We start from the raw sequence: 144,179 nt of genomic DNA, 5'->3' as shown, positions 1-144,179 counted from the left end.
GGTAAATTGTACCTGAGTATAATTCCCCTCCTAGAAAGGGCAAATCTAATCATGACTCAACCATTTAGTAATAGTGTACAAAGGTCCCTGGCAGGGTTGCACGAGCAACTAACTGATTTATTGGCGAACTCCTTTTATAAAACAACCCCTATTAAACCCAAGCCTTTTGTTACTAAACACCCCTGGTTTAATGGGGGATGTAAAGAGATGAAGCAGGGCCTACTCGCGGCACTGAAACAAGGTTCCCCTGCCGCCGTGACTGAAGCTAGGCGTGCCTATAAATTAATGATTTTTAATGCAAAAAAAGAGTGGGAAGAAGAACGATGGTACGCCATCAGATTTGCACTTGAGGCCAAAGATATACGGTCCTTCTGGAATCTAGTTCACACAGAGAAACCAGAAGGTAGGACCTCAATTAATCCAAATATACCTGAAGAATCTTAGTCCCTATATTTTAAAGAGTTATATTCTACCCCCCCAACATTAAATAGTTTAGTCCCTACTGTTTTGACGGATATGGACCCTAATTGCCCCATACCGCTTTTTACCTTGGACGAGGTTCTTATTGCAGTACACTCTCTGCAATCAAACAAAGCCCCTGGGTTAGATAGGATCCCAGGTGACCTCTTCAAAGAAGAGCCAGTAGTATGGGCCCCCTATCTGTTTCTACTCTACAATGCAATTTTGCTGGGCCTACCTTTGCCAGCCACATGGTTGGGGCGGAGATCATTCCCATTTTTAAGAAGGGTTCTCCGTCAGAACCATCAAATTACAGGCCCATTAGCCTTATCGATGTTAGTCAGAAAATCTACGCGAGACTACTTTTACAACGTCTACAGGACTGGGTAAACGATAATAATATACTGACCCCCCTCCAGGCAGGCTTTAGGGCCAAAAAGTCTACCATCGATCAACTCTTCCGGACCCAAGTCCTTTATTGGAAGCACGTTATCCTGGACCGGTGAAGTTTATATCTAACGTTTGTGGACCTAAAGTCAGCTTTCGATATGGTGGATCGTAACCAACTCTGGGCAATTTTATCATCAATGGGGTGCCACCCTATTTATGCCACCAATTCAAACACCTACATGATGGCACCTATGCCAGAGTGCACTTTGGGAAGTATGGTCAGCTAACAGGGCCCTTCCCGGTTGAGAAAGGGGTTAGGCAGGGCTGTGTCCTTGCCCCCACCCTCTTCTCCCTTTTTCTTAATGGGCTAATTGAAGACCTACAATCAATTAAAGATATTGACTCCCCAAAATTAGCCTCGCTGAGGTTTCCTGCATTAATGTTTGCAGATGATACTCTGCTTCTCTCAAAATCCCCCATGGACATGCAGAGGGTTTTAAACCAGTTCATTAAATTCTGCAGACATAGAAATCTAGTAGTCAACATCGATAAGACTAAGTATATGGTATTTAATGCCAATACCACCAACTGTCCTCACCCCGTGATGGAAGGTAGACCGTTAGAAGGAGTCCCAACATTTGACTATCTAGGGTTGACTCTCACCGACAAAATGGGGTGGGGAGCACAAATGGCTAAGGCAAACCTAAAAATAGTACAGACAAGTGGGGGAATTTTAAAAGTCCAAAAAAACTGTGCGAACAAAATTATAAGTGCCCCACTGGAAATCTTCAAAGTTCAAGCAAGATCTTCTTCCCTTTATGGGGCGGAACTTTGGGGACATGTTCCTTCTACTGACCTAACCATCACAGAAAACAACTTCATTAGGCAAATTCTAACCCTGCCCAGAAGCACTCCTCTAGTCCCACTTAGGCTAAACCTGAATATTAGGCCTATAGCCGAAGCTATTTCCTCACGTCCCCTTCTTATTGGAGGAGTCTGTGCAGCACCCCGAGCTGGAAAGCTACAAAAGGGAACTAAAGGTGGTTCTAGCCTCCCCAGGAGCAGGTAAAATTTCATGGCTACGTTTTGTAAGACAGTCTCTTGCTCAAATTGGATACGAAAATCTGTGGCTAAATCCTGAGGTCACATCCTTAACTATTTCCAAGAAAACATTGTCCAGTGCTGTGAAGGACTTTAGTCTCGGGAGGACCATTAGCTCAGTACCATCAACGAGCCTGACTGGTGCCTTCCTGAGCCATAAGTCCATATACAGCTTTAAACAAGAAATAGACGCTATCCAACCTACTTTAGCGAAGAAGCTGTACTTACAGTTTAGATTTGGAACGCTGCCCCTTTATTCTACGATTGACAGATGGACGGGGGGCCCAACCCATTTATGCCCCGGCTGTAGAATCGAAAATGAAACCACCCTGCATGTTACTCTTTTCTGTCCAGCCTATTCACACATATGAAAAAAGTGGATAATACAACTATGGAATAACCTGTGCATAAGGGACTACCAAGTCTTCTTTAGGATTTTGAAGTCCGACACGAATCCTTTGATAGTGTCTGCTATCACCAAATTTCTGTTTTCTATGTGGTCTATACGAAGGAAATCACTTAAATAACATGGCACTTTATGTTTTTATTTGCTGAGATGTGACAATTATTTTGGATCAACAAATGTTATCTTAACTTTTTAAAAAAAGAATTCTAAATTATTTAAATTTTTATTGTCTTAACAATTTGTCTTCGCCCCTCCGATTGCATATGATGTATTTTAATTCTTATATTTACAATTGAACTGTGGAAAAGTGAAAATGTATATTTTATGTACTTTTATGGTTAAAACTAACCGAAATAAAGTTTATTGAATGAATGACAGCCAGAGGAGAGGGGAGAAATAGTGACGGACAGAGGGAAGATCAAGCGGGTGGGGGGAGTAGCAAAATTGTAGTTACTGATTTTACTCAATTTTGCAGTTCATCCTAAATGTCCGTAACATCCAGCTATCTACCAACCCTATTTGACTTTCAAGCCGACCCCAATATCATATAATATCTTAAGCTGGACTCTCATTTCCCATTAGGGCTGAAAGTGAGGACGTTTCAGTGAGTGCGATTAAAGAAGGCCTCAATCCCCCCTTTCTCAAACCGAAGCAAGCATGCAGCCAACGTACAAGATGCACATAGAAAGGGCAATGATACACGCTGCCGTCGTCCGCTCACCCCATGCAGGAAGTTACGCATTTGGTAAGCTTGTCTAAAGGTTGAACCCAGGGCTTTAAGTGGGGTGAAAAATCTGAGGGGTCTCTTAAAGGGGCGTGGCTGATGCAGTTAAGGGTGTGGCTTAAAACGCCTAAGCTAAAAATCTGTTCTTACCGTATGCCTGGCATTTTTCTGCTTCCATCATTGCTTCTAGATGAACAAGTTACTTACCTCCGGTAACGCTTTTTCTGGTGGATACAGTATCTGCCTGTGGATTCCTCACCTTACGAATATCCCCTGTGCCAGCATTCCGCGGAAGCAGAAATGTTTCCTAGCCCTCCACGCTGACGTGGTCGTCACAATGCATGGCTCCGCACGGGGCTCCACATGACGTCACCAGAGCTATAAGAGCACCACATCGTGATGATGTCAGTTTCACCCATTTTATCTGTGCCAGAGGCAAACAGGCGGGCAGACCATAGAGACAATGTATACATAGCACACAGTATTCACAGAAATACACACAGTGTAAAGTGAAATAGGAAAGCAAACATTTCCTATGAATCCACACAAAGGCAAATAGAGGCAGTATACAATGGGTTTGAAACCTTTACAATGCAACTTTTACCACGCAGTGCTGTTACAACGCATGTATTACAACGAAAACCATTACAACGCATTACACTGGGGGGCGCTCTAGGATAAGGAATAGTTTTAATTTACTATCCAACACCTTCCCTAGTGTCCACGGGGACTGGAGTTGGAATAGTAAATTAAACTATTCACTATCCAGCACCCCCAAGTGTAATGCGTTGTAAAGGTTTTCATTGTAATACTTGCGTTGTAACAGCATGCGTGGTAAAAGCATGCGTTGTAACGTCATACATCCATACAATGACAATATGAAACAGCCATAGAAACTAAAACCTCTTTTAAGGTACAAAAGGGTGGAAAATGGGGTGGCTGGTTGGTCTGTGAGGAATCCACAGGCAGATACTGTAGCCACCAGAAAAAGCGTTACTGAAGGTAAGTAACTTGTTCTTCTGATGGATACATCTGCTGTGGATTCCTCACCTTATGAATAGATTCCCACATCAGTCCCACTCCTGGAGGAGGGTGTCCACCCTTCTTACACCAAACAGTCCTGTAAGACAGAGCGCGCAAAATGGCCCTCCTTCCTCACTTTGAAATCCAAGCAATAATGCTTCGCGAAAGTGTGGAGGGAGGCCTTACAAATGTCTAACACAGGAACACCTCTGGCTAAAGCAGAGGTGGAAGATTTAGCCCTAGTAGACTGATCTCTAACCCTCAGGTGGTTCCTTACCAGCAAGGGCGTAGCAGATCTTGATGCACAAGATGATCCACCTGGATAGAGTGCGCTTGTGCAAAGTTTTGCCTTTTAAGCGTCCAACATGTTATGTTATGTTATCGATATTTGTTGTGCGCACAGCTGCTCCAGCGAAGGAGCGTCCTGGCGCAGTGACAAGGTAGGACATAACATAACAGGAACCAAACAGGAAAGGCCACTAAAAAGACTGACTAAAACAGGAAAGTTTTGATAGCTTTCCGGAAAAGCGTAATGTCCTCCAACAGGCGGATTTCGACCGGCAGGGAGTTCCAGATGGTTGCAGCTTTAACACTGAAGGAGCGTCCACCCGCACGGCAAAGCCTGAATCTAGGGACCACAGCGAGAGCCTGGCCTTGAGAACGAAGGGTACATGTAGGAACGTAAAAGGACAGGAAGCTAGACATGATTTGGGGGCCTATACCTTTCAGAATTTTAAAGGTCAAACACAGGACCTTGAACTGGATTCGCTTTCTCACTGGAAGCCAGTGCAAGGAGCGAAGGACATTTGATACAGGACAAAATCTGGGCAGGCCAACAATCGCTCTAGCCGCAGCATTGTGTACCCGTTGTAAGCGGGTAATTTCTGCCAGATTAGCTCCCACCAGGAGAGAGCTGGCATAGTCCAGGCGAGAGATGATAGTGGCCTGGATTACCAGCTGCCTGGTTGGAGCATCAAAAAATTTGAGGACAGGTCTTAAGCCCCTAAGGAGGCCAAAACAGCACACTGCTGTTTTCTTAGTGTGGCCAACAAAGGTAAGACCAGCGTTCAGCCAGACTCCCAGGTTTTTCAGTTCCGACACCGGAGTCGGAGTTGGTCCCAACTCTGCCGGCCACCATTGGTCACCCCATAATTCCACTCTCTTTCCGACAATCATAACGTCTGTCTTGGTGACATTAAGCTGGAGACAGTTCCCCGTCAACCAGCTGGCCACCGCCTTCAGTCCATCCTGGAACCTGGGGGCATCTTGTTCCGCATTCCCGCTGAGGGTAACCGCCAGCTGAGTGTCGTCGGCATATGAGACCAAGGTCAGGCCCCACTGCCTAGCGACCTCAGCCAGCGATCTCACGTATAGATTGAATAACGTGGGACTCAGCGAGGATCCCTGCGGTACCCCCATGGCCAGCGGCTGGAAGTTGGACTTGAAGGGAGGGATGGCCACACAGAAGGAACAATTGTCAAGAAAGGAGCGGAACCACGGCAAAGCCTGGCCCCCTACGCCAATCTCCTCGAGCCGGTGCAAAAGGATACTGTGGGATACCGTGTCAAAGGCGGCGCTGAGGTCTAATAATATCAGCGCCGCCGTCTGACCAGCATCCAACACCGCTCGTAGATGCTCTACCATCACGAGGAGGGTGGTCTCCGTGCTGTGTCCAGCATGGAAGCCATTCTGCGTAGGGTCAAGGGCATTGGTCCAGACGAGATGTTCTGACAAGGCCAGATTGACATGAGCCTCCGTTATCTTCGCCGGCCAGGGTAACAGTGAAATAGGGCGGTAACTTTTGGGCTTCGAGGGGTCCAAGGTGGGTTTTTTGATGATAGGGGAAACCACCGCCTGCTTCCATTTAGTTGGAACCACACCTGAATCCAATAAGAGGTTGACTAAGGAACATACAGCAGAGCGTCCCAAAAAAGCCTGATCTCTAAAAAGAGCAGGTCTTACTGGATCCAAAGGAGAGCCAGATTTGACCTGCGAGGCAAGTTCATCAAACCCCTCCGGAAGCAGTGGAGGAAAAGAATGCAGGGTAAGGTGGCTTGAAGCCCCATCTGAGACTCCCAGGTCAGTCCCCGTACTAGGGAAGGCCCGGTAGATAGCCTGGACCTTTCCCAAGAAGTAAAAGGCCAGGGACTCGCAGTGGGAGGTAGACCCCACAGCCACAGAGGAAGTCCGCTTCGCCAAAAGATCTTTCACGGCCTTGAAGATGGTCTTTGACGGGTTTGAGCTATTACGGAATTTAGCGGCATAAACTGCCGCACGGGCCCGACAGATGGCCCGGTGGTAGATCTTGACGGAAGCAACATATGCGGCTTTCAGATCAGCCTCATAAGACTTCCGCCATGCTCTCTCTGCCCGTCTGCAGATACCCTTCAAGGCGGGTAGAGCACTGTCATACCAGGGGCTCGACTCTCTGGTACTGATTTTACTCGAAACAATGGGAATCAGAGAGTCCAAGGCCCCGGTAATCGAAGTGCAGAAATGGTCGTAGCCCGCTTCCACATCCTTAAATGGGCCCAACGACTCTACCGCTAGGAGACGGTGAAGATCATCCAGCCTAAGTTTATTCCAATGCCTCCTGAATACCCTACTGACCGAAGGGATGGAAGGGGTCACGGGTAAGGGGCATTGGCCACAAAGAGCTGATCGTCCAAACGTAAGTCCTTTGTTCTGTCCAAATAAAAGCTCACCGCTCTTTTAGGGTCTAGGTGGTGAAGTCTCTCCTCCTCCTTGGGAGGGGGAGGATAAAACATGGAGAGTTATGGACTGCCCCAGATGAAAGGGAGTAACTACCTTAGGCAGAAAAGCCTCACCATAGATGCTGAGAACCATCCTTTCAGCATCTATGGTCAAAAACGGGGGGTTGAACTAAGAGCTTGAAGCTCACTCACCCTCCTTGCTGAGGTAATAGCTACCAGAAAGACAAAAGCCACAAAGGGCAGCTATGAAGAGGTTCAAACGAAGAACCCATCAAAAAAGTCAAAACAAGATTAAGATCCCTTTGGGGCATAACAAAGAGAGTAAGGCCTTTGATAGGACTAAAAAAGATTGGAGATTTAAATAGAGATGGCTGATCAGGTAGACACAGAAAAGCTGATAAGCCAACAAATAGCCCTTAACCCTGGCCACAGCACAACCCTGCTGAGCCAAGGTATGTTCAAACTGAAGAACATTTGACAAGTGGGCCTTTAAAGAGTCAATGGATCTCTCTCCACACCATTTAACAAATCTTGTTACTCTGTAGGAGTAAATGGACTTGGTGGAGTGTCGTCTGGCTGATAAAATAACATCCACCACATCAGGCGGGCGAGAGATGGAACTCAGGTTGCCCCGTTCAATCTCCAGGCATGAAGGTGCAGGCTCTGGAGGTGGGGGTGTAGAACTTGTCCCTGCGACTGTGAGAGGAGGTCTGCCCTGAGAGGGAGACGGAGCAGACGGTGTGATGAGAGGTGAAGAAGATCTGTGTACCACACCCTTCTTGGCCAATCCGGGGCAACTCAACGGAAACGCGTCCCGCCTGCGAGAGTGCATTGGAGGTACGCTGTGGCAATAGAGCTTTGATATATATATATATATATATATATATATATATATATATATATATATATATTCTCACTCGCCTTCACAAAGTAAAGATGATGACGTCATATCTGTGATGAAAATTAATTTATTCACTTGTCGGCTGTTGTCCGACGCGTTTCGCCTACCCAGCAGGCTTGCTCACCAACAGTTCAATAAAGTTTCTTCAACCATTTTAAACATCCTGTTTGACAGGAGTCATGTGAAAACTACTACTTAATGAAAAGTGAAGACTAAGCATGGGCGTAAAATCCGTTCCGCTCGCGGATTTCGCGGATTTTCGGTAAATTTGCAATCCGCGAACTCTCGCGAATTTGCCGAAAATCCGCAAATTCGCACGCGGCGCATTTTTTGCTTGGTGATACAATGTTGCTGTGCGCGGCGTTCACTTACTGTCATTCAGCGTTTGCCGAGTTGTTTTTCTCGATATTTTGCAAGTGCTGCGCCTTTTTGGATCTTGCTGCGGGATCCCGCGGAAGTTTGGCGACCGCGATTACGTCATCGCGGCTTGCCACCTTGCACAGCGGGAGTTTGTCAACGCGAGTACGCCGTGATCACGTATCGCGGGAGTTTGCGATTGGGAACACGTAGATGCGGCGGGCAGCAACAATCTTGCACTCGCAAAATTACAAAATTTGCAATTCTGCACAAGAAATCCACCAGCAAGCAGCATAAACCTTCTGAAAATGATGATTTTTATCAGACTAACTCCTCAGGTTGACATTTGCCTGCACTTTTTTTTGCAAGGAGTCCATTTTGGGGGGGGGGGGAGGGAGGGAGGAAGGAAGGAAGTGCCCCACAGTCTCCAACTTCCTGTTCCTGTCCAGCAGGCTCCTCCCAGTGCTTTCTTCATGTGCTGGTCACTTTAATTCGGATCTTGACCTGGAAGGATTACTTTTTGTGGATGCTGCTGGATATTTGGATTTGAGGCCTTTTTGACTTTCTTTGGATCACTTTTGGATTAGAAATTTCACAAGTAAGTTTGTTTGGGGCTTTACAGTTGCTGCAACTACAATTTTGGAATTTTCGATTTTTGGGCTGTTGTTGGGGCCTTTTGCCCAGGGGTAGTGAGTGGTTCATGGACTGAGTCTTTCTGTGGGGTCTCTTTAATGTAAACATCATGGGGGGCATGGATGGCATGGGATTGTGCTGATTTTTGTGTGTTTTTCGATTTTTTTGGCTGCTGTTGGGGCCTTTTGCCCAGGGCTAGTGAGTGGTGCATGGGCCTAGTCTTTCTGTGGGGTGTCTTGAATTTAAACATCATTGAGGGCATGGATGGCATGGGATTGTGCTGATTTTTGTGTGTTTTTCGATTTTTTTGGCTGCTGTTGGGGCCTTTTGCCTAGGGCTAGTGAGTGGTGCATGGACTGAGTCTTTCTGTGGGGTCTCTTTAATGTAAACATCATGGAGGGCATGGATGGCATTGGATTGTGCTGATTTTCGTGTGTTTTTCGATTTTTTGTGGTGTTGATGGGGACTGGCCATGTGGGTGGGGGCCATTTTCAGTGCTGGTACAGGCAGGCCCTGGCCATGTGCCTGGGGTCAAGGGGCCATTTTGAATGCAGGCAGTGTTCTCAGGCCTGCACCCATTTTGCCTAGCTTTCATCCATTTTGCCCAGGGGCAGTGAGTGGTGCATGGGCATAGTCTTTCTGTGGGGTGTCTTGAATTGAAACATCATTGAGGGCATGGATGGCATGGGATTGTGCTGAGTTTTCTGTGTTTTTCGATTTTTTTGGCTGCTTTTGGGGCCTTTTGCCCAGGGGTAGTGATTGGTGCATGGACTGATTCTTTCCGTGGGGTCTCTTTAATGTAAACATCATGGAGGGCATGGATGACATTGGATTGTGGTGATTTGTGTGTGTTTTTTTATTTTTTGGGGTGTTGATGGGGACTGGCCATGTGGGTGGGGGCCATTTTGAGTGCTGGTACAGGCTGGCCCTGGCCATGTGCCTGGGGTCAAGGGGCCATTTTGAATTCAGGCAGTGTTCTCAGGCCTGCACCCATTTTGCCTAGCTTTCATCCATTATGCCCAGGGGTCTAGTCTTTCTGTGGGGTGTCTTGAATTTAAACATCATTGAGGGCATGGATGGCATTGGATTGTGGTGATTTTTGTGTGTTTTTCGATTTTTTTGGCTGCTGTTGGGGCCTTTTGCCCTAGGCGAGTGAGTGGTGCATGGGCCTAGTCTTTCTGTGGGGTGTCTTGAATTTAAACATCATTGAGGGCATGGATGGCATGGGATTGTGCTGATTTTTGTGTGTTTTTCGATTTTTTTGGCTGCTTTTGGGGCCTTTTGCCCAGGGCTAGTGAGTGGTGCATGGACTGAGTCTTTCTGTGGGGTCTCTTTAATGTAAACATAATGGAGGGCATGGATGGCATTGGATTGTGCTGATTTTTGTGTGTTTTTCGATTTTTTTGGCGGGGGGACAGTGCAGTGGCCCCGGGGCCTGGAGCCCATCACTCGGAACCGAGCAGAGGCCACGGTGTCGCCCGATTCTGGGACAGATCGAGGGGCGCCATCTTGAACAGCCGGGCCTTGAGGAGCACGCAGGGAACTCTCACTGCCGGGGCAATCGGGAGAAGCCTGCCACCGGTGAGACAGCGCAGTGGCCCCCGGGACCTGGAGCCCTTCCCTCAAGACCCCGGCAGAGCAGAGACCGTGGTGTCAGCGATCACCTAACACCGGCGCGCCCGATGCGAGGGACGGATCGCCATCTTGGTCTGCCGAGCCCTGGGGAGCGTGCAAGGAGCGCTCACCGCCCGGACAACTGGGAGAAACAAGAAGAAGACATAAGGGGAGCTGTCACCACTGGTCCCCAGACCTACGAGTTTAACGTTGACCGCCGCATCGGGTGCTAATCCCACAAAGCAGAGCCACAAGCGGTGCGGCTGGATCGGGGCGAGGCCCCGGCTCCGGCCTCCAGCAGGGGGACTCCTGGTGCGGGGGCCGACTACCCGCCGAATAGACACAACACTCATTGCCGGCCTGCACAGAGGCCCCGGGCGCATAGAATAATCCCTCGGAGAGGCCGAGGAGGGCCGACACCGAGACGGAGGGCACAATGGTGAGCCAACGGAAGAAAGGGGACCGCACACTCCCATAGCTGCTTGCTAAGAATCAGACGAGAAATGAAAAAGGGCCGCCCTCGCCCGAGACCACCAAACCGCAACCCGGCCAATCCAGGGCCGAAGTGCCCATAACTAAGTCCTCCTGGAATCACTGTTCAACATGCACAGGGATGACTTCAAAACGTTGCAACAAGAAGTGGCGGGAGCGGTCCGGGAGATTAGAAGAGACGTGGACGGCCTTGAGGAACGGGTGGCAGCCATTGAAGAGACAGACCAAGCTAGGAGTGAGGAAATAGAACAACTACAACAAGAGGTCATACGACTGAAAGACCAACAGTTGGACCTGCAGACGCATGCAGAGGACCTGGAAAACTGGTCCCGTCGAAATAACATACGGGTCCGGGGGGTCCCTCTTAGGTAAGAGGGGACAGACATTACAAGCTACCTGCAAGCCTTATTTCGCGACGTCCTGGGGGAACCAACAGACTTTGTAGTTAGGATAGACAGGGCGCACAGGGTGGGACTCCCTAGACGTTCGCCTGCCCCCCCACCAGACATATTAGCTTTCCAGCCACACTTCCCGCTCAAAGAAAGGATCCTCAAGGAGGCTCAGTGAAAACAACCTCTTCAGTTCCACAAATGCCCAATTGCCCTGTATCAGGACCTTTCGGCCATCACACTACAGAAGCGGAAAACTTTCAAGGTAGCCACAGACTTTCTGCGAAAAGAGCAGATCCCTTACTCCTGGGGTCACCCGTTTAGACTAGTTTTTAAATGCAAAGGGGCCCTCCATCAACTGCGATCACTGCATGACACTTGTGCGCTATTGGGCATAGAGCAACCGGAGGATCAAACATACATGCAACTATCACAGGGGCAATCTAAAGGAGGATTGCAGAGCGTCAGCCGCAGGCGCTCGTTTTAGACACACTTGAAACCCGGGGCCCACGTCATTACTCAAGAGAGGACCATAGCCATCCAAGAGGTGGCCAAAGAAACGTCGACCTCTGAATGAGCCCTTACAAAGGGGGGAGTGCTTAACAGTCATTCTCATCTGGGCAGGGGGGGCGGGCGGGGGTTCCACAGAGGCCGCCACTTGGAAGTGCTCCACCAGACTACTACACCACAGCCCTGCGATGAATCGGCAGGACTGGGACACTGACATCTCACTTTTGGGGTGTTGGGGTAGGGGGGGGTTGTTGTGGGGGGACTCTGAGGGGGGCGGGATGTGAGGGTCTGTTGAGGTGGTTGTAGAGGGGGGGTGGGGGAGGAGGGTGGAGGGGGGGAGGAGGGAGGAAGGGATGGGAGTTGGGGCTTTGGGGGGAGGAGTTTGGGGAGGTTTGGAGGGGCGGAGGTTGGGGGGAGGTTGTTAGGGGGGGCACCCCTTGTCCACCTTTTTCTTTGCTTTTCTTTGGCCTTCTGTTTTATTCCAACACTGCATTAAAAGCTTTGGCAGTCACCCTGATGCCCGATGACGCACTCCAGACTTAAGGTCCTTTCCCTGAACGTGAGAGGGCTTAGTAACCCCATTAAGCGATGAGCGGTCCTGTCCCTCCTGGAGCACTCCTCGGCAGATATCTGCCTTCTCCAGGAGACGCACTTGCTGCCCAAAGACCAACACCGACTTAAATCCCGTGCCTTTCCCACACAACTTTTCTCGTCTTGCTCCAGGAAGGTTGCGGGGGTAGCGATACTGGTATCCAAATCATTCACAGGCAAGGTCCTTCAGCGGGAGGCAGAGTTAAAGGGGCGACTGCTGGTGTACCACTTCCCCACCTTAAGCGCCTTGAGACCCTCTGGGTATGTAGTGCGCTATATAAATTCTCTGACTTGACTTGACTTGACTAATAGCAGGCATAACGATTCTGGTGGGCTCGGTCTATGCGCCCGAACGAGGGACAAGAAACATTTCTCCAGACAGCATTAGCAGCAGCCACAGCCAACACTGAGCGACACTTGCTGATTGGGGGCGACTTAAACTTAGTTTTCCACAACACAGCAGACCGCTCCTGCCAAAGGACAGGTCAGGTGGGGGCCCTCTCCAAGTCAGAACATGCACACCTCCAAGATCTCGGTCTCACCGACCTATGGAGATACCTCCACCCACGCAGCACTGCCTACACTTACCACTCAGGGGCCCACAAGTCATACGCCAGGTTGGACTACTTCCTCTGCACGTTCCCATTAGTATCATGAGCACAAGAAGCAGATATCCTGCCGGCCTCGCTATCTGACCACTCCCCGGTGGTGGCCACCTTCCTCCTGCCAGCAACACCGACCCCACAATGACACTGGCGGCTCAGGGAATTCCTTCTCCATACCACCATACCCACAGTAGAGCGGATTAAAACTGCTATCACACAATTCCTGACACATAACAATAATACAGATACCACACGAGCTACTCAGTGGGCTGCCCTTAAGGTGGTCTTATGAGGCAAGTTTATATCTATAGCCACGACTAACAATAAGGAAAGGGAAGCAGAAAAGAGCCGAACTTATGCTACAAGTGTCGAAACTGGAGCAAATGCACCAGCGCACAGGAGCGGCACAGACCTGGCGTCAATTGTGCAGCGAGAGGAAAATGTTAGCCGCACTAGACCAAGATGCAGCGGAATACGTGGCCCTCCGTCTCCGGCGGGCGTACTACACGGGGGGATTGCTGCAGACGGCTACTGGTGAACAAGTTGCGTGAACAGCGCCAGAGGCAGGGGGTGCAGGCCATACAGGCAGATGGGGGCAGCCTTGTCTCAGATGATGCGGCAATAGCGGAGACTTTCGGAACAAATTATCGGTCCCTCTACGCTAGCGACACCCTCGACATGCAGGTGGGTCAGTCTTACCTACAGGGAGCGCACCTCTCGTCCTTGAACCCAGCCCAGACGGACTTCCTGGATAGGCCCATAGGCCTAGAAGAGGTGGTGTCTGCGATCTCCCGCCTGAAATCGGGGAAATTCCCCAGCCCCGACGGTTACCCTGTGACCTTTTATAAGACGTTCTGCCACCAAGTGGCCCCCCTCCTGCGAGATCTTTTTAACTCCTTTGATCAGCCTTGCGCGATCCTGCGGACCTTCTGGAGGCATCAATCTCGGTCATACCGAAGCCCGGCAGAGACGCGACCCGCTGTGGTTCGTACCGGCCGATATCGCTATTAAACATAGACTTCAAACTCTACATGGGTATTCTGGCCAGCCGGCTCCCACCTTACATGCAACAGCTGGTGGAGCCAGACCAAGCAGGCTTTATACCCCAGTGACAGACCAGCGACAACACTAGGCGGGTCCTCCACCTCATTGGAGCAGGGTCTCGTACGAAACCAGACTGCATGCTCCTTACAATTGACGCCGAAAAGAGCCCTCCAAAGTAAAAAAAGCCTCCCATCCCCTCCCAACATGGCCGACCAGTCACCCCTGACCTCTATAAGAGGCGGGTCGGCCCAACCAACAGTCTGAACCACCAAGCAAAAATGAAGCCGATAGCCAGACAGGGAGGGGGGGAGGGAACTCATGTGGCGAGGAAGACTATACTCGGAGTAATGAAGATTACCGGTAAGTAACCGGGGCATTACCTCCTCGTTAGTCTTCCTCGCCACATGACTTAACATAGTGAGCAAATACCCAAGCCAAAAGGCTTCATTGACCACAAGAAAAAACAACACCACACGGTGAAGTAGAAAACCGACACAAGGTTTATTCAGTACAAAAGAAAAGAAAACAGGAATAACAGGAAACCTGAATCAAGACAAAAAACAAAAGGCCATCAAGGAGCCACAGCTCCAGCACTCAGAACGGCCCCAGCGAAGCACTCAGGAACAGAACCACCCAAGACAATACGATAATGTTCCATGAACATGTGGGGGGACGACCACGTCGCCGCCCGACAAATCTCCTCAGTGGAGACACCCTTGAAGGAGGCCCAGGAGACAGACACACTCCTAGTGGAACGACCCTGGACCCCCACCGGCACAACCGAACCCAGTGAAGCATAGGAAAGGAGGATAGCCTGCTTAAGCCAGCGACTCAAGGTGGAAAGAGAGGGCTTGTGGCCAGAGTGAACGGGACCAAACGTAACAAACAGGCTATCACACTGGGAAAGGGAAGACGTGCGCTCAAGGTAAATCAAAACAGCACGCCGAACATCCAGCAAGGACAGGGAAAGCTCCGAGTCGGGAGGGAAAGAAGGTAATGACACCTCCCAAGACCGGTTCACCAAGGAAGGAACCTTGGGAAGAAAACGGGGGTCATGACGTAGAACCAGTCTGTCAGGCAAAACCCGCAAGAAGGGAGGAGAGCGAAGGAACGAACCCAGCTCGCCCATCCGACCTGCAGACACAATGGCCACCAGGAAAACCACTTTAAAAGTGAGAAACCTCAGAGCCACCGAGGCCAGGGGCCCAAAGGGGGGACCCTGAAGGGCCCGCAGAACTAGGGGGAGATCCCAAGGGGGAGACAGGCAGACCGTCCGAGGGCGACGGAGAAAACAACTCCGGAGCAAACGAGCCACCAGGGAATCCAGCCCGTCAAAATCCGGACTGCGGAAGGCCCGCAAGGCCGCCCACTGGGCCCTCAGGGACGAAGGCGCCAAACCCAAGGAAAACCCCTCAGCAAGAAAATCCAAGACCCGCAAGGGATCCACGGAGGCGGGCTCAACACCCTGCAGACCGCACCAACGTGAGAAGGAAGACCAGTGCCGGGCATAGGAGGACAAGGTGGAAGACCTGCGGGAGCCCTGCAGCAAATCCACCACCCCTGAAGAGCAACCACGGGAAAGCAACGTCACCCGCTCAAGAGCCAGGCCTGCAGATGGAGCCGGCGCAACACCGACCCCGGGAGCGGGGGGCCCCTCAAAGGAAAAGGAACATCATTTTGGCCTAGGGGACGTCCTTTGTACCAGTATTCTAAATTGCTACGGTCAACCCAACGCTATGGTACGAGTCAACCTCCCCGTGCTTCCGGATCGGCAGGGGGACCAGGCAGGGTTGCCCCCTTTCCCCCATCTTGTTTGCCCTCTACATGGAGCCACTGGCATAGAGAGTCCGGCAACATGCTCTCATCAAGGGCATTCGGTTTGATGGAGATACTCACAAAATTAGCCTCTATGCGGACAACATTTTGCTCTCCCTGACCAACCCTGTTCAATCGCTACGTGCACTTTTTATTGAACTCGACGGGTTTGCACTCGCTTCCGGGTTCAAAATCAACACAGATAAGTTGATTGCCCTTAACATTTCTCTGGCACCCGAGACCTTAACCGCAGTGCGAGAGGAACATGCTATGCAATGGTCAGATGCCACAGTCCCCTACTTAGATGTCCTCCTAGGCCCCACCATCCCAGCCATGGTAGAAGCAAATTATACCAAGCTCCGCGTGCAGATCCGCGAGGAACTCCGCAGATGGAAACGCCATTCCCTCTCCTGGCTGGGGAGGATAGCCGCCACGAAAATGACTCTCCTGCCGCAGATCCTTTATCTGTTTCAGACCCTCCCCCTTCGACCACCGCAAGGCTGGATCCAACAGATGCAGTTCGAACTGGCGCGCTACGTCTGGCAGGGTCGCCGACCGAGCTTCAAACAGACCATCGCGGTCCTCCCGCCGGGCCATGCCGGAGTAGGGCTACCGGATTTATAGCTCTACTTTTACGCCGCGCAACTCCGGAGCCTTGTGGAATGGCACCAGCTAGAATCGGGCAAGAACTGGCTCTTCCAGGACCAGGCAGTGGCAGGCATGCCCCTACAAGGAATTCCCTTTTCCCCCAGGTGCCACCGGCCGCTGAACCTGTATGCCTCCCATATCACAGGCACGGTCATGGAAGTGTGGGACCGCATCACCACCAAACACGAACTGACATTCTTCCCATCTCCCATGACGCCGTTATTCGCCAACCCCGATTTTACCCCGGGACTCGACCCGAAAGCGTTCACGAACTGGCGACGAACTCCCTGCAAGGCGCTGGGGCATCTTTTTAATTTGGAAGGGATCCTTTCTTTTCAACAGATGAAGGAAAACTATGGCATCCCAGAGGAGGACAGCCTAGCTTATCTGCAGGTGCGACACTGGGCTCTTAACCCCGAAGTTAAACCGGGAGCTCACTGACACCTTACCCCCTACAAAAAGTGGCTGGTCACTCGCACTTCTGAGAAGAAATTGATCTCTGACCTGTACCAATTTCTCCTCCTCACAAATGTCCACACATATAACACGGGCAGATGTCGCTGGGAATGGGAACTTGGAAGGAGCCTCACGCACAAAGAATGGAGTGGTATCTATCACAGAGCACGGCATTCCGCCTACCACGCTGGATTGACTGAAACCCTGACCAAAGTGGCCACATATTGGTACCACACACCTGAACGCCTTCACCAAGCAGACCCCAACATTAGCGACCGCTGTTGGAGAGGGTGCGGGGAACTAGGCACGCTGGAACATCTACTCTGGAGTTGTGATTGCATACAAGGGTACACAGCTCCCCCGTTTCCCTGCCTACATTCTGCTGGGGCTGCCCAACGCCCTGATGTATCTCCTGAAGTCTCGCAGGGGCCATCTGATTGCCATAGCATTGGGGGCAGCCACACAAAACATCTTAGCACACTGGAGAACACCACAGGCCCCCCCACACACGGGTTGGTTGCACAGGTTGTGGATGGTGCTTGGCATGGAGAAGCTGTCCCTAGTACAGGCCGGGCGGGGGGACGAATTTCCAGAGTTGTGGCGGCCCTTTCTGTCATTGCTCACAGGGGAGTTTCGCGAATTGAGCTGTCCCAGATACCTACGGCTTCTCCGATTGGCAGACACCCCGATCCCGGAACCGAACACATCCAAGTGCAAACGGAAGGGCAGGCGCTGATAACCCTCGCCTTATTTCTTTTTCCTTGCGGTATTGGAGTTATTCCTTTAATTGGTGGGCGGGGGGGCACGTTATATTGTTCAATAGTGATGTATATGGCCTATGTTGCTGACCAGCTCCAGCTGACACTGAACATGCTTCACTTTCTCACACTGGAGCTTGACATGTAATACTTGTCTGTTAAATGGTGGTCCTATTGTCCTGTTCTTGGTAAAAATTCAATAAAAGATTTAAACCATAAATCCTGCTGTCTTGGAGTCCGACTTACTGTGGTGCTTGGAACTAGTGCTCACATGGAACTTATTTGAAAGCGAATTCTGAATGTCACAAATCTTCCGGTGTGGATTCCATCAAAGTAAACCAATATTAATTAAGCATTTTGTAAGCGCAATAATAGCACAGCGAGTAATTTAGTACAAAACTGCGGTTCAGCCGAACCGAGTTTTATTCAACCAGAATCATTTTGGCATACAGTATTCTGAGTGTTTTTTTAAATAACACTCACGAAAGAAAATAGAATAGGAAGACCCCAGGTGTATAAACAAACCAGAACCATAGTTAAACAGAAAAAGGTGAAGTGAAACATCAGCATGAATGGTATATTGATTGATATATATATACTTGACAGCAGTTTCTATTCAAAACGATTTGTATCACAAATTCAGAAATGTTGTATGTCTCTTTAATCGTGTTGATGGCGTTTTGACCCTTAAGGGATAGAGGGTCTCATCAGGAGTAATATTGCCTGGGATTTGGGGAAAAAAAGGGCCAGATGTAGGTAGCCAAATACTGGCCGGTAACGGCCGAAAATACCGAATTTCGGCCGTTACCGACCGGTATTTGGATTTTGAGATGTAGGAGCCCAAATAACTACAGATTCGGTAATTTTACCAAATCGGTAAATTTACTGAGTCAGTAAATTTACCGATTCTGTAAAATTACCGAATCAGTAATTTTACCGATTCGGTAAAATTACCGAAACTGTAAATAAGAAATGGAAAAAATGAATTTTGAGATGTAGATGACCTCCAAAATACCGAATTTGCATGAAATTCGGTATTTAAGAGTCGGTATTTACCATGGATTGAAATCAGGTGGTAACCAGGTGGAGGCCATAAAAAAAGGGCCCAAAATGCAACAGTGTGACCAGAATGGCGGCATTCTACGTGATAGTGAGGCGGCTACTGCTACAGGCAGCAGGAGAGAGGGTCTGGAGAAGGGAGGAGCAGGTCTACAGGCAGAGGATCACGCTATTCCAACTAACTGAGGCAGAGATCCTGCAAAGGTACAGGCTACACCCCCACACCATCCTGGACTTGATCAGGGATCTGCACCCACTTTTGGAGCACCCAACAGCAAGGGCGCACTCCATCCCACCCCATGTGCAGGTGATGTGTAGCCTACACCTGCTTGCCTCTGGGAGTTACCAGAGTGTGATTGCTGCGATAGGTGGGGTGTCACAGAGCTGCCTGTCCCGTTTCTTTAGGAAGTTCCTAGAGGCCATGATGCTGAGAATGCATCATTACATCAGCTTCACTGAAACTCACACAGACCTGCTGAAGACCAAGGCTGACTTTTATCAAATTGCACATTTCCCACATGTCATTGGCTGTATTGATGGTACCCACATCCCAATATGCCCACCTGCTGCCACAGAGTACATTTACAGGAACAGGAAGTCAACCCACACAATCAATGTACAGGTAATCTGTGATGCAAAGTACATAATCACAGACATAGTTGCCAAGTTCCCAGGAAGTACCCACGACTCCTACATCTTTCAGAACAGTGGGATCTACACACGCCTGACAGCGGGGGAATTTGGAGAAGGATACCTGCTAGGTAAAACACTGTGTGACACTCCCTTGATACATATTTCAGGTGTATGTGTGCATGTGACTAATGTCATTTTCATTTTCAAATAGGGGATAGTGCATATGCCGCCCGCTCTTTTATCCTGACACCCTTCCTCAACCCTTCAACCCCCAGCCAGAGGAGATACAACAGGACACACAACACTACTAGGAATATTGTGGAGCGCACCTTTGGGCTGTTAAAAAGCAGGTTCCGCTGCCTACACAAATGCGGAGAGGCACGCCAGTATACACTAATCACCTGCTGTAGGATGATTGCAACTTGTGCAATGTTACACAACCTTGCCACTAAGAGGGGTACTGAGGTGGATTTGAGCGACTATGAGAACCATGATGATGATCATGCAGTGCCTGAACCCAACACAGCAGGAGTTGCGACACCAACAGATGGCAGACACAGACGGGCAGAGATCACACGCAACTATTTTTAAGTAAGCAAACGGACACAGACAGGAGGAGTTTGCACCCAACGTAGTTTAATATTTGGCACTACGCAGGTATTCACAAGCACAAATGTGCAACACAAATGTCCTCCATTTAAAAATGGTAGTCCTGGGTCACTTCCCCATTTACTGAACAAGTCATTTCTGCCCACGCCTACCAGTGCCAGATGTAAGTGGCTGGCTCTCTTCACTGTGCGTTTGAGCTGTTGGCTCACCATAGGCGCCTGCTGCTCCTACGTGTCTCCACAACAAGGGGGCTTGTCATGCTGCTCCTACTGGTGCTTTCCTCACTTTCTGGTACATCCAGAGCAGCTGTTTGTGCTGTTTGTGAAATTATCAGCACCTCTACAGCACGGGTCATCCTAGCAATGCCCCGAGACACCTCATTGCTGTTGTGTGTGAGTCCCTCTTGCATGTTAATGCATCGCCTGCATAGCAGGAAAGTGGCTGTGGCCAGGCGGTTTATTGCTTTACTTTCCTGCTGCGACCGCTGTCTCTCCTTGCGCCTTGCTAACATGTCCTGGTCCAGTTTGCTGCACAGAAGCTGCACCGATTGTGTCATGTCCAGCATCCCTGCAGCCATCTCCTTGTTCACATCTACCAGTTCTCTGATGCCCTTCCCTATATCTCCAATATTTGTGTTTAGGTTACTCATCTGGGGTTGCACAGACTGGATGGCCTTCCCCTGCATCCTTTGGATTTTCACCATGCTACCCTCAAGCCCACGGAAGACACTGGGACCCTCCACATGTGCTGATACAATGCTTTATCTGTGCCTGCGGCGTCAGAGACCTGTACGGCCAACCTCTGTACTGGACTGCTGTGTGGCAGAGGTACCTTCTCCAGCCAAGGTTTGTGTGTCATCCCCCTCCATGTCACCTGCTGAGGTCTCCATTTGCACTAGAGGGGCAACTACATGCCTCCTGCTCTTTTGTGATGCAGGTGTTGTTACAGGCAAAGATGCAGGCAGTTCAGGTGAGGACAGCAGCAGAGGGGATCCTGAACGTTCTGGGGACGCCTGCAGATGTGGAGACATTTCTGGATCTTGGGATGGTGGCTGTGTATTTGGTGCACCTGTGTCCTCTGAGTCAATATCTGCGCTTGGGCCTGGCTCCTGGCTGACATCCCTCTCTGGTGCCGGGCCTTCCGAGAAGTGTGGCTCAGGGGTTAGAGGCGGCAAACCTGGAGCTTGAGTTCGGCCCGGGACCAGGGTTCAATTCCCCGCCTCGGCGGGTCTTGGGCTCAAAAATTCCACGGACTCATTAATTCTCGCTCCGGTGCCTTCTCGACTCACGGGTTCACACTCTGCGACTCTGGGCAATAGCTTGCTTAATCTCCACAACGGCCCCTCGCGGTGGGATGCCTGGCTTTCACCTTGTGGATACCCTGCCAGGGTATCTCACAGGGGAATACCAGGACTGGTTCCCTAAGCAAGCGCTGAGATGCCCCAGGGTAAGTCGTGCGCTATATAAATCTCATTCATTTCATTTCATTTCATTTCATTTCATCTCCCTGGTACGCCTGCGAGATGTCTCGCCTGTGGACATATAAGCGTACATTAGCTTGGTCCTACTGCCTCACAGCCACTACAATTAAATATTTCTCACTTAAACACTGTACATGTTGCCTGCGCTTGATTATGTCTGAAATAATTTGCCTGACTTGTTGGTTAATGTTCAGTATGACATGGTCTTTCATTTACAAACTACATGTCCCATGATGCATTGCTCCTGTATAGAGCTACCTATACTGCACTGGGGTTACAATTGCCACATAGGGAAAAGGCAAGGCTGATGGGGTAGGGGGGATTGCTGTGCATGCGTCTTACCTTGTTTGGTGGAAGCTCTGGCTGAGCTGTCAGCATCTCCCAGTCCACAGACGCTCTCTGGTTCAATGGTGGACCCCACCAGCTACTCCAGGTCAGTCAGGAGGGTGCACGGTTCTTCCCTCCTCCAGTTTTATTTGCCTGTTTGTGGTGCTCAGCAATTTCTTTCTTGGTCAGGCTCCTGAGGTCATACCACCTCTTTTTCAGGTCGTCTATGTCCCTTGGAGTCACTCCAACAGAACAGCATTCACCTTTGTTTGAATGTCCAGCCAAATCGTCCTTTTGGCAGATTCAGCCACAGTCAGGGACAGCTTGCCAAACAATTTCTGGTGTTCCTTCACCACCTCCTCCACAAGGACCTGCAGCTCCATGGTGCTAAATTGTATTTTCCTCTTCCTCTCTGGCTGTTCCTTTTCATTGCTGCTTGCCATTTTCCCAGTTTAAAAGTGCTAAACTTTTTCTGTGGCTCAAGGACTCAGCTCTGCTCCAACTGCCTCTCCAGAAGCTTCTAATTACTTGCAGCTGCCTGTGTAGCCACTTCCTGGTAGGGAGGGGGAGGGTGGTAGCACCTGATTGGCTGCCTGATTCAGTTTCACTTTTTTTTGCTTTCCGATTCGGTATTTATCAAATCGGTATTTACTGAATCGGTATTTCCCATTCATTCCTATGGGCCTTTTGCCCCATAGGAATGAATGGGAAATACCGATTCAGTAAATAACGATTCGGTAAATACCGATTCGGTAAATTCCGAAAGACAGATTCCGAATTTTACTGAATCGGTAAAAAATATAGATTTTTTTACCTACATTGCATTTACCGATTCTAAAATACCGAATCGGTAAAATTCAGTATTTAAGAATCAGTAAAAATGAATTACCTACATCTCGCCCAAAAAGGCTTAAAATTAGGGATCTGTTGGAATCTGGTGTATTCAAAATTGAAGGATAATTTGAAATTACTTACTGGCTAGATCTGTAAAATTGTGGCAATTATTAATCAATATTTAATTTCACATAAAATCTTTATCCGATCTATTAAAAAAAATCATAAAAGCACGAATGCATCATATCAAACCTTTAAAAAAACTGTAACACAATTTACAATCATAAACTTTTAGATAACCATTACAGTAATTCAACTTGAATTACTGTAAAGGTTACCTATTCATCAATATAAACCTCTGAGGGTTAGGGAATCAATCCTGTTGAGTGGACTAGCATCGCACTCTCTTAAGGGCAGTAATACCTATGGAAGAGAGGACTCGTATAAAAAAGAGCACAACCTGGCTGGAGTGGGGAATTAATCTAAAACAGATGCTAGACACATTTATGCTCCATTTTTTTTATCCCCAGGGTTTATCATATTGAAGATAAACCCTTTACAAAGGATATGCCTTTCGCTTAACTCGATGTGTCTATTAGAGAGCTTTACTTAGTAGCTCCCAGGACCACAAGGTTATCAAACTCTGTTTTGGATTAATTCCTCACTCCAGCCAAATTGTGCTCTTTTTACAGGAGTCTTCAGACATGGGCGACCATCAGTTGCACTGGGCGATGTCCTGTAACTTCTTGGTAGCCTCAACAGGGGTTGCTTACCGACTGCCACCATAGAGGGAATGTAAATGTAAATGTAAATGTATTGGCATTTATATAGCGCACTACTTACCCGTAGGGTCCCAAGGCGCTTCGACCGCTGCGAAACCCTTCCTGGCTTCCCTGAGAGATGGTCCCTTAATGGGTATCTCCAGGGAGAGACCAGGCATCCCCGGCGGTCTGGTGGGGCCGTTAGTGAAGATGAGGCAAGCTAATGCCCAGAGTTGCCGAGTATGATCGCTGATCAGAGTGGGCACCGAGGCGAGAGAATTATCGAGTCCGCTGACCCTGGTCCAGAAACCTGCCGCGCCGGGAATCGAAACAGTCCTCCCACAACACCAGCCTGGCTGGGCCAAACACATTACACTCTGCTCATTGTGATCCACTCACCAGGATTAAGCATGGGCGGAAAATCCGTTCCGCTCGCGGATTTTGCGGATTTTCGGTAAATTCGCAATCCGCGAACTCTCGCGAATTTACCGAAAATCCGCAAATTCGCACGCTGCGGATTTTTTTGCTTGGTGATAAAATATTGCGGCGCGCGACGTTCACTTACCGTCATTCAGCGTTTGCCGAGTTGTTTTTCTCGATATTTTGCGAGTGCTGCGCAATTTTGGATCTTGTTGCGGGATCCCGCAGGAGTTTGGCGACGCATCGCGAGAGTTCGCAATTGGGAACATGTAGATGGGGCGGGTAGCAACAATCTGGCACTCGCGAAATTACAAAATGTGCAATTCTGCAAAAGAAATCCACCAGCAAGCAGCATAAACCTTCTGAAAATGATGATTTTTATCAGAATAACTTCTCAGGTTGACATTTGCCTGCACTTTTTGGGATTTGAGGCCTTTTTGACTTTCTTTGGATCACTTTTGGATTAGAAATCAACTTTCACAAGTAAGTTTTTTTGGGGCATTACAGTTGCTGTTCTGCAGAAAAAATAGTTTTGCAAAACTGAAAGCACTCAGCAGGTGCAAAAGTTCACTCATCATTAGTAACCATTCTCTGTAGTGCTTCCTGAGGGGCCCCTCCAGAGTTCAGTTGCCTACTTGCAACTATTCTATGACCCTGCTCTGACCATCACAGCAGGCTCATAGAATAGCTACAAGTAGGCCACAAAGGTCCTGGGAAAATAAATTGCACTGCAACAGAAAGCAAATTACAGATAAGGAAGCAGGTGCCAGACAGGAAGTTTAAATTCAGTGACACAATAATCAACCCCAAATTAATTCATGTCAGTTGAAGCAGGGCAGGTGTGCTTGCTTTTCCCCCCATAATCTACAGTGATGAATCAGAGGGTGGCAGTGATGTACCAGAGGGTGGCATGGGTGAATCAGAGGGTGGCAGTGGTGAAACAGAGGGTGCTGTGAACCTGTGATGATGAACCAGACGTAGAAACAACAAAGTTGCGACCGTTGCGAGCCGACAAGTAAGTTCGCAATTGCGAACTGGTACAAAACCCTCACGAACTGGCAGAAACCCTTGCGAACACAAAAAAAATTAAAAATCCGCTAATTCGTGAGAATTCGTGGATTTTGCGGATTGCGAGTTCGCAAATACGCAAATTCGTGAACGCCAGATTCGCAAAATTCGCACATGCTTAACCAGGATCCCAGCTGGGCATGGCACCCTCCAGGCTCTCTTCTCCACCTCACTGGGTACACTAATCATGGGAGGCAGGAAGAAGGCTTGTGCAGGGCACAAGGCAAGTGTTCTTGGCTTCCCGGGTGATGCCCCCTCACCAGATGTGATACTGGATGAGCTTGGTCCCCTGTCCTGGTTGCAGCAAAGTTTTTGTGCCAGTCTTTCTCCTGATGAACATTACCATTGAACAATGTGTGAGAGTCATGCTCCTATATTTATAGATTTCAGTCTAAATCTAGACTCAGCTGTGATTTAGTGCCTGATACTTTGAAATTTGGGTTGTGTGATTCAGATATTTTGAAGTCCTCTCTCCTGTGCCCTGTCCTTTATCAAATGGACAGTGTGCTTACAGCAGGAGTGGCTCCAATTCTGATTGACTCATAAAACAGGCCCAGGGAGTATTCAGGGATCACACTTGGCTGTCAACCTCCAATGAAATATGCCTCATAAAATTTCAAAGGCCTAAGCCTTTTTTTCTATCAAGATTCCCTGGTACACATGCCAACCTTATCAGACCCAATGAGGTGTGGCCTGGCACCGGTAAAGATGGCCACCAAACAGAAAGGCTCCCTTTCACCAGGACAGTAATGCCATGAAAATCTGAACTGTATCAATCCTGCTGGGTTCAATCCATAGCAGTGGATAAGCACAACGACAAAAGCACCAGCTCGGCTGAAGGAAGTTTGGTTAAAACCCCTGAGGCAGTGGTCCTGGAGGAGCAGACCTGCAGCAGCGTCTACAGTGAAACAGGTGGAGGCGGACCATCGGCATCCGTGCCACTACAGCAGGAGATCTGCACAGCCAAAGGGCATGAAGCCGCAGACCGACCCCAAACCATACAGTGGAAGCCCTTGGGCTGAGGTGGTAAGAGAGGAAGCCCGCGTGATCAGGAAACATCAACAGCCTGTGCAGGGGTGGAAACACAAACTGGGCCACCACAGCAGCAACTGAGACACTGGACCCTGGCGCAACAGCTGGTGCCACAACTCCCCCTGCCTCTCTCCACCCAGGACAGCAGCGCTGAGTGGGGAAACCAGATAGACAAAGTAAATATCGGTCTCCCACACCAAAACAGAGATGCCAGTGGGACCCAAAATGTGACTGTCAGGAGCACAAATAACAAAGGCGACCCAATCATGGGGCGGAGGACAACCCCCCTAGGGAAGAAACCAGCAGACCCCATCTTCTGGTGCCAGTAAACACTCCATAGTGGGGGATTAAGAAACCCTGGAGGCCGCTGAGTGGAGGGAAGCCAGGGTTGCTTAGGAGGAGGGACTTCTCCCTAGGCAGGTGACAGCGAGTACCAGTCTCCTGCTAGTTCCCAGCCATACACTCATACATACATGCAGTATTGTCAGCGAAATGATAGGGTGGAGACACCAAGGTATGTGACGGTGGGGGGTAAAGGAAGTCAACAAAATAAGATGGATAAATATGCAATATCGCAGCCATCATAATGGGGCAAGACACCGGAACCATGAGAAAAGGGAACCTGGAATAAGATAATGATGACTTGGAACCCTACCTAAAAGATATAATGACAGCAATCCATGATGTGAGACACCCTTTAAAATCCAAAATAGTCTTGGTAACTGTAGAAATAAACCTAATAAGAGCAGATGTCAAGAAACTGTGCAAAAGGGTCCCAACTATGGAAAGACTGTAAAGCTCCTATGTATCTGATAGAGACATGATCTAGCCGCAGATTCCTTAGCTTTTAACTTTCCGGCATCAGGCTGAAGTAGGAAGATTTTTGGAAGCAGTACCCCTGTGCGTGGATAGGTGCATTGGTTGACTCTGCGTGACGTCGTAGGCACAGGGGTCGGCATCGCCATGACGTCGGCATCATCTATATAGGTGCCACCCCAGCATTCTGACGTCAGCTCTTTTGTTTGTGCGCCAGCCAGTGCAGATCTGTCAAAGAGAGATTTTTTGACAGACTTTTTTTGACTTTTTGTCAAGTCTTTTGGAGCTAGATGTAGGTGTGCTAATACCGGTCGGTAGCGGCCGAAAATCGGAAAATTTGCCTTTAGCGACCGGTTATTAGCCCTTTGCGATGTGGAAGGCTGGATTTAAGGATTCGGTAATTTGCTAATTCCTTAAGGAATTAAGGAATCTGTAAAATACTGATTCCTTAATTTAAGGAATCTGTAAATTACCGAATCCTTAAATCCTATGTAGGGAGCACTCAAGTGAGTGCATTTTTGGTTTAAGGATTTGTTATTTGCCACCAACTACAAGTTGGTGGTAAATACCGAATACCTTTTAAAAAGCTATTTTGTGCTTTTTTTAAAGTGCCATGTGGCAGACATACATGCCCTTAAGGCATGTATGTGCGCCACATGTGCACACATGCACCATTCAGGGGTGCAAAAGGGTGTCAATGTGACACCCTGCCACCTTTGAATATGCTCCCCATATTACCGATTTGGTATTTACCGAATCAGTAATAGTCAATGGCTTCCCATTCATTCCTATGGGCCTCCAGGCCCACAGGAATAAATGGGAAGGTAATTCCTTATTACTGAATCGGTATTACCGATTCGGTAATAAAAAATCTTACAGACTCGGTCAAATTTACCGAATTATTTCCTACATCACAATTACCGATTCTTAAATACCGAATCGGTAAAATTCTGTATTTAAGAATCAGTAATGTGTGGGTACCTACATCTAGCCCTTAGTGTGTTAGGATGTCCAGTAAAAAGACGTCAGAGTACAAACCGTGTGGTGCCTATCACCGCGCCATGTCAGTCATGGACCAATACCTGGTATGCCTTTAGTGCCTGGAGCGCAACCACGACACAAAGTTGTGCTCCGAATGCCAGGCTATTGTGCCGAAAGATTTGAGGGAGTGGCTCCTAAAGGTGCTCGTGGCCCGGAATCCAAAGCCATGGAAATGTCCCCATGGATTTCGCTCCTACTCCCGATCTCGTCACATGGAAGGTCCGAGAACCACTCTGCGGTTTCGAAGTCTTCTTCCTCCCACTCGAAGTCGTCCAGTTCAGGTAAGAAGCACCACAAGAAGCACAAGTAGGTGAAGAATACTTTGGCTTCACCCCGTCAGTCTCATGATAAGAAAGAGGAGTCCAGATGTTTGAGGTCCTGCTCCACTTAGCGCATGCCTGTGTTTGCTCCCCATGTCCCTTGATCACGGCCAATTGAAAGAATTGTATGACATCATGTGAGCCTGTGGTTCCCAAACTGTGCGCTGTGGCACCTGCCAATGAAGATCCAGGTACTTCTTACTCAAAGGCAAAAGATGATGCCCATAATCCGGCATTTTGGCGCCTGGCAGTTCTAACCATTAAAAAGGCAATCAACTCTTTCAGCTGCTGATGAGCTGTGAAAGAGATGCTGGTCAGGGCAGAAAGGAAGGTGTTGCAGCACAGGAGGGGGTCATGCTCCTTGTGGAGTCACGAGCACCTTTGGTTATTTAGATGCAAATAGCATTGAAAGAGTAAATGAAACGAATTGTTTCATTTTTTTCCCCTCAATTTTTATATAGAGCAAACCCAGCCCAAACATATTGGAGTGCTTTACATGAGCACCAATGACATTTCATAAGGACATGTTCCTTTTTTAGATACAGAGAGATTAAGTGATTTGCCCAGGATCACAGGATGTTGAGCCAAAACCAGAATCAAACCTGATTCCTCACTTCCAAAGTGGGTAGCTCTGACCTCAAGCTCCATCTTCTCCCCTCCTCTACCCATGCTCAGGACCTGTCCAGGGAGTACACTCTTAATATCTACGTCATACATCTGTGGTTCCCAAAGTGTGCACCGCGGCACCCTGGTGCGCCGTGAAGGGAAGCCAAGGGCGCCGCGCCGCTGTGCAGGATGTGGGTCTGAAAAAAATATATAATTATCCTCAAAATGTAGTGAAACTGCGAGCTGCCAATTTTGGAGCTGGGGAACCGGGTTCGACCCTCGGCGTCAGATCAGAATCCTGTGTCATTCTGGGCACTTAATCTCCCAGCACCTACAAAAACAGAATACATGAATGTATCCTTGTGTAACGTGACTGGTGCTCTTCGGGTCGAGTTTGCGCTATATAAATCTGCAGAAAAAAAAGAAAAAAAATCCAGCCGACCAAAACACAGAAAAAGGGTAAATCTTTTGAACTGTCGAATGACATTCACGAACGTTCCTATTATGACAGCTTTTTCAAATTCATCTGCAACGTTGTACCAAGTCCATTATCAGGCAGAAAAATCACATTATTGATTACATATATTTTGGATTCTTTAAATGGTGGAATAATTTAATGATTGGGAGAGAGAGAGGGTGTTCGTGCGCTGCTTAATAAACCTGTGGCGGTATCCCAGTGTTCTCTCTGGGAGCACAGATACTCTTAAAATCACTGTCTTTAACCTTCATTGGGTGGATGGGTGCGGGGTCAGGGGCCTGGTGGAGAGCGTTGGGTGGGTGGGTGCAGGGTCAGGTCCTTGTGGAGAGCATTTGGTGGGTGGGTCAGGGGCCTAGTGGAGAGCGTTGGGTGGGTGGGTGCAGGGTGAGAGGCCTGGTGGGGAGCGTTGGGTGGTTGGGTGCAAGGTGAGAGGCCTGGTGGGGAGCGTTAGGTGGGTGGGTGTGGGGTCAGGGGCCCTGGTGGAGAGCGTTGGGTGGGTGGGTGCAGGGTGGGGGGCCTGGTGGAGAGTGTTGGGTGGGTGCAGGTTCAGGGGCCTGGTAGAGAGCGTTGGGTGGGTGCAGGCTCAGGGGCCTGGTGGAGAGCGTTGGGTGGGTGCAGGTTCAGGGGCCTGGTGGAGAGCATTGGGTGCTTGCAGGGTGAGAGGCCTGGTGGAGAGCATTGGGTGGGTGGGTGCAAGGTGGGGGCCTGGTGGGGAGCGTTAGGTGGGTGGGTGCGGGGTCAGGGGCCCTGGTGGAGAGCGTTGGGTGGGTGGGTGCAGGGTGGGGGGCCTGGTGGAGAGTGTTGGGTGGGTGGGTGCAGGGTGATTGGGCTGGTAGAGAGTGTTGGGTGGGTGCAGGTTCAGGGGCCTGGTAGAGAGCGTTGGGTGGGTGCAGGTTCAGGGGCCTGGTGGAGAGCATTGGGTGCTTGCAGGGTGAGAGGCCTGGTGGAGAGCATTGGGTGGGTGGGTGCAAGGTGGGGGGCCTGGTTGAGAGCATTGGGTGGGTGGGTGCGGGGTCAGGGGCCTGGTGGAGAGCGTTGGGTGGGTGGGTGCAGGGTGGGGGACCTGGTGGAGACGTTGGGTGGGTGCAGGTTCAGGGGCCTGATGGAGAGCATTGGGTGCGTGCAGGGTGAGAGGCCTGGTGGAGAGCGTTGGGTGGGCGCCTTATGCCCTGATGCAGCCGCACTCTGCCAGCTTTTGTCTTTGCCTCACTCCTCATTGAGGGGTCGTCACTCGTGACTGCTGCATGTTGGAGATTTTGAGGGGAGAAGGGTGCAAGGCAGAGGGGAGAAGGGTGCAAGGCAAAGGGGAAAAGGGTGCAAGGCAGAGAGGAGAAGGGTGCAAGGCAGAGGGGAGAAGGGTGCAAGGCAGAGAGGAGAAGGGTGCAAGGTAGAGAAGGGTTCAAGGAGGAGGGGAGAAGGGTGCACGGCAGAGGGGAGAAGGGTGCAACGGGGAGGGGGAGAAGGGTACAAGACAGGGGAGAAGGATGCAAGGTAGAGAAGGGTACAAGGCAGAGAGGAGATGGGTGCAAGGCAGAGGGCAGAAGGGTGCAAGGCAGAGGGCAGAAGGGTGCAAGGCAGAGGGGAGAAGGGTGCAAGGCAGAGAGGAGAAGGGTGCAAGGCAGAGGGGAGAAGGGTGCTAGGCAGAGACGAGAAGGGTGCAAGGCAGACGGGAGAAGAGTGCAAGGCAGAGGGGAGAAGGGTGCAAGGCAGAAGGGAGAAGGGTGCAGGCAGAGAGGGGAAGGGTGCAAGGCAGAGGGGCGAAGGGTGCAAGGCAGAGAGGAGAAGGGTGCAAGGTAGAGAAGGGTGCAAGGAGGAGGCGAGAAGGGTGCACGGCAGAGGGGAGAAGGGTGCAAGGTAGAGAGGAGAAGGGTGCAAGGTAGAGAAGGGTGCAAGGAGGAGGGGAGAAGGGTGCAAGACAGGGGAGAAGGGTGCAATGGGGAGGGGAAGAAGGGTGCAAGACAGGGGATAAGGGTGCAAGGCAGAGAAGGGTGCAAGGCAGAGAGGAGAAGGGTGCACGGCAGAGGAGAAAAGGGTGCTAGGCAGAGAGGAGAAGGGTGCAAAACAGAGGGGAGAAGGGTGCTAGGCAGAGAGGAGAAGGGTGCAAGGCAGAGGAGAAAAGGGTGCTAGGCAGAGAGGAGAAGGGTGCAAGGCAGAGGGGAGAAGGGTGCAAGGCAGAGGGGAGAAGTGTGCAAGGCAGAGGGGAGAAGGGTGCAAGGCAGAGGGGAGAAGGGTGCAAGGCAGAGGGGAGAAGGGTGCAAGGCAGAAAAGGGTGCAAGGCTGAGCTGAAGTAGGGTACAAGGTGAAGGGGGAGAAGGGTGCAAGGTTGGAGGGCGAGAAGGGTGTAAGGCAGAGGGGGAAAGGGTACAAGGGGGATGGTGATGAAGTTAAAAATGTGCCCCCCCCCCCCCCCGAAAACATTTCTGCGGATACCCATGATCAGAGCCCACCTCACGTGAACTTCTTGTAACGCCACAGAGCTCCTTGAGCCTTTCTCTAGCCTGGTTAATTTTAGTGGGAGTGCTTTATCCTACTCTATGTATGCATTGAGATGTACTTTATAAGATCTTTGTGATTGCAAATAAAGTTTTATGACAGTGATGGCTACTCTCTGAATCCTTCATCACGTCTAGGCTTGATTCTTCATGTAGAACAGTGGTTCCCAAAGGGTGCGCCGCGGCACCCCGGTGCACGGGTAAAAAAAAGTGGTGGGGAGCCACGGCCAACTGCCAATTAGGTCAAGGGAGCCACTGGTCAAAAAAGTTTGGGAACCACTGATGTGAGCCATATTTGGGTGACTTGACCATGCAGGGATTCATTAGCTAGGGGTACCATTGGAAAGGCGAGATTCTCCTTTTTCCAATGAAACCTCTCCCGGCTGTCTCGGTGCTCAGATGGCTGCAATAGCCCCCTGAGCATGAGTTAGTGAAACTAACACAAGCCGATCGGCTCATTTCAGTTTCAGGTTCACTGAAATGAGGCCAGCACAACGTACGCGATGATCATCATTTCTGTGAAAAAAACTGAGCAGCCTCAGGAGCTGGGGAAGCTCTTCCATGGTTGTTTGGGGAGAAAGGAAATTCCTCTGGTGCCCGCACCAGAGGGATTTCTTGTGCAATGTGCACAGACGGCAGGGAGCTATCCTATGCACATGAGCACTTCAGCAACGGACGGCTCCCGGCCTAAGTGGTTAAAGATCGAGCAAAGGGTGATGTTCAATTCGTATCCCCTCATCGCCTACCATTTGTATCTCATCCATATTGTGACTAACCCTGGGCAGAGTTTGTGGAGTTGCGCAACGTGAAACTACAAGAAGTGGGGAAAAAACTCCGCAGTGCTACGCGGATCTACGCAAGTGGGGGAGTGCGATAGAAAAATGCTGCTCATGGTGATTGCACAGTGCAGGAGGCTTGTCTGCACTGTGGAATCATTGCAAACGGCAAACGGCACGATGCACATCGCAAGCTTTCCTTTTTGGCCGGTCAAGTAGAGATTTACTTGAGCTGCAGTTTTCTCAACGTGTACGGGCAGTTTCTCAATGCGAGCGGTAGTGAGCATACATGACCACTCGCAATGAGAAACCTGACCCCCCCTCCGTCAGGACCTCCCCAGGAGCTTTATTTTCCATGCTTGCACTTGCCAACTTGATGTTAACGATCATGATCGTGATATAGCGCCAAGACGCCGCTGCATACGAGCGCTTTAAAAATATTTCAGTCAGTCAGTCACTGAGGAAAAATCTCGCCAGGAGGTGGATTTTTCTCACTCGCACTCGCAAACTTGACTTGGTGAACGCGAGCGAGGAAAAAACTCCACTAGGCGGAGTTTTTCAGAACTTCGCAAGCTCCGCGTGATGCGGAGTGCAGAAAACTTCTCAAACTCCACGAGCGGAGCGGAGTTCACCACCCAGGGTTAATTGTGACCAAAAACACAGATTACACATAGCATCAAAAGCGATTACTTGGTTCTTCCAAGTCACCATGTTATTGAAGTAATGAAGCAATATACATTGAAGTTGTAGGTATCTTCTGTATTCTGAAAACCCCTCAGCCACAAACATCTACGCCGAGTATCAAGCTGAAGTGACACCAACATTCTAATACAAGGAAATAAATACACAGAACTATAGTAATGTTCTGATTCTTGGTTCTCAAGAATCACAGCTTTCTGAAACAAAACATAGTAAATAACCACAATACTACACATCCTCCTTCTATCAAGAAAAACAAAAAAATAAAAACTTAAGATTCACAAACATAATCAAAGCGTTTTGGTCTAACAATGTTTCTACCGAAAGTATTAGTCTTTACTTCAAGAGATTGCTGTGGACCAAGTTCAGAGGAGATTTCAGCTTGAGGAAGGCCCACAGAGGGAACCACAGGAGGTGAAAGATCTACAATGGATTGAACATCCTCTCTCTGAACAAAAAAAATCAGATATAGCAAAAGAAGAAGAACACTCAGGATGAATATCGATCCACCAATAGTTGTGAGAAGCCACAATTTCTTTAGGATCATTAGGTGTGAAATCATTTTTTACTAAGGATAAAGGACTCAGATGACGTACGCTACCATCAGAGAGCTTGACAGTATTTCTCATAAGTTTCACAATTTGAACAGGAGGACCAAACTTGCTTTCACCCTCAGTCACCATCTTGTTAGATTTGACACACACCCTTTGTCCAACAGACAGAGTGGACATCCCTGGTAACATGCTTTTTATCGAAGTACATCTTGTTTTTGTGTTGAGACGCAAGAATACATTTTTTTATTTTCTCAGGATCCCACATTACTTGTTTGCTCCTGTCCATCCACCCAGGATTTACTTTTGAATGTGGAATGCGACCTCTCATGACCCCAAAAGGAGGCTCGCCAATAGAACTATGACAAGTGACTCTGTAAGTCCAAAGCATTTTCATTAGTTCATGCTCCAAATTTTTCTTACAGTGAATGGCCAACTGCAGAACACCCTTGATGACACGGTTGACCCTCTCAACTGCACCATTGACCCTGGGATGGTAAAGTGCAGAAAATGTGGGTGAAATGAATCCAAAAATTGTTTCACCTCAACTGACTTAAATTGCACCCCATTGTCAGTGAGAATGTTTTTTGGGAAACCTTCGCGAATACAAACTGCCTAAGAAGTCAATAACACAAGTGGTATTTGCTATGTCAACCACTTGGAGTTCAAACCATATAGAAAAAAGATCAACAAGTACAAGAATATATTTGGTTGAACCATCACTCCACACAATGGGACCCATAATATCTAACGCCAACTCATCCCACGGGAGAGAGGGACAACCCAAGGAGCTTAAAGGAGGGTTGAGGGTTTTTGTGATTTATCAGCACACTCACAATCACTATAAAATCTTACAAACCTTTCAGTTTCTAAGTCAACTTTAGGCCACCAATATAGATATTTAACATTTTTCTTGGTTCAAGTGATGCCACAATGGCCTTCATGGCAAAGGGAAATAATCTTATTTCTTAAGGAGAGGGCTGGAGCGTCATAGGTTTTAGAGAACTCGTTTTTAGATTTAAAGGTAGACACGTCCTCTGCAAATTGTATGTAGCTAAGGTTGGACGGATCAAAAGAAACTCAAAAGGATACTTGATCCGAATAGCCCTGAACAGGTCCTTGTGCATGTGATGGTGAGGATACCAGTAAATGGGTTCTTCGTGAACTTCCAGAGGTGTTTAATGGCACCATAGGCAAGTTAAAAGGTTTGCCCATATAATAAGATTGAAACACAATGCTTTCCCCTAAATCCACAAGACATGCAATATTCCCTTCATTGTCAGGGATGAAGTTAAGGCTCAATTGCAAAAATTACTGGATGCACGCATCATTGAACTCATCGAAGCATCTGAGTGGATTTCGCCTTTAGTCGTAGCCAGACGTGTCAATGGCAAGGTTCATTTGTGTGTAGATTTGAGAGGTATAAACGACAATATTGTGGTGAATCAATTCCCTTTGCCCCGTATTGATGAAATGTTAATCCTAACCAGAAATGCTAAGTGGTTTTACTCCCTAGACCTTTCTAGCGCATACCACCAGGTCGTTCGTAACAAAAAATCCAAACATTTAACAGCCTTTAGTACACCGTTCCGCTGTATCCAGTTTAGACTCATGCCTTTTGGGCTCGCGCCAGCAGCAGCTGTTTCCCAAAGGCTAATGTTTGAACCTTTTGGTAATATAAAAGAAGTCACCTTTTTTCAGGATGATATATTAATCATAGGTAAATCCCTTCAACATCATGATGAGGTGTTAAGAAAGGTTTTAAACATCTTATCCTTGAAAGGTCTTACTGCTGGGATTAGTAAGTGCAAATTTGCAGAAAAAAGTTACTTACCTAGAACACAAAATTACTGACCAGGGCATTAAACCCCCAAAACATTAGTGGAAGTCATTAGTCAAGCTCCTCCACCTTCTAATAAAGATGATTTACGCTCTTTTTTAGGTTTAGCAGAATTTTATTCTATGTTCGTTGAAACTTTTTCTGAACACACTCATGAGATGCGTTACTTGTTAAAAAACAAAAAACTATTTTGATTGGACACCAGATTGTCAATAGGCTTATAATGATATTAAGCGTGCCATTTGCCAAGCTCCAAAAGACAAGCCTTCAGTCCTTCTGCTCACACCTTTGTCACCACAGATGCCAGCAGCAAGGGGGTTGTCAGTAGATCCCGGCCCATCGCCAAATTCTTGAAGTAATGAAGCAATATACATTGAAGTTGTAGGTATCTTCTTTATTCTGACAACCCCTCAGCAACAAACATGTACACCGAGTATCAAGCAGAAGTGACACCAACATTTTAATACAAGGACATAAATACACAGAACTATAGTAATGTTCTGATTCTTGATTCTCAAGATTCAGAGCATTCTGAAACAAGACCATAGTAAATAACCACAATACTACAGTTATGTGGACTAAGCCTCAGGATAAAGGGGGAGGGGAATCACAGAAGCCCTCATATGAAACAACTAATAACGTAAACAAGCAACCAAACAGTTTCAGGGGTTGCGTATGCCAATTCATAGAAAGGAAGGTGACCTAATGGATAAGGAGAATGAGGATATCCTTACGAAACCCTATGGGAGACCCAGGGCTGAGAGAGTGGGAGACAGGAACTACAGTGACGAGGGATGGGAAAAATAGAAAAAGAGGGCACATGGCAAGTAGAGCTACTATCCAAGGAGGGGGCAGAGCGAACAAATGGTGCATCAGTTTTTTCCTTTAAGGTCTACTGTCTCCGTCTTTCGAGTCTCCAGAGGGGTCTCTGATAAATGGTTAAAATCACGCTCTACCATCTGATCACTAAAAACATCACTTCTTCTCTACCTTGATAGCATAAAGGTCACATATGGCCCTACCCGAGACAACCTGAAAAAATGCTTTAAAACCCTCACCTTTTGTATATGTAACTTAATTTCCTTTTCTGTGCCTCAGTTCACAATGTGGGCTACTCGAGAACATTTATTAATTCATTCAAGAGATTTACACTGTATGTCACATAGGGAATTCATGGGTGTCCCGTATACAGGATATGTAAGAAAGAAAGCCAGTTTGTATTGGTGTCACAGAATGTGCACTCATCAACTTGCATGGTGTTCTCCCTACAGGTGTATGCCTCGGCATAAGAGTGTCCCCACCAGTGAATACATCATGCATTATATTAATGTGCAGATAAATTCCTCAGGTGGTAACCATGTTTAGGTTGAATTTGTAAAGTATGATTTGGATAAATGTCCAAAGGAAGATGCACAAAACTTTATAAGGAGCATCAGTTTGCAACACTCTTTTTTTTAAAGCGCTTCAAATCATCACATTATTTAGGTCGACCAGATGAAAGTCATTTGTGGGGTGGCAGAAAACCTCACCGAACATCCCTGACAAAATGGGCAATTAAGTTGAGCAAGTATACGTTATCAAAGGAGAATATTAGTATTTTCAGTAGCGACCTGTTGTTTAACCCCTTCAGTGCTGATGACAAAGCCAGCTCGTCATGGGCTTTACCTGCCCTGTGCTTATGACGAGCTGGCTTTGTAAGTGGGATTTAGTGAATGGCAGCACCCAGCAGCCAAGGTGTTAAAAGACTTATATTCCAAAAAATGCAATACCCACTCGTTCCAGTAAATTATATCTTATTTTTTTCCTCCTAAAAACGGACAATGGCTGAGCAGTGTATTTACTGGTTTGACTAGACCTTTGTCGATTTCCCCCGCTATTCCCCCCCCCCTCCCACGCTTTCCCTGATCAGACTGATGGACTAAGATTAACGTCAGCCTCTCCCTTTCATTGTTCTCCCATAACTGCAGAGACTTGTGTTGACACCAGGTACCGAGCCAGTATTAGTAGGTGGTCACAGCAGTTAAAAGGCCCCTGTGGTGCCGCAATCAGGGCGCGAGGATTTGTTCTAATGTGCACATGAGGCCTGATTAACATCTTTGCAACACGCCTGTGGGGGCACCTCTTGGAAGTCAGCAAAAGTACGTAGGTGGCGCTGCGTGGACAAAGAAGGGAAATCCAGAGAGAAAATGTCTCTCTTCAAAGGATTTCCCTTCCTGCTACAGCGCTCACCTCAGTGAAGTCACACGCAGTGCAAACAGAGCATGCGGCCAATCGGACTAATGAAAAAACCGGGACATTTGTTTGTATAACCCGGACACTGTTCGAAAACGGGGACATTTGACTCATTTGGAGAAAAGTGTCGGGACACGGGGACACTTCTCCAAAAACGGGGACCGTCCGGGGAAAACCGGGACGTCTGGTCACCCTACCCTAGCAAGGATGATGGCATTCACTGTTGACTCTTCCTTGAAGGATCAAATGAGGGCCCATCCTGTGGATGAGCAAGCGTTCTCCACTGCAGTACACATCGTTGTAGCCAACACATCAGAACTGCACAATCGCACTGTCCAACTCCCAAGAGAGTTCCTCTTCCGCCCACAGTCCCAGAACTCCCAGACATCAGACTGAAACATGATCTTAGGCATACACGCTCTTCACATTACACCTACATACGGGGCATTCATTGCAGGAGATGACTATATGTGATCCAGGGCCTGTGTAATTTTCATCGAGCCCGGACACCAAGTGAGGGACGTTTCAGATGAACAGCTTTCTGGTGATCCTGATAAATACCCCATCACAGAGATTGTCTATGAGTATGAGGTACTTCTCTCGGTGACAGTGGAAAAGAGAACAGCCACTGCCCCACAAAAATATGATTCAGTGCGCGAAGAGGACTTGGCTCAAGTCCCGCCGCATCTGTGTACCACTGGACCCAATGATGTTGGCCTTATTCGCTCTGCCACCCCATTTAAAATAACTTTGAAACCAGGCGCAATTCTACCCAGAATTAAACAGTACCAACTCTCTAAGGAAGCAGAGGGGGGCATTGCCCCTACCATACAGGCCTTGCTGGACCAGGGAGTCATATATCCCTGTGTATCGCCTTATAACACATGCCTTTTTCCTGTTCGTAAGGGCAATACCAATCAATGGCGTTTGGTTCACGACCTGCGTTCCATCAATAACATAGTGGCACCAGAGTTTCCCATCGTCCCAGACTCTTACGTCATCCTCACCGATGTTCCCCCGAATGCACAATACTTTTCCGTGATCAACCTGAAAAATGCCCTTTTCAGCGTCCCCCTTCACCCAGACAGTCAGTACCTATTGGCTTTCTGCTTCAGAGGGGTGCAAATGACATACCGAAGGTTGGCTCAGGGGTACTGTGAGTCCACCAGCATCTTCAACAGAGTTGTCAAAGAAGACTTATCAAATTTTCAATGTGACAGCACCTTGCTGCAATATGTCGATGGCATTTTGCTCTGCAGCACCACAGAACAGCAGTGCAGAACAGACACCATCTCTCTGCTTACCACCCTAGCTCATAGAGGCTATAAAGTGGACAAGAACAAGCCTCAGTACTGCCAAACAGAGGTACACTATCTAGGCCAGGTACTATCATCATCAGGGAGAAGAGTCACACCAGGCAGAGTTGAGGCCATAAGAAACACCCCAGAGCCCCAAACTGTGAAGGAGATGCAAAAATTCCTTGGACTTGTGAATTATGTCCGTCAATGGATTTTTGACTTCTCCACGATAACTGCCCCCTTGCTAAAGGCAGTCAAAGCAGCAAAGGACAGACGCAACAGACTAGATTGGACAGCTGAAATGACAGCTTCCTTCAAACAGCTCAAAGATAAAATAACAAATGCACCAGTATTAGGTCCGCCTGACTACACAAAGGAATTTTACCTGTTCACCCACTGCAATGGTCAGGTCATGACTGCTGTCCTTACTCAGAAATATCCTATGGGCCACAAGCCCATTGCCTACTTCAGCGGCATGCTAGATTCAGTTATGAAAGGCCATTACCCCTGCAAGCAAGCTCTTGCTGCTGCAGCCTTTGCTGTAGATAAGAGCACTCCCATTGACATGGGATCCTCGCTGACCATGTACACAGAGCACGCTGTCTTTGCCATAATTCAGAAAGCCAAGACAACATTGACTACACAGAGAGTGTCAGGTTACGAAGTCATACTGTCATTGCCCTCTCTGAAAGTTGTCAAATGTCACACAGTCAATCCTGCAACATTCTTTGCCCATCCGATTCCAGCCTCAGACGACGACACCCACGACTGTGCCACATACTCTCCAGTTGAGTTAGGAGCAGCAAAAATAGACCCCCTGCCAGACAGCACTGTATATTTTGTTGATGGATCCTCCACCATTGACCAGGAGACAGGGATTGGGTACACAGGTGCCGCAGTAGTCAGGGCCCAAAAGCATGAGTCTTCTGATTCCCTAGACATTGTACAGCAAATTACATTGCCTCCACACTACTCAGCCCAGACTGCAGAATTAGTGGCACTAACTGCTGTTTTGCCCCAGGGGGCTGATGACCGCATCACAGTGTACTCAGACTCTGCATATGTCACAACAACGACACACTCAAGCATTCTGCACTGGAAAAGGCGCAGCTTTCTCAAATCAGATGGAACACCTGTATGCCACAAACAATTGCCGGAGGACTTGATTGAGGCCCTTACATTTCCCACTGAGGTAGCGGTTGTCAAATGTGCAGCGCACACGAATGGACAGGACTTTGTCTCCAGAGGTAACGCTCTGGCAGATTGGGCGGCCAAAGCTGCAGCCAGACCCTCCTTACCTTTCACTGAGCCTGATCCGTACAACGCCCCAATCTTACTTGCCCAAGCTGTAGCACCTGCAGAACAGACAAAGACACATGAAGACAGTTCGCTCTAGCACAGCACACAGACAACAACAATGACACAGACACCAGCAATGAGACTCTTGTCCCAAATGCTTCCTGCCCAATCGATAACACACAACAATACGATTCCATTGCTTAACTGCATCTCAGAGAAATACAAGAAAGTGCACCACAACAAGAGAAAGAGCTATGGAAGAAGAGGGGAGTACAGCAGGACCCTGCTGATTTTATCTACAGACAGACCATGTCAGGGAAACCTGTCATGTCACAAGCCTTACTGCAGGTGGCACTGGACCAACTCCACCTTCCCGCACATGTCTCCCGAGATAACATGTCGACAACATTACAAGCAGACTGGTCCATTCCCAATACCCACGAGCTAATACAACTCTTTGTAATAAATGCCTTATTTTCTAGCAGTATTCACCAAACCCAACACTCAAAACAGTCGCTTCCACCATCCCCAAATCATCTGGCATGATAGATCGGTGCCAAAACTACCGATATCTCATTGTGGTGGTATGCCCATTCTCGCGATGGATCGAAGCTGTACCATGCGTCCACTGTGATGCCAAAGCAGCAGCCACATTCCTACTCCGTGACGTCATCTCACGCTTTGGAATTCCCGAGGCCATTAGAACTGACAACGGTCAATTTTTCAAATGCCATCTTTTCCTCCCTGACCACAATGCTAGGCATCAGACACAAACTAACATCTGCCTATCATCCCCAAAGCAATGGTATTTGTGAGCACCTCAACGGCCTGCTCAAAAATAAAATAAGCAAAATCAGCACCACCATCGGTAAGAAATGGCTCTACTGCCTTCCACTTGCTCTCTACTCACTGAGAAACTCCCCAAGTTCGGATCACCACCTCACGCCCCACCAACTTGTCACTGGACGATCCATAAATGTAACTGTCCCCTCCACCAGGCCCAAAACGGACAGTGAGTCATCTTCAGAGATTGTTAAAGCTGAGCTTTACGATTTTGTGTGCACACTAACCCGCGCTACGCAATTCCTTTCTGCCCAGGTGTCCAAAAGGAAGGAGAAGAGCTCCAACGATCCAGAGCTGCCACCTATTCGTCCTGGGACTCTGATCTTCGTCCGGAGGCACGTCAGGAAGTGGGAAGACTCCAAATTCGACGGTTCCTTTGCAGTGACTGATTCATCTCCAACTGCAGTCCGGATAGATGAGCGCAAGGCATGGATCCACCGACGGGACGTCCGGCTCGATCCTGCGCCTCCGCAGTAGTCATGAGCGGATTTTGCGGATTGGCAATCCGCGAATTTGCGGATTTGCAAACTCGCAATCCGCAAAATCCGCGAATTCCCGCGAATTTGCGGATTTTTTTTTTTTTTTGTGTTCGCCCGTGTTTCTGCCATTTCGCGAGGGTTTTTACAATTTCGCAATTTGCGAACTTACCTGTCGGGTCGCAAGTTTTGCGAACTTGTTGTTTCTACGTGTCCAACCTGTTTGGGACACTCTTCTTCATCACTGCCACTCTCTGTCACCACTGCCACTCTCTGACTACTCATGCCACCCTCTGGCCCACCCATGCCACCCTCTGTTTCATCACCACACCCTCTGGTTGTCCAGTGTACATTATTTTCGGCAAAGCAAAGCACACCTTCCCTGCCTCAAGTGACCTGAATTAATTTGGGGCTGATTAATGTGTCACAGAATATTTTTTTAGCTGGCACCTGCTTCCTTAGTGCGCCCTGATTAGTGATCTTTTGCACTTGCTAAGTGCTTTCATTGTTGCAAAATTAGTTACAACACCTGCCCTGCCCCAACTGACAATAATGAATTAGGGGCTGATTAATGGATTTTAACTTCCAGCCTGGCTCCTGCTTGTCTCCCTTAGCTGTAATTCAGGACCTTTGTGGCATATGTGTAACTATTCTGAGGTTCAGAGCAGGGTCACATAATAGTTGCAACTGGCAACTGAACTCTGGAGGGGCCCCTCAGGAAGCACTACAGGAAATGGCTACTAATGATGTGCCTGAACTTTTGAACCTGGTAAGTAGTTACTTTCAGTTTTGCTTAGATCGTATTTCTGCAATTTCGCACTTATTCGCGGGGCGCGAACTCACGCGAACAGTGCGAGCAGTGCGAGCAAAATCCGCTGCTCGCGGATTTGCGGATTTTGCAGGAAATTCGCAAATCTCGCGGATTGCGGATTTCCCGAAAATCCGCAAAATCCGCGAGCGGAACGGATTTTCCGCCCATGCCTACTCCGCAGCAACAGACAATGGACTGATAGAGGAAAGCGACATGCCCATGGTCCTCCTGAATGAGGACAGCGGTTTCCCGTCCACTGCCAAAGAAGATGAAGAAGATGACACCCCCGTGCTGTTCCAGGAATACAGCAGCCGTGATGCAAAGTTATGTACTCTTATCACACTCATGTCTTGTATCATTGTTGGAGTGGCACTAATAACAATCAATTGGTGTATCTATTTTCTTGCTGTAAAATGTTTCAATGAGATGGGTAACAAAAATGCCTTAGCATCTACTGTCCCAGCCACTGTACCAGCGGTCACAATCAAACAGCAGAAAGCAACACACCGCACACTAGGTCCTGAACTCCCAGAAAATAGTACTGCTAGCAGCACACACACTAGTGGGCATCTTGAACTCTCACACTTCACCCCAGAGGGAAGGAATAGTTTGTGGAAAATAGCTACAAACATCACAGAACGAGTGTCCCGCCAACGCCCTTCCCGCCACCATAGAACACGTAGATTCGCCTTCGCCATCCCCCCCTACTTAACAAAATCAATACCCCGTGTCCCTTCCCCATTCGTCCCTGGTTCCCATATAGGGAGTTGACACAAGTCTAAAGGATACCCATCCAAAACATTCCAACATCTTGTAGAAATCCAAGAAGGCCTAGGGCCCATGCTATACCTACAACAATCAATAAGAGATCACTCAGTCCACTCCTCCCTAGGAGAGAACTCGTGGTACAGTGACATGACAGCAGTAGGGAAAACAATGACGACTGAGTCCTGCTATGTATGTTCCTACATCCCTCATGCAGTAGGAGCGGACAGACTAACTTTTCCTAAAGAAGTCCCTCCACATATTGTCATGTGCCTATTGCACCTGTATCTTTGCCGCATGGAGGGACAGGTCCAATTGAGTGGGGTTGAAATATGGATTGGATTTGTAAATATCACAGAATGGGATTACAACAACGTCATATACAGGGTTACTTCCGACAGGTCAGAAATAGAAAAGATGACAGAGGAGTTTACAAGAGAGGTTCATCTAATATGGATTACCTGGCACCAAGAATAAGATGAAGGGGATATGTCGTGCTATCAACACCCCTAGCAGCATGTGACCGCAGCAAAACACATGGCTATCATTCCCCAAGTGAGTGCGCATGTCAAAATAGAACACTCCTGCTGCGGGCACGAGTCTATTACAACAACGAGTGGCATAAACCTGACTATGTGTATTGCAAAGCAGCATCGGATAGGGAGTCACTGTATTAAAAGGTTAAGTACCAAAGCTGTAGGGATGAACTATGCTAGCACAGGGATCTACCAGGTAGCAAAGTATGAAGACATGGATCGGGTTCCTGGGGATGGGACTGGAGTACAATTAGAAATGAGCGAGGTAGCAGCACCTGTCACTCACTATGGCATATCCACAGCTCCCCCACTTCCCCCAGGTAGGGACATCCTGAGCAAGAGCCCTGCAGCAGCCCAATACGAGCGTCTGCTTAAAGAATCAGGTGCAGAATATGCCGACATACTTGCTAGGCCAGATGGAGAAAGAGCGTAGAAAAAGAGCAGTTCCAAGGCAGCTTTAAGTGCTATGTTAACGACATGCCCTGGATACCCCCACTGGCTGAAGGGTCACTGAGATACTCAGTTAAGAGTGTGTTCATAAATGAACAAGAGCGGGGAGATGATGAAGGGTTAAAATCACGCTCTACCATCTGATCACTAAAAACAGCACTTCTTCTCTACCTTGATAGCATAAAGGTCACATATGGCCCTACCCGAGACAATCTGAAAAAATGCTTTAAAACCCTCACCTTTTGTATATGTAACTTAATTTCCTTTTCTGTGCCTCAGTTCACAATGTGGGCTACTCGAGAACATTTATTAATTCATTCAAGAGGTTTACACTGTATGTCACATAGGGAATTCATGGGTGTCCCGTATACAGGATATGTAAGAAAGAAAGCCAGTTTGTATTGGTGTCACAGAATGTGCACTCATCAACTTGCATGGTGTTCTCCCTACAGGTGTATGCCTCGGCATAAGAGTGTCCCCACCAGTGAATACATCATGCATTATATTAATGTGCAGATAAATTCCTCAGGTGGTAACCATGTTTAGGTTGAATTTGTAAAGTATGATTTGGATAAATGTCCAAAGGAAGATGCACAAAACTTTATAAGGAGCATCAGTTTGCAACACTCTTTTTTTTAAAGCGCTTCAAATCATCACATTATTTAGGTCGACCAGATGAAAGTCATTTGTGGGGTGGCAGAAAACCTCACCGAACATCCCTGACAAAATGGGCAATTAAGTTGAGCAAGTATACGTTATCAAAGGAGAATATTAGTATTTTCAGTAGCGACCTGTTGTTTAACCCCTTCAGTGCTGATGACAAAGGCAGCTCGTCATGGGCTTTACCTGCCCTGTGCTTATGACGAGCTGGCTTTGTCATGTAAAGTGGGATTTAGTGAATGGCAGCACCCAGCAGCCAAGGTGTTAAAAGACTTATATTCCAAAAAATGCAATACCCACTCGTTCCAGTAAATTATATCTTATTTTTTTCCTCCTAAAAACGGACAATGGCTGAGCAGTGTATTTACTGGTTTGACTAGACCTTTGTCGATTTCCCCTGCTATTCCCCCCCCCCCTCCCACGCTTTCCCTGATCAGACTGATGGACTAAGATTAACGTCAGCCTCTCCCTTTCATTGTTCTCCCATAACTGCAGAGACTTGTGTTGACACCAGGTACCGAGCCAGTATTAGTAGGTGGTCACAGCAGTTAAAAGGCCCCTGTGGTGCCGCAATCAGGGCGCGAGGATTTGTTCTAATGTGCACATGAGGCCTGATTAACATCTTTGCAACACGCCTGTGGGGGCACCTCTTGGAAGTCAGCAAAAGTACGTAGGTGGCGCTGCGTGGACAAAGAAGGGAAATCCAGAGAGAAAATGTCTCTCTTCAAAGGATTTCCCTTCCTGCTACAGCGCTCACCTCAGTGAAGTCACACGCAGTGCAAACAGAGCATGCGGCCAATCGGACTAATGAAAAACCGGGACATTTGTTTGTATAACCCGGACACTGTTCGAAAACGGGGACATTTGACTCATTTGGAGAAAAGTGTCGGGACACGGGGACACTTCTCCAAAAACGGGGACCGTCCGGGGAAAACCGGGACGTCTGGTCACCCTACCCTAGCAAGGATGATGGCATTCACTGTTGACTCTTCCTTGAAGGATCAAATGAGGGCCCATCCTGTGGATGAGCAAGCGTTCTCCACTGCAGTACACATCGTTGTAGCCAACACATCAGAACTGCACAATCGCACTGTCCAACTCCCAAGAGAGTTCCTCTTCCGCCCACAGTCCCAAAACTCCCAGACATCAGACTGAAACATGATCTTAGGCATACACGCTCTTCACATTACACCTACATACGGGGCATTCATTGCAGGAGATGACTATATGTGATCCAGGGCCTGTGTAATTTTCATCGAGCCCGGACACCAAGTGAGGGACGTTTCAGATGAACAGCTTTCTGGTGATCCTGATAAATACCCCATCACAGAGATTGTCTATGAGTATGAGGTACTTCTCTCGGTGACAGTGGAAAAGAGAACAGCCACTGCCCCACAAAAATATGATTCAGTGCGCGAAGAGGACTTGGCTCAAGTCCCGCCGCATCTGTGTACCACTGGACCCAATGATGTTGGCCTTATTCGCTCTGCCACCCCATTTAAAATAACTTTGAAACCAGGCGCAATTCTACCCAGAATTAAACAGTACCCACTCTCTAAGGAAGCAGAGGGGGGCATTGCCCCTACCATACAGGCCTTGCTGGACCAGGGAGTCATATATCCCTGTGTATCGCCTTATAACACATGCCTTTTTCCTGTTCGTAAGGGCAATACCAATCAATGGCGTTTGGTTCACGACCTGCGTTCCATCAATAACATAGTGGCACCAGAGTTTCCCATCGTCCCAGACTCTTACGTCATCCTCACCGATGTTCCCCCGAATGCACAATACTTTTCCGTGATCAACCTGAAAAATGCCCTTTTCAGCGTCCCCCTTCACCCAGACAGTCAGTACCTATTGGCTTTCTGCTTCAGAGGGGTGCAAATGACATACCGAAGGTTGGCTCAGGGGTACGGTGAGTCCACCAGCATCTTCAACAGAGTTGTCAAAGAAGACTTATCAAATTTTCAATGTGACAGCACCTTGCTGCAATATGTCGATGGCATTTTGCTCTGCAGCACCACAGAACAGCAGTGCAGAACAGACACCATCTCTCTGCTTACCACCCTAGCTCATAGAGGCTATAAAGTGGACAAGAACAAGCCTCAGTACTGCCAAACAGAGGTACACTATCTAGGCCAGGTACTATCATCATCAGGGAGAAGAGTCACACCAGGCAGAGTTGAGGCCATAAGAAACACCCCAGAGCCCCAAACTGTGAAGGAGATGCAAAAATTCCTTGGACTTGTGAATTATGTCCGTCAATGGATTTTTGACTTCTCCACGATAACTGCCCCCTTGCTAAAGGCAGTCAAAGCAGCAAAGGACAGACGCAACAGACTAGATTGGACAGCTGAAATGACAGCTTCCTTCAAACAGCTCAAAGATAAAATAACAAATGCACCAGTATTAGGTCCGCCTGACTACACAAAGGAATTTTACCTGTTCACCCACTGCAATGGTCAGGTCATGACTGCTGTCCTTACTCAGAAATAAGCCCATTGCCTACTTCAGCGGCATGCTAGATTCAGTTATGAAAGGCCATTACCCCTGCAAGCAAGCTCTTGCTGCTGCAGCCTTTGCTGTAGATAAGAGCACTCCCATTGTCATGGGATCCTCGCTGACCATGTACACAGAGCACGCTGTCTTTGCCATAATTCAGAAAGCCAAGACAACATTGACTACACAGAGAGTGTCAGGTTACGAAGTCATACTGTCATTGCCCTCTCTGAAAGTTGTCAAATGTCACACAGTCAATCCTGCAACATTCTTTGCCCATCCGATTCCAGCCTCAGACGACGACACCCACAACTGTGCCACATACTCTCCAGTTGAGTTAGGAGCAGCAAAAATAGACCCCCTGCCAGACAGCACTGTATATTTTGTTGATGGATCCTCCACCATTGACCAGGAGACAGGGATTGGGTACACAGGTGCCGCAGTAGTCAGGGCCCAAAAGCATGAGTCTTCTGATTCCCTAGACATTGTACAGCAAATTACATTGCCTCCACACTACTCAGCCCAGACTGCAGAATTAGTGGCACTAACTGCTGTTTTGCCCAAGGGGGCTGATGACCGCATCACAGTGTACTCAGACTCTGCATATGTCACAACAACGACACACTCAAGCATTCTGCACTGGAAAAGGCGCAGCTTTCTCAAATCAGATGGAACACCTGTATGCCACAAACAATTGCCGGAGGACTTGATTGAGGCCCTTACATTTCCCACTGAGGTAGCGGTTGTCAAATGTGCAGCGCACACGAATGGACAGGACTTTGTCTCCAGAGGTAACGCTCTGGCAGATTGGGCGGCCAAAGCTGCAGCCAGACCCTCCTTACCTTTCACTGAGCCTGATCCGTACAACGCCCCAATCTTACTTGCCCAAGCTGTAGCACCTGCAGAACAGACAAAGACACATGAAGACAGTTCGCTCTAGCACAGCACACAGACAACAACAATGACACAGACACCAGCAATGAGACTCTTGTCCCAAATGCTTCCTGCCCAATCGATAACACACAACAATACGATTCCATTGCTTAACTGCATCTCAGAGAAATACAAGAAAGTGCACCACAACAAGAGAAAGAGCTATGGAAGAAGAGGGGAGTACAGCAGGACCCTGCTGATTTTATCTACAGACAGACCATGTCAGGGAAACCTGTCATGTCACAAGCTGTACCATGCGTTCACAAGCCTTACTGCAGGTGGCACTGGACCAACTCCACCTTCCCGCACATGTCTCCCGAGATAACATGTCGACAACATTACAAGCAGACTGGTCCATTCCCAATACCCACGAGCTAATACAACTCTTTGTAATAAATGCCTTATTTTCTAGCAGTATTCACCAAACCCAACACTCAAAACAGTTGCTTCCACCATCCCCAAATCATCTGGCATGATAGATCGGTGCCAAAACTACCGATATCTCATTGTGGTGGTATGCCCATTCTCGCGATGGATCGAAGCTGTACCATGCGTCCACTGTGATGCCAAAGCAGCAGCCACATTCCTACTCCGTGACGTCATCTCACGCTTTGGAATTCCCGAGGCCATTAGAACTGACAACGGTCAATTTTTCAAATGCCATCTTTTCCTCCCTGACCACAATGCTAGGCATCAGACACAAACTAACATCTGCCTATCATCCCCAAAGCAATGGTATTTGTGAGCGCCTCAACGGCCTGCTCAAAAATAAAATAAGCAAAATCAGCACCACCATCGGTAAGAAATGGCTCTACTGCCTTCCACTTGCTCTCTACTCACTGAGAAACTCCCCAAGTTCGGATCACCACCTCACGCCCCACCAACTTGTCACTGGACGATCCATAAATGTAACTGTCCCCTCCACCAGGCCCAAAACGGACAGTGAGTCATCTTCAGAGATTGTTAAAGCTGAGCTTTACGATTTTGTGTGCACACTAACCCGCGCTACGCAATTCCTTTCTGCCCAGGTTCCAAAAGGAAGGAGAAGAGCTCCAACGATCCAGAGCTGCCACCTATTCGTCCTGGGACTCTGATCTTCGTCCGGAGGCACGTCAGGAAGTGGGAAGACTCCAAATTCGACGGTTCCTTTGCAGTGACTGATTCATCTCCAACTGCAGTCCGGATAGATGAGCGCAAGGCATGGACCCACCGACGGGACGTCCGGCTCGATCCTGCGCCTCCGCAGCAACAGACAATGGACTGATAGAGGAAAGCGACATGCCCATGGTCCTCCTGAATGAGGACAGCGGTTTCCCGTCCACTGCCGAAGAAGATGAAGAAGATGACACCCCCGTGCTGTTCCAGGAATACAGCAGCCGTGATGCAAAGTTATGTACTCTTATCACACTCATGTCTTGTATCATTGTTGGAGTGGCACTAATAACAATCAATTGGTGTATCTATTTTCTTGCTGTAAAATGTTTCAATGAGATGGGTAACAAAAATGCCTTAGCATCTACTGTCTCAGCCACTGTACCAGCGGTCACAATCAAACAGCAGAAAGCAACACACCGCACACTAGGTCCTGAACTCCCAGAAAATAGTACTGCTAGCAGCACACACACTAGTGGGCATCTTGAACTCTCACACTTCACCCCAGAGGGAAGGAATAGTTTGTGGAAAATAGCTACAAACATCACAGAACGAGTGTCCCGCCAACGCCCTTCCCGCCACCATAGAACACGTAGATTCGCCTTCGCCATCCCCCCCTACTTAACAAAATCAATACCCCGTGTCCCTTCCCCATTCGTCCCTGGTTCCCATATAGGGAGTTGACACAAGTCTAAAGGATACCCATCCAAAACATTCCAACATCTTGTAGAAATCCAAGAAGGCCTAGGGCCCATGCTATACCTACAACAATCAATAAGAGATCACTCAGTCCACTCCTCCCTAGGAGAGAACTCGTGGTACAGTGACATGACAGCAGTAGGGAAAACAATGACGACTGAGTCCTGCTATGTATGTTCCTACATCCCTCATGCAGTAGGAGCGGACAGACTAACTTTTCCTAAAGAAGTCCCTCCACATATTGTCATGTGCCTATTGCACCTGTATCTTTGCCGCATGGAGGGACAGGTCCAATTGAGTGGGGTTGAAATATGGATTGGATTTGTAAATATCACAGAATGGGATTACAACAACGTCATATACAGGGTTACTTCCGACAGGTCAGAAATAGAAAAGATGACAGAGGAGTTTACAAGAGAGGTTCATCTAATATGGATTACCTGGCACCAAGAATAAGATGAAGGGGATATGTCGTGCTATCAACACCCCTAGCAGCATGTGACCGCAGCAAAACACATGGCTATCATTCCCCAAGTGAGTGCGCATGTCAAAATAGAACACTCCTGCTGCGGGCACGAGTCTATTACAACAACGAGTGGCATAAACCTGACTATGTGTATTGCAAAGCAGCATCGGATAGGGAGTCACTGTATTAAAAGGTTAAGTACCAAAGCTGTAGGGATGAACTATGCTAGCACAGGGATCTACCAGGTAGCGAAGTATGAAGACATGGATCGGGTTCCTGGGGATGGGACTGGAGTACAATTAGAAATGAGCGAGGTAGCAGCACCTGTCACTCACTATGGCATATCCACAGCTCCCCCACTTCCCCCAGGTAGGGACATCCTGAGCAAGAGCCCTGCAGCAGCCCAATACGAGCGTCTGCTTAAAGAATCAGGTGCAGAATATGCCGACATACTTGCTAGGCCAGATGGAGAAAGAGCGTAGAAAAAAGAGCAGTTCCAAGGCAGCTTTAAGTGCTATGTTAACGACATGCCCTGGATACCCCCACTGGCTGAAGGGTCACTGAGATACTCAGTTAAGAGTGTGTTCATAAATGAACAAGAGCGGGGAGATGATGAAGGGTTAAAATCACGCTCTACCATCTGATCACTAAAAACAGCACTTCTTCTCTACCTTGATAGCATAAAGGTCACATATGGCCCTACCCGAGACAATCTGAAAAAATGCTTTAAAACCCTCACCTTTTGCTATGTATGATAAGCAAATTAAAAACCAACAAATTCCCTGAATCCTGGGGTTATAGACCCAAGGCAAAGGACAAAAAGACATGCCTTGGGCTAACAAAATGCACTAGGCCCACAATAATGTTAAACATGCATTTCTATTGCACTGAAAAACAACGTGGTAAATTGGCCTGACATGAAGTAAAGTAATTTTCCACAGCATCAAGACCAACGCCCACACACGCGTACACAAACCCAGCTGATACAAGTTGGCACATCTTGGGACTTTTTACTGAAATATTGTTTTGAAACTTAGCTTGCCAAAATATAAGCCGCAACTTCTTGCAATACTAGCACCTGGCGTAAGTTCCGCTCTCACATACATTTTTAGAAATATGTACAGGACAAGATGTTCTTTGTTTATGTTCTGCGGTCAAGCATGGCCAACCAACCGTTAGGACACCTGACCGCCCCCTCTGTCCTAGGACAATGCGGTAAAGCCACCTGCGTCAGAAAATACGTCAGGACAGTGTCAGTTCAGCAATTTCAGGTATAAAAGATTCAGCATCACAATCAGAAGGCAGAACTCTCCAAGCTGTCTTTTGGTGGGTCTCCGGTCGACCGACTATCTGATTTGGGACTGCCAAAGCTTACTCTATCAGGTGGTGCCCTCCCGAATAGGATAGCATCTTAAACTCTCTTAACTATCTAGACTTTGCCAAGTGTTTTTTTTTCATCCACACCCAATTCCTTGCATTTTTAAATATCCTTTTTAGCATTAGATCCTCTAGGGTTCTTCTCCCTAGGTAGATGCTTTAACCCCTTCAGCGCGGCACGAATGTTCGCGCTGTGCTGAAGGCTCATGACGGAACGGTTCCGTCATGAGCACAGCTCAACCGACGCTCATTACGGAACCGTTCCGTCATGAACATGGAAGGGGTTAAGGCACAAGGCCTGATAAAAATGTATTCTGTATAATCCAGTTAAAATTCAATTGAGCCTTTTAAGGATCTTAGCCTGTGATATTTTTGTTCTTGCCTAAATGCTTAATCCTGCAATTATGGTTCTCTTCAGGAAAGTTGTGTGAAGACAAAGTATTTTCTTGAACAGGTTTTAATGCCTTCTTAAAACCTTCCATTTAAACTAAACTTATATTTTTAGATGACCACTTCTGTTTGCATCACAGTATTTTAGAAACAATTGATATCTTGCATATACTCCTGGCAGAGTGAAGCCAGGTTTTTCTTAAAGAGTGTTATTTAGCAATATGCCTTATTGATATACATGTGTTTTGTGAATATAAAAGTGCCACTCCAACGTGGAACGTCGTCATCTCACTCTATTGTTGCTCCTTCATCAGTGCCTGATTGAGACGGTTCTCCAGATCACAGTGAACGTGACCACACCCTCAAGGGGGCTCGGAAGGGCCTCCAGTTTCCCCTCTCTCATCTCCCTCGTCCCTCTCAGTCAACCCATAAGTCCTGTCTGGGCTCCCCTCTGTGTCACTCTCTGTGTTTTCCCAAGCCTCCAATACCACTGACCACAACCCCGCGATCAAACTCGCTTCACCCCTCTAACGTCTTTGCTAATCCGGACTCTCTCCCCGGCCCTAGCCCGTAAAATGATGTCATTCATCCAAGTACTCACTACTAGTCCCACTGCCGACTTCCAAGCCATTGCAAATTATCTCCTAGCCAGAACCAAGGCTATATCTAGGAACCAGGAGCCAGCCGTAAGTTTTTGGGGCCTAGGAAACTGTCCTAGTAAACAGACCTCCAGACTATGAGTAAAGGCTTAATTTAGGGTGGCATTCAGAGCACACATCACTGGATCCCAGAAAGGCTGAAATTGTAGGCAGCTCCAAATCATATGGCATAAATCTGCATCCAAAAGCTTACATCTCCGGCAGCCACTAGGGTCACCTCCACAAATGACCTTTAGTCTGTGGGGTTTTAGGTAGGTCATGTGAATATAATTAAATTGAGTATACTTCAATCTCATATTTCTGGAGACCATCTTTGACTTCACCAGAACCCATGTCACTCAGGGTCTGTAAGGTCTCACCCTAATATCTCTCTCCAACTAAGCCTAGATTTCATCAGCGGCTTCTGGACCAAACCAGTCAGTGATCTATAAAACCACTTCATCAATTGTGGTGTCATGCCAATGGATACTAACATTTGTAGTACCTTATGCGTTGTTGGTTCATCATGCCACCTGCCCACACGTCTCCAAAGGTCGGTGTTAGTGTTTCATAGGTTTGAAATTGGCATGGGGTAGATCATATTGGGTCTCTAATTCCTCCATTGTAAATAAAGTTTCCAACTGAAAATAGTCACCGACCATTATCAATCCGATGTCCATCCAGGCCGACAGCTGCCCAGTCGTAAAAAAGGTGAAAGGATCACCATGGAGGAGAACAACTAGCGGCAGGGCTGTCGCTGTTGGCCTACACACGCAAGGCCATCACTGATAACATCTCAGGTTAAGGAATTGCAGTTGCTGGGCAAAGTAACTTTGCCAGCAGCATACTCTGATCTTGTGCCTCGGTCAACGCCGAGCAAGGTGGCAACTGGGTGGAAATTCCCCCCTTTGCAATTGCATGTGGCCTGCTGGTAAGAGTCCGCCTGGTAGCCACATGGTCCAGTGCATCCTAAAGGTGGAATGCCCCAAGTGGACAACGAACAGAGCCGGATCCCACAAACGCCCCACCCCGCGGGCTACACGCTCGCGACTGGGAGGAAGGAGGAGGAGCCACAGAGTTCCAAACCAGCGCCGGAGTCTGCTAGCTGCAGCGCGATCGCGCAGTAAGTGGAGAGGAGCGATACAACCCCCCCCCACGACCAGCGCCGAAGTCCGCGTACTGCCGCACTGCCGCACAAGCAACCAAAGCCACAACGGTCTGAGCAAAAAGGGGAAGCGATACAACACCTCCATGCGTGTAAGGGACAAAAAACACACGCAAAAGGCAACATAATAGAGTACATAGCAGCGCGCTTAGGAGACAAATTTGGCAAACAAACTGGAAAAACCAGCAACAGGAAGGATGAAACAGTCGATCCCGGCCTGCACATAAGGCACATATGGCACACAAATTACGCACAGCGACCGGCAGCAACAAGAGGGGGCGGCGCCAGACGGCAGCAATGCAATGCTAAAAAAGCCCCAACTAACAACAAGGCAATGTGCACAGAGGCAAGCTAGGGAGACAGCGTAGACCTAGTCCTGGTAGAGAAGTAAGTGCATCAGGTGATCAGAGCCGACACTGGCGAACGAGACAAGGCAAGCGCTGGAGGGTATAAGGTCAAAAACAAAGACCCGGCACATCAAAGTACCAAGCCGTTTTCGCCACAATTTTGTAGCGCAAACCACAGAACAAACACAGGCTAGACAGCGAGCTGGCACAAGGACAGAAGGCGGATAGCAGATCGGACCACGCAGATCGGACAAAACACAGCTACAGAAAATGGCTGAAGGAGGAAAAAACACAAATGACCTGAAAAAGCAAAGAAAAGACACTATGGAGTCCCCGGCAAAGCCCAAGACAGAGACTGCAACACTAGAAACAGTGCTGAAAAGAATAACCGAAGTTAAAGATGTTGCAAAAGAAACCAAAAAGACAATAGATACCATGCAACTAGAACTGACTGCAATCCGGGCTGACCAACACAACACAAACACCAGACTGGAGACGGTGGAAGGCAGGATGAGGGAAGTTGAACACGCAACAAGTAAGAACATCAAGACCCCTGAGGAGCACGCAAAGATAGCCAAGACAATACAGAAACAGCTGGCGGAGCAGGACGACAGAGCAAGAAAGGGCAACATCAGAATCCTGGGGGTCCCAGAAGGCCTGGAGGAAAAGGAGAAATCATGCGCAGCAATGCTGGAAGACATGCTTCCCAAACTCACTGGCCTGCACTTTGAGAGGCATTTTGAAGTCAACAAAGCATACAGAGTACCGGCGGGGAAACCAGCCACAGGGAAGCCCCCAAGAGCAATAATCTGCTCCCTACTAAGAGCAGATCACACTGACGCAATCTTTGCCTTTGCCAGAAAAAACCAAAGCCTTACATGGGCGAGCAGCAAGATCGTGCTCACACAAGATTATTCGAAAACCACGGTAGAAGCCAGGAAGGGCTTCCTAGCCATGAGAGAAGCTCTGCGGAAGAGGAACCTGAACTACTCTTTCACTGGACCTGCCCGTTTTAAGATCACGGACAATTGGAGATCAATGGTCTTTGAGGACCCAGAGGAACTCAGACGCTACTTGAGAGGTCCACCGACCGAGGATATGGAAGCGAAGGGCCAAAGCGCCCCAAAAAGAAACGCCTCACCAAGCGATGAAAGAAAGTTGGAATGAAACACTATAATTGGAAAATAGACACTAAAGAATCTACCTCAAAACAAAGAACTCGGATACATCACAAGACTCCAGGCATAAATCCCAGGAGACCAAGACTAAACCTACATCTACCTCATAGCCCGAACAAAGTAACCGGAAAGGACAAGGCGAGAACAACAAGTTTTAGCTTTTAAGCAAGAAGGGACGCAAACCCAAAGAGCGCGCACAGGACTCAGAGACTTGGGAACAGACAATCAAGGTTCGATGACAGATTTCGGAATCAGCAACCAACCTACCTCAGAGGATGCGGTGCAAAGGAACTTTGCTGTCGCACACCCACTATGCAAGTAAGGGGGGGAGGAGGGTGGGAGGGGAGTGGGGAAGGGGAGGGGGAGGGGGGTGCGGGGAACACACACATGGGTCGATACTATTTTCTTCTCTTTTCCTATCTTTCTATATCACTTTTCTATACCTAGAGAGAGCAGACAAGGAACCAACACACAGAACTAAGACAAGTAAGCAAGGGAGCCAAACAGACAGCCAGCTCAGTAAGAACGGAAAATGACACACAACACGCATCACAATCTCACAACGGACATCAAGGTAGTGTCAATGAAGGTTAAGGGTCTCAACCACCCAGTTAAAAGGAGAAAAATTCTAGAACACCTGGCCAAGTTAAAAAGTGATATCTATGTCCTGCAGAAAACAAGGCTAGGGGAAGAAGATATAGACCGCCTAAAGGCCAGCTAGATAGGTCACGTAATAGGATCGCCAGCAAAGAGCAAAAAGAACAGGGTCATCACAATACTTAGTAAAAAGTCAAAACTCACACCAGCCAAGTCATAGATAGACACAGAGAGCAGATTACTAATCACCAGCCTGCTAAGGGGGGAGGAACCCATACATGTGGCAAACATCTACGGCCCCAACACCGAAGATAAGGCGTTCTGGGAACAGATAGGCAAGGATCTAGAGGCACTACCTCTGGGGGAGCTCCAAATAGTAGCTGGAGACATGAACCAAGTACAGGACCCAGCCATAGACAGGTACCCACAAATACAGAGCCAGAATACACAGAGGGGCAACCCGCTACGGAACCTTTGCACAAAAAAAAAGACTAGCAGACCCATGGAGACTACAAAATCCAGATGGAAGAGAGTATACCTTCTACTCAAACCCACACAACTCCTACAGCAGGATTGACTATACACTAATATCAGACACACACACACACACCTCATAGAACACACAGAGATTGGCCCAAGAAAGATCTCAGACCACTCACACATCTGCCTAACACTAACGAGCAAACACAACGAACGCCCGACACGTAGATGGAGGTTTGATGATGACCTACTCAAAAACACAAACAGCGGTGCTGAATTAGAGCTAGCCATAAAAGACTACCTCAAAAATAACGACAGCCCAGACATTGAAAGAGAGACACTATGGGATACACTGAAAGCCACGGTACGAGGAACCATAATCAGTATCAAGGGAAGACAGAACAGAGAGAGAAGCAAAAAGATAACTGACCTAGAGAGCGAAATCAAAAAACTAGAATCAGGACACATAGCCAACCTAGAGGACAGGAACACCCTCACGACCCTTACAAAGAAAAAATACGAATTGAACAGGATCCTTAGTGAAAGGGCAGGGACCTGGATTAACAAATACAAAGCAATAAACTTATGCTCGGCCAACAGGGCAGGTAAAGCACTCGCATCGTACCTTAAAGGCAAACAGAGACAGCACACAATAGCAGCCGTCAGGGACAGCACGAACAAATCACATACGACAAACAAGAGAATACTCGACACCTTCAGAGTACTTTTACACGCAACTCTACAGAAAAGACGAGACACTAAGTGCAGACGGGGGAAAGAACTCCTGAAAAACATCACTACACCAGAACTGACGAACGATCAGCGGGAAAGGTTCTCCATCGGTTACATTGGCTTCCCGTTAAACAACGTATCCAGTTCAAAAGCCTCTGTCTAATGCATAAAATCCTGTACAATACCGCCCCTCAAACCTTGCAAGGACTCTGCTCCTTCTATGTCCCCACGCGCGCCCTTCGTTCAGCTGACCTGTCATTGGCACGCACGACTAAGATCCGTAGGTGCCGAGCGGGTGGTCGCTCTTTTAGGCATCTGGCACCGAAGCTGTGGAATTCGATCCCCCTTGGGGCTCGGGCCACTTCCAACCACTTGCTATTCCGCAAACAGATTAAAACGTGGCTGTTCTCTTCCATCTAGCTCCATTCTTTTCCACCCAGCTCCACTTTTTCTGTTGTGTTGCACTGCTTCTAGGTATGTCCGCAGCGCTGGGACGCCCCATTGCCGGGGTAGCCATGCGCTATATAAGCAGAATTAACATAACATAACATAACAAAGGCTAGACTCAGACATAACCAGCGAAGAAATAGAAAGAGCTGTCAAAAGCCTGAAAGATAAAAAAGCACCAGGGCCAGACGGCTTCACAGCCAAGTTCTACAAACACTACATCACCACACTTCGGTCAACGATGACGTCAGTGTTCACAAGCTGTGTACACAATGGTCGTATGACGCAGTCGATGGCTGAAGCCAACATTATAGTGATCACAAAGGAAGGCAAAGATATGCAACACCCGAAAAACTACAGACCAATCTCACTCATTAATGTAGACTGCAAAATCTATGCCAAGATCCTGGCGACCAGACTCAACACGTACTTACCCTCCCTCATACACTGCGCACAAGTGGGATATCTGAAGAACGGGATGTCTCACGACAACACAAGACTACTATGCCACGTAATTAACCACGCCACCAAAAGCAACAATGCGGCGGTCATGATCGCCCTTGATGCAGAAAAAGCATTTGATAGAGTGTCATGGCCATACCTAGACCAATGTATGCAAAAACTCGGCTTAGGCCCCAACTACAGGAAGATGGTAATGGCCCTATACAATGAACCTAAAGCACGGGTGGCAGTGAACGGGGGCACGTCAGACCTGCTAGACCTAAAACGAGGAACGAGACAGGGCTGCCCGCTATCTCCGGCCCTCTTCCTTCTGGCAATAGAACCCTTACTCAACATGATACGAGCAAACCCAAACAAAATCATTCAAATTAGCAGCATACGCGGACGATGTCCTCATTGTAACAGAAGACCCAGAAAGGTCGATAAACGCCCTGATGGACACTATAGATCAATATGCCCAGGAGTCTGGGTACAAACTCAACAGAGAGAAATCTGAGTGTAAGCCACTGAATATCCACACCAACAAGACGGCACTGGGGTCCTCTGGTCTGACCTGGCAGAGGAAAGCCATTAAATACCTGGGCGTCCTTTTCTAAAGAGACCTGCGTACCAAACTAGACCAGAACGAACAAGCAATCTTAAACAAAATCAAGGAGAAACTCGAGGGATGGTCACCCAAATTCGCTACGTGGTGGGGGAGGATAGAAACTATAAAGATGATGATCACCCCCATGGTTACCTACATGCTCAACATGCTACCACTAACCAACACATCTGACTTCCACAAAAAATTGGATAGATTACTGAACACATCCCTATGGAGAGGGAAGAAACCCAGAATCAGCCTTCAAAAACTTAGACTCCCCAAGGCACTAGGAGGTCTTAACATTACAAATTTCAAAACCTTTCAAACAGCCTGTATTGCAAAACAAGGCCTGTACTGGCTACACCCCGGCATGGCTCTCTTTAGAGCGGAGCCTGCTAGGGGGGATGGAGCCCGTAGCACTACTCACGGCAACCAAACACCCCGCAATAAAACAAAACGCAATACTAAGGAACACAAGACTGGCCCTACTAAGAATAGAAATACTACTAGACACAAGCGTCAGACAAACCCAGCTAGAGTCCCTCTGGTACAACCCTAGAATAAAGTATAGGAACAACACACTAGACATGCAGACATGGTACCGACACGGCATAACAACGGTGGGCCAACTACAGAACAAAGGAAATCAAACAACCTTCGACACACTCAAAGAGCAATACAAATTTGACAGCGTAGAGCTCTATAACTTCCTCAAAATAAGGGTGGCAATTGCCAAAGCAGGCATAAAAAATCACACCCCATCAATAATACAATACGCCACCAGCCTGAACACAATAGGACACCAAGTTGCGCACATATACAGAGCCCTGTGCCCCAAAACCACTAAACTAAATAACAAAATTATAACCCACTGGGAAGAAGCGGCGGGGAGAGAGCTCAGTGAGAAGGAAAGGGCAGACCTCTGGTCTTCCTCATCGAGAAGAAAGGTGACAACAACTCTAGATCAGACAAAATTCTGGCTATTACACAGGGCCTACTGGACCCCGGCACGTCTAGCCACCATGGTATCAGAGAGAACGACTCCTGCTGGAACTGTAATAAGCAGAAGGGGGACCTGGCACACCTCCTCTTCCACTGCACCAAGATCAGGAGATTCTGGGATTCAATAAATACTCTAATTAATGACGTAGCAGGAGCCACACTAACACTGGACTTTCACCATCTAGCACTAGGGTACACCGACACCTCCATAACAACCGATAATGACAGGGACCTGATTGACCTCCTGCTTACAGCGGCGGTCAAGACGGTGTTGAACAATTGGAAAGACACAGCAAAGGCCACTTTTAAAGCGTGGTTCAACTGGGTCATATTCCTACGAGGAGCTGACACCATAACAACCAACAGCCTCCCGAACTCAGGAAAAAAAAGTGAGATGTGGCTGTCGCTAGACAACTACCTGTCCTCCCATAAGCCACCCTGAACGGTCAGACTAGGTAACACGGCATAAACCACACGCATCACCTACTATGAGACACAATGTGCCTCCTCTCTCTCTTTACTCTCTATATCTCTACACCTCTCTTTTCTCTTCACGCCACCAGGGGAGCAAAATACAATCAGACAGTATGTAAGGGGTAGGGGGGAAGCCTGAAGGATTGACGAGAAGAAGAAGTGGCAAGCACGAGAACATGGACAAACAGGCACAAGCAAACCAAGACAATGCTTGGCCTCATCCACCCCCCGGGGCGCTTTCTTTCCCTGTCTTTTCCCATCCCCCATGTGTTTCACTCTGCACCATGTATATATGCTTTTTTTCAATAAAAAATTACTGAAATAAAAAAAAAATACCCGACGCGGGTTATGACACTGGTGCAGGCGTGTGTAATTGAACCTCCGTATAGCTAACCACTCGAACGTAGATCATTCTTTTTTCTTTTTTCTTGGTGCGGGTTGATCCTAGTGCTGAGTTTCATCGGTTTTTTTTGCATCTTTTTAGGAGTGAATCTTTTGAAGAAATTAGATCACTTGCTGGTTTATCCCTTGCCGAACACGGAGAAAAGTGCCTCCCAACCAAACAGTTAATTCCGTTCCGGGTTCTACCCTCCCCCCTCGTGGGGCTCTATGGACTTGGTCACATTGCGGGGCTGAATAAGAGCTAACTTCCCCTCTATTCTTGGCCAAGTGCCTGGATTCAGTCATGTTTAGATACTTAAAAACAGTTGTCTATGCTTATTTTGCATTATTTGTGCTACCACATTGCAGACCTCGATGTGAGAAACGATTAAAAAAAAAACAGGCTCTCTCTAGCTGTGCATCTGTATGTGGTGATGTTAAGACTCTCTATAATAGTGGTGTGTATTCATTTCCTCTCATTCCCGCTATGACATTGCAGATGTGGATGTGAGAAGTCAAAAAATTCTCGAACATTATCCTGCCCTGCTCTATCGCTTGATCAGGCGGCTTGGATCCGGCTGCTCTATCTTATGTGAATTCAGAGATACCGCGAAGAAACACACGGGACCCAGATGTACGAGGTTCCCGATAAACAGGCTATTTTTTTTCTCATAGTTAGGCTTGCTCATATCCTATAGATCGAAAGGACCAGATGAGAGTTAGCTCTGTCTGTTTATTTAAAACAGATAACTCTTATCTTTCAGGAATCATTTGACTCTTCCCCTTGGTGCTTACTCTAGTCGAATCGCCATGCATTTGGAAATGAGAAGTTAATCTTAGTGTTGGAAGTGCTGAAATATCGTCTATCTTATATAGCGGGTAAGGATTTACTCTCCTATCTAGTTGTATCTGGTGAACCATACTGAGGCATAAATCTTTATTCAGGTCTGAGAATTGTTTTATGTTACTATCCTTATGCTTTGCCTGTTCTCTCTTATGTGTTGTATATATATTGTAAGTAAGCACCCTCTTCATTGCTCTGACAAATGTTTGGAGTGTGCAAAGTTCTGTGATCCGCTGGGATTCTGGCCCATGAGGCTTGTTGGGTGTTATATGTATCTGACTATGAAACTACGGTGACAGCCATGCCTATGGTTTGAGCTCATTGTGGTATATCAGAATGACGAGACTAAACATGTTATACATAAAATGCCCCGGATCTAATTGTAATGCAGTTAACTAGTTTAACTGCAGTAATGTCAAATTAAAAAAAATATATATATATATGTATTTATATATAGATGGTTTATTTTTTCTTTCAACTATTCTTGCAGATTGTATGCGGGTTCGTCATCTCCCCCCCTCCTTCATTCTAATCACCCTGATGAAGGTGTGGCCTTAATAATCTGGCACTGCACCGAAACGCGCGTTGGCATGTTATAACCTGTCTGGATATATTTTTGCCATCTAATCTCCCACGTTGTTAGCGGGAGTGCCATCTGTACAGAGGAATTTGGTTACATCTGATCGTGGAAGAATGATGGACCTGGATGAATGAGGAATGTTTGATGTATGTCTGACCAATGAGTGTGTATGATACATTAAAACGTGTATGCTTGTCAGATGTTTGATGTTGAGAACTGTTTGGAGTGGTTGTGGGATATGTATTCAAAAATATAATGTGATGCTCGCTTTGATCTTAATTAATGTTGTATTGTTTTGAAATGATTTATTGAAATCTATAGAGAAAAAAGGGAAAAAATATGAATTTAAGATAAATAAAATGATTTTTGATATTTTTATAAAATTGTGGTCCAGTTTCTGGTGTCAGTGTGCTCTCATATGCATGGTTTAGATTAAGGACTCTGACTGAGCCTATATATTAAATAAATAGGGCAGCCTCTCTTTGTTCTTTGAAAATGTGTTGTTTCCCCTGCCTGTCTGCCCTATATCTATTACTCAGGGGGCCCTTTGCTATATTAAGTAACTGCCAAACCTGCCGACTTTCATGCTTTAGGAATTAGGCTCTAGTCTCGGATTCTGGGCAAATCTTTTAATATCTCGTGCCTAAAAATGAAAGTGTCTCTGTCATTCACCTGATGCTCGTGTAAACCTTCTGTCCTACTGCGCATGACACAGGGAAGGTAGCCGTCTGAGCATGCGTGGAATGCAGTGTTTCTTCTGCGAGCATGCGCACTGATAATATCCCTTGTCCGCGGCTGCGCACTCGCCCCGTCTCCATCCTGCTCTGTAGGGTCCTCTGCTGTCGGTGCTGTTCCTCGTCCTTCCCCGGAGCCGCTCTCGGGCCTCAGTTCACGCGGAAAAAATGACGAAGGAAAGACCGGAGGAATGAGGGGCAGGAAACCACAACAAGTGAGTGATGGTGTGTGCAGAGACTCCCAGTGCTGTACTGCTGAGTTCAGGGGGGTTTATACAAACTGTGGCACTTCCGCAAACACTGCAGCCCCGGGGGGAGAGGCATGAGAGGGGCATGAGGGGGAGGGGGGGGGGGGGGAGAGGGGGGGGGGGTTGGGAGTAGGGGTGAGAAGGGGTATGGGGGGAGAGGGGGTGTTAAGTAGACTACTCAACTGATAGTATCTTGAAAGTATACTTTATTAAGTATACAGTACAACACACCAGCACGACAGGTTGCTGGCAGAACTGAATAACTGTCAACTGTCAGAGCAGGTATTATCAGCTGGCATTCTTGAACGCCAGCTGATGACACAGCAATGCATGCGCGAGGACAGGGACGGAAACCTAAAGGGGGCAAGAAGGGAGTGCGCAAAGTTTGTCATTCACAAACAAAATCCTTGTACTTGCTAGGTTTTACAGCACTGCGACGATATCTACTGGTGCATCCTTCTTCCTTCACTATAAATTCCTTCCGGATCAAGTTTTACCTCTGACTTGATGGTACTATTTGCACCAGGTGAATGATGAGTGTTAGAATTAGATGATTGGAATTCTCTTACTGGGCTCCGCTTTAGTGCACACCTTTAGTGTGAACGCTTGCCCAGGGCTGACCACAAGCATATAAATGGATACTCACTTGTATGCACATGCTCACAAATTCTCCCACACTTGAACACACTCAAACATATAGTCCGACATATACAAACAGAGAGGGGGGCATGGACATGAGCTGATGGAGTGCGAAGCAGAAATCGCAGCTCCCAGCCGGCGTGTCCCATCCAGCAGTATCCTGACTTAAAAGTGAGCCAACGGGGTATCCATATGTTAGAGGATGCCCTCTTGGCCCCAGGAGGAAACACTTGACAACAGAGAAGCCCCAGCTGTCCTGGATTGGCACTCCAAGGCCTGAGCCAGCAGTCACGCAGCCGCGCTGCTAAAATAGCGACTGAGTTAGTCTCCAAAGACCAAGTGCACAGAGCAGCAGAGATAGAGTGGCACCCTTAACCGACACCTTGGGGTTGCCCACTTTGGCCCCAGGAGTGTGGAGGCAACGGCTTGGTGGCCACAGCCTGCAGCACGGCGCTAATGTAATTGCGGCTGAACGATATTGTTAAAGACCTGAGCGGGACCGCCGGACATCGGAGAGGATAGCACCCCTGAGCCCCCTGCATGTGAGCGGACACAGAGGAGAGCCCACAATCTCTCTCCAGTACACTTGTGACCTTGTGGTGCTGGCGAGTAAGGGTGTGCCCCCACAAACAAGACCCTGATAACTCGGCTGGAGACCTCCAATACCGTCGAGTTAGTGCTATTAAACTGCTCAACATGCAGTTGGCCAACACTGCTCATCAGGATATTAACTGGCTAATGTCAGACAAATAAAGGTGCCACTGGGTCAAACCGCCTGCCGGTTGTTGTAATGAAAACAGGATCCTGTTCCTTGGTAAACTTAAGATGGTATTTATTATGATAGTAGGTTCAAGATACAGGTACAGTGAGTCCCACCAGGAGCAGCCTTCCTGCTGCTCAGCCCGTTCTCCCAACTGACCAACTCCACTCATCCAACATTCCACTGCATCACCCACCCCAACATTCTACACCACACTCACACTGGCTGAGCAGCAGGTACGACACTTCTCCCTTCCTCATATTAAACAAAACACAATGCTATGATCCAAGTGCAAAACACATAAAACAGAAAATGCCACACACATAAATCTGAAAAGGTACCATTGCAAAGAGGCAAAGCAGTAGAATGAAAAGCAAGAAAACAAAGTAGAGTGGGTTTACAAGTTAACATCCAAAAATCCTGGAAAAAAAAACAATTTGCATGAATGTCAACATAAAGCAAGGCAAGAGTAAAACGACACCGCCCACCCATGTACCTACAAAGGAGAAAATAAACTGGACAGGTTAAGCAATCTATAGACAGGAAGACAACCTTTACACGCATCCATTTACTTTCCACACAAAACTCCCACCTAACCACACAAAACCAAACAAACCAGCAAACAACTACACCACGCACATCCAACCAACCCCTTGAGCCACAAACAAGCCAGCTGGCCAGGCCGAAAATGAACGTGAACCCCAAGGGGAACAAACCACAACGGTGCAGAAGAAAACACACCACAGGACACACATGCTCAACCAGGACAAAAACGCCTGAGCTATAAGGGAGGGAGGGAGGGAGGAAAGAGAAGACAAGCACACAGAAAATGCTCAGCGCAAACGCAAAGCTACAGCTGAAGAAAACTTCACCAACTAACCACACAAAAGTGGTAGACACAAGTGACTAAAAACATAGTTGACTCCAACCAAGGCCCACAAGGGTGACAAACCTAAGCCAACCCACAACCACAAAAATAGTGGTGGGCCAGAGAGGCTCCACAACATAGAGCCTTCTCATACACACCTCCCCAACAGTGAGAGGTAAACACACTCCTACAACAACCGCAAGGGGTGAACGACAAAACATTGCCCACAAAGGTGACACAACAAAGTCACCCACAACCACAAAAAGAAAATTGTGGTAGGACAGAGAGGCTCTGCAACAATGAGCCTTCTCACACACACCCACCCAAAGTGAGAGATGTTATACTCTGACAACATCGACCAGGGGAGAAAACAGTGTTAAAAGGTGCACAAGTAAACTCGCACACATAGGCTCAGGAGACGAAACCGAGTCTCCCACAACCACACAGGGTGATAACCAAGAGTGACATCAAAATAAGACGAAACACACATTACGTCCATTAGGCCTCGATCCTATCCAGGATAGACTATGCCAGTGTTTTACTTGCAGGTGCGAACAAGGCAGAACTCATGCGGCTGCAACGTGTGCAGAATGCGGCCGCAAGAGCGGTTCTGGGATTGCCCCGTCGTTGCCTGACGTCTAGAGCACTGCAATCGCTCCATTGGCTGCCTGTCGCTCGTCGGATCGAGTTTAAGGTGCTTTGCCTAGCTTTTAAAATTTTGAAAGGTATGGCGCCACCGATCTTGACGAATTTACTGACCCCTTATGTTCCTTCTCGATCCTTGAGATCGATGGGTCAGAATTTGTCTGTGGTTCCACGTTTTTTGCTGTGCAGGATGGGTGGCCGCTCCTTCAGGGTAGTGGCGGCCAAACTGTGGAACTCTCTTCCCAGTGAAATCCGAGCTATGGAGGATTTACTGCAATTCAGACGTGCCATCAAAACTTTTCTTTTTTAACTTATGTTTCTGATCTCCCTTTATGCGCTGTGTGATGTTGTGTTGACCTTTCTTGGCGCCAGGACGCCCCTTTGCTGGGGCAGCTGTGCGCGGTATAAAAGCCAATAACATAACATAACATAACGTCACAATCCACCCCTTCCCTGAAGTTAACACACGTTGGGTTAACCCAGAGTGACTTCACAAAGGACAGTTAAAACAAAACAACTTTACCAAAAGAATTAAACTTTCAAACCTAAGCAATAAGCCAGGGATACAGAGCAAAGTAAGGAAAGTGCGAGAGTTCCCGGAGTGATATGACCCCCAACACCTGCATTGAAGAGGTTACCAACCAAAAATGAAACCAGAGTATGTTGACGCAACACCGAGGATGGTGAACAAATGCCGCAGACAACAAACTTGAAACATACTTAAGGCTTAAATTTCACATCAAATGTTCGCACCAGAGTTCACCGTTGATCCAAACTGTTGCTTCCACACAAAAAATCCAGACTACTTAGCTGGATAAGTAATTTCCAGAACTCCACGGAGGGAACACAGAGACGGAAGTCTTCAGAAGTCACCCCGAATGCTGGAGAAAGGCACCCGACACTGTCCGCCTTCACCCTTGCAGGAATTAAGATGGCGGCACACTGATTGACGTAGGCCCGAGTGGCTCACGGCACGTCCGTGCAGCTCAGCGTGAAAGATGCAAGACACTGCGCCTGCAGAACACCAGGCTCGCGCTGACATCCACAGACGTGGATGGAGTGAGGAGTTACAGAAGATGACTGAAGGCCTCCGTGAGAAGGTAAACCGGCACATGTGTTGTCTATCTCATGCCAGAATTTAAAAAAGAAACTGTAACGGTTGACTCTACTCACTGAAGGTAACGCCCAAAACCAATTAAAAAACATATAACTTGTTTCATGCCAATGCAGATGACTTGAATAAAGTGTAATTTTCCAGTTCTAAAAGAATCTGCGCAAACCTCGCAATGCTGTCCCCACAACTCGAGCCACTCGCTCAGGCACACACCTCCTCACTCTGTGCTCATTCAAGATTCTCAAAGCAGCAATGGGCCCGATCCTTGCCCCCGATCTCAACATCCAAAGGTAAACAACCTCCTTACCAAAACTAACGGTCAAAACCAGGACCCGATCTACGCCCCTGAACAACCAGATGAGCTCATTTCATGGTGTATATCATCCCTACAAAACACCATAATTTAACACCTGGGCCTGATCTTTGCTCCCGAACATATTTTCCCAAAGTACACCCACTTTTGAAGAGGGTGGTGATTAGCCGTTTCATTTGTGGATCCTCTGGGGAACTCCTCTTGATGGCGATACTCTCCCAAGACAGCAAGACACAGACACATTTTCCAAGAAACAGCAGGGAGGAAGAGGGAAGTCCAACAGGTACTGGCAAGCCCACGTTGGGGCCGACCGGTGTATTGGTCACTGGTGTGGCTTGGGGCTGCCAGCTTCTGCAAGATTACTTAATTAGCTTGAAAGTTATAGTCCAAACATGCGGGTTCTTTCCAGGAAAAGTCGCCAAAATGTTGTAATGAAAACAGGATCCTGTTCCTTGGTAAACTTTTTTTTTTTTTTTTTTAAATTTTTGAAAACCTTTATTGTGCACAGAAACAGTACAAATACGGGCCCACAACCATCCGGCCGGCCACAAACTCTCGTGTAGCACCAGTGCATGCAATACGGCGACAAGGTACTGCGGCTTGGCAATGATTACGGTATTAGAGCAAACTGGAAAGCGCCGCGGTACCCAGGCACAGGAGCAATGTAGGTTAATTTTAAATTTTTGTGCGAGCATTAAGGTCAGGTCATAATATTCCGTACTCAATCAATGAAAAAAGGAGAGCAAGGTCCATGCAGGTGGGACTTGTCAAGAAACATCATCATCAGGCAATTCGATTCATAACATGCAAGTCCCGACCAGAGGATGGCAACAAAATAGTCAGTCCACAGGAAGCTGCCTCAACAACCCATCTGTATATACACCGCCACCCATCCCTCAGCACGCCTAGCACGGGCCAAAGAAAGAAGGGAAAAATCATAAAAGAGCAAAAAAGGCACCATAGAAAAGAACCTCAAACTAAAAGTTAACCCCCCACCCTACACACATGCAGAGGCTATGGCCTACCCCCCCCCCCCCCCCAGCAGAGTGTCTGTCGCCCCATAAACCCGAAATATAGTGAGAGAAAAGAAAGGGTAGAAGAGAAAGCGAAAGAGAAAATAAAAAATACAATCCACTGACTTAGGGAGTAGGAACAGAAATCCGTCCCTGAACTCCCATAAGGGAAGATCTGGGAGGAGGATACATTATACACACATACGAACTCCGCCGGTCCAATAAACATTCCCCGCCCCATTAGCAACATAAGATTGAGCATCAATAAGCAAGCAATTGGGGAGAGTCAATGTATAGTTCGTGGCAAAACAGGCCAAATCCGAGGTCCACCCCACCTCCACCCACCCGCCCGGTCACCAAACAAAGAGAGTCACCTAGCCCTGGCCAGATCTGGAACTCTGGAGAACAGGAGAAAATGGCCGCTCGAAGGAGGGGGGAGGTGCATACACGAAGAAAGAATGGCGTCCGGTCCCAGGAAAGGAATCCCCCTCGGTCTCAGTCGTATCTAGCATAGTCCATCCGTGAAAGTCACGAGGCAAGGCGGTCAAAATCCAGAACAAGTATGCTGGTACTGAAGCAGGAGGGCAGGACACTAGCAGCCAATTCCCCGACATCTCGAAGGATCTCACACAGTCAAGCACTGGGCAGGGGGGAAACACTGTATCGGTGACAGTACTAGTAAGTGGCAACACTCCGCCACCAGCCACAGCAATAGTTACTGTATCAGCCACTGCTTCTCTCTGAGACAATGTTGCGGTAGTATGCTGCGAGAGCTCCTGGCCGGAGTTTTGAAGGAGATAGTCCCCTCGCTTCTGGCTGGAAGTTTGAGTGCATACATTGAGTCGTGACCCCAGCGCGCTATAGCCATTATTCATCGCTGCTCGTAACTCACCCAGGGCCGCCATCACGTCTGCGAGGGTGGGTTCAGGCTGTGGAGCACCCATGTCGGCAGTTCTGTAGGAAAGTTATACACCGACCCCTCTCCCGCCGGGGAGCTAGCTGCTTGCAAGGGGGATGCGTGGGTTTACTTTTAGCAGCAAACCGCCATCTTGTCCGCTTCCCAGTGAGATAGTGCGGGGGGAGATCCAGTGAGGCAGCGGGGCGCGATCAGGCAGCTATCAGCCATCCCCAGGCTAGCGTTCCGCGGTCCAATCGAAAACAGTGCTGGAAGGTCTGCAATTGCGTGGCGAGGTGCTCGGAGCCGGGCAGGGCGTACCATCATCAGCCAGAGTGACTTGGGGAACGGAGCATGGCGGCCGAGAACAAAGGATCCGCTGGTCCGGCACCTCCGTCCTCCGTCACCGTGTCAGCCCAGGACGTGCACAGTGGTGGCTGTCGGCAGGCTACGCACAGACCGCAGCACCACAGGGAAGAGCTGTTCTGTCGCACCACCCCCGCAGCAGAGCAATCACGGAAGGGGACGTGAGGTCCGCGACTCGTTGCGGTGCGAGCTGGGTCCCGGGCCGGGGCTCATCCGTCCACTGCTGCGGATCCCGGGCGGGTGGAGGGGCCGGCGGAACACCGGTAGCTTCAGCTTCGTTGCCCGCACCTTTCAGGACAAAAACTGGAAAGCAAGACAGTCAGGATCGTGGTGCGGGAATCCGGGGCCGGCGGAGCCGAAGGCTGCACGTCCGCTCAGGTCGCCATCTTGGCTCCTCCCCCTTCCTTGGTAAACTTAAGATGGTTTTTATTTTTGATAATAGGTTCAAGATAAAGATACGGTGAGCCCCACCAGGATCAGCTTTCCTGCGGCTCAGCCCATTCTCCCAACTGACCAACTCCACTCATCCATCATTCCACCTCATTACCCACCCCAACATTCCACTCCATGCTCACACTGGCTGAGCAGCAGGTACAACCACGGTTCGGACATATGAAAATCACCTTAAGGTACACTTACTCACAGTGGCAGGTTCGGCTTGATGTGTGCGATAATTAGGCATTGAGGGCATGTATATGTGACCTTTAAATAAATTGATACTTGTATAGCGCACTACTCACCCGCAAGGGTCTCAAGGCGCTTGTACGAATACCGCTGTGGAACCCATCCTGGCTTTCCCTGTGAGGCGTCCACTCCTGGGCACCCCCAAGGTGGAGGCCAGGAATCCTTAGGGTTGTGGGGGCCGTTGTGGAGATTAAGCAAGCTATTGCCCAGAGTTGCAGAGTGGGACTCCATGATTGGAATATGCACCAAGGCGAGAATTTTCAGGCCTGTGGAATTTTGAGCCCAAGACCCGCCGAGGCGGGGAATTGAACCCTGGTCCCGGGCTAGACTTCTGCATCAGGGTCTGCCGCTCTAACCATTGAGCCACACTTCTCTCACGCTTCTTTTAAATCGTAATTCCAATCACGACTGACACGAGTTGACCCTTCACTGATAGCACAGAATATTGCATAATGTAACAGTCGACTCGAGTGACCTCTATATTCTGCTGCAGTGCTGCACTGACTTTACTTTTTCTGGTGAATACAACTTGTTTGTGCAGACTATGTACAGAGCTGCTGTAAGTAACTGTACACAGGCTGAATAGCGCACTCCTGCAAGTAAATTACAGTAGGAATACAGTATATGACACTTCAGTTACTCTGTGTCAGCGCAGAGCCCCATTGGCGATAGTTGGACATAGCATGGGCAAGCGGCAAGAGTTGCACAGTCCCGGGCAGCGACGCAGCCGCAGTCCAGATCGGAAACTTGTCTCCGACTCTCGTCGCATTTCCACAACAGGCTACACTGGACTGCAGATAGCACCTGAGGCAGTCATGCTGATGCACCACGATGGCCGAATCATTATGCCGGCCGGGCCATGTGCTGAGAGCTGAAACAGCAGGCCCAAAGTGAGCTGTCTGCCAAACAACTGAAACAAATGCCACACAGCCGCTCCCGCCCTCGGCGCCTATGGTGATTGGGCAAATTAAATCATAGGGCAGGCTCATGACATCAGTGAATGCGCGGTATCGCGTTAAACATTGTAGCTAGCCGCGAGCTGAGCCTGCCCCCTCAAGCCTGTTGCAACGAGAAGAGCCAGCAGCCCCCAAGCTAAGAGCTTTCTTTGGCAGTGTCAGTGGAGGTGCTAAATAGAAGCGCCCCAGCTGCAGCAGAGGCGCTCTAAATGCGTAATAATGCATTTCAGGGCGGTGATGCGGATCACCACACTGAATTGCGTTAGTCTAACTCGTGATACTTGACAAGAATAGCTAAAAAATAAAACTACAAAAAAATATATATTTTAGAGTCATAAAAGCAGACGATCAGAGTTCTGCCTTTACCCGGTAACTATGCAGACGCTGTTGTGCTGTGATAGTGAGAGGTGTGGCAGAACAGCTGACAGCTCACTGCATCTCCCCGGCTTCCCCCCGAGCCTGGATACTCTAAGGTTTGAAAAATTCGCACTTTACAAATGTGGACGGGCCAAGAGCTAAATTCTGCCTCTCTTCGCACTAATATTTGTTAAAAAGCAGTTTGGGATCTGTTTGATAGAATATAATTTTGTAATCAACGTTCTACCAATTTGTTTGAAAGGGGGGAAATACTGGTGTTACTAATTTTCAAGTTTTTTACTGCCTTTGAAATTATAAAACTCGTCATCCTGGTTGAAGCACTGGCCAGGTGGCAATCCTGTCTACACACAGGAACATGATTCGCCCGGGATGATGAAAATAGTGTCACTGTAGTTTGTTCACTGCGTTATATATTTGATACATTAACCCCAATCTAGTAAACAAAGGAGACATTTTAGTTGACCTCATAGGTAACCTTATGACAGGAACTTGTATTTAGCTTGCAGCCAGGAAAAGAATTGCAAAACTCCGCTCTTTAGCTCCAGGTACCAAATGCTTTGGTGTAACAGGAACCCTTTATGTCCTCGAGTTTAGTTTTGGTAATTCATTGTTTTCAGTTGTGTTAGTGCATTTGGTGTTAGCTGAACCAGAATTTCAATTCTTTGCTTGCCCTTTTGTGCTGACTGAAAGCTTTGAGTAAAAAACAAAGGTACACCAGTGACAAGGACTCCTCTGGTAACCCTGTACTAGAGGCCCATTAATAGCTGCTACAGATTGACCAGCTTTGTCTCTGGATGTGATGCCTCCTAAACATATTTCTGTTGAAGCCCAGAACGAGGATCAAGAAAAAATGAGTTAAAGGTCAGTGGATCTGAACTTGAGGTGGGGAGTTATGAGTGTTATGTTGCTCATTATATGTATGGCATCACAAGTGTTATTGATCACCAGGCACTAGATACCTCGTTTCAGACAGCAATAGCTGGCTTATGAAAACACTGAAAATACAAATCAATAAAACATAACTAAATTGTCCTCTTTGGTGTCCCAGGACATGTCTATTGATGATTTGACCATTTCTGTTATAACAGCTTTGAATCCCAATGACTCCATATCTCTTGAATGTTTCAAATTGTGACATTGCTGAATACCTTTGAAAATATTTTCCCTTGTTCAACTCATCATAAGGTTCTCTGGATTCATATATGTGATCTCAATCAATCAAGAAATATGTAAAGGGTGCTACTCACCCGTGAGAGTCTCAAGGTGCTGAGGGGGGGTGGGTGGGGGGGGGGGGGGTAGCTACTGCTCGAACAGCCAGGTCTTGAGTTGTTTCCTGAAGGAGAGATGGTCCTGGGTCAGCCGTGGGTGAGTGGGGAGGGAGTTCCATGTCTTCGCTGCTAGGTAGGAGAAGGATCTTCCTCCGATGGTGGATTTCCAAAAACGTGGGGCGGATGCGAGGGCGAGGCTGGCGGAGCGGAGCTGGCGGGTGGGTGTGTAGAATGTGAGGCGGCTGTTGAGGTACTTCAGACCCATGTTGTGGAGAGCCTTGTGTGCGTAAGTGAGGAGTCTGAACGTGATCCTCTTGTTGACGGGGAGCCAGTAAAGGTCTTTCAGGTGGGCAGTGATGTGGCTGCGGCGAGGGATGTCCAGGATGAGTCGTGCCGAGGCGTTCTGGATGCGCTGGAGTCTTTTCTGAAGTTTGGCTGTGGTTCCAGCATAGAGGGTGTTCCCGTAGTCCAGGCGGCTGGCGACGAGGGCCTGGGTGACCGTCTTCCTGGTTTCGGTGGGGATCCAAAGGAAGATCTTGCGGAGCATGCGCAGGGTGTTGAAACAGGACGATGAGACGGCGTTGACTTGCTTGGTCATCGTGAGGGAGGAGTCCAGGGTGAAGCCCAGGTTGCGTGCGTGGTCCGTTGGCTTGGGTGCGCTGCCCAGGGCGGGGGGCCACCAGGAGTCATCCCAGGCGGAGGGAGATGGTCCGAGGATGAGGACTTCCGTCTTGTCTGAGTTCAGTTTCAGACGGCTGATCTTCATCCATTCCGCAATGTCTTTCATTCCTTCCTGGAGGCTAGCTTTGGCGGTGGCGGGGTCGTTTGTGAGGGAGAGGATCAGCTGGGTGTCGTCGGCATAGGAGATGATGTTAAGGTTGTGTTGGTGTGCGATGGCAGCGAGAGGGCTCATGTAGACATTGAAGAGGGTGGGGCTAAGTGAGGATCCCTGCGGGACTCCGCAGATGACTTCAGTGGCCGCAGATCGGAACGGGGGGAGGCGGACTCTCTGGGTTCTTCCGGCGAGGAACGAGCTGATCCACTCCAGTGCCACTCCTTGGATTCTGGTGTTGCTGAGGCGTTGTATCAGGGTGTGGTGGCATACGGTGTCGAAGGCTGCTGAGAGGTCAAGGAGGATGAGGGCAGCCGTTTCCCCGTTGTTGAGCAGGGACCTGATGTCGTCGGTGGCTGCGATGAGGGCGGTCTCGGTGCTGTGGTTTGCTCGGAAGCCGGACTGTGAGGGGTCGAGGGATCCGTTGGTCTCGAGGAAGGCGGAGAGTTGTCTGTTGACGGTCTTCTCGATGACTTTGGCTGGGAAGGGGAGGAGCGAGATGGGGCGGAAGTTCTTCAGGTCCGTCGGGTCCGCGGTGGGTTTCTTGAGAAGGGCGCTCAGCTCGGCATGTTTCCAGCTCTCCAGGAAGGTGGCAGATGCGAAGGAGCTGTTGATGATGTTCCGGAATTGGGGTGCGATGATGGAGTCGGCTTTGTTGAAGATGTGGTGTGGGTAGGGGTCGGTGGGGGAGCCGGAGTGGATGGTGTTCATCATGCGGGTGGTGTCTTCGGTGCTGACAGGGGTCCAGGTGCAGAGGGTGGTGGTGGGGGGCGCTGGTTCGGTGGTTGGGTGCGTGGTCAGTAGGCCGAAGCTGTTGTGTATGTCGGTGATCTTGCTGTGAAAGAACGAGGCGAGTGAGTCGCAGAGGTCTTGCGAGGGTGTGATGTCGTTGTTGCAGGCGCTGGGGTTGGAGAGCTCTTTGACGATGCTGAAGAGTTCCTTGCTGTTGTGGGTGTTGTTGTCCAGTCGTTCTTTGAATGTTGTCTTCTTGGTGGTGCGGATCAGCTGGTGGTGTTTGCGGGTTGGCGTTCTTGAGGGCTGCCATGTTTTCTGCTGTCTGGTCGTGGCGCCAGGCTTTCTCGAGGGTGCGGCAGGTTTTCTTGGAGTTTTTGAGGTCGTTGGTAAACCACAAGGCTTTCCTGCTGCCGGGTCTGCTGGGAGGATTCTACAGTGGTGCAAGTTCGTCGGCGCAGTCGGTGAGCCACTGTGTGAGGTTGCGGGCTGCTTCGTCGGGGTCCGTCGTGTTGGTGGGCCGGTTCTGGCTGAGGGAGGTGGTGAGCTGGTCGGCGGTGATCTTGCTCCAGCTTCTGCGGGGAACCTGTTGCGGGTGGTGGTGGGTCGTGGGTCTCCTGTAGTTGAAGTGGACGCAGCTGTGATCTGTCCAGTGTAGTCCGGTGGAGTGGCTGAAGGAGATGTGCTTGCTGGAGGAGAAGATGGGGTCAAGCATGTGTCCGGCGTAGTGGGGGAGGGGTGTTCACCAGTTGCTTAAGTCCAAGGTTGGCGAGGTTGCCCAGCAGGGCGGTGGTGTTGCAGTCCTTGTTGTTCTCCAGGTGGAAGTTGAGGTTCCCCAGGAGGATGTAGTCTATGGAGGTGAGGGCGTGTGGACTGACGAAGTCTGTGATGGCTTCGCTGAATTGTGTGCGTGGTCCCGGGGGTCTGTAGATGAGGGTGCCTCTGAGGGTGGTTGGGGTCTGTGTGGATCTGGAAGTGAAGGTGTTCGGCGGCGGTGAGGGTGTCGTCGGAGTTGGTCGTGATGCGGATGGTGTTTCTGTGGACGATGGCGATGCCTCCTCCGGTTTGGCTGACGCGGTCCCTCCGGGTGATCTTGTAGCCATCCGGGATGGCTATGGCGATGTCGGGGGCTGAGGAGGCGTTCATCCAGGTTTCCGTGAGGAAGGCGACGTCTGGTGAAGTTGTATCGAGGAGGTTCCAGAGTTCCACGGTGTGCCTGTAGATGGAGCGGGTGTTGAGCAGGATGCACTTGAGGTGGTTGTTGCTGGTGCTCGGCTTGGTGGGTGCGTTGCAGGTTTGGAGGCAGGTGAATTTGCAGGCTTGGCAGGTGAAGGGTCCGTGGGTGCGCTTCGGGGTGGCTTGGTAGCAGGCGGCGGTGTTTCGGCCGGTGTTGAGTGCGTGGAGGGTGGCGGCGTTGTAAGTTCGTCAGGTGCTTAGGCATCGTCGAGGGCCAGGGGTCCTGGCGCTGGGTGCGGTCCAGGCGCGGACGGGCATAGACGGGCTTGCCTTGGCGCACAATCGGCGCACCCGCTGCGCGCGTCCGCTGCGCGTTCGCCGTGCGGCCTCCATATGAGGGGCTGAGAGAGGGATGAGCAGCTGGGAGGCGGGAGCGGGGTGGCGAATGGGAACGGCGGGGGGCGGGGCAACAGGGAGCAGCGGCGGGAAGCGGGAGGGCACAGAAGGCAAGGGGGAGCAAAGGAAAACTAAAAACAGATAACAGAAGGCAAAAATGGGGAGCTACGAAATCACAGGCACAAGTAAAAACAAGAAAATACAGAAGGGAAACAGCAGTCAGAGGCGGGAAGCGGGTGAGGGCACAGAAGGCAAAAGGGGAACGACGAAATCACAGGCACAAGTCAATGCGAAAATACAGAAGGATCTAAACCAAGCCTCTGAAAAAAAAGGCCAGCACTTGCAGTGGCACTGATTGATCGTGGTGGTCACTGGCAACCTCTGACCGCCAGGATATATTATGCTCTCTCGTCTAGCAAGGCAGAATAGTTGGCCTTAACCTTTCCACTGTGGGAAATATCCGTAGCCCTAAGTAAAGGACACCTCCTTGTGACCATGCGAAAAGGAAGTCCTGTCTCAGTTGCTCCTGCATCGTGCGGGGGAGGGTAAGGTTAAGAGCCTGCATTTTTTTTGGTTGATTTTGAAGCCATAGACCCCACTGAATGTTGTGAATTCCTCCAACCGGGGAGGAAGGGACATCATTGGCTGGGTGAGGAATAACACCACATGATCCGCATACAGGGATATTTGGTGCTCCCTGTCTCCCATACAGATCGTTGTGATCGTCTAGAGTTGTTAGACCCTCTCGGCAAATGGCTCCATATAGAGTGCGAAGAGTAAGGGGGAGAGTAGACACCCCCGCCGAATCCCCCATCCCATCCCCACTGGTCGGGAAGCTATCCCATTCACTTTAATATGCGCTTACGGCGCCTGGCATATACACTGCACCCATCTTTGGAAGCGTTTCCAAACCCCAAACCTGCCCAGGACGTGCCTCAGGTCAGGCCAGTGAACCCGGTCAAACGCCTTTTTTGCGTCAACCGATAAAAGTAACGTAGGTTGTTGGGTGTGCTGGGTTATGTCCAGTAAGTGACAAAGTCGCCTTGTTCCTTCGCTACAGCTGCGTTCGGGAATAAAGCCTGACTGGTCTTGATCCACCAGGCCTTGCATGTGTGGAGCCAGCCGGGCCGCCGGTACACTAGTGAATATCTTTAGTTCAACATTTAATAAAGAAATCGGACGGTATTAGGAGCACTCAAACTAATCTTTCCTGGGCTTCAGTATCACCACTCCCTCTGCCATTGCCACTGTGGGGGTTTTAGAACCCGCATCACGGAAAACGTTGAAAAGGCTGACCAAGAAGGAAGGGAACTCGGGGGCAAAAGCTTTGTAAAAATCTACTGGGAATCCATCATTTCCCCCCTACCCCCTCCTCCTCAGTGCCTTTCCTACTGTGAGCTTTTTTATGGCTCGCAAAACCTCCTCCAAATGAATGTCTGCGTCCATTGCCTGTGCATCAGTCGGGGGGAGGGATGCTACTGGTGCTACTGGTTCCGCCGCATACAGTGTGGTGTAGAAGGCCTCAAACTCTCCACACTTTCCTTATTCCCCTGGACAAGCTCTCTGCAGGGGTTCTTTATACCAGTAATGCGTTGTGCATTCGTCTGCGACCCCAGGAGGTGTGCTAACAAATTCCCGGCCTTGTTTCCCCCTTCATAGCAGCGCTGCTTAGTACGCAGGAGTCCATATTCCGAGCGATCACAGTCCATCACCTTCTGTTGTTTCCGCGCCGTATTAAGTTGTCTTCGTGTCTGAACCCTCCGTGCGGTGGTGAACCACTTCTAGCTCCATGACCTGTGCCTCTAGTAGCTCTACTTTATGCCTCTAGTCCTTATTAAGCCCAGCTGCGATAGACCAGAACCTGCTTCGTATGACCGCCTTCAGGGCATTCCAGACCTGGGAAAATGGGACCGGTTCAACATCGTTAGTTTCTAGGTAATCTCGGATCGCTGCCCATATGTCAGCAATATTAGAGTTGTTTGTGAGTAACTTGTGGCTGAGCCTCCATGACCGCTGGCGGGGTGGTCCCCCGGTAGGCGTAGCACCAGCAGGATTGGAGAATGGTCTGACAGAGCCGCAGTCCCCACCGCTACTTCTGGATGCAGCCCTTAACCCGTGGGGAAATCCAGAACAAATCTATACTCGCATACGTTTGATGAGTCACCGAGAAGAATCTGTATTCTGGGGCTGTAGGGTTGCCATATCTCCAAGCGTCTCAGGCCCATCTCACCAAGTCTCTGGAGCATAGATTTCGAGAGAGATCCTGAATGACCCACTCGGAATCACGTACCTGTCCAGCTGTGGGCCCGGTACAATGTTAAAGTCCCTCCCAGCACTTAGTCCTGGTCTTGCGGGTCCCTGACCATGTTTAACGTATCCCGGAGGAAAGCCTCCTGGTGTTCATTAGAGCTGTATATGGAGGCTACGGTGTAGGTGTTGGATCCCAACTGGATTCACAGTGCTAACATCCGGAATTTCTGCGTGTATCTCTCTTACAGTGACCAGGAAGTGGGAAGCTATGAGAATGGCCACACATGCCTTCATCCCAGTGCTTGAGGAGAAATATTGTCTATCGAACCACTTGGAGCAAATGATTTTCCCAACAGCGCGCATAAAGTGGGCCTTCTGCAATAAGCAAATATCGCAGCCCTTCTCTCTAAGCAGTGTGAGTAGTGCACGTCGCTTAACTGGGGTATTAAGTCCCTGGACATTGAAACTCAGTATCTTAGCCTTAATCGTGGTCGTAGTAGTAACCTGGGGCGCGCGCAGGGATCCGTGTCTGAGGTTGTGCAAAAATAGGGACTCTCCCCCTCCACTCCCAATCCAAACCTGACCTTTTGTGGAAACCTGGCTAATAGACCGAAATGCCCGCAATATATTTCACCTGTCCCCATCACCCCAGAACCATTGGGTCTCGTGTCGGTTGTCTCCCATTGTTCCATCAGGTGTGTCATAGTGCGCCATGTGTTTTGCGTAGTGAGCCATATGGGATAGGAGCGACCCCTGTACCTAATATCAACCTCCCTCCATGTGAACCGTGTTTCTCTCCTTGTTTCAGTGTAGCTCCGGGCCATTTCCCTACAAACCCTCACCCCCTGTGGCGTCGGTAGGAACAGGAATCCCCTCCAGCGGAAGAAAAGAGGTAGAGGAAAGGAGTATAAAAAGCAAGTATGTGAACAAGCATTGAAAGAGTGGCAAAACTGAGAAATTGAAAGACAAGGAGGGAATCCTCCATTCGGTGTGACACACAATAACATGTTTGGGTCCGTGTGGCCAATCGACAACTTCTGGAATGGGAGCCCCATATTTCAGGCCGATTTCGTATGTCCTCGGGCCCCGTCCTCATATTACCTAGGGCACTTACGTTCTACCGGCTGGTTCATATCAACCTTTGCACCTTCGCTAGAGTCCTAGGTGTCGGTTCTGTTCTGTAGTTGATGGAGTAGGTTCTCTCTCTTTCTGGTGCTCCTGCTCTGTGGGTTTTGTTTGTTTCCTCCTCCAGTCCTCCTGCACCTTCTCTGACTCAACGGTCCCTGAGATGACATGTCTTCTTGGTGGCGGCCCTCTGCTTCCACCTCCTCCAGGTCCATACCAAGCCCCTCCTAGGCCTCCTTCAGGGAGCACACTGACCGCAGTTCCTTATTCCAGAAGGGGTGGCCCCATTTGTAGCAAATTCTTTTTGTCCTTAAAAAATTGTAATTTCACTGGCGGGAATGCAACTGAGGTGCACCTCATTTGACAGTATAATCAGATTAGGCCATAAATTTAGGGAGTAAAAAAATATGAGTCATCAGCATAATTACATTTAGGCTCGGTGCCTCTCGGGACAAAAAACACCCTACTACCTAGGTGCACATATACAGAGGGATATCAAAGATAGTCCCTAAGTAATTCAAGCTATATAATCCAATATCCCGGCACTCAGTTGTAACAATGTAATTGCTTATATATTAAAGAATAAGACTTGTTTTGTGCGTAAATCCTAAACATTCAACCACAAGTAACAATTTTGGTTCTTATATATAAGTGGATTTAATTAACACACATTGGTGGGCACAATCAAAATAATTTATAAATCAGACAAAGGATAATACAAATTTAATTGATGAAAAACTGGCCAAGAGAGGATGGTAAACAAAGTAAACAGGACAATTGGTATTTGTATGTCCTCCTCTTCCTGATCCACAAGAAACTACAGCCGACACGTGTTTCGTCACGTCATGTGACTTCCTCAAGGCTTCTAAATATTTATAGGACAAGGTTAGGTGTCTGTATCTGTATTCTTCTAGCTGATTTCCAAGATTTCGGAATTCACTTAACGAATGACTTTATCCATGTGTTTTGTTGCTCCTATTTATTGTGGTTCGTAAGTCCAGCCCATAGTCTACATATTAAAATCCCTGGAACAAGAAACCAAGGTGACGCAAGAGTTATGTTAAAAAATGCGTCAAGGGGCCACCGTAAAGTATGGGAAACTTGAGTCGGAGTTCTCAAGTTATATTTATTCCTCTGAATTGGTTATCCCTTAAAACACTAAAATGTTTATTTAATTTGGACGCAAACTTGGTTGCATTTGCAGAGAGGACGTTCACGCACGTGGCATATCAGAGCCCATCACCTACGCCCTTCAATCGGAAATGTTCTAATATTTTCCAAGGAATATACACGCCCATGACCTGAAAAACGAGTTCGAGGTCGTTATCCTATGTACCAAAGAAAAGGGAAACTAAGGACCAAATTAAATAAACATTTTAGTCTAGATTTAGAAAAATAGGGGTCAAGTCCACCTGTGTTAATCTAAATTGACTATAACTGTTGAATGTAATTCTTTTTTGGCTTTCTTTACACTTTATCTTTGTTTATAATTTGTGATATATGGTCACTTGTAAGAACTGAGATCAAGGTTTTGTTCAAATGTGTCCTTTTTCATTCATTCGTAATAAGAGAATGTGGATATTATAAAAAATTTGCATTTTTGGGTGACGTGGCCAACAACCGAAGTAACTGGCCGCTTCCTCTAGCGGCTCTGTGGCCCAGCTGCCGTCTCCCCTATTAACCGTCCAACTATCTGGACGAGGCCCAAGCAAGCTCTTGGTCGTCTGGCGTTGGGGGATACCTTTGATTGTTGACCGATAGCGTTCCACCCATGCATTGAGTGGAGATGGAGGCGGGGCCTGTGTGGTCAGACGGAACACCCTCCTCAGCTGCTGAGCGACGTTGATCGCTGTAGCTGCGGGGTGCCCTCTCTCTGCGGAGGGACGAACTAACACTGGCTCTCCTTTTTGCCCAGCCGACTAATGCTATTGAAGGCAGCGTCATGCCTCCGGACCGCCCTCGTTGGCTCGGCCCCTGCAGGTGAGGCGGGAGCAGATGGAGCAAGAAGTTAGGGAAGACTGGTGCTATGTTTATCCTCCCCCCCCCCGTGCCGCTTAATTAAGAAGGCTGGGCGGTGGCATGAGCTCGGAGGACCAAGCTGCTATAGTGCCATAAAATAGCAGAGGCTGCAATGTGGAGAACCCAGCCCTAGCCAATCGCCAGCCTAATAAAAGGCCTGGTCTATTGTGCCACCTCATACCCAGAGGTGGAGAAAGAGCAGAGCCCAGCTGTAGGCTTCCAGGATATCTGCCATCTTCAGCCCATGCAGAGGTATGTGGTCGAGTCAGGTTTAGTCAGGGTTAGTTTTCAGACCTGTGTTAAGGATCCATGACATTATGGTAACACTCTACTGACTACGGGAGTCCTGGGAGAGCCTATTTCCCCTCATCGCGTCCCTTCTCTGTCCCGAGTGTCTGACGAACCTTGAGCCAAGGCTAGCCGTATTGCGGCCTGGTAGATGAATCCTTGCGTGTTTAAGGTGGGTGATAGACATGGTGAGAAACCTCACAGGTGGAGGGGTTGCCTGGCGTTCCTGCTGGCAGGCTGCAGTGACTATCCCAGTGTCCACTGGATGGCCTCTGTAAAATTGTGATAAACCGTAGAATATTGGGAACTCCAACAGCAAAGTTTGATGTGTCTATATTTTAGGTTTTCCAGCTATACCATTCCTCAAGAGTCAATGGGATCCTACTAGAGTATGGAACAAAGTCAGTGGAGGTTGGTAAGGGATAGTAGCAGGGGAAGGTAGGGGGAAGGTTAGGAAATAAATAAAAAATCAAACACCTTCTGGTCGCAGTCGCAAGCCACTGCCTCTCCTCGCAGCAACTGGGAACAGGAAGCACCAGGCTTCCAGACTCCGTTAGCCAATCGCAATGCTACTGATAGCAGCATAGTGATTGGTCTTAGCACCATGGTTCGGCGTTCACAGAGGGAGTGGGAGCCTTGGTATACAGCCTGGATGGAGAAAACGCAAAGTGCGCATTTCTGTTTGGCTAGCCTGCGATGGCTGGCCAAACAGTTATGTGCACTTTAGGTGTGGCAGCAGCCACTCTCTTCCCTCTGGGTCACAGGTGCCCAGCACCACCTTAACCTGGCGGCAACTGGAATACTAAAAATAAAAGGATAATAAATTCTGTTATTATCATTTTACATTGCACTGCCATAAAGTAGTAGAGCGACGCTCCTTCGCCTTAGCGGAGGAGTAGCCACTGAATAAAGTCAAAGACAATAAGTGGGCTCTGGACTAGAGGATTAGGAGATGTTTCATTTTCAAACCTAGATAATCACTGGTGTTAGTCTCTTTTCCGTGTTTGTTTTGAATCCCCATCACAAGGGTAAAGGTTGCTTTTCCTACATTCTTAGAAATAGACCGCTTTTTTACTTTACCATATAGCACTGTTTAAACATCATGAACAATATTTGTATTGCACACAGAGGGCCATGTCAAGAGTTTGAGTACATATATATATAATATGAATCATATTAAATGTATGTACTGTTTTTGTTCTCATAAAACTCATGTCCCATCAGAATATAGCCACACATTGGTAGCTGATACTGTGGAGGAATCATAAGTACAGTTGGATATTTAAACCTCAGTATATTACAGATATTACTTTATAATACCTTGTTGATTAACAAAAGGGGTGCCGGGATTTCCAGCAGCAGAAGCTCTGCAGAGACGCTGAACCTGCAGGGCCCCCCAATGTTTTGGTTATTGTACGATGAATTGTCCAGCTCGAGTCTGGTCAATGGTTTGGCAATTGGTGTTTATGTAGGAAATGCAAGAACACAGCCAGGTGCCTACAGAGCACAGTAAGAAGTCTTTGCGGTAGATTCGGTTGCTTGGGCTCCAAAACGACTGCTAATTTCAAACTCTGAAATTAGGGAGAAAGAAGAGGCATGGTGGGGCAAAGTTTTGGCTCATGCACAGCAACGCATGCGCTCTGGCTACCCATACTTTTTATTCCATTTGAGAAATCCTCCTTTCACATTGCTGACTGGAGCAGGCATTGACACAGATTCTTGTGGCAGAAACCATGTAAAAAGCTGCTCAGGGTTGAAGAAAAGCTCATTGATCATCTGTAGAACCACATAATTTCATGTAACAGGAACCCATCTGCACATTTATGTATGATTCATTTTGTACCACTGATGCAAGAAATTAGTTACCTGTAACCCCAGCTCTCCAGCACTGAAATCTTTCATGTATTCACAGCCTGGGAATCTGCAGTATATTTAAATAGCAGTAAACCGTGTTAAAATGGACACCAGCCTGAGCAAATGCTTGTTTAGTTGCACATCCACCCCTATTTCAAACAATAAAACTTTAGCCAGTGAGATGGAAGTGTCAATACTTCTGTTCCCGCCAGAGGCAACCATAGCTTAGTTAGAACACAGCTCTGCCTGGTGACTCTCTCACATATGACATGCGCTAGAAATCAGAGCTATAGTGGCCTCTAGGAGCAGTAGACATAGGAACCCACAAGATCAAACCGGTCTATCAGACACAGGCAACCCATACACCCACCACACTGGTAAAGGCACGGCTTGGATGGCAAGCAGATATACCTGAAATCATCAAGGATGATTGGGGCGAAGCCATCGCCAGCCCTAGGGGTGTGGCGGTGTCCATGCGTTTTCGACTTATCCAATTTAAGTACATACATTGCGCATATTACACTAGGGTACATCTATGGCGGATGGGCGTTATTCAGTCTCCCATGTGCCTGAGGTGTGATAGTCATTTTTACACACGGTTTGGAGCTGCTCGGTGTTACAGCCGTTTCGGCGCCGAATTAGTTTGTGTCTACATCTGGTGCTATCATGGGATCTCCCGTTCGACCCTTGCCTTTTCTTGTTACATTCCACAGAGGACATTGGGGGAATAGGTATAAGCAGTACCTCTTGTTTTTAGCACTCACAGTGGCCAAGAGGGACATATCGCAAATGTGTAAGGCAACATCACCCCTGACCAGGGGCAAATGGAAAACTGAACTAGATAAATGTACGGGCTGGGATTGCTGTTTTTGAGGCCCGAGGATGCCCCGCTTAACATTGCAAAATCTGGATTCGATGGGCAGACTATCGTGGTATTGATCTCCCATCACTCTCCACCCCCCCTGTGCCCGAGCCGAGATTGAATCGCTGTTATATCCCCACTGAAAGTTGAAAAATATGTTTATGTATATGTTTAATGTGGCACATTATGACGAATGGACCGCTTGCACGATTATGGAGATCGCAGGCCATGGTGGGGCTGCGAACCCTACATATTGCAAAATAACCAAATAAAATTGTTATTGAAAAAAAAAATTGTGACAGTCTTTCTAAAGAAATGTCTCCCATGCATACTGTGAGATACTAACAGCACAAGGTGTATCTTGCTGGTTGTAGAGAACATAGAGGGGATGAGAGGCTGGCTTGCTAGAACTATAACTATGCCCTGCCATTACTAATGAGTCACATGTGATGACCATGGTGTGTGCATCTCTCTGAACACAGGAGGTTGGCCTTAAGTCCTGTGAAAAGGGACCCCAGTAGCTAAACATTTCAAGTACGTCCAAAGTAGAAACGGAGGGTTACAGGGTGCCAAGCGCCGTCAGCACCAGACTACTCCAACTTACACTCCCAGACCACAGTTGATCTACTTTGATTTAAATAAAATATCTACTTGTCCATGGGGCAGGTTGCTTCATAAATCTACTAGTCCTGTAACAAAATCCACTTGTCCCTTTGGGGCCACGTAGTGCGGTGACAAATTATGGCAGCAATCTCATTATATAAGAGATCTGATATAGCCTGTGTGATTATGCCAGGGTTAAAACGGTAGTAGTGTTTGAATACTTGCAATCCCCTTTATGTTGCAACGTTTCCACAGATCTACATGCTGGGGCTGAAGGTAGTGGTAAGCAATAGTTCCATGTGTTAGAATGTCCTTTTGAGTCTGTGCAAACCTACTAACTTACATACATAGCCTCATATAGCCACACCTTGAAATCATGTGTTCACATTTTTATACTGGAACCACTGTCAGTAGTGCAGTCAAAGCATACAACATTTACTTGGAGCATTCACCCTAATAATAAAGGCTATGTATTACTGAACCATAAATACAAGACTGAACAGCATGAACATATGGATAAAAATATTACCTTAACTGCAGACAGTGCCCGTACCATATTGTGGTACTGTAAACTGGCAGGCACAGGGTTTGTGCTGCAGGGGCTTGCGCCTACTTGTCCCAAGGACAAAATACTTATAAAAACTTGTTGCCCTTGACCCCAAAACAATATGTCCTGGGCGTCCGGCTTTAGGAATTCCACGACCCTGTACTGAAGGTGTGGAGAAGTGTGGCTCACTGGTTAGAGCAGGCAGACCCTGAAGCAGAGGTCAGACCCGGGGCCAGGGTTCAATTCCCGACGCGGCAGGGTCTTGAGCTCAAATGTCCACGGACTCGATAATTCTCGCTTCGGTGCCTGACCTAATCATGGGTTCACACTCTGCAACTCTGGGCATTAAGCTTGCTTAATCTCCACAACGGCCCCCCGCGGCGGGATGCCTGGCTTTCACCTTGGGGATGCCCGTTAGGGGCTATCTCACAGGGAAAAGCCAGGAAGGGTTCCCAAGGCAAGCGCCGAGATGCCTCCGGGTAGTCGAGCGCTATATAGGAACATACAAAAAAAAAAAAAAAAAAGGTCCACCTAAGCCAGAAAACTCTCATCAACTGCGGGGAGAAATTATCCACACAGCAGACAACTTTTAAAACTAGCACCAGTCGCTCCTCAGATGGCTTACACTGTTAAGGTACACAGACCAAGGGCCACTGTCCGCAGGTAGTGCTCGCCTCGACTCTCCACTTCACTTCAGTCTACCGGCCAACTGAGGTTGCAGGCAATTGGGGGTTCCCTGAAGCTTCAATATTGCCAAGGAACAGTAGGCCATAGTCTGACACACTTGTGGTCATTACAGTGTCCTCCTGAACAGAAACCAGCACAGTCTACTTTTCTCCTATCCCTTTGAAGCTTGTCAGCTAAACATGGGCAGGTCAGAGGGAGATTAAACACTGCTCCTCTGCACAAGCAATGTTGATCACAAGTACTAAACCAGCCTAGCTAGCACTTAATCAAGATGACATGATGGCTGATGGTAGGTGAGAGATAGTGAGAGGGGCCCTCACAACAAGGGGCCAGGGCCTCACTTGTCCATTCACCTGAGGCGGAAGCTGGGTGTGGGCGAGTGTTAAACATAGCGCTGACATACAAGCGGTTTTAAACTCTCAGAATTACTTGATTTTAACTTGCTGTGTTGTGTTCTATTTTGCACTTTATTTTAACATATACAAGCTGACTACTAGCTTCTTTGTTTTTCTCGGCTGCTACTACTGCACCTCGCACTTTCAGTCTCCTGCAGGCACCTGAGGCGGAAAGCCGGGTGACCTTAGACTTCTCTGCACAACTAGTGCTCCTTCCCTACCTCGTATCTCTTCCTTGGTTGCGCCGCGCTGCCCTGCCTGCGGTCTCCACAGCCCTCCGGACGGCACTTCGAGGTGCATGGGGATTCTTTGGGACCGGCAGGCTCGCATTTCGGTGGCGGCCATCTTGGGGGTAGGCAGTTGGACGGGCGGCAGTCTAGTGGCGCAGACTCGCACAGGACGGCCAGCGACGCCTCAAAACTAAGTTCACTTCCCTCCGCGCACTGCAGAGGCGCCTAAGGAGCGCCAAAGGAAAGCCCGTCTGCGCCCGTCAGCTGGCTGGGCGAGTTCTCAGGATGATAACATATTCTCGGGATGACCTCCTCTCACTTAGTGATACTAACGGTTTCTGTTCAAAGGTCTTCCCCAAACCTTCTCGGCTGAGTAATAGGTGTTCGGCCTGTGGCTGCACCTGGCCAGGGTCGCATCGCCTCTCTTAATCCTCCCTCTAATAGTACGAGCTGCCTTCTGCTCAATACCAGATCCTTATGCAGGCATGCACTTGATGTCCACAATTTATTGATTGACTCCAAAGCCGACTGTCTCTTTTTGACTGAAACATGGCTGGGGGAGGGAGCAGGACCTGATATCGCTACTGCTATCCCCCCTGTTATCTACAGGAAGGACAGAGCCAATGGGAAGGGGGGCGGTGTTGCCCTGGTCATCAACAGGCGCATCACTTGCTCTATTCTTCCCTTTGATAACATCACGGGCTGTGAAGTCCTTGCTTTTTCCCTTTCCCTATCCCCTCAGCAAGCATGTATAGGGCTATTGGTATATAGGCCCCCTGGCCCCATGGGCACCTTCTTTGAAGAACTCCACTCCCTGATTTCTACACTATGCCTCAGGTCCAACCACTGTCTGCTCTTGGGCGACTTCAATATTCACATGGACAAGGTAGCTGATCCAGACTGCATTAAGCTGAATGACATTGTCGCATCTCTAGGGCTTCTCCCTCTCCTCCAGTCCTCTACACATTGCAAAGGACATACTCTAGATCAAATTTTTTCCACCATTCCTGTTGTTCTGACCGCTCTTGCTCCGGTCCTGTGGTCAGATCATTTCCTAGCGGAATTTGAGATTCCTCTCAGGAAAAAGAGCTTTGAAGTCGGACAGTGGCGCAAAGTGCGCCCCTCCAGAGCCTTCCACCGTGTGTCACCCGCTACGATGTTGAAGGCCTTAGAGACCCACCCTTGCCTGTTATCAGGCTCCCTGGACACCGATCTGGACCTCCTGCAGGGCTGGCTGACCCAACGACTCGTCGATCTTGCTCCCCCCCTTCCCGCCGCGGTCTCTTTCCGTGAGATCCTCTGCCCCTTGGTTTTCCTCGGCACTTGCCATCAAACGACCGCAATGTAAAAAAGCCGAAAGGATCTGGCGCAAACACTATGACGCCAGCTCCAAGGAAGCCTACAGGGCTATTACAAGAGACTACCATCACGACATCACCGCCAGTAAAAAAGCCTATCTGGCGGGTAGAATAGATAACGCCTCCAACTCCTGCAAAGAAATCTTCAGGATAGTTAAGGACTTTATCTCCCCTCCTTGGTCCACTCCCAAAATTTCACATTCAGAGTCTTGGATCATTGATCTAGCTGACTTCTTTGCCAGCAAAATTAGGGCTATCCAAACTTCCTTCGGGACCGCTACCATTAATAACCCTTTCATCTCTTGGTCTTCTGACGTCTCTCAGACCCCTACAGCTCCCTCCTTGAGCAACTTTCCTTCTCTGTCCCTCCAGTCCTCTCTAGACCTGCTCTCCAAATTGAAATCCGGCTCACCTCTCGACCCATGTCCTGCTAAATTTTTCGCTCGGATGGCCCCTACTCTTAATCACCTCATCAACCCCATTTTGAATCTTTCGCTCAACACAGGTGTAGTCCCTCAGTCATGGAAACATGCCCTCATTTTGCCTCTGCTTAAGAAACCCAACCTGAACCCTGCCTCCCACGCCAATTACAGACCCATCTCCACTTTCGCGAAAGTGGCTGAGAAACACGTTCATACCACCTTGTCCCACTTTCTAGAGGCCAATGACATCCTACATAAATCTCAGTCTGGTTTCCGCTCTAATCTAAGCACCGAAACAGCTCTGCTGGAGGTCACCGAAGTGATCAAAGAAACCTTGGACAGGGGCGGAAAAACCTTGCTGGGGATGCTTGATCTCTCGGCCGCTTTCGACACCGTCCCCCACGACCGCCTCCTTTTTAGACTCTGGGAGGTGGGCCTAAGGGGGACGGTGTTCAGCTGGTTTAGATCTTTCCTCTCCAACCGCCAGCAAACTATCTGGGCCCCACCTTTTTCTGCCGCAATGCCACCTTTGGAGGTCGGAGTGCCGCAGGGCTCAATTTTGAGCCCTTCGCTCTTCAATATTTATATGACCCCTCTGGCGGCACTCGCGGAGGATTTTGGGGCCCAGATAGTGTCATACGCCGATGACACGCAACTCCTGTTCACCTGTGACAGAGGCCAGGACTTTGATGGAGTAGCTATTTGGGACTGTCTGGGGGCTGTGTTTGACTGGCTTAGCCGCCACAGCCTCAAGTGCAATTCCGATAAGTCTGAAGTGCTTTTCTTCGGCTGCCCCGCAGATCCCAGATGGAAAGAATGGTGGCCGTCAGCCATGTCCCCTCCTGATAACGACCCTCGGTCTGCAAAAAATCTGGGCATTCAGATCGACAACTGCCTCTCTTTTAGGGTCCATGTGTCTGGCCTGGCCGGCAGATGTTTTGCGATCCTGAAGATGTTGAGGAAGTTCCTGCCGCTCCTATCTTTGGAGCATAGAAAGACCACGGTTCAGGCCCTGATCGGCTCACGTCTGGATTACTCCAATGTTCTGTACCTAGGACTGCCGGAACATCTTCTATCGCGTCTCCAGGTGGTGCAGAACTCGGCGGCCCGCGCCATCTTTGGCCTCACTAGGAGAGCCAGGGCCAGTGAGCTCCTCAGAACCTTTCACTGGCTGCCCATAAAGAAGCGGATCGCATTTAAGGCCCTGACCATCGCCTTCAAGGCCCTCCACAGCATAGGTGCCCGCTACCTTCAGAAATGGATCAACTTTTATCTTCCATCTAGGTTCCTGCGCTCCTTTACCCAGGCCAAGGCAGTTACACCTTTGATCCGTCGGGCATGCTGTGGAGGCCGCTCTTTCAAACATCTTGCCCCCCGACTATGGAACGACCTCCCGTTCTCTCTCAGATCCAGCTCTAATCTGCTGGCCTTCAGGAAAGATCTGAAAACCCTGCTTTTTACACAATAAGACTGCCCTCTCAGCAACATCTGTTTCACTCGCCCCCTTTTTCACCCTGGACCTGTGAGGCTCCGACAGCGCCGGGACACTCTTCGGAGTAGCCGTGCGCTATAAAAAAAAAGAAGAAAAAAGAAAGGGCACTTCCAAACCAGTAGAAGAAAACTTCCCTTGAAGTGATAATCTCACACCCTCAAACAGTTATCAGCCACTCACCACTCATAATCAAATTTGTCCTATCTGTAATGTAAAACCTCCACTCCCTATATAGGTACCACCACGATTTAAATGTCACACAAAACTTAAATGTCACAATTATGCAAATGCACTGTTACAGCATGTCAACATAAGACACTTAACATTTGATATCCTCATAGATTAATACCAATCATTCATCACATAAATATAAAACACGCTGTTTGTGACTACCCGCACTACAGCTGTTATCAAGTGGAGGCTGTCGCAACAAACAGCAACATGGTGGCGGTCTCTCACAAGCCCGGAAGTGAGGTTAGTGGTCTCGAACCTCCGTAGGAGTCCAGAGGATGAACACCACAGACCAGAACTTGGGAGAAAATGGATGAAGCGGAGGACGACGGTGCCTCTCCCCGTGAAGTGAACAAGGATAACGCTAGAGACCACTCAGGAAGCATCGTGAGCGAGTCCAGTACTCCCCGAGGTAAGAGGAGACTGCGACTCCACTCCCCATGACCCTGGAGGGTTTTGGGCCTAGGCCAGTGCACTACAAGCGCTTATCTTCTTTAAAGGGTTGGTTGGCGGGTTTTCAGGCTGCAACGTCATAAAGTCACCAAATTGTTCCCTCACTAAAGCACTAAAGCACAGCACCAAACAGGGCACTGGTGAAGGATGCTCACAAAGTCCTCTCCTTATTTTCTTTTCTTTTCTTTTCTTTTGATGGCCAAGAGAATCATGTCCTGACCCAATTTCCCTGTTTTATTTGCCTGTCCCTCTGTCCTTATGGTGGGAGACTGCCCTGCGCATCATCAGCAAGAAGCAAGGGGCAACTGTAACAAACCTTTTACGCCACTGAACCAACAACCGTAATCTCTCCACTAACACAACCCTCTCTGTTCTTACTTTGTTTCTGATCCCAAGACGTATTGGGACTTACTAACTTACTACTGAACAATAAAATGCCCTGTTCTGCATTCCTGAGTTCTGAGTTATTATGGAAGACGGGGGACTTAGGACACCCAAATCGGTCACATAACGCAACCCACATGGATACAATAACATTTTAAATTTAAAAAAAAGCTTTTTCACAATTGGGAGTACCATACAAAACAGTACTTGTGTATCTGTTGTATATGCTGATCCTTTATCTCTATTAACACAAGTCCCAATGAAGTAGATATTCTTCATCTGTGTTCCCTGGTTGTGAACGGGTTCTGCAAACAGAATGCGTCATCGTGCTTCTGTGGATTTAGAAATAATTCAACCGGCTTCTTCGGGACAATATAATGAGGTTTAACCTCATGCGCGCTAGCGGTTTTCCCGCTGTGCGCTGGGTTTTTGAAAATCCTGCATTACATGACGAGAAGTGTACGAGAGGCGTAACTCATGACGAGCTGAGCTCGTCATGAACGTCGAAGGGGTTAAGTCTCCACAATTCAAAGATAATTCATTCAATGTTTATAAAAAACATACATATAAAAAAAATCTATGAAAACAGCATAAAATACCACAATGTGGACAGGATCAAAACAAAGCTTCATATATTCCAATTCTCCGTGGTTCCCCACTACAAATGTCCTCCCTGTTTTCTAATGGGTCCATCCAAAGTGGGGGACCAAATTTCACAATGAATACACTTCAGCTTGGAAATGGTGTTGGCTCTATATGTTATCAGGGTCTGGTGCACTCATGCATTCATCCCATTCGTTATTTGGCAGGGTTGCCACTGGCCATATTCACTCATTCCACTTTCAGGGGCAAACAAATGGTCCAATGAGGGTTCCATTTTACTTGGAGTTCCCATTAGTACTTAGTTTTGCGTCTTTCACAGTTTGCGAGATCTGACTTGACCTTGGTATGTTTTGTCTCTTATTCCGCAGATTCTTCCCAGTTGGTGTTCACAGTTGTACCACCTATGGACAACATTCACCCATGAGCACATAATATACACTAATTACAATGAAAGGAGTTCCAGGATAACTCCTCCCCTCCAGACTTTTACAAATCTCGGTTGTTTACTTCTATGGCCACGTCATCTCACAGAGCATCTCAGGGGGTCTGCACACTAGATACAGCAGATACTTCCTGTATGCAATATATTGTAGACGGAAATAATATAATGGTCCGAACTCCTTTACTTCAAATACCCTATGGGCATGACAAGGGCAGTTTGGGAGCGAAACCTTGGTGAGCTGAATGACCATGATTGTCAGGATACAAAGATGCCTGCACATTCCCAGGTGATCCCCTCAAATTGCACATTAATACTGTGCAACTACCTGCAAATGACATCCTACAGCCTTTTATCGGGTGTAGAGGATGGGCAGCAGCAGTAGCCTGGTTTGCACCCAATACGAGACCCCCCCCCTCCAGCTAAATATTCACCCCAGGCAGAGAACTCCGATCCGCTAGCGGAGTTTATGGAGTTTTGCCTGCTCCGTTGAGAACAGGAAGTTCAGGCAGAACTCTGACTCTGTGGTGGAGGAGGCAGCCTGGAGACACCACAGCAGGTAAGTGCCTTTTTTTTTCTTAAATTAGGGAGGGTGGAGGGGAGCGGAGTTCCATTGGTTTTTTTTTCCAACGCACTCGTAACAAGCAGATTGGACTACGGAAACGCCCTCTATGCTGGAATCAACAAATCCCTGCTACACAAACTCCAGACCATCCAGAACAACGCAGCCAGACTCGTCCTCGGCACCCCACAACACGAGCACAAGACTCAACACCTGCGAGACCTCCACTGTCTCCCTGTCGAGAAGAGAGTAACCTCCAAGCTACTCACCCACGCCTACAAATCTCTCCACAACATCGGACCCAAATACCTCAACAAAGAAATCACTTCCCACATACTGAAAAGAAACCTCGGCTCTACCGACCTTGCCCTAGCATAGACCCCGCACATTCGCAGACGGAAGAGCCTTCTCTACATGGCGGTCAAGGCCTGGAAGGAGCTCCCCTACCCTGCATGCCTTCAGGAAGAGCCTAAAGACCTGGATTTTCGGCTGACCTAGAGCTAAACCCCCCACCCCCAAGCACCTTGAGACCCTCACGGGTGAGTAGTGCACTTTAAAAAAAGCCTGATTGATTGATTGATTGACGTGATCTGATGGTTAATGTGAGTTTACAATTTTCATGTAGGCAGATAGTTTATTGGTGTTCAATTTTGTGACAATATGATGCTGAACAGATAGTGGGGAAAGTAAGTGAGACCTAGTCACAGGAGAATGAGAGCGGACGGGAGCAGCTCTTCCAAATGAGTGTAGTTGCTCAGAGGAGTAAGTAAGAAAAGCCAGCTTACCTCATATGAAAGAGACTGCATTTCAGGCGGTGACCAGGGGCATACAAGCGCAGACAGGCTTACCTTTCGCACACCGCAGGCCATCCCATGCAGCAGATGGCTGCTGTGTGGAGGGCCTCCTGCACATGCTTAGTACATGGTTCGGCTCCATTTAATGATGTTTCTGGGATATTAGAGGAATTTGAGAGAAGCGAGTCTCTACTGGTTGTTATATGAGAAGCATGTCAATTTAGAGTGTAAAGTAGGGCACCTTCAAAAATAAAATATTAAGCATTTTTCACCAACCCCAAGGAAGGAATGCACTTTTGGAAGCCACAGGGGGTTGCAGTATATTAGTATAATAATAAAGACATTTATAGAGCGCACAACTACCTAGACTGAGGTGTCCCGGTGCTAAAGCAGAAAACCACAAAGCAGAGCTGGTGAAAGAGCTAGTCCGTGTGCCTAAACAGCCAGGTCTTCAAAGCCTCCCTGAACTCTCGGTCAAGAGTGCATCGCAGGTAGATGAAGAGGCAAGCCATTCCAGCATTTGGAGATTCCCACCTCAAACGTTCTGCCCTCCATCCTTGCTTTAACAGAGCGGGGTATGGTGAGGTAGCATTTATTGTTGGACCTCAGCGATCTACCCTGCTGGTAATGACGAAGTCTCTTCCTCAGATAGTTAGGGCATCTACCCTAATAGGCCCGGAAAGGCCACTCTCTTGACCACCGGGAGACAATGAATTTGTCTGAGGGGGGAAATATGCTGCCGGAGGTGAACCTTGCATACCAATCTAGAGGCGCGTTTTGGACTATCTGTAGCCTATTGATCAAGCATCAAGGCAGGTCAAGGTAGAGTCTATTGGTGTAATTGATATGTGAGGTGTGTAACGCATGCACTACTGTTTTACTGGATTGTTCTGGCAAGCAGTCGATTAATTTTCTAATCATTTTAATTTTGCCAAAGCAGGCTGCAGATAAGTGCTGGACATGGGCAGAAAGGGATAAGTCTTTATACCATCTGATTTCAAGGTTCTGTAGAGGGAACTGCTAAGGGTTTTTATAAAATGTATTTATACATTGTTACTGAATTTATGCTAATCTGTTTACAGCTTTTATGTTGTAGCATTCATATAACAATGAATACATCTAATTTGAATGCAGTTTCTGTGCCACTGAGTGATGATATACTCTTGCTTAGAGTAATTGCCATGGACATCTTGGTTTCTGTGTAATTCAGTTCAGTGTGCATCTGATCATAAGCATCTTATGGCCTGATTTAGAATTTGGTGGAGAGAGAGAGAGGGTATTTAGTCCCAAAAGTGACAGAGAACCCTTTTACCCAAACCAACGGTCCTTCCACCTTGTGTAGAGTCAGGAGAATTGACATGTCTGTGAAAGAAAGCCCCAGTTGGCTCTGTTGACAAAAAGCTTTCCAGGTGGCACTACAGAGTAGGTTCCGTCTGATGAAGGGCATAGCATCACCGACCGTTTTGTAAAGTAAACAGCATCATGGTTTTTTTTCACTCTGTTACCTCGCAGTATAACCTGGCAGTGAGAGGACAAAAAAAACACATTGTGACACTCGTACAAGGTGAAAACTCCCTGAATGTGGTGGTGAATAGTTTTTTTCTTCCTATAACAACTTCCACTTTTTGGGGGAAAAAAACTGTGGTAAATTTTAGTTAATGACCATCCAAACCAATAGTGGCTGTCCACCAAAACATTAGTACCTTGACAGTAACTGTGTGGTCGGCAGTGAACTCTAGATTTGATGGATGGTAGTCCATCTGCAAACTAGATCAGGCAGTTAATTTCTGTGTTAATTAATGTTCTGATCAAGATCAATGGATTAGAAGGTATTTTTGTTTTTGACATATCCATGCTCTGCTAATTGGATCACATGTATCATTGTTTGAGTATTAAACTGTGCATTTGGGATCTTCGATCTGTCACAAAAATATATATGGAAACATTCATGAAGGAGTTGTTCTGTTTGCATTCTGTGACCTGAACTCTTCATTCCTCTTCAGCTTTCCCATTGCAAATCCCAGAAAAGTGGGTGGGCCTTTCAGTCACTGTTGCCAAACTGTGGAATTCGCTTTCTTTAGATCTCTGATCGAGGCCTGATAAAGCTTGTTTGTACAAAGCTTCTAAAACCTAGGCTATTTGGTCAATAAAACCTTAACTTCTGGCAGCAGCTTCCTGTAGTTTAACACCAAAAAACAGCAATTGGTATTGCTTTGCTCCTCAAATAACTGGAATAAATATCTCAGAAGATTTCTTATGTATCCCAATACATGCTAATGACATCCCCATTTAATGATTGATGTCTTTATGTCAGTGTCATTCATGCTGTAATTATTGGATTACACATCCAGGTTTTTGTTTTGATCCATGTTGTCACCACAGTCATGTTCACCAATTATTCCTATACTTCCTGCTGTGTGCTTGGTAATTGGTTCACAGATATCTCACTGTCCATTATATTTATTGTTATGACAATTGTTAGTGGGTGACTAACAATGTGCTCTGGATCGTGTTACAAGAATGGAAATGTATTGGTCCATAAATGAATAAAATACTGTGGTCACTAGATTATGTTTATAGTATTTCTATGCTAATGCGCTGGGAATATCACCTACAATTGTGTTCCTGGCTTTTGTTACTTCATTTTCGTATAGGAAAACAAACCTATTCTTTTTAATGCTGATATTTGTATTTTTTGGCTCATACAATGCTAATGCTTCTATGTTTGTTTGTCCCCTAAGTGAAAGAAACACAGAATAAAAGCAATGGTCAGATTATGGACACCAGGAATTGCAATTCAACTTTTGAGACACTTACCCCCTGAAAAGTACAAAACTGTTTTCGGAGACTTTATTCTACTAAAGAAGCTGTACAATTGTTACTGATGTGCGTTCCTTGTGCAAGCAGCCTTTTTTTGTGCAGATCTGGTAGCAGACACCAATGGAATGATGTGTGTCTGAATGTGACATAGCACCTCACACCAAAGGACTGAGGAGTGACTGAGGAGTATCTCATGAGTATTACTGCAAGTTAGCATTCCAAGGATCCCTAATCAATCAATTGACCAACAAAGGTAGAAGCCACACAAATGTATACAATGTAATAAATCTTTCCAGGCTAAAGATAGGACAACAACAGAAAATGTGTACACTATACACTAGCCATGGACAAAACTACTTATTGATGTCGTCTGCGAAAAAAAGGCAACTCTAACAACACATCAGAATATCCCCTCGTGAGCGTTTAGCACATTCCTTTGCCATCTAAATAATCGGTGAATATGAGAAATGACTATCTTATAGCAAATTGCATGTGCAATACAGACAAAATATTGTTTCTATGCACTAAATGTGCTTTACAAATGACAGCTAATACTGTACAATTGACTTTATTCCGCGAGAAAAGAAATAAGAGAGTTAGAATGGAGAAATTATGCTTCCATGCTGTTAACTTAGCTGAATACCTATACATAGAGGAACTATCAGTAGAAAGGAGTTACTTAATTTGTCAAGGCAAAGACACTGGTGCACTTCATTTACGTGCACAACTTTGCAGTTCTAATACCAGTCCTAAAAATGTAAAATGTAGAGAGGTTAATTTTCATCTATATGTGTAAGTAAAATGTACCTAACTTGAAAGTATTAACTTGGACAGACACAGAAGAAGCTACATGCATTTACCCAGTGTCTCTAGGATGTTATTACAAGGATGTAATTACTTAAACTTAATGTGTGCATAATGGAGGAGGCGCACAAATGCGACAGAGATTTCTATATAAATATCCATGTGTAAAAACATTAAAGAGATCTGTGCAAATTAAGACAACATAAATCTACAGTGTTTACCAAGACCTTTACTAGAAAAAGCTATTTGATGGCAGGAGTCCAAAACTATACTGAAAAAACACCATTTCAATGTCTCGAATGTAAAGGTTTTATCACAAGTGACAATCTCCTTGGACAAAAGTCATTCTATTCTGAACTAAGACCATATAAATGCACTGAGTGTGACCAGACCTTCATCACAAATTCACAGCTGATGATAGATTCACAAACCCATTCAGGTGAGAAACCAATTGAAGGTTCTGAACACGACAAAACTTTCAGGCAAAAGAGTGATTTATCATCTCAGGAGAAAAATCTAATTCAGGAAAAAAACTATAGATGTTCAGAATGTAATAAGGCTTTCCGTCTTAAAAAGTATCTGATAAAACATCAGAGAACACACAATGGCGAGAAACCATATGCATGTTCTGAGCGTGACAGGTGTTTCATCACAAAGGACAACCTAATAATACATCAAAGAAATCACACCGGTGAGAAACCATATGAATGTTCTGAATGTCAAAAATGTTATAAGACAATAGGTGGCCTATCCCTACATAAGAGAAGTCACACTGGTGAAAAACCATATAAATGTTCTGAATGTGAGAAGGCTTTCATTACAAAAGGAAATTTAAGGCAGCATCACATGTCTCACAGTGGTGCCACTCCATACAAATGTTCTGAGTGTGACAAGGGATTCAAAATCAAACATCACCTCATGAGACATCAGAAGGCTCACACTGGGGAAAAACCATATAAATGTTCTGAATGTGACAAGACTTTTAATGAAAAGAGAGAATTATCAACACATGAGAGAATTCACACTGGGGAAAAACCATATATATGTTCTGAATGTAATAAGGCGTTCCGTCATAAGTCAACTATGATAAGACATCAGAGAATACACACAGGTGAGAAACCATATAAATGTTCTGAGTGCAACAAGTGTTTCATCACAAAGGACAACCTAGTGATACATCAAAGAAATCACACTGGCGAGAAACCATATAAATGTTCTGAATGTCAAAAAGCTTTTAAGGGACAAAGTGGACTATCGCTACACCAAAAAACTCACACCGGTGAGAAATCATATAAATGTTCTGAATGTGGGAAGGCTTTCATTACAAAAGGACAGCTGAAAATACATCAGAGTATTCACACTGGAGAAAAACCTTATGGATGTTCTGAATGTAAGAAGGCTTTCATTACAAAAGGAGAGTTAAGAAAACATCTCATGTATCACAGTGGTGAGACTCCATATAAATGTTCTGAGTGTGACAAGGGTTTCAAAACCAAAATTTATCTAATGCGACATCAAAATGATCACACTGGAGAGAAACCGTATAAGTGTACTGATTGTGACAAAGCTTTCACATACAAATTTGGGCTGTCATTACACCAGAGAAATCACAAGGGAGAGAAACCACATACGTGCTCTGAGTGTGATAAGGCTTTCATTCGGAAGGCTGACCTTATCGTACATCAGAGATATCATACTGGAGAGAAGCCCTACCAATGTTCTGAATGCGACAAGTCATACGTTCTAAAGAAAAGGCTGACAGTACATCAGAGAACTCACACTGGAGAGAAACCCTATAAATGTTCTGAATGTAATAAGGCTTTCAGGCGTAATGATAATCTGTACGCTCATCAGAGAATCCACACTGGGGAGTCACCATATAAATGTATTGAATGTGACAAGGCTTTCAAGCGAAAGAGTCATCTTTCAATTCATCAGAAAATCCACACAGGGGAGAAACCATTTAAGTGTTCTGAATGTGATTTGGCATTCAGGCGAAATGATAGTTTTTACATACATCAGAGAATTCACACTGGGGAGACACCATATAAATGTACTGAATGTGATAAGGCTTTCATTACAAAGAGAAACCTGATGATACATCAGAGGATTCACAGTGGTCAGACCTCATATTAATGTTCTGAATGTTCTGAAGCTTTCAGACATAAAGGTACTCGGTTGTATCATCTGAGAACCACACACCTTTACTACACGTGTAGATCCAGTGACAAATAAGATGATCTACAACAAAGAAACCATGTACATTTATTTAATGTGGCAATGCTTTCTGTGAAAAAGATCATCTATCAATCCATTTGAGAAGAGATAAAGGAAAGAAATCATATTAATGGTGTATGGGCCTGGTTACCACTTGCGGCACTATTTATCGCCCCCTGATAAATAATGATACCACAGGGTCTTTTATTTATCATTTGTGATAAATAACACTGATTATGGGTTTATGGGGAATAGCTTTTGGATTGTGGTGTTTAATGCACCTAAAGCTGCATGATGTGGTAAATACTGCATGTTTTCCCCTGTTATACTTTGTCAGGTCTGACCTGATTAAATGTAACAAAAGGTGGGTTATTTAACGTATCTGATATATATCGGATGTGTTAAACACCTTCAAACTCATAATTCCGGCCCATGAGTATACAGGGTTAATAATAGAAGTAGTATGAGAGTCACTGTAGATTAAAATCATGTAAATATTCTGAATGGGGCATCATATTCATTACAGAGATATCACTAACAATACACACAAGGGCTCGCACTAGTGTGATACTATACGCATGTTCTGCATTTTAACAAGAATTCAATTGAGAAAGGATACCTCATACAGAGCAGATGGAGGCTGGGGCATTAAGGAACCTTGCATGGCTACAAGAAACCATCCTGTGTCTACAGATGAACTGGCAATAGGAGTGGCCCTAATGTTCAGAACACTGTACAGCCTGGGAACTTGAGAATAAGTCTGCTTTCATCATTACCTGGGGCCATCCAATGTATATTTCAAAATGATTGTAGAAGACATCCAATACAATTAGATAAATCAGGAGTACACACAGAATAACTAATAACCATTTAAGGAATAGCGCAACCAGAAGGAAACTAGATAGTTGGGCAGAGCTTGACATCTGCAACCAGAAGGAAACTAGATAGTTGGGCAGAACTTGACATACAGTGAAAAGTGCAAGGTACTACAGAAACCTCATACTGATTAAAGTAGAGGCATAAATAGTTATATGTGGGTATGAAAGCACAAAATGAAACCCAGAAACAATTGATTACTCGTAACATACCAGGCTAGTAGACATTCTACTACATGATTTACCAAATGTGTGGAGAAAAACGGAACAATCAGAAAGATGCAGAATCTACAATACAGGAGCGATACCGCAGATGTTGGCCACAAAACCACATTCCAGTATCGTCCCATATTCTAGATTACAGTATGGCAGAAACACTGGGACAAGGAGCTAGAGAAAATTATGAATTTGCATTATGAAATTGCAATTATTTCTAAACTGCTGTTTCTTAACCACACTCTGCTGTCGAACGAATTCAAATATATAACAATATGCATCTCTGTACATTAAGAATGCATGAAGCTTTTCACTTCAAGGTGCTACCTATATATGTTTGAACATTAATCCATTTTGGAGATATAATTGGATTAACAGAAACCTTTATTTGGATCTGAAAACCAGTCAATGCACTGATGTAGTAACTTACTTCTTAGCAGTCCCTCGTTTGCATTGCCACTTGTGGGTCTTGGACTTGCAGCAAGTAGAGATATCTGGGACAAAGAAATCTGAGGGACAGATCTGTTCCTGGAAAATGTTTTTATAATGAGTAGTTCCCTCCATTCACACTTCCTGAGTTTGCTTGTTATTTATTGCATTCTGTATTTTGGCAATTGTTTCTTTCAAGATCTGCCATTTACACAATTGCAAAAAGACCAGTTCTTCCCGGAATATATATGAGTTTTGCCTTTTAGATGTAGCTGGTGTAATGAAATCAAAGAACCCATCTCAAGGGGCTTTGAGAGGTGGCAGTAATATTTAAGCAGCCTCAGATGCATAACAAGATCCTTGTGCCGATACATTTTGTACTTTGTACATGCCTCCACTAGGTCCTAGTTTAGAGAAAAGGGGCTAAAGAGATGCTGAAAACTACAGAACTGTTGCTTATTTACTGGGTAGGAGGAGGTTGGTAATGATATCATGATCATATGTAACTGAGGAATGTGAAGGAACATTGTGGTCTGCTGCTGTATAAACATATGCATTGCAGTTGCCCCTGACGCCAATTGATTTGCAAAAGAATAAAATGTTATTATGCAAAAGTTGCTGACATTTGTATTGAAAACACATTGAGACACTTCAAAGAATAAACATTCAAGGAAGATTAAAGTATGATTACATTTGAGTACTCCTGCTTTGTGACATACCTTTGGCACATTTTCTACAGATGTTATAACAAGAATGAATCTTTACTTAAAATTTGGCTAATCTGGGCTTATCGATATTGTACAGAACTAAGGACTATTTCTTTTAAAATCATTTTAGATTTAATTATACTTGAATTTCCTCTAATTTGCCTAGGAAAACCTAGACCTTATAGTGTGGGAAATTATTCTATCCAGCAGACTTTCAGGACTCCATATCAACTGGGCTAAATCCGAACTGTTCCTACGGAGGCCATGACCTTCATCCACCATGCAGACATCCCTTCCGGTTGTCTGCTGAGTCCACCAAATACTGGGGGATTGTACTACACAAGAACAGGGAACAGATCATCCACTTAAACTACGGCCTGCTGTGAACAAGCTTCCCACTCAAATACACCGCTGGATTCACCTCCCTCTTTCATTGGCGTGCCGAATTGCTATCATTAAGATTAATGTACTCCCTCGCTTCTTGTACCTAATTGTCAATATTCCCATTCCTCTGACAAATTCTTTCTTCGGTCAACTTCAAAGTCTCTTGCCAAGGTTGATGTGGGCGGATTGCAGGCAATGTATTGCATGGGTAATGCTCGCACTCCCATACGACAGGTGAGTTCCCTGTCCCCGATCTCCGTCCATGCTATCTGGTCGTGCAGGCACATTTTGCTTACTATTGTTTTCACTCAGATGCCCATTTACCCTACAATAGACTGGAATAGGACCTAGAGGGCCCTTCACACTTAACACGCTGTTGCTGTGGGGCGTCAAGTTGGACCCAATGGATGTTCAGACCCTATTCATAATATGCTGAGCATGGGTAAAGCTCTGAGGAATGTCGGGCTTCGACCTCCTATACTTCCTCGGGCTCCCCCTGTCCCTGAACGCCTGGCTGCTACTCTCAATGGAAAGGATGGTACATTGACTTAGGGGAGAGGTTGTAGCTTTACGGCAAGAGCGGTCAACCTCAAAGCGGAGGAACCGGGTTTGAGTCTCTGCAACAACGCTCAACATCCTCTGATTCTGGTCAAATCACCCAATCTCCACGTGCCTAACAAAAATAAATGTGTCCATCTGTAACGAAACTGGTGCTCGTATAAAGCGCTCTGATACCCGAGATCTCGGGTCTAGTTCGCGCTATATAAAACTCAAAAGTTTTTTTTAAACGCTCCTTGTTGAGGTTACACTTACACACCTTTGGGGATCTCTTCCGAGATGGACATGTTGGAGCGCACCCCATCGACGCACCGGATGGAGTAATTACATGCATGGACAGATTCATACTTAATAGGCTTCACAGTACACTATGGTCCTGCATGCCTACCTATCACCTAACCCCTGAGGAATTTCCTCCACTTACACTTCTAATACCAGACCCAGAGGGCTCCTACCTGATCGCTACACTCTACCGCTCATGTATGGCACGAAAACACACACACGACAGCGGTGTCCGATCCCCGCAGGGAAGAAGATTTAGGTAATCCCATCTTCAACAAGGACTGGGCATTTAGCGGTGCGCAAACTAAGCTTGTATCCCCCAACCACTGCCATAAGCTTCTCCATTTCTGCTTTTTGAGCTGGTCTTACATAACATCCCTAGAGTTTGCCAAGATTGACTCCACCAGATCCTTGCACTACCCCAAGTGCCTCTCTCCGGAGGCTGACTTCGCACACATGACCTGGTCCTGTCCAGTCATTGCCACATATTGGACGTGTCATGGATTGGCAGCAGCGCAGGCTCACACACGCCACTAACCTTAGCTCAGGGTGTCCGGCAGAAACGACTTCGGATGCTAAGCTCTCCTTACCCCACCAGACACGGAACCCACAGTGGAAGCGAAACACACTGTGCGCACACGTACCTAGCCGAGAAAGGGGAAGTGGATAAAATAAAAAATGGGTAGCGATGATTCCTTGGGATCCCCCGGGAGTCTGGTCACCAAGATGCTTAGGACAGCAGGAGAGGACCCACCTGATTAGGGAAAAGTAAGGAACACAGTCAACACTACACTTCAGGTTTCTCGGACAGTATATGAAGCAATTCGTAGGCACATCACTCACCGGAATCATACAAAACCCTGGTAGTGAATAGAGGACACCACAGCAAGCCTGCAAGGACTATGACTCGTTCTGTAATGAGTTCAGAACTGTGGCCTGAGGTAGTCAAAAAAGGAAATGGAAAAATAGCGGTTGTTTAAAATGGCACAAACCGCTCTCAGAGTCAGCCACAAGATTGCTTCAGGGAACCCACAAAAGACGTCCGTGGAATAATGTCTCTGTCTCTGTGTGGCAAGAACTGTCCGTGAACAAAACAAACAAAACAATAAACAGTTCTGAGACTACGTCTCCCAGAAACCCTCTCTGGAGAGACAGTACAAGAAATATTAGCGCAGCGCGTCTTCAGGCAGAACGCTGCCTAATATGAGTTGCAAGAACAAGCAATCGTCCCAAGAGTGCCCTAATCTAACTAGCTAGGGACTTTTAAACAACAAGGCAGAAAACGAAAACGAGCCCGTTTCCGTTTTTTGAGTACTTATCAGAAAAGCGCTGACAGTTCCAAACGCTGGGTAATCACGGCTTCTCAAATCCAGGAATCTTCTAGCTTCTCGCTGGAATCCGGCGGGGAACACCTTCCGCCACTCCGATCCTCTCAACAAACAAAAATTGACAAGCACCGTCCATGAGAAGGGGAGGGGCTAATATGCCTTAGGTCTCATGGCTCTTCCTGCTTGCCCCTTGGAATGCTGGTCACTGTAGTTCACTCTGCCTCTTCTACAAACGTCCCCACACGCATACCATCTTCGGGATCTTGATAGTAGTATCATCCCTCGACCCCCGGGCACCACAATCGCTACAGAACCCCCTCTCGAGGACTGCCGACTCGGCGGTCGACCAGGCTTGCCCGGATGCAGGGCATGGAACCGGTCAACTAGTTCCGGACAGTGCAGATTCCCTAAGGGTTCCCAAGACCGATCTTCCGGGCCGTAACCCTTCCACTCCACCAAGTACTGGATCCTGCCCCTCACCATACGGGAATCTAGGATGGACTGCACCTCAAATTCCTCCTGACCATCCACATCAATAGGAAGTGGAGCTACCGGGAGCCTCATACTGGGAGGGCAGGGAACCAGGAGGGAGACATGGAACACGGATGAATCTTCCAACCCACCGGGAGCAGGAGTTTCACAGCAACAGGGTTGATCACTTCAACTATACTATAGGGGCCCACGTATTTGGGTGTCAGTTTGGTATGCCCTTTAATGTGGAGATTCTTGGTGGAGAGCCACACCTTGTCTCCTACCCCATATGTCGGTTCGACCCTCCTTTTCCTGTCAGCGAAGCGTTTCTGCGCGGACTGGGCATCGGCCAGGCTGTTTCGTGCATCCAACAACACCGCTCTCAGATGGGCGTGGTGTTCGTGGATGCTAGGAACAGGGGAATGGACAGGCCACTCAAAGGGAAGGATGTGTGGATGGTACCCATGGAGACAAAAAAAAGGCGAACAACCCAGTGTTGAGTGCACGGCATTGTTGTATGCGAATTCGGCCATCCAAAGTAACACAGTCCAGTCCATATCATTCCTCAGAGAGAAACAACGAAGATATTGCTCCAGGGTCTGGTTCAGGCGCTCCGTCTTTCCATCCGTCTGAGGGTGGTAGCTGGAGGATAGACGGGCATCAATGTTCAAGGTGGTACATAACGCCTTCCAGAATCGAGAAGTGAACTGAGAACCCCTGTTGGTGATCAATACACAAGGAAGACCATGGGCCCGGACTATATGTTGAAGAAACACTTTTGCTAATTCAGTAGATGTGGGGACATCCTCCAGAGGTATGAAATGGCCCATCTTCGTCAAGTGATCGACGACAACTAATATCACTGTCATTCCATCACAAGGGGGCATCTCAACAATAAAATCCATGGAGAGAGTGTGCCAAGGCTGGGGAGGTATGGGCAAGGGTCTCAGTAGTCCCACCGGTCGAGCATGCACAGCTTTTCCTTGCGTACAGATGGCACAGTTCCTCACATAAGACCGGACTTCCTCTCTTAGCTGAGGCCACCAGAAGGAACGCTCCACGATAGCAATAGTTTTGTACATTCCCATGTGACCCCCCAGAACCGAATCATGAGACCAGGCCAAAACTCGTTGTCTTAGGGCATCGGTGGGGATAAACAGCGCAGCATCCTGGTAGGCGAGATCATCCTTTTCCGTGCGATGCTCTGGATACTCTTGTATCCATTCAAGTACGTTCATATCTGCAAGGGCTATTTTCACGTCCTCAAGAAAGTTGTTTGACGACAGGAGAGCTACAGATCCCACGCTTGCAGTTGTTTCCTGAAGGATCAAAGGTGTTTCTATGTCTTCGGTCTTTCTCAGTTCTCCATCCTCCAGACGTGACAGCGCATCTGCCTTCCCATTTTGGGGTCCGGGTTTGTATTTGATAATGAAGTTATAGTCAGAGAAAAACAGAGACCACCGTAACTGTCGGGGAGTGAGGGCCTTAGCTGTTTTCAAAAATAACAAATTCCGGTGATCAGTATAGATCTCAACTGTATGTACTGCGCCTAGTAGATAATGACGCCATTCCTCACATGCCCTTTTTATAGCTAAAAGTTCTTTGTCTGTTATGGCATAGTTCACCTCACATGGCCTGAGCTTTTTAGAGAAGAAGGCAACAGGGTGTACTTGGCCCGTACTAGGGTGTCTTTGGGAAAGCACTCCCCCCACAGCATATTGAGATGCGTCGGTTTCCAGTATAAATGGTAGTTGTGAGTCAGGGTGACGAAGAATAGGAGCTTGAGTAAACTGCTTCTTCAGGTATTGAAAAGACGCGTCCGCATCTTTACTCCACACAAAAGGCATATTCTTCCTTAACAAACAAGAAATCGGATGTATGATCCTGGAGAAATCCTTGATGAATCTACGATAGTAGTTTGCGAAACCGAGAAAGCTTTGTACAGCTTTCACGGTTTTGGGTGTAGTCCAATTGAGTATCGCCTCCACTTTACTCAAGTCCATTTGAAAGCCTTTCTCGTTGATGATGTACCCAAGGAAGGACACTTCCTGGACGTGGAACAAGCATTTCTCCAACTTGGCGTAGAGAGAGTTACGTTGTAACCGGTCTAGCACAGACTTCACATGCATGACATGTTCTGAAAGAGTGGAGGAATACACCAGGATGTCATCGATGTAGACTATGCAATAGGTTTCTAGACAACCCCGCAGAACCTCGTCCATGAAAAACTGAAATGCGGCGGGGGAATTGCACAGCCCAAAGGGCATTACCCTATATTCAAACAGGCCCAGCTTCGTTCGAAATGCTGTCTTCCACTCATCCCCTTTTTTGACACGCACCAGATGATAGGCTCCACGCAGATCGAGTTTGGTAAAGTATCTGGCTCCTTTGAGTTGGTCCATGAGCACAGGTATCAAGGGGAGAGGGTACCGGTTTTTGATGGTCACACGGTTAATGGCTCGGTAGTCGATACAGGGCCTTAATTCTGCGCAATCCTTCTTGGGAATAAAAAACATAGGGGATGAGGCAGGAGATGATGAGTGCCTGATGAATCCCGATGCTAAGTTCTCTTCAATGTATGTTTTCAGATATTCTGTCTCCTTCTCGGTCATGGCATAGACCCTGCTACATGGAATATCTGCTCCTGGTACGAGATCGATTCTGCAGTCGTATACCCTGTGTGGCGGCAATTGGGTAGCCTGTTGTTTGTCAAACACAGGGGAGAACGACTGATACTCCAAGGGAAGTATCGTGGCACAACAGTATCGCTCAAGAGGACATGCAGCCGCCAGACAAAGAGAAGACGAGAGTTCGGTAGTGCAGGGAACCGAAGAAACCTGAGTACAATGTTCCTGACAGTAATCGGATGACAAGGTGATAGTGCGTTCGGCCCAACAGACCTTTGGATCATGTAGAGTTAACCAGGGCATTCCCAGGATGAGCCGAAACTGGGGGGCATCAATGAGATCACACTGGATGTATTCCTGATGATTGTTTCCAATGTGCATCAGCATGGGACAGGTGTGGTAGGCCACTGGACCCGATGATAAAACAGTTCCATCCACGGCTTTCACCAACTCCGGTTTTTCTTTTTTCTCACATGCAATTCCAATCTTCATGGCAAACTCCTGATCAATATAGTTCCCAGTGGCTCCTGAATCTACTAAGGCATCTATATTCAATGATTTCTGTGGGGTGACCCAGAGAATGATTTGAAGGTTCATATGCGCCACGGCAGGATGCAATGTGTTTGCAAGACATGGGGAGATCATTTGCGGCAAACAACCCAAGACAGAGACCTCTTCCTGGTTTGGGTTCTTCAGTTTTCCGTCGGTTGATCGGACTGTACTAGAGCTTGTATCCTTGGGACGGGGTTTCTGGCTGGAACGGTGTTCCGGGCTCTACAGTCCTTAATGAAGTGACCCCCTTTTCCGCAATAGAGACATTGCTTCAAACGACGCCTTTTCTCTTTTTCTTCCTGTGTCAGCGGTCCACGGATACCACCGATTTGCATGGGTTCAGGACCTTCGGAGGGTTTGGAACGTTCTTCTATCGGACCTCTAAAGCGAGGATAGAAAGGGCGATTGTCTCCTCGTGATCTATCCCCTCTTCTCTCTAGGAGCCTGTGGTCCAACTGGACAGTCAAATCAATGAATTCCTCACAGGTGTCGGGTAACTGTACCACTTGTGCAAGGACGTCTTTTAATTCACCACGAAGGCCTTGATAAAATAACGAGATGCGTTTTGCAGGGGGCCAATCGGTCTCTACCACCAACCTGTTGAATGAGGTGATATAAGTCAGCAAGTCCTGCGAACCTTGACGTATGGTGAGTAGTTCCCTATCCAGGGTCAACATGTGAGATTTGCGATCAAAAAGTTTGCGCAACTCAACACAAAAAGCAGAAAAATCGTGCAGCACTGGGTCGTTCTTCTCCAGCAAAGGGATGTTCCAGCTAGCAGCATTACCCCCCATATAAGACATCATAAAAGCTGTCTTAGCAGAATCGTCCTGAAATACCCCGGGCTTACATAAAAAATGTAACCTACATTGATTCAGGAATGTTTCAAACTTACGGGGGTCTCCGTAAAAGCGTTCAGGGGAAGCTAAAGGAACGCCTACGGTCTGCACCACATGAACGGTATGAGCGGCTTCAGCCGAGGAGGCACTAGAGGTGGCTAATTGAGGGGGAACAGAGAACCCACCCCCTTCCACTTCTATAGGTTTTTTTGCGCCAGGGGGAGGTAAGGTAGCAGGTTTAATATAAGGACTCCCTCCTGTTCCTTTCTGGACTAGTCCTGCGACTTCCCTTCTTAAGGTGCCCACTTCTTTATACAGGGTTTGATTTTCAGCTCTGGAAGTGGCTACTTCCTGTTGTAAGGCGGCCATGCCTTCCACCAGGGAGGCCAAGACTGCCTCAACATTCATCGTTCGGGCCGGTGTGTCAACTTGGGCTTGTCAATCTGTCATGGATTGGCAGCAGCGCAGGCTCACACACGCCACTAACCTTAGCTCAGGGTGTCCGGCAGAAACGACTTCGGATGCTAAGCTCTCCTTACCCCACCAGACACGGAACCCACAGTGGAAGCGAAACACACTGTGCGCACACGTACCTAGCCGAGAAAGGGGAAGTGGATAAAATAAAAAATGGGTAGCGATGATTCCTTGGGATCCCCCGGGAGTCTGGTCACCAAGATGCTTAGGACAGCAGGAGAGGACCCACCTGATTAGGGAAAAGTAAGGAACACAGTCAACACTACACTTCAGGTTTCTCGGACAGTATATGAAGCAATTCGTAGGCACATCACTCACCGGAATCATACAAAACCCTGGTAGTGAATAGAGGACACCACAGCAAGCCTGCAAGGACTATGACTCGTTCTGTAATGAGTTCAGAACTGTGGCCTGAGGTAGTCAAAAAAGGAAATGGAAAAATAGCGGTTGTTTAAAATGGCACAAACCGCTCTCAGAGTCAGCCACAAGATTGCTTCAGGGAACCCACAAGAAAACGTCCGTGGAATAATGTCTCTGTCTCTGTGTGGCAAGAACTGTCCGTGAACAAAACAAACAAAACAATAAACAGTTCTGAGACTACGTCTCCCAGAAACCCTCTCTGGAGAGACAGTACAAGAAATATTAGCGCAGCGCGTCTTCAGGCAGAACGCTGCCTAATATGAGTTGCAAGAACAAGCAATCGTCCCAAGAGTGCCCTAATCTAACTAGCTAGGGACTTTTAAACAACAAGGCAGAAAACGAAAATGAGCCCGTTTCCGTTTTTTGAGTACTTATCAGAAAAGCGCTGACAGTTCCAAACGCTGGGTAATCACGGCTTCTCAAATCCAGGAATCTTCTAGCTTCTCGCTGGAATCCGGCGGGGAACACCTTCCGCCACTCCGATCCTCTCAACAAACAAAAATTGACAAGCACCGTCCATGAGAAGGGGAGGGGCTAATATGCCTTAGGTCTCATGGCTCTTCCTGCTTGCCCCTTGGAATGCTGGTCACTGTAGTTCACTCTGCCTCTTCTACAAACGTCCCCACACGCATACCATCTTCGGGATCTTGATAGTAGTACCATCCCTCGACCCCCGGGCACCACAATCGCTACAGGACGGCAGTGTTTAGCGCTCTGTCACAAATGATCCTGGTTACCTCATAGCCATCCCCAGTGCTTGCTTGGCTGGGTAACGTGTCCTCCGTCCCAGCGTGCCACAGCGAATATGCAGCCATTGCCCTACTGTTAGTGCAGAGGGAATTTACATTACACTGGTGTAGTAGAACTGATTCTGTTGTTTTTTAGACTCTGAATTCTGGTACCCTGCTACCCAGTACATGTGCTCTGACCTCTAAAATGTTGTCCTGTTGGTTACAATTCATATTTGGCACATATAATTTACCTATAAGTCCCTAGTGTATAGTACCCAGTGTAATCAGGGCATGTAAGTTAAATGTCACGTGTACTGCAGCACCAATTGTGCTGCCACTAAATGGACAAGGCGAATACTGTCTTCAGGCCTGCCTGTGCAGATTTGGAGCTGCAAATTTGACCTATCCATTTAAACATTTTGTCAAACCTAAACCTTGTTTAATACTTATAAGTCATCCCTAAAGTATGTGATAAATTCGCCATATAGCAAGGTAAATGGTAATGTAAAAGTAGGACATGTGTACTTTTGTTTTACATGTCCTGGCAGTGAAAAATCTCCAAAGTAGTTTTTTCACTGTTTCAATAGAAAGCAATAGATTACATTATAATACCATATAATGCATAACCTCAGTTTAGGAATTGCTAGAACCATGATTCAAGGACTCAAATTAATAGCAATTTAAATCCAATCTAATGGTTTTCGGATTTTAAATTTCTATTTTGAAAATGGCACTTTTATAAAGTTGGCATGTTTCTGCCTTAGTCAAAATGTGCCTTTCAGACAGCATTTAGTATTATCTGACTATTAATTCCTCTGCTGTGATGAGATGTATATTGCTCTCATATAGTGGACAAAAGGTTTGGGAGTGGGGGAGAAGTCCCCCGCTCTCCCTGCTGGCTCCCCACCTCCTGCAGGATCCAGCATTGCTTTACAGACATGGGGATCTGCTGGAAAGGCAGCTCCCTGTCTCTGAAAACAATTTTGCTCCGCTTCTGGCAAGTGAGAGGAGAGATTTTTTAATGGTTTCTCTTGCTGCAAGCGGAGCAGTTGCTGTGGCTTGGTAGGAGCGTTAAAGCTACCGCCAAGCCACAGCAAATAGTTATGTCCTGGGTGTGGGCACCCCAGGACATAGCAGGAATCGGCCCGGCGGGGTTGGTGGGCCCCAGACCATTATCGGCTCCAAGAGTTAGGCAGCGCAGCCCTCCTCCTTTCTTGTATGAGGGCATGCCCCGGGAAATGGCAGTCCCCAGTACCAAGAACAGCCCCGGAGGGGGGCTGCGCGGCCCACCTCCGATTTAAAACTAGCATTGGCATAGCCATTAGGTCTCGCCTTTGGGACCTTACACGTTGTTAGCCAGGCAGCACATTATCTATTATATTAGCCACTTAAGGTTGGGTAAATCAATGGCGGGAGACAATGCATATGCTGACAAAAAAGGCATCAAATAAATGAATATGCAAGCACATTAGTAATAATTGATTGATTCCTTGATTGAGTTCTAGAAGGTATCGGACCAGGTGTTTGCTATGTTCAGATTCGCTTCTGTATTCTGTCAACCCCCCACTTCATGGAAGGCACAGACATACCCAGTTGGAGCAATGCTGTATTCGATTATAGACTTGAAGCTCCACCCACTCTACACCCATATTTTTCATTGGCTTGCTTCATTGTCATTTGTAAATGCTGGCTTTGGATTTGTCAATAGGCTTGGTAGTCACTCCTTAGTACCACATTGTCATCATTTGTAACGTCCCATGAGGGTTGGCCCTTTTACTTTGTATTTAATTTATAAGCTCTATTTTCTTTAATGAGTTTCTCCTACTGGAGGCACAACATGTTTCCTGCAGCATTCAGTGCGCCTTGCACGGTTTTACTTTCCAAGCAGCCCGTGAAAATGGCGGCCACTTCTTTGAAATGAAATAGGTCTCGCATTTACAGGAGTTTGAGCTATTGGCATTGTAAATGACAATGACTTATTCATGTGTTAATTTTCAAAACAGATAAATAACAGGCATTTTCATTCACAATACCAATAGCTTGACGTCTCGTAAATGCAAGACCTATTGCATTGCAAATGCTTGTTTGAAAGGGGACTAAGCCTGGGCTGAATGAGGTTGGTTCTAACCTGTGATAGAACATGGAGGAAAAAATATAGACTGCCATCCAGCCGAGGGTAATTACAAGTGGTTACGATCATTCAAGGGTTTCGTATATCTCTTATTTTTCTAAAATAAAAAAGTCACTATATTCAAAGGTCAAGAGCGGGAGGTATTTCAGGCCCTTCTCCCATACAGTGGTGATTTGGCATCAGGCGAACTCCTGATTGGGTTGCTCCAATGTACTCTCAAAGGCATCTCCACTGTGGTATGCGCCGGGGTTGGGTTCCCTCTGATATCAAACTGGCTTTGACAAATGGGACACAATTGGGATCTCAACAGTCAGAGAAAAGGGATAGATCCTTAAATTTGAAGACCTCCAGCGATAATATCAGATGGCACAGGGAGAACTGTTTAGATATTTACAAATCCGATATGCACTTAACACAGCCTTCCCAGATCCTACAAATATACCAGATTCGACCCCGTTGGAAGATCGACTCCTTGATGGGCCACTAGACTCAAAAGCAATCTCATTAACTTATAAAAAAAACTATGTAACAACTTCCTGAACACATTTCACAAACTCAGGGAACGGTGGCAGGCAGACCTGGGGCCCAATGACGATGAGGGCTGGCAGGCGGCTCTGATGCCCCCTAAAGAAGCAGCGATTACCCCCTGCTTCCGACTGATACAGCTTAAAATTCTTCACAGGTCATACCTCACAGGAGTGAACTTGGCGAAAATAGGTGCCAGAACTGATGCACTTTGTCTTAGAGGATGCTCTAGGACGGCTGCCTTTTACCATACAATCTGGGAGTGTCCGTCGCTTCTGCGACTGTGGGAGGGGGCTACGACCCATATCGAGACGGCGCTAGGAAAAGAAATGAACCTCACACCAAGGCTGGGTCTCCTTAATATCTGGGTGGTTACGGACCTTACAGAAACAGAACAACAATTGGCCACACTAGGCTACACTCTTGTCAAACAAGAAATTGCCTGGGGCTGGGAGGCCGCAGACCCGCCAAGTGTCTGTCCATGGATAACAGAACTGGATAAATGTATGGTCGCAGAAAAAGAAGTATTTACAACACGTGGGTGCCCTAAGAAGTGGGGCAAATGGAACAAATACAGAGGCGATATATGTAACCCCCCCGTCAATAGAATTAGAACTACAACATGAAAGAGTACTGGATATTGTTTCTATGTAAAGGCTAATTTACCCACAACACAGTATTGTTGTATTGTACCAAGCTGAACAGATACAAAGAATGTATGCATAACTACTGCTGAACCTAATAAAAAGATTTATTATAAATAAATAAAATAAAAAAGTGGACTCTAGAGATCTGCAGACCACGGATGAGTCTACAAGAGGCAAATACTTAAAATATAATAGATTATGGCAAATGAATGCAGAGCCTAGCTAAGGACCATTGTCACTCAGTAACTGCAGGACAAGTTGATGGGAAGAAAGGGTTGCCTAAGGAGGTGCCTTCTGTATAGTACTCCAACAACCTGGTCCTCCGCTTCAACCTGCTGAAGCCAGAAGTAGCGTTTTAAAGGCGAGCTCTTCTATGCAGCACTTTGGACAGTAGACAACGTATGCCATTACAAAGTCCAAACAACCCACTAAAAAGCTTTGTTAAGGGTCTCCAGTAGCCCTCATCATACAAATTAGTTGAAAGACATTTCTTAGAGGGAGGATAGTAACTCTGAATGTTTAGCATTTTATTGTTCAAGGTTTAAGTATAAGGTTTGAAAAATGTCCAGTAGTAGTGCCAAGAGCAAGGATATGTATGCTACCTATTACTTGCATTTATGTGTAAACTATGAACAGCCCTTTCCATATATGCCATTAGAAACAATGGGGTTACCCAGTTATGTACAGAACCTGGGGAATACTGCAATAAACGAACAATGTTTCTGCTACCTATCTTCTCTCAGAATGTGTTACTAATTGACTTAAAGCCCCGATAATGGGTTATCCATTCAATGTGAAACAAAATATTGGTTCCAAACAATTGGTTATCAATCCCAAAGAAGAGTTCTCCCAGATATGTCTATTGGATCTTTGACTGTGCTGGGAGTAATACCGCACATTTATGATGGAGTAAAAGATTTACCCATAATGGCCTTAAGGGATTATTCAAGGTGCGAATATACAGACATCTAAGGAGATAATTGTTTGTTACTTTGTTCGAATGGAGAAGAGTGGCCTTAATGTGCTGTTGTTTTGAGACTTAGACCATAGGTGTAACACATAAGGAGTCAGTGAAGGTAGAGTTTACATTTGAGAATCCTCATTTGATACATTGGATATACGAGACGCTACATCTATTTTTAACGGTTACACATACTTTTGTTTAGTCCTGATGAAGACCCCAGACTGACATATCAAGTCTATGCCAGATAAGGAGGGGCGAAAAGTCGACGTGTCTGATATATTAGATGTCCTAGTCAGTGTCAAACAAGAGACCGAATAATTCAACTCTGATATTCTGACTCATGACTAACAATCAGGAATTGGAAGTGATACGAAGTTGTTATTTTTATATGTGATCATTATTATTTATGTATATTGTAATGTGATGTGATTTGTTTGTATATTTATGTAAAAATCTTTATCACGCTGTAAATGTTTGTATTGTGTTGTGATTTATATATGTAATCACTTATACATGTAAATGTTATTTTTGTATGTGTGTGTGTATACACTATATTTTCAATACAAATAATTTTTGATTATTAGACATTTGGGAGAAATCTTCTTTGGGATTGATAACCAATTATTTGGAAGCAATATTCTGTTTCACATTGAATGGATAGCCCATTATAGCGGCTTTAAGTCAATTAGTAACACTTTCCGTACATGAGCTACGTTGTGCGTCGAGTATGGAAACTGAGATACTCAATAAAATAATAAAATATTTAATGAAAACTACTGGAGAATAAAGGGATGTTACAGTTATAATTAGCAACCTGAAAATAAATGAAAATTGCCAGTTGTGGTTAGTTATTCAAAGGAAAATGTCCCCATGAGCTTCTCAATGGTCTGTGTGTTCACTGTCCCTCTACATAATACGCACATGGCATAGCTGAAGGCCATACCCGGTGTATACTCTACACACATGCACCATGCCCATAGGCTGTGCCCTGTTTGTGTGTTCCATTGTATCTTGTGTATATATAGCACTTGCACCTACAAAGTGATATGTGCTATGTATATAACTCAAGACCTGGCTGTTCGAGCAGTAGCGGACCCCTTCCCCCAAGCGCCTTGCCCTTCTGGGTGAGTAGTGCGCTATACAAGTGTTATGATTGATTGATTGATATGTTGCACACACAAGGCAAGGACAAGGCGGGAAAACACTACGCAGTGTCAAGAGCATAGTTTAATCATCAATATTTCTTCAACATCTTTGACAAAACCACAAACGACAATACTTAATAAAGGCATGTCATTTGTGCCTACTACGTCTACTTCAAAATTGAATACAGATATAGCTCTTTATAAAGTTATGCACAAGTTACGCCTGAGACATTACTTTACAAATGTTATGGAGACAGCTAAAGAATCTCAAGATGACACTCCATCTATTTTAATCTCAAAATCAAATTCCAACCTCATACAAGATTCTAGACATTTTCGAGAACATTGTCAAACAGGATAGTGCAAAATTGAATGACAGCGAAACCAAAAACAACCAACTTGCCTGAACATGTGAAACAAATTATTTGCTCCATAGCCAATAATAACGCACTGACCTTAAAACCAGCGGACAAGGGAGGAGCACTCGTAGTAATGGACACTAAGTTTTATGTTCAAAAGGTTAACAAGCATGTATTTGGCAGAGCAACATATTTGGTTCTTGAGGGTGACCCTACATTTAGCCTACAAAATATGTTGCACCAGATTTGAATCAAGCGGAAGAAATGGGATGCAGAGATGGGCAACTAAAATCTTATTTAACAATCAACAATCCGCGAAGACCAAAAATGTACATGACACCTAAAATACACAAGCATCTGACCAATCCCCCGTTTAGACCAATTGTTTATGGCTGCAGCTCCATTTTTGATCCATTGGGGAGATATCTGGACTATTTCCTACAAAAGTTTGTACAGAATTGGTGTATCTACACAAAAGGCACAACACATTTTTTAAATAAACTTCAAACCATTCTACCTTACTTTCACGATAATTGGATACTTTGTACGATTGATGTTACTGCCCTTTACACATCAATAGCACACTCCGAAGGAATTGAAGCAACGGAATGGGCACTGAAGATGGAACTATCGGAAAAAGACAACGTTTTCTTGTTGAAACTTTTATTTTTCTGTTTACACAACAGCTTTTTTAAATGGCAGGACAATTTCTTTGGATAACTTACCAGCACTTCCATGGGCTTTTCAGGTGCGTTGGCTTATGCCAATATCTATATGTCCAAATTTGAATATGATCACATTCTTACCAATGACAACTGGATTATGGGTATTGTTCAATATTGCAGGTATATTGACGATATATTTTTAATTTGGACACAACCCTTAAAGGATTTAGAAAATCTGACACGAGTTAAATACCAGAAATCCAAGAATTCAGTTCACACATAAGATCAGTACACATCAAGTACATTTTTTGGATGTTCTAGTAATCAGGCATTCCAGTGGCAAATAATTAACAACAGAGATCTTCATAAAACCTACAGACAGGAACAGTACTTTACATTTTTGAATCTTTCATCCCAGGAGTTTAATCTCTAATTTACCTTTTTAACAATTTCTCCAGATAAAACGCATTTGTTCTGAATCAGAAACAGCAGCAACAAAGATCAATACATATGAACAGCGATTTGACCAAAGAGGATATCCTACAAAAGAGTATATGTAGATTGTTGGAAAAAGATAGACCAACTCTACTACTAAAAACTCCCAAAAGGGAACCATCAAAGACGCCGGAGATGGGAGAAGAAAACAAGCGTGCACTGCCACGCTAATTAACAAGCGGTATTCACTTTTCAAGCCCTCGCAATGGTGCTTGTGGCGGCATCCACCCTGCAGGAACGAGAGGTTGTGCGCCACTGCTTGCTCCCTCAAGGTGGATGCTGTCACAAGCACGAGTGCGAGTGCTTGAAAAGTGAAGACTGATTGATTTGATTTTGTGATTTATTGAGCGCTCGAATGCCTGAGGGCGTCTTGGCGCTATAAGAGACCAACTGCCTGCCAGTAGACGTAGTGCCTTTCTGAATTAAGACGAGAACAGCCAGGTTTTCAGGTTTTTGCAGAAGGACCATAAGGAGGGGCTATTTTTGAGTTCTGCAGGGAGCATGTTCCAGGTTTTTGCCATATTACCTATGAAACTTCTCCCCCCCCCACCTCAGCTGTTTGAATCTGGGAGTTACCAGGAGTTTAGCACTACTGGATCTTAACATCCTGGTCGGTTCATATGGTTTTAGGTTGCTTTTTAAGAAACTGGGGCCTGAGCCGTGAAATGCTTTGTACCCTAGGCACGCTGATTTAAACTCAATTCTTTTCCCCACCGTGAGCCAGTGCAGGCCTTGCAGTTTAGATGCTACGGAAGCAAACTTGGGTATATCCAGAACCAGCCTTGCCGCAGCGTTCTGGAGGCGCCGGAGTTTGAGTAACAGTTGTTTCTGTAACCCCACATAAAGAGCATTGCCATAATCCAGCTTTGATAGAGCTAACAGAATAACCAAGGTTTTGGCGGTGTCATGTGGGATGTAGGGCAGCAGCTTTCTAATGAGTTTAAGCATATATCATACTGATGAGGCCAGGTTATTTATTTGTGCTGCAAAGGTGAGTTTGGAGTCAAATATAAACCCAAGATTCCTCACTTTATCCACCGGCATTGGACACCTTCCTAGGCTGTCCGGCCACCAGAGATTGGACCAGATGTCCGTGTTGGCCCCCAATAACATGACCTCCGATTTGTCCCCGTTAAGTTTTAAACAATTGTCCTGCATCCAATTGATAACCTGCTCCATACAGTGCCTAAAACTGGTCGTGGTCTCCACTGAGTTGTTGGAGATGGCCACCACTATCTGGGTATCGTCCGCGTAGGACAAAGGAATGAACCCCCAGTTCCTGATGATTTTGGCTAGTGGCGCAGCGTAGAGATTAAAAAGGGACGGGCTCAATGAAGAGCCCTGGGGGACCCCCCAAGGTAAGTCAAAGGCCCTTGATGAAAATTCCCCTAGCTCTACAGAGAAGGTTCTATTTTCCAGTAAAGAGGCCAGTAAATTGGTAGCCAAGGCACCTAGCGCATTTAGCCTTTTTATGAGGATCTCATGGTTAACGGTGTCAAAGGCCGCCGACAAATCTAACAATATGAGGGCAGCCTTCCCACCTGCATCCAGAATCTTCCTGAGTTCCTCAGCCGCCATTACCAAGGCAGTCTCAGTCCCATGCTCCTCTCGGAATCCATATTGGGATTCATCTAGGGCCTGCGTCATCCTGACCTGCCCAGCTAGTTGGGGATTCATAAGTTTCTCCAGAATCTTGGCCTGAAAAGGGATCCTTGAGATTGGCCGGAAATTGGCTGGAATTTAGGGATCCAGACTGGGTTTTTTAAGCAATGGAAGGACCGAGGCTGCCTTCCACGCTTTAGGAAAACAACTGGATTCAATTATATTGCTGTACAGGGGCTGGAGTTGGGCGCTAAGTAGATCTGGGATCATGTGTAGGACCTTGGGTGGACAAGGGTCCATTGGCCCCCCGGATTTAGTGGACAAGATCAGTTGTCTTATTTCTTCCATCGAGGGAACTGTGAACCTAAATTTCGGCGCGGGCTGGGGTGCTACTCTTCAATGGGAGGTCAGAAATACTAGTGCTCCCCACATGAGGCTCAGTGTGTCTTTGAGGGAAGGACTTGTATATCAACCGCACCATATCCGTAAAGAACTGACCTAATTTATTGCAGAGTTCCGTACTTCCCTTAACCTGTTTGGGCACAGGTTTGGTGAGTTTTTTAACCTTATTGAACAGTTCTTTAGTCGAGTTTTTAGACTCATTAATTTTCTTTATAAAAAATGCTGATTTGCCTTCCCTAATCAGTTTTTTATATGTGGCAAGAGTTTTACCATATTCTGCTTTCTCATTTGTCCCGTAATTGGCCCTCCATCTTCTCTCTGCCCGCCTACAGGACTGTTTCTGTAGTCTAAGCTTATCTGAGAACCAGGGTTCCGAATGTTTGCTTCTATTCTGTTTTTTAGATTTAATTGGGGCAACTACCAGCCCAGTTCTCCACTTGGCGTGACGCTGTGTCGCTGTCTTTGTCCAAAACTAGTGTGGTGGAACCTAGCTGAGCATGCAGTTCTGCAATGTCGATCTTGTCCCAGTCCTGGTAAGGGTGATCTTTTTCCCTAGGTGCCCTAACTTTTTTAGCTACGACCAAATTTAATGAAAAATGAATAACTTTATGATCCGACCAGGGGACCTCCAGAATTTCCCCAATCCTGATATCAGGATTCGAGGAGAATATTCCGTCCAGAGTATGCCCCGCGGAATGCGTTCCCTGCTTACCTAATTGGACCAGACCACAATTGGTCATTGCCTCTAGTAGGGCATTCGTACTACTGTCCTCTTCTTTTTCCAAGTGGATATTGAAATCCCCCAGTATCGTAAACTCTGTCATAGATAGACTGGACTCCAAGATTGGCCCCAATAATTGCGCCACATGCACCTTTGCCTTAGGCGGCCTATATAAAAGAAGGCCGGAAAAAGTGTAGTTGTCCGTTATACGAATTTTGAAAGAAAGAGTTTCACAGTCTGTGGATTTCAATCTCTCAAAACCCTGCACATGTAGAGGATCTTTACTAATGATGGCTAGTCCTCCTCCCCGTTTCCCAATTCTATCAGAGCGAAGGAGAGAGTAACCCGCTGGTACTGCAAACGCAAGATCAATGTCCGACGAGCTATCTGCCCAGGTTTCAGCCACAAACAGCAACTCCACGTTATAGGTGTCAATCATGTTTGCCACCTCAATACCATGTTTCACCAGGGATCTAGCATTTACTAGGGCAGCGTTTATTAACTTGTTTGAGGGGCTAAGAGCCCACTCACCCCGGTACTGCACTCGCAGCCGGAAGTGGTGTTCTGACTACCTGCGCCTTTCGCCCCTCCGCACAATCGGCACAAGCCGTGACGGACCGGGGGGCTAGGCTGGTAGTTCCTGAGGCAGGTAGGTGCAAGATGTTTTATATACACCCCGTATCTTTCCCCAAAACAGTTTTAAATCACCGTTTACAACACTTCAAAATATAAAAAGTCACCATGTAAATGTTTTTTAAAAAAGCGCCTGCAGAGTCATAATCACCGCGCAGTGCTCAAAATAACCGGGGAATTAATTTTTTTAAAATGCCTGAATTAGCAGCTCAGCGCTACTGCTTCCAACGTCAGTCTATATCTCTATATATCCCTACGACTGCCTAGGCGAGACCTTAAAATTGTTTTTAGCACCTGGGAGTGGTTGGTCTTAGGGGGGTTCTTGAGGCCACCATTTCAAAATTGATATTGAATAGATTTGCAAAGCACAGTGTATATCCGGAGGCGTCTTGGCACTGCCTGTGATCAATAAGCAAAGTCCCTTTAGTTGGAGAAGAGCCAGGTTTTTAAAGCTTTTCTGAAAGCTAGAAGAGTGGTTGAGGATTTCAAAGATTATGGGAGACTGTTCCCTTGCAGTACAATATATCTGATGAAACTCCTGTCTCCCCAGGACATACGCTTGTTGGGAGGAACTACTAGATTTTTACCATGGCTTCAGTGTATAAATCTGCCTGGAGTACACCATTTAAGGTTATTTATAAAGTAATCTGGGCCAATTCCATGCAGTGCCATATATGATAGGGAGAGAGCCTTGAAGGCAATGTGCCATTCAATAGGAAATCAATGTAACTAATTCAAAGCCAAGGATGCTAATGCAAACTTAGGGATGGTAAAGAGCATCTTTTCTGCGGTGTTTTCCTTATTTGAAGTTTATTTAGGGATCCTTTTTGCACATTTTGGAAAAGACCATTACAGCAGTCTAGTCTTGCCAGAACTAGTGCAGTGACCACAGTCTTTAACGTGTCAAAAGCAATTAGGTGAGCAATTATATTTATTATTCTTAGAATGAAAAAGGAAGAAGAGATCACTGAATTGACTTGCTCTATAAAATGAAACATCCCTGGGGAGGTGCCAGTCCCCGGGGCTGCATCAAAGGCCTTAAAGGCCTCCCTTGCGTTAACTTCATAAATAGTCCCAAAGACTTGGAGGGGGCCCATGCACCCCCTCCTTTTTGTTAGGTCTCTCCTGGCGTTAGCAGTGCGCATGCACTGCTCTCGCCATGCGAGGGCTTCATGGAATCAATACGGTCCAGAAGTCGTGTCTCAGCTCCTCCCCCAATTTTCATTTGTGTGCATCATTTGTGGTCACGGATTATGCTAAATATAGTGTAATGATTGCACCGGAGGCATTTTATTCCCGCCTGGTTGCCACCCTGTCCTCTTTTGATCACGCGTACCGGGATTAGATGTTTTACTGGCGGCAGTAGACACTGTTTTCTAATTAGTGGGTAAGCACTTTTTTAATTCTATTCCGCAGCAGCAAATGGTCACAGGAGGCAGTGTGTTTGTGTACACTAGTTTTGTTCTTGAAGAACGCTTTGCAGACTTTCACTTTCTCACCCACCACTAGCGGGACGGGCTGCGCACCTCATCGAAAACTGTTTTCTCTTCCTTTGGAATAACTCAACCTTTCCGCTCCCTGCCGAGGTTTTAGAAAAACAGCGTGTCAGCAGCTAGCAGGGTTTCGTCTACAAGCGCCTCGACGTTCTTTTGATGCTAAGCATACGTAGCGCCGTAGGCATAGTGCTGTGAAGCTGAGACCGATTCTATATGACATCTTCTCAACGTAAAAGACTTGCGTAAATTCTGTTAATACCACCACGCATCCTGTTCATAAGGATTCCCAATTCTGCTAGGCATGGAGATAGCGGGAAAGTGAAGGAACAGGGGGGCAATGGTATCTGCTCAAGCTCACACCGTTTAGTTAAGTGAAGCAAGGGGGTCTTTTTACAGTTAACCACTGTGACGGTGGGTGTAATTGTGTACCCTGACTGTGTTCAGAGCATAGCACAGAACCCATTTGTTGTATGCGTAAGTGAAAGGAATATTTACAACACCGCCTAATACCGTATCCTCATATTCCCACATGCCTTCATGATGTACAATGTTGTTTCTCTTCCTTTGGAATAACTCAACCCTTCCGATCCCCGCTGAGGTTTTAGAGAAATGGCATGTTAGCAGCTAGCAGGGTTTTGTCAACAAGCGCCTCACCGGTCTTTCGATTTTAAGAGCATACGTAGCGCCGTAGGCACATTGCTGTGAAGCTGAACCGCTTCTATATAACATCTCAGCGTAAAAGACTTGCATAAATTCTGTTAACACTACCTCACATCCAGTTCATAAGGATTCCCCATTCTGCTAGGCATGGAGATAGAGGGAAAGTGAAGGAACCGGTAGGGCGACGGTATCTGCTCAAGATCACACGGTTTGGTGAAGTGAAGAGAGTGGATGTCAGTTTACAGTTGACTACTGTGGCGGCGGGTGTAACTGTGTACACTGACTGTAATGATGTCAATGCAAAAGTGCGCAGTGACCAAACTGGTCAGGCACTAGTACCGGCCCGAGCGAGGGAAGAGGGCGGGCGGAAAGGGAGGAGCCGGGGACCAAGGGGTCAGTTAGCCGTTAGCCCTGTACAAAGAAGGAGCTGAATAAAGAAGTTAGTACCTTCAACCGTGTCTGCGTGTATTCTGTAGAAAGAGCGACACTACATCTGGCGACGAAGGTATCCTGTTCCCACGCGTGCGTGAAGAAGGCTAACTCGGCACCCAGCGGTTATTGACCCGCCTGGAGCTCACCCCACGTCCGGAGGTTTGAGCGTGTTGCCCATAACGCCCACCGGGAGCCACCCCGGTGGCGGAAAGACCGGAGCTCGCCTCGTGCGTGGAGGCTTGAGCGCGTTACCCGCAGCACCCACGAGAGCCCACCTCGGCGGCGGAAACAGCGGAGCCCGCCTCGTGTAAAGAGGGCGAAGCACACTGCCCAAAGTCCCCACCGGGAGCCCACCCCGGTGGTAGAAGCAAAAGAAAGCTGCCCTACCTGTTTGTGACTCCAGCGGTGGATCCTGGCTGCATGCGCTGAGTGAAAGCGCCGATTAACTGTGTCCCCGGTGAAGAAATCAAGAAAAACGTCCGAAATGTCGCCAGAAACGAGATTCCCGTGCGGCCATCTTAGAGTCAGGCAGCATTGGCCAATCCCCTGCGAGGGATCATCAGCGGCCATTTTGAAGTCAGGCAAAGAGCCTGAAACAGCAAACAAGCATTTGGCGAGTGACAAACAAGCACTAGTGAGGGCAACGGAAGTAACAAACAAGCACTGGCGAGTGCAATAAAGACAGCAAACAAGCACTGGCGAGTGCAACAAAGTAACAAACAAGCACTGGCGAGTGCAACGGAAGTAACAAACAAGCACTGGCGAGTGCAACAGAACATAACAGAGAGTGAATTAGGCCTGTAAAAGCAGTCAGGTACCACAGGTGTACAATGCCCGACCCAGCCCCCACAAGCATGATGAGAGCCTCATTTCTGCGCTGCCCCGAGCCCCTCGTTCTTGAATCTGGCGGGAGCATGGGTCCGCGATAGCAAGAATGGATAGAAGATTTTGAGGACTTCATGAAAGCATCCAAGGTGACAGACCTCGAAGAGCAACTGTTTGCTCTCAAGAACCTGATTGGCAGGGAAGGTGGACAAATCATAAAAGAACTGCCAGAAGAGTCCTCTGATTCCTACGATAAAGTACGCGAAGCACTGGACCGCAAGTTCCTACACAAAAGGAACTTCGACTATGAGCGGTACACGTTCAACCTGGCCACACAAAAGAAAGGTGAACAAATGGGGGCGTTCGTAACACGTCTGAGACGATTGGCAAAGTACTGTGATTTTGACAAGTTTTCAACTGAAGACGCCCTGCGACTAAGAGTCATAGAAGGTTGTCTCTCCGAACCACTGAGATGCAAATTGCTCAAGAGAAGCTACGCGTTGGAAGAGATCGTAGAGATGACGAGAGTAGATGAACAAGCTGATGAACATGCGAAGAAAATGGAAGCCGGGAAAAGTGAGAGACGGGAACAAGTATTCAGGATGCAGTCTCGACAAGTGCACGGACGATCCCCACCACAGGTGCGTTCCTCCAGATCCAAGAGACATCACCAATAGTCAAGCAAAGGACACATAGATACGAGTCACACGAGGGGACGATCAGACAGACAACTCAAATGCTACAGATGCGGATACGACTTCCCGCATGCAGATGCATGGCCAGCACTAGGACAAGAATGCCGGAAGTGTGGTAGAGACAACCACTTTGAAAGCATGTGCGGGGTAGTACCAAAGAGTGACCACAGGGGAAGGCACCGACAACACCAGCCTTCAAACAGTCGTCATCATGTCAGAGCAGTCCAGGATAGACGAGACTCATCCACTGGGTTGTCACAATCCAGCTGCCATTCTTGCAGGACATGTCAATCTCGGCGGTCGTCATCAAGAGAATCCCGATCCCCATCACCCATCTCTCAAGACCGAAAGGAATATATTTATTGTGTAGCTGACACTGAGCGGCTGAAAGAGTGCCAGCGGCTAGACATCAGAGTTGGCTCTCACCCCACCAAGTTCGTGCTAGATAGTGGGGCAACGCTAAACTACTTAACAGTAACAGAATACCAATGCATGAAACCACCGCCAAAGCTGGCTAATGCCCATGTACAAGTGTATACGTGGATGTCCAAGAAGCCTCTAACGTGTCTTGGGAAGTTCGCGACAGAACTGTCATACCAAGATCGCACAATATCAGCCTACATCCATGTCATCGAGGGGCCTGAAGCCGACTGCCTCCTGAGCCTAGCCACTGCAGAATGATTGAAATTGGTGAACATCTTATTCAGAGTCACTGACAAACCAGCACTCATCCAGAAGTTCCCCAAGCTCTTTCAAGGCCTGGGAAAAATGAAGAACTGCCAAATAAAATTGCATATAAATAAACAAATCACACCGGTGGCACAACACCACCGAAAAATCCTGTTTCACCTGCAAGAAGCCATGGAGAAGGAACTCCAAGACCTGCTAGAAGCCGATATCATCGAGAGAACAGATGGACCAACCCCATGGGTCTCCCCAGTCGTGGTAGTCCCAAAGAAAGGAGAAACCAGCCGAGTCCGTCTGTGTGTGGATATGAGAGCGCCCAACACGGCAATGGAGAGAGAGAGACATCCAGGCCCTCACATCAGTGACATGATCACCGCACTCAATGGAGCCAAGATCTTTTCAAAACTAGTCCTCAATAAAGGATACCACCAACTAGAACTGCACGAAAGGCCAAGATACATCACAACATTCTCGACACACCTCGGATTATTCAGATATAAAAGACTAAGTTTCGGGGTGTCATCAGCAGCGGAAATATTCCAAGAGGCCATCAGGAGAACAATACATCACATTCCACAGGTCCTAAACTATAGCCATGACATCCTCGTATATGGACTCAAGATACGACTCAAGAACACAACAAAGCACTAGATCAGGTCTGTCAGGCGGTGATGGAAGCCAACCTCACACTCAACCAAAATACGTGTGAATTTCACAAACCCACGCAAAAAAATTTCGGACACATATTCTCTGGAAGTGGCATGAAACCAGACCCAGAAAACGTAGCAGCGCTAAACGATACACCAAGCCCGGAAGACGTAGGTGATGTACGATCATTCCTAGGCATGGCCAGCAACTCCTCCAGATATATACCTGACTAGGCCGCGCTAAGCTACCCGCTAAGGATGCTCACTAAACAAGGACAGCCCTTCCAGTGGTCCACTCAATGTGAAGGGGCATTTCAAGGGATTCAGAGGACTGTAGAGTCAGCAAAAAACCTGGCTTACTTCAATCCAAAAAAGAAGACGGAGATAACAGTGGATGCCAGTCCCGTAGGATTAGGAGCCATCCTCGCACAATACGATAGAGAAGAAGACCAACGACACATAGTAGCATACGCCAGCAGAAGTCTAACGGACACGGAGAGAGCATATTCACAGCCATAAAAAGAAAGCTTGGTTGTTGTCTGGGCGTGTGAACATTTCCACATTTTCATCTTTGGAAAACATTTTACACTAGTGACTGACCACCGAGCCTTGACCACAATCTTTGGAAACCCGCGAGCAAAAATGCCACCGAGAATAGAGCGATGGGGCCTACGGCTCCAAGAATGCACCTACACCATAATTCACAAGCCAGGAAAAGATGCAAACCCCGCTGACTACGTGTCCCGGCACCCCACCAGATCCAGCAAATCAGAGCAATCAATCGTGGACGAATACATTCACTTCGTAGTAGACCAAGCGAGGCCTCCGGCTGTTCTACTGGAGGCCATTTGTGAAGTGACGCAAACTGATGCCACCCTGCAAGAGGTGAAACGTCTGATCCAAACTAACAGCTGGAGACACACGAAAAGCAGTGAACAAAACGACCAAGAGATGGCGGCATTCAAACATGTCCGCGAGGAACTGTCGATAGCAGCAAATGGTCTCATCTTACGAGACACCAGAATAGTGATCCCACGATGACTCAGATAAGGAGTCATTAACCTAGCACATGAAGGACACCAGGGCATAGTAGCCACAAAAAGAGCACTCCCTGAAAGAGTCTGGGTCCCAACACTAGACCTGACGGTGGAGACGACCCTGAAGGACTGTCCGCAATATCAACTGGTGAGCCGTCCGGATCCTCCTGCACCACTACAAATGTATCCACTACCGGAGGGTCTCTGGCAACACATTGCCATTGACTTCTTTGGGCCAATCAAATCGGGCCAATACGTCCTGGTCATCATGGACGAATATTCCAAATTCCCCATCGCACAACTGTGCACATCCACAAAAGCATCGAGTGCCATACCGATCCTAGAGGAGGTCTTTGCCGCATGGGGCATTTCCCTAGTGGTGAAGTCAGATAATGGGCCTCCATTCAACAGCCATGACTTTGCTGATTTTGCTCAGCACCTCAACTTCACACACCGCAAGATCACATCATTATGGCCGCAGGCCAACGGAATGCTCAAACGTTTCATGGCCACGATCAAGAAGGCCATTCAGCAAACAGAACTCACCGGAAAGAGCCTTCAGGCAACACTCAACGAGGTATTGCGAGCATACCGAAATACGCCTCACTCCACCACAGGCAAATGTCCTGCCACTCTCATGCTGGGACGCCCAGTGCGCACCAGAATACCAATGATGAATACGGCAGCGAACGAACAGTATCCCGACTCTGACCATGAGGAGATCGCAGCCAGAGACAAAATAAAGAAGGAAAAGGTGAAGGACTATGCCGATGAGTGGGGTCATGCTACTCCCCCTCAAATCCAAGAGGGAGACTGGGTGCTGGCATGACAAAAGCAACACCGGAAGACTGACTGCAGATACCATGAGGTTCCGCTGAAGGTGATACAACAAAAAGGAACTATGATCACTGCAGAGACCGACGGAAGAAGACTTACCAGGAACGTGACGTACTTCAAAAAGTGCAGACCCAATGTTAAAGAGCTACTGACCGAACCGAAGCTGGAGCAGAGAGACTCAGAGACGCTGCCAAATCACAGTCAGGCATTGATGGAGATTGCCGATGAGAATGAGCGTGACAGTCTCGACCTCCAGTCACGCCCCAGACGTGTGATCACAAAACCGTCTCGCCTTATCGAAGAACTTTAAAGAAAGACAGTTTGCTGTGGTGTCTATATTTTTGTTTCTTTTATTCACAGAGGGGGGAGATGTAATGATGTCGATGCAATAGTGCCCAGTGACCAAACTGGTCAGGCACTAGGACCGGCCCGAGCGAGGGACGAGGGCGGGCGGAAAGGGAGGAGCCGGGGACCAAGGGGTCAGTTAGCCGTTAGCCCTGTACAAAGAAGGAGCTGAATAAAGGAGCTGGTACCTTCAACCATGTCTGCGTGCATTCTGTAGAAAGAGCGACACTACACTGACTTTGTTCAGAGTATATCACAGAACCCCTTTGTTGTATGCGTAAGTGGAAGGAATATTTAGAACACTGCCTAATACCGTATCCTCATATTCCCACATGCCTTCATAATGTACAACGTTGCTGCCTGCACCAAAGACACACCCAAGTAGGGGCTTTGTAGTCTTACATTTAAACTATTTATCTAGGTTGCCAATGGGCAGCAGCAGGATTCACAAATGGTTTTAGTGAACAAAGAAGTCCTCGTAGAAACGAAGGGAAATTTAGTCCCCTCTAATCTGACACTTTTTTCATTATTTGTGAACTGGATGTACAGTCTTGAACAACGACAGGAGGAAGCGTCAAGGTTTTAGGCATGTTTCCGGTAAAAATACGGAAACAAGGAATTATTGACATAGAATGCCACATAATTGTATTTCACGCAGAAATTAGAAATATTTCTTCTGGTGTACAGGCTCATAGCTTGGGAAAGCTCAGAAAAGGCTGCATATGTCAATCAGTAAAATTAATGTCTGCAGAAGCGTGCGCTGCTGTGAGAGAACATTCAAGATCGAAGGAGATGCTAGAGAGGAGAAGGAATGGACGGGCGAAAGATGGGCACAGGGGCAGGCATGGCTAGAGGTCAAGGAATGATGGAGTTAGTAAAAGAAGGTAGACAGAGTGAGAAAGACAGAAAGAAGGAAGAGGGAGAGAGAGAGGAGGAGAGGGGCCGGGGCGAAAGAAACCGAAACAGTGCAAAATCGACGTGTAGGGAAGGGATAGAGAGAGCAGCGAGAGAGCTGAGAGTGTAGAAAGAAAGAGTAGGTGAGAAAAAGGGGCGTGGAGTAAGACAGCCAGAGGAGAGGGGAGAAATAGTGACAGACAGAGGGAAGATCAAGCGGGTAGGGGAGCAGCAAAATTGTAGTTACTGATTTTACTCAATTTTGTAGTTCATCCTAAATGTCCGTAACATCCAGCTATCTACCAACCCTATTTGACTTTAAAACCGACCCCAATATCATATAATATCTTAAGCTGGACTCTCATTTCCCATTAGGGCTGAAAGTGGGGATGCTTCAGTGAGTGGGATTAAAGAAGGACTCAATCCCCTCTTTCTCAAACCGAAGCAAGCATGCAGCCAACGTACAAGATGCACATAGAAAGGGCAATGATACACGCTGCCGTCGTCCGCTCACTCCATGCAGGAAGTGATGAATTTTGGTAAGATTGTCTAAAGGTTGAACCCAGGGCTTTAAGTGGGGTGAAAAATCTGAGGGGTCTCTTAAAGGGGCGTGGCTGATGCAGTTAAGGGTGTGGCTTAAAACTCCTTAGCTATAAATCTGTACTTACCGCATGCCTGGCATTTTTCTGCTTCTGTCATTGCATCTAGATGAACAAGTTACTTACCTCCGGTAACGCTTTTTCTGGTGGATACAGTATCTGTTTGTGGATGTCATGAGTGATGTCACTGACCATGTCATGAGTGATGTAATATGTGACGTCATCAGCAGTGCATTGCAGGCGCGCAAGTTATAGTGAGTCCAACTAACTATAACGTGGGAATTTCAATGGTTTTATGTCAGTAAAATTTCCAGCTAACTATAACTGGTGTGAAACCTATGTTTTTTTCAGTGAATTTAATAGGTTTTTTAAATGCTAATTCCTAACTATAACTGGTGTGAAACCTATGTTTTTTCAGTGAATATATATATATATATATATATATATATATATATAACCAAACCAAAGTTCCCCTTGCACAAAGACAGCTCACAGCTTGCACAAGGAACACAATGCACGGACCAGATTTCGCAGTGCTGAGGTTCCGTGACGATTTGAACCCGTGTTTTCAACATTGTCGTAAATACATAATTTTGGTATCAGTGAACCGAAAATGATCCATTTAGCATATCCTGGTGTTTTCGCTATGCTACGAGCAAGAGTACTCCTGTTACAAATACATTTCTGATCTACCCATGGCATCCATCTTAGATTATGGCAGCCATTTTGTATTTCTTGCCCTCACATCGACAATGGACACGCAATGACCTCTGATTACTTCATTTCGATTAAGGACACGTAGGCTTTGGCCGGCGATTCACCTCTCTAGTGACACGTGCACCTTAGGACAGAACACGCCATGGCTGCATGACTCGACAGAAGTTGCCTCCTCTGCCTGAGGCCAGTCCTGCTATACTGGTTCTCGTGTTCGTTGGCCTGATCATGATTAGGCGGCCGAAGCTGGTAGCCTTGCCCATTTACGACCCACAAACATCTCTTATCCTGCTTTTCTATCTTCTGCACCTGGCTCTGCTCCTTTCCTTCTGGGCTTTTATTAGGGGGAGGTAACGAAATTTACGATGAGGCGGTCCGGCTCTTGAATGAAAAGTTGACATGGGATTATGATAGAAAAGTGGGAACCCCTCGTTCGTAATGTTTTGACATCATATATTGTTGACGATTCCTGTGCAACGCCAAATATTTGTTGTTTAGGACACAAAAGTTTGGGAATGTACTAACATGTAAAGAATTTGCCCGAAGCCTAATATTTAGTATATAAGGAGCAACCCTCTTTGTACAAATCGAACAGGCTCCTAGATTCTGCCTGTGTGTAGTTTCTGTGACTTCTGTGTCCCTGCAGCAATAAACCTTTGGTCTTTGACGCCACCATCGAGAAGCCCGTGTTTCTGTTTATTTGTGCACCGAGACAGGTAGAACTCCGGGGTCTTCGGGTGTTATCCCTGACACCTCTGGACGGAACCAAAAAGTCCAGAACTCCAATTGGCGCCCAACATGGGGCGACGTCATTCGGTACCGGTCCAAAAGCCTGAAGAGTTCGAGAAGCTTCGTGTGAAGATTCCTGAGGGAGGCGCCCCACTTCATCGATCCCGGCATATCGCAAAAGTGGCCCGACGTTCTCTTCCACGAGGGTTCTCGTTCAGGACGGCTGCAGTGGTCCGTCGCCTTGACCGTCGCCCTGTCTTGGGCCCGAGGTGCAGTCCTTAGTACGGCGAGACGTGACGGGTTTCTCCTTGGTGACGTCTTCAGTGCCTCAGTTAAGTATTAAGTGGTTGCTAGTTGGTTATCTCGTAAGGGTTGTTCCTGTTAGGATAAAATCCTTTTTGGTTTGGTTTGGTTTCGTAAGATTATCACTGGTTGTTCTAGTTGCGATAATCTATTGGTTTAGTTTGGGTATCAATACATTTGCTCGCTTTTGGTAGGCCTAAGTTCTTGGTTCGAGTGCACATTTTTTGTTTGTGTTTTCGTTTGTTCTGTGTTCCGGATTATAAAATGGTAAGTCGGAAAAATTGTATGTTGTCGTGTTTTGGTTGCAACAGTGATTCCCGGTTGGAGGACTCATGTCTGGTTCCTCCGATCGGAACTCCTCTTTATGATCTGTATTGTAAGTTTGGAGTGGGTCCTATATCTTATAATGAAGTGTGGGTCCGATATACGGAGAAGGACGGTGTCCTTAGTTGGCCACTGCATGGTAGTTTTGAACCCGAAGTCCTTGATAATTTGGAAGTGAAATTGTTTAAGAAGAAAGCCCGGCCGGCAATGTTTGATTCTTTCCGTTATTGGCGAAAAGAATCTAAACAGAGAGAAATTAAAAGGTTGAAGAAAGAACAGAAAGAGCAAGAGTTGACTTTAGAACAGGCTGCTAAGCAGCTGCAAATTAGCGAGTCTGAAAAAGCAATGGAGGTGGCTACTAGAGAGCGTAATTTAGCGATAGACAAGTGCTATCCTGCCTTGCCCTCAAGTACAGCTAAGATAATAGAGGACCCCGAAAATGATCCTCTGTTGTCTTACTTGTTACGGTCACCCCCACCGTATGCACAGGGTGCTACGGCTCCACCTTTACCGAATGTTCAATTACCGGTTGCTGGACAACCTGGTATTCCTGCTCCTGCTCCCCTGAATCAAGCTCCTGTACCTCCTGTGGTCAATGTTAATATTCCTTCGGCACCCCCTCTTCCAGGGTTGCCGGCTTCTTTGCCTATACCTGTATCGCTTACACCTGCTGTTTCGCAAGCTACTTTGCCTGATACTCCTACTGTTCCTGTTCTATCTGTTCCAACTGCTACTGTATTTTCCACTTCTGCTAGTATTATGACTCCACTTTCTGTTGGTCGGAGAATCACTGATTCTGTCTCTAATATTCTATCTCCCTTCTATAAAACTCTAATTAAAACTCCTGCCTCTGACTCTGTGCAGAGACGTAGTCAGCTTCCAAGTACTGAAGAACGGGGAATATTAGATTCCACAGCTCTTAGATGGATTTCGAAAAGTAGAAGATATAGTACTAGAGATGTATTAGATACATTTATGCAATGGAATGAACCGACACAACGATATGTGTTCGATGAAATGTGCTCTCTTTTGCGTGAGGAATTGGAAGAGGATGATTCTGAATCAAATTTAGAAGAATTAATTAATATTCAGAAAGAATTTGCTGCTGGTAAGATAGTTGGTCAAAATATAAAGGAAGCAATGGAACTAATTTTAAGTTATAGGAGTGATCCATCCCTTTGTTCACCGAGGGAGTTAGAGAAACGTAGTACAAAGCAGAATCGCCAATATCCAATGAGGGAGGTTCCTCCAATTTGGCGCGAAGCTGTGCAAGCTGATGCGGGCCGTAATATTGCAGCCGCTCCGGCGCAATTCCAGAGAGTGTGGATACACATTCCGTGGAAGCGAGCCGAAGTGTTAGCAGTGAAACAGGCCTTGCCAGATCCGCGTAAGAATCCTGCCGGATATTATAAGGAGTTAGCGCAGACAGTTGAAGCTTGCGTGATGAATTTAGCGGACATTGACATGTTATTTGGGAACATAGCTCCGCAACCAATTTGGGCTAAAATTCGTAAAGAGAATCATCCTGTTGCCCTAGGTGGTGATTGGGCAGCTATAATTGAGGCAGATGGTCAGCAAATAGGTGGTTCCAAACCTGAACCTCTAATTGCTAATCTTCCAGGGAGAATAAATGACTTAATGAAGACTCTGATGCCAGCATTGCGCGTTAACTGGGACAAGTTGTCCGCATGCAGGCAGAAGAAAGACGAAAGTGTCTCCTACTTTTTCACAAGGTTCGAAGAGACTTTTGTAGATCACAGTGGTCAGGATATGAGCACAGAAGGAGGACAGAGACTGTTTGTCGATAAATTTGTACACAATCTGCTGCCAGAACTCAGTAATAAATTGAAAGATTCCGAGAGTGCGTGGGCTGTCTCTACAACTGCGCAAATACTTGCAACTGCACAGTATTATGAAAATAGGGATAAAGAGGAGAAGGAAAAGTCAGAAAAGAAGACGAAAGATTTAAAAACTAAAGTTCTTTTACAGCAAGCGTATCCGCCTCGTACGAATCAGACTAATACACAGCAAGGGTCATATCAAAGGACAGATTATAGTTCACCGAGGCCGCAATATCAGTGGAACCAGTGTGCGTACTGTAAAAAAGAAGGTCATTATAAAAATGAATGTCCAGTCTTAGCGCAGAATAATGCTGCAGCAGCTCAGAGAGGTCGTGGTGGTTCCATGCAAAATTCTAGAGGTCGAGGACGAGGTGCTATGCCTCCACAAACGAGTGATCGCCCTTCTAATCACTTTGATCAATGAAATGGACAGTCTGCCCAACAAAATAGATCTCAACAGTATCATGTTGAAGACTATTGTGAAGTTGATGAGGGATTTCAACAAACTGAGTACTAGGACAGCCATGGACAAAGAGAGGGAGTAGTATCAGTTCCAGTGGATCAGAGTGGGCCTTATGTCGCAGTAGCAACATCAGGTGTAGTCGAACCGTTTCTGTTGGATACTGGTGCAGCAAAAAGTTCTATCATTCATGCGAAACTCCCTGGCGCACCTTTGTCTGGCTTAACAAATGTTTCAGTAGGTTTTTCAGGCGCCCCTGTTTACAACCCCGTATCTGGTCCTTTGTCTATTTCTGTTGGACCGTGTCAATTGAAAGCACCCTTGATTTTGACGACAGGTTGTAATGAGAATCTGCTTGGTTTAGACTTGTTAAAACGCCTATATGCGACATTGTACTGTTCTCCGGAAGGAGTACAGCTTACGTTGGGTAAAAGAATCATCTCTCCGATGTACTTGTCAATGGATGCACTCCCGCCAGAGCTGCGTTCACTCCCTGATACTCTTTGGGCGACTGGTCCTAACGATGTAGGCCTTTTGGAAATTCCACCATATGTAGTTACTTTGAAAATGAATGTCAAATTTCCACGAATCCCACAATACAAAATCTCTAGTGAAGGTGAACGTGCACTTTTATTAATTGTGCAAGATTTGATTAAGAAAGGTGTGGTTGAAGAAACTAGAGGGAATGTCTGTAACAGTCCTGTATTACCAATTCTGAAACGTACTGATCCTTCAAAGCCTCCAGTGTATAGGTTTGTAATTGATCTTAGGGAGGTTAATAAAATTGTGGTTCCGCAGTTTCCTGTGGTTCCAGACATTACTGCATTGTTAACGTTGATTCCTGCTACAGCCACATGGTTTTCAGTTATCGACTTGAAGAATGCCTTTTTCAGCATTCCGATAGCCGAAGAAAGCAGAGATATTTTCGGCTTCTCTCTAGGAGGTCGAAGCTTCAGGTTTAAACGTGCTCCACAAGGGTATTGTGAGAGTCCGTCCATTTACAGTCAGGCATTAAAAAGTCAGTTAGATTCCTTTGTACTTCCTCCTGGTGGCTGCCGATGACAAGGAAACTTGCAAAGCAGCTACAATTTCCTTATTGCATCATTTGTCTAGTTTGAATCACAAGGTATCACCTTCGAAAATGCAATACTGTTGCCAAGAAGTGACCTACCTAGGTCATCTCTTGTCAAAGGAGGGAAGGAAGTTGACCCCAGAGAGAATAAAAGCAATTACGCAGATGAATGTTCCCCGCACACAGAAAAAAGTACGTGCCTTTTTAGGTATTACCTCATACTGTAGGCAGTGGATCCCAAATTTTTCTCTTTTGGCAAAGCCATTGGTAGCTTTGACTGGAAAAGGTGTTCCGAGTCCGGTACCATGGTCTGCCGAATGTCAGGAGAGTTTTTCTGAGTTACGAAACGCACTGTGTTCAGCTCCTGTGTTGGGTACACCCGATTACAGTAAACCATTCACGCTCTATGTTCACGAGAGAGAAGGTTGCGCGTTGAGTGTTCTGACACAGAGATTTGGTGATAAACAACGCCCTTGTGCGTATTTTTCATCAACATTAGATCCGGTAGCTAGAGCGTTACCTAGTTGTTTGAGAGCTACAGCGGCAGCTGCAGCTTCCATTCGACAATCTGCTGGTTTGGTGATGAACAACATGCTAGTGGTCATGGTTCCTCATGCCGTGGATACACTCATGAACCGAACCAAGACGCAACACCGTACTAGTGCTAGATTATCAGGCTATGAGCTGACACTGTTAGCGAGTCATATTCAGATCAAAAGATGCAATGTATTGAATCCAGCAACATTGTTGCCGACTAATCAGGAGTCGAGTGATTCTGAACCCCATGATTGCTGTTTCAGAACCGAGGAAGAGACAAAAGGACGAATTGATTTAAAAGACACTCCGTTGTCAGATCCAGATGGCACGTTGTATGTTGATGGGTCGTGTTTTAAATTGGAGAATGGTGATGTGACTGCCGCTTACGCAGTAACGACTTTGAGTACGATTGTGGAGACTGCAAGAGTGAGTCAGAATTCTGCCCAAGCTGCGGAATTGATTGCACTAACGAGAGTGTGTGTTTTAGCTAAGGGAAAGAGAGTGAATGTGTTCACAGATAGTCAGTACGCGTTCGGCGTGGCCCATAGTTTTGGCCGTTTGTGGAAAGAGAGAGGTTTCATTACGTCCCATGGGACTAAGATTCAACATGGTCAGCTAGTTAACGACTTGTTGGAATCTCTAACCTTGCCGACTGAAGTTGCGATTGTGAAGTGCAGTGCTCATAAAGCAATCACGGATGATGTTGGTCGTGGAAATGCTTTTGCTGATGAGACCGCTAAACAGACAGCTAGGAATATGATGAGTAGAATGTATGTTGCAACGTCTGCAAGATGGATCTCGGAGTCTGGAATGTGTGAGAACACAGTGGAAAGTGTGAAAGAAATTCAGAAAGAGGCGACTGAGGAAGAAAAGCTTGCATGGAAAGAGAGTACGGGTAAATTGGACTCGAGTGGATGTTGGATTGATTTGTCAGAACAACAGCGTTGGATGTTGCCAGATGCGTACGTGCTTGCAGTAGTAACGATGGCGCATGGAGCAGCGCACATCAGTTCTAAAGGGATTTGTAAGATGTTGGCTCCAGTCTGGAAGAATGATGGGATTAGTAAGTGTGCAGAGAGAGTGGTGAAAAATTGTATGGTATGCCTGATGCATAATCCTGGCAAGGGAATCCCTACACCCACTGGTCATTTCGCTCCTCCTTCTTGTCCCTTTGAAGTGATTCAGTTAGACTTCATTCACATGGATCGTTGCAACAACCTAAAGTACGTCCTAGTGGTAGTCTGTGCTTTTTCCAGATGGATCGAAGCATATCCACTGAAGGACAACACTGCCCTGTCCACTGCCAAAATTCTTCTCAAGGAATACTTCCCCAGGTATGGAATGCCACGGATTGTATGGTCAGATAATGGAAGTGAGTTCGTAGGGAAAGTTATGCAGAGTGTATGTGCCGGTTTAGGGATCAAACAAAAGTTCCACAGTGCAAACCATCCCCAGTCTGCTGGTTTAGTTGAGGGTTACAATGGCACCCTCAAACTGAAACTTGCTAAAATACAAGCATCGACGGGTTTGCCCTGGCCAGATGCACTACCTTTGGCTCTGTTATCCACGAGAGCGACTGTACATTCTAGAGTAGGGCTCAGTCCATATGAAATAGTGTTTGGTCGTCCCGCCAATGTTTGGGGGGTACCTAGGCCAAAGGAATTTAGACAGCTGGAATACCCAATGTTAATTGATTACCTTTTCGACTTGACTGCTAAATTGAGTCTTATTCACCAACAGGTTTTCGATGCATTGCCAAAGCCACCGGAGAGTCCAGGTCATCAGCTGAAACCAAAGGACCACGTAATCATTCGTAATTTTGCCCGGACGAAAAATCTTCAGCCCAGATTCGTTGGCCCCTTCCAGGTGTTATTGGCAACGAGAACTGCTATTCGTGTGGCCGGACGGAAGAACTGGATTCACACGACGCATGTCAAACGTGTGCCCCTGCCACTTCCTTACGACAGCTGGGTGAAGAAAGGAATCGGTGCCTCCGAAACAGAACAAATACCCAGGTTTATCCCTTTCAGCGATGCAGAACTAATCACTGACACATCGAACTCTGGCTCTCCTCCTGAAACTGCTCTTTTGAACTCTGAACATTTGTCATCTGCATCAAAAGAACATTTGCCATCTGCGAACTTGAACATTGCAACACCTGCTGAAAATACATTGTTTCCAGATCAAACAGCTCCTGCAAAACTGAGATACAATTTACGATCTCGCAATATGGACAAATAAAGCAGGAAACTGCATATTTTTTTCATTTGAATTTTGATACATTGCCTCCAGCCAGGAAGTTTGCTAATACTTTGTATTGTTTTGTTGTTTTAAAATTGCCTTGCCGTCTGGGTAGCCGTAGGGTCGTGGCTGTGTGCCTAGTTGAATCTGCGGGGGTCAGACACAAGGTCGATCTTTCTGTTAGTTCTGGGAACTCCCAGGGCTGATAGAGGCATTTTCATCTACGTACACATCATCAGTGGTCGCGAGCGGATTGTAGAAGATGGAGCTTCCTGAGCTGCAACGAGAGAATGTAATTTATGTTCGCAGAAATAGACTGTACAGAATTCTTCACAGCAAATGCTTTCTAATGCAATGTGCAGTTACGTTTTTGATTGTTTTGATAACGTTGGTGGGTGGAATCGTCTTTGGTGTGCATTTGATTTTTACACCGGTAACAACTACAGTACCTCCCCTTGATCCTGCTACTTCTACTGTTTCTTCTATGCATTCTTTTCACTCGTTTCCTGAACACGAACAAGCTCGACGCTCAGAATTCATTAACAACACATTTGTACAGCTCTTGCATCAACACCAACTGGTAGTAAACACTACAGACTGCTGGGTGTGTGGCTTGATACCCCACACTATGGATAAAGGCATTCCCTATCTAGTTTTGCCTTTTAGGTATAATGGATCATTTCAGGCCTTTCAGACCATTTTTGCCTATGCCCTTGAGACCTATCCTCCGCGTCCACCACGTTCCACTAAATACAACTCAGCCAACAAAGCTTTAGTCCAGGGAATTATTGACATGATTAAAGACTTCAATAATACTCCATCTTACCCTAGAGATGAACTACGGGTATATTTGAGTTGGAATTCTACAGAGTATCGCCTTAGTTTGGGAGAAAGCAAGCGTAAAAGCTCAACTCCAATCTGGGTCGTGCCTCACCGAGGTCAGGTCTGTTTGCAAGGAAATGGGAGAAATCCGAGAGCTCAGCTAGGGAGGAGTGAGTGCGTTGAGACTTACGTGTTTCCGTCTAACTCTTCCCCTGCCTTTCTTACTGCTAGGGGTACCTACTTCATCTGTCAAGACAGAGCGTATACATGGTTGCCTGCTGACTTTTCAGGTTCATGTTATATTGCTCGACTATTGCCTCCAACATACACTGCTTCTGCAGACTATCACAAGATCAGAGTAGCAAGAGGTGTCTTCAGCAAGGAAGATACCGCTGGTCAGGAAGCTGGAGACTTCTTCAAAGGTTTCCTTCCGTTCTGGGGGCCTATGGCCAATAGTAGAAATCTACGTCAGCTAACACGGGTAGTTGAATCTACTATTACGGAAACTGCTGGTGCCCTTAGTAACCTAACAGCTGAGCTTCAGGCGGATCGTCTCATGACGTTGCAGAACCGTATGGTTCTAGACGTAATACTTGCAGATCGAGGTGGGGTATGCAGAATGATCCAATCGAGCTGCTGTGTCTTTATTCCCAATAATGCTCCAACCGTCTATGAAGCGATCTCTAAACTACACAAGATTTCCGACTCTATACACGTAGACAAGGGAAACTGGTCCTTCATGGAGTGGTTTTGGACTCTGCTATCAGCGTGGGGATGGAAGGTTCTGATGGTCATTGGTGTCATCCTAGTATTCCTGTTCTCGTGCTGCCTGATTATCCAGTGTGGTCCCGCTTTGTGTAGTCTCTGTGCTGCAACCTGTTTCAGAAAACCACCTGCGTTTGGAGAAAAGGCGCGAGAAAGGATGATGATACAGCAACATGTCACTGACCTGATGAGCATAGAGTTAGACTCTGACATAGACTGAGTAATTGCCTATGTAAGGGCAAAAGGAGGGTCTGAGGTTCCGTGACGATTTGAACCCGTGTTTTCAACATTGTCGTAAATACATAATTTTGGTATCAGTGAACCGCAAATGATCCATTTAGCATATCCTGGTGTTTTCGCTATGCTACGAGCAAGAGTACTCCTGTTACAAACACATTTCTGATCTACCCATGGCATCCATCTTAGATTATGGCAGCCATTTTGTATTTCTTGCCCTCACATAGACAATGGACACGCAATGACCTCTGATTACTTCATTTCGATTAAGGACACGTAGGCTTTGGCCGGCGATTCACCTCTCTAGTGACACGTGCACCTTAGGACAGAACACGCCATGGCTGCATGACTCGACAGAAGTTGCCTCCTCTGCCTGAGGCCAGTCCTGCTATACTGGTTCTCGTGTTCGTTGGCCTGATCATGATTAGGCGGCCGAAGCTGGTAGCCTTGCCCATTTACGACCCACAAACATCTCTTATCCTGCTTTTCTATCTTCTGCACCTGGCTCTGCTCCTTTCCTTCTGGGCTTTTATTAGGGGGAGGTAACGAAATTTACGATGAGGCGGTCCGGCTCTTGAATGAAAAGTTTACATGGGATTATGATGGAAAAGTGGGAACCCCTCGTTCGTAATGTTTTGACATCAGATATTGTTGACGATTCCTGTGCAACGCCAAATATTTGTTGTTTAGGACACATAGGTTTGGGAATGTACTAACATGTAAAGAATTTGCCCGAAGCCTAATATTTAGTATATAAGGAGCAACCCTCTTTGTACAAATCGAACAGGCTCCTAGATTCTGCCCGTGTGTAGTTTCTGTGACTTCTGTGTCCCTGCAGCAATAAACCTTTGGTCTTTGACGCCACCATCGAGAAGCCCGTGTTTCTGTTTATTTGTGCACCGAGACAGGTAGAACTCTGGGGTCTTCGGGTGTTATCCCTGACACCTCTGGACGGAACCAAAAAGTCCAGAACTCCAGTGCTTCAAATTCTTTTTAATCGTATGCCGGCATCATAACGTTTCGGCACACAGGTGCCTTGCTCACATGACAGCGACCAATGGTGAGGGTGATTAATTTAAAGTGCAAGTGCTTGACTCTGATTGGGCTCAAACAAATAGAACTAGAGAACAGACTCAATACGAATCATCGTTAAATATATAACAGTTACGAATCCTTCAGGTAAAATACACATAAATAATCTGTAAAATACATTGATAGTACTGAAAGATATCGAACATATCTCATATGATAAAAAAATTCAAAATTGTCAATTATCATATAGAGAAGTTACTAAATAGCTGTAAAATGCATTATTTCTTAAAAATGTTGATCGTAATTGATTCCATTATATTAGTCTGTACAGGACAAATATGTCGAGATCTTTATCTAAAGTAGAGCCCATATCACTAGGTGTTGGAAAAAGAAAGTGCTCATTTGTGATTAAAAAAAAGTGCATTGTGCTTCATAATTCATGAATTAAACACATATACCATCAATTTGCCTCATAGATACCCCACCAACTGAGCCCAGTTGATAAAGTACACAAGGGGTGACCCAATACCGTATTCGCTTAATACATGTCACGGAATCAATGGGCAAGATAGTAACAGTATGAAAGAGAAATATACATAGTAGAATACATTTGATCCATTATCATACATCTGAAATCAAAAAGGTTCAATCATGCCTGGATCTAAAAACGTATATATCCAAAAAAGCCTTAACCAAATCCAAATACAAATAACAATAGTACTGCATTTTCCATTGTATCATGTTTTACAGCCAGTGTTGCAGCGAAGGTCCATTGTTGGACCTGGGCCTCTTGGCAGGGTCATCCCTAAACTTGTTGCCTTCCTCCAATACTCTCTCTGACCTATTTTGTTTGGTTTAATGACTCTGGGCACTTTACCACTGCTGACCAGTGCTAAAGTGCATATGCTCTCCCTACTGAAAAGTGTACATGTGATTGATGTCCATGATTGGTTCATTGGATTTACTGTTAGTCCCTAGTAAAGTGCACCAGGAGTGCCAGGGCTTGTAAATGCCAATACTGCTAGTGGGCCTGCAGCGCTGGTTGCGCCACCCACAGAAGCAGCCTTAAAATGTGTCTAGGGTCTGCCATTGCAGAACCTGCGTGCAGTCTGGTACTGTCATGCTGGCTGGGCAAGTGCACCCACTTGCCAGCCCCTAAACCTTCCCTTAACTTCATATTAGTCACCCCTATGGTAGGCCTGAGGGCAGGGTGCATTGTAAGTGTAAGGTAGGACAAGCCCTGATGTGTGTGGCATGTCCTAGTAGTGAATTACAACCCAATTTCGTTTTTCACTATTGCAAGGCTACCTGCTCCCTTTAGGCCAGAATGGGCTGCTGGAATTATTACACTCTATAATCCCAGCAGGCTCAGGGAACATGGTAGAGAGTCATGTTTAGTATGCCTGAACTCAGAATAATAAAATACTTCTTTTAGTAAAGTTTATTTTAATATCCTGGGTTTGCAAATGCTACTTTTAGAAAGCTAGCATTTGCTTGTCTAACCATTTCAGCCCGCCTCTGCTCTTGTGTGTATCCGACTGTCTGAGTTGTGTGAGTGACAGGGCTGGGTGTTGACAGTTGGTGAATAGCAGGATGACACCTTAGTGGGTGGTGGGAGTTTCCCTGAGTGATGCATCAGGCTGTGCTCTGCCTCCACAATGCTGGCTCCGCCCTCCTGGGGAGCGACTGATGACTCAGCCTGCACCTGGCCCAGGAAGGACCGAAGCCTGTCAACAAAGTGCTCAGGCTGCCCCTGTCTTCACAATGCCGGCTCCGCCCCCCTGGGGAGCGGCTGATGTGCCTGCCCTCACATTGAATGCAGAAGCAGAAGTACCCACCACAAGTGCTCAGGGACTGAGAACAGTTATGCAAAGGCCCCCCTGGCCTGTAAGAACAAAAGAAACTGGGTATAAAAGTAGGAGCCCTGCTCCTTGTAAATCAGATCCTGTTTGCGCAAAGAAGAAGCTCTGCCCGAGGAGAAGGACCCTGGAAGCTGCATGGAGAAGTACTGCCTCTGACCCCAAGAGACTTGCCTGTGGTGGGTGCCTTGCTGCTGAAGGAGAGCAGGAGAAGAAAGACTGAAAGACTTTGCTTTTATTCAACTTGTGCCAAACTTTTACCAAGATCTCCAAGGGCTTGCTGTGGAACTTGCCCCCTGAACTGCGCCCCAGGAACAGTGGGCGCTACCCCCCCCCCTGGAAAGAGAAGCTGCTGTGAGATCTGCATCTGCCTGGTAAATCCTCCTGAGGAAAAAGCAGAGCGCTGTGAAGGAATCACTGTGCCCTCTGAGAGGCCCTTGGCACCCCCGTCCCGCCGAGCAACGCATCTGCTTCCTGGCAGGCCCCAGCTGACATCGCCAGGACCAGCCTCGCTGGCCCCAGCACCGTGCCTGTCGCCTGCCTAACTGCGGACTGCACCGCAAGACCGGACTCTGCCTTTGCCCGCCTGCTCCTGAAGGAGAGAGTGCCTTGAAGCCCCAGCCGCCGCCGTTCGTGTGCAGCAGCGGCGTGGGGAGAGAAGGAGCACTCCCTGTGCTTTGCCAAGGCTTGTTTTGTGCCTCACTTTGCTGCCCGGGGCGCCACCCCCTCTTTCCAGGACTCGAGGCGCTTTGTCTCTCTGGTCCGGCCCGCGCCGCAACGCCAACCTTCAAGCCCGAGCCGAGCCGCCGCTCTGACTGGCCCAGGAAGGAAGACACCGCGACGCAGGACACCGAGCCGACCTCGACCTTGCCGCCTCGACCCTCTTCTCATCACTCAAGGTACTGTGTGCCCCCGCGGTGCGAGCATCCTGCCCTTTGCAGCTCGCACCGCCCTCTGTGACCTTGTGTGCCCGGGAGCCCCCAGCTGCAGTCTGCACCTTGGCACGAGCCTCCCCTCTTCAGAGAGGCTCGCACCGCTCCTGGCTCCCCGAGGCCCCCCCCTGACATTCCCTGTGGCCGGCGCCCCCCTCTACAGCGAGGCCCACACAGCCTGTGACTCATCCTGAGAGCAGACCCGGCCGTGCCCTTCGCTGCTCACGCGAGAAGCGTGAGCTTTGGCA

At 47.2% G+C, this 144,179-nt stretch overlaps 1 pseudogene across 1 annotated transcript; it reads left to right on the top strand.

Moving 5' to 3' along the window:
* The first annotated feature begins 63,090 nt into the window (after positions 1-63,090).
* On the top strand, positions 63,091-101,944 carry LOC147700334 (uncharacterized; annotated as a pseudogene). The gene is made up of 2 exons (XR_015299402.1): positions 63,091-63,220; positions 96,628-101,944. The product of XR_015299402.1 is annotated as an uncharacterized LOC147700334 (transcript).
* The last annotated feature ends 42,235 nt before the right edge of the window (positions 101,945-144,179 follow it).

Source organism: Lissotriton vulgaris, chromosome 8 (genome assembly GCF_964263255.1).
Source record: "Lissotriton vulgaris chromosome 8, aLisVul1.2, whole genome shotgun sequence".
In the NCBI taxonomy this organism is placed as follows: Eukaryota; Metazoa; Chordata; class Amphibia; order Caudata; family Salamandridae; genus Lissotriton; species Lissotriton vulgaris.
Note: the sequence above shows the minus strand (reverse complement) of the source record. Positions and strands in the feature narration are given on the sequence as shown.